This window comes from Equus caballus, chromosome 24 (genome assembly GCF_041296265.1).
Source record: "Equus caballus isolate H_3958 breed thoroughbred chromosome 24, TB-T2T, whole genome shotgun sequence".
Classification (NCBI taxonomy): Eukaryota; Metazoa; Chordata; class Mammalia; order Perissodactyla; family Equidae; genus Equus; species Equus caballus.
Genome location: NC_091707.1, coordinates 7547749 through 7683899, shown reverse-complemented (window position 1 = coordinate 7683899; position 136151 = coordinate 7547749).

Sequence of the window (136151 nt, the reverse complement as noted above, 5' to 3'; positions counted from 1 at the left end):
TGGTATCCGTCTGTTCGGGGTGTGGTTCCAGCATCTCATGAACACGTTTCTGGCACGTCTGAGATGTGGTTCCAGCCGGCCCGACAGGTGTTTCCGCAGTGTCCGCCAAGTGGTTCTGGCGTAGCTGGCAGGTCATTTTGCATGTCTGGCGGTTGTTCCGGCGAGTCGAGCCGGTGGTTCCGGCGTAGCCGGCCGTTGATTTTGGCGTGTACACTAGGTGGTTCTGGGGAGTGGATCAGCTGGTTCCGGCATACTCGGCAGGTGGTACCCGCGTGTCCAGAACATGGTTCTGGCAAGTCTGAGAGGTGGTTCTGGCACGCCCAACAGGTGATTCCCGATCGTCCGCCAAGTGTTTCTGGCGTACCCGGCAGGTGATTTTGGCATGTCCGACAGGTGTGTCTTGCTAGTCGAGCAGGTGGCTCAGGCATGGTCAGCTGGTGCTTCCGGCGTCTGTGGCACGTGGTTCTGGTGTGTCTGAGAGCTGGTTCTGGCATGTCCGGCAGATGTCTCCGGAGTGTCCACCAAGTGGTTCTGGTATACCTGGCAGGTGATTTTGGCGTGTCCAGCAGTTGGTTCCGGCGAGCTCGGCAGTTGGTACCGGCGTGTCCGGAACATGGTTCTGGCACGTCTGAGAGATGGTTCCGGCAAGCCCGAAAGGAGATTCCGCAGTATCCGGCATGTGGTTCTGGCGTAGCCGGCAGGTGATTCTGGCGTGTCCAGCAGGTGGTTCTGGGGAGTGGATCAGGTGGTTCCGGCATACTCGGCAGGTGGTACCGGCGTGTCCGGAACATGGTTCTGGCAAGTCTGAGAGGTGGTTCCCGCATGCCCGACAGGTGATTCCGGAGTGTTCGCCAAGTGGTTCTGGCGTAGCCGGAACGTCATTTTGCATGTCCGGCGGTGGTTCCGGCGAGTGGAGCCGGTGGTTCCGGCGTGTCCAGCAGGTGGTTCTGGTCTGTCCGGCAGATCGTTCTGGCGTGTCCAGCACGAGGTTCCTGCACGTCTGAGAGTTGGTTCCGGCATGCCCGACAGGTGATTTCGGAGTGTCCGCCACGTGGTTCTGGCGTATCGGGCAGGTGATTTTGGCATGTCCGACAGGTGTTTCTTGCGAGTCGAGCAGGTGGCTCAGGCATGCTCAGCTGGTGCTTCCGGCGTCTCTGGCACGTGGTTCTGGTGTGTCTGAGAGCTGGTTCTGGCATGTCCGGCAGATGATTCCGGAGTGTCCACCAAGTGGTTCTGGTATACCTGGCAGGTGATTTTGGCGTGTCAGGAAGGTGGTTCTGGCTAGTTGAGCAGGTGGATCAGGCGTGCTCGCCAGGGGGTTCAGGCGGGTCTGGCAGGTGGTTTCGGTCTGTTCGGGGAGTGGTTCCGGCATCTCAGGCACATGGTTCTGGCACGTCTGAGAGGTGGTTCCGGCCGGCCCGACAGGTGTTTCCGGAGTGTCCGCCAAGTGGTTCTGGCGTAGCTGAAAGGTGATGTTGGCGTGACCAGCAGGTGGTTCCAGCCAGCCCGGCAGGTGATTCCGGAGTGTCTCCCGAGTGGTTCTGGCGTAGCCAGCAGGTGATTTTGGCGTGTCCAGCAGGTGGTTCCGGCGAGCTCGGCAGGTGGTACCGGCGTGTCCGGAACATGGTTCTGGCACGTCTGAGAGATGGTTCCGACATGCCCGGCAGGTGATTCCGGAGTATCCGGCATGTGGTTCTGGCGTAGCCGGTAGGTGATTCTGGCGTGTCCAGCAGGTGGTTCTGGGGAGTGGATCAGGTGGTTCCGGCATACTCGGCAGGTGGTACCGGAGTGTCTGGAACATGGTTCTGGCAAGTCTGAGAGGTGGTTCCCGCATGCCCGATATGTGATTCCGGAGTGTTCGCCAAGTGGTTCTCGCGTAGCCGGCAGGTCATTTTGCATGTCCGGCGGTGGTTCCGGCGAGTGGAGCCGGTGGTTCCGGCGTGTCCAGCAGGTGGTTCCGGTCTGTCCGGCAGGTGGTTCTGGCGTGTCCGGCACGAGGTTCTGGCACGTCTGAGAGTTGGTTCCGGCATGCCCGACAGGTGATTTCGGAGTGTCCGCCACGTGGTTGTGGCGTACCAGTCAGGTGATTTTGGCGTGTAAGGAAGGTGGTTCCGGCTAGTTGAGCAGGTGGATCAGGCTTGTTCGCCAGGGGGTGCAGGCGGGTCTGGCAGGTGGTTTCGGTCTGTTCGGGGAGTGGTTACGGCATCTCAGGCACATGGTTCTGGCACGTCTGAGAGGTGGTTCCGGCATGTCCGGCAGGTGGTTCCGGTGTCATTGGCATGTGGTTCCGTCATGTCTGAGAGGTGGTTCCGCCATGCCCGGCACGTGATTCCGGAGTGTTCGCCAAGTGGTTCTGGCGTAGCCGGCAGGTGATTTTGCATGTCCGGCAATGGTTCCGGCGAGTCGAGCCGGTGGTTACGGCATGTCCGGCAGGTGGTTACTGCATGCCCAGTAGGTGGTTCCGGCAGGTCCAGCACGTGGTTCTGGCATGCCCAGCTGGTGATTCCGGAGTGTCCGGCATGTGGTTCTGGCACCTCTGAGAGGTGGTTCCGGAATGCCTGGCAGGTGATTCCGGAGTGTTTGCCGAGTGGTTCTGGCATAGCCGGCAGTTGATTTTGGCGTGTCCACTAGGTGGTTCTGAGGAGTGGATCACCTGGTTCCGGCATACTCGGCAGGTGGTACCAGCGTGTCCAGAACATGGTTCTGGCAAGTCTGAGAGGTGGTTCAGGCACGCCCGGCAGGTGATTGCGGAGCGTCCGCCAAGTGTTTCTGGCGTACGCGGCAGGTGATTTTGGCATGTCCAACAGGTGTATTTTGCGAGTCAAGCAGGTGGCTGAGGAATGCTCAGCTGGTGCTTCCGGCGTCTCTGGCACGTGGTTCTGGTGTGTCTGAGAGCTGGTTCTGGCATGTCCGGCAGATGATTCCGGAGTGTCCATCAAGTGGTTCTGGTATACCTGGCAGGTGATTTTGGCGTGTCTACTACGTGGTTCTGGGGAGTGGATCAGCTGGTTCCGGCATACTCGGCAGGTGGTACTGGCGTGTCCAGAACATGGTTCTTGCAAGTCTGACAGGTGGTTCCGGCCGGCCCGACAGGTGTTTCCCTGGTGTCCGCCAAGTGGTTCTGGCATAGCTGGCAGGTGATGATGGCGTGACCGGCAGGTGGTTCCAGCAAGCCCGGCAGGTGATTCCGAAGTGTTCACCAAATGGTTGTGGTATAGCGGGAATGTGATTTTGGCGTTTCCATCAGGTGGTTTTGGCGAGTCGAGCAGGTGGTTCTCCCGTGCTCGTCAGGTGCTTCCGGTGTCATTGGCATGTGGTTCCGGCATGTCTGAGAGGTGGTTCCGCCATGCCCGGCAGGTGATTCCGGAGTGTTCGCCAAGTGGTTCTGGTGTAGCCGGCATCTGATTTTGCATGTCAGGCAATGGTTCCGGCGAGTCGAGCCGGTGGTTCCGGCATGTCCGGCAGGTGATTCCGGCATGTCCTGCAGGTGGTTCTGGTGGAGTGGATCAGGTGGTTCCGGCATGCCCGGCAGGTGATTCCGGAGTGTTCGCCAAGTGGTTCTGGCGTAGCCGGCAGGTGATTTTGCAAGTCCGGGAATGGTTCCGGCGAAGCGAGCCGGTGGTTCCGGCATGTCAGGCAGGTGGTTCTGGCATGCCCGTCAGGTGATTCCGGAGTGTCCGGCATGTGGTTCTGGCACCTCTGAGAGGTGGTTCCTGCATGCCCGGCAGGTGATACCGGAGTGTTCGCCAAGTGGTTCTGGGGTAGCCGGCAGGTGATTTTGTATGGCTGGCAAAGGTTCCGGCGAGTCGAGCCGGTGGTTCCCGCATGTCCGGCAGCTTATTCCGGCATTTCCAGCACGTGGTTCCAGCATGCCCGGCAGGTGATTCCGGCATGTCCAGCAGGTGGTTCTGGGGAGTGGATCAGGTGGTTCCGGCATGCCCGGCAGGTGATTCCGGAGTGTCCGGCATGTGGTTCTGGCACCTCTGAGAGGTTGTTCTGGCATGCCCGGCAGGTGATACCGGAGTGTCCGGCATTTGGTTCTGGCACCTCTGAGATGTGGTTCCGGGATGCCTGGCATGTGATTCCGGAGTGTCTGCCGAGTGGTTCTGGCGTGTCCAGCAGGTCTTTCCGGTCTGTCCGGCAGGTGGTTCTGGCGTGTCCTCACGAGGTTCTGGCACGTCTGAGAGTAGGTTCCGGCATGCCCGACAGGTGATTCCGGAGTGTCCGCCACTTGGTTCTGGCGTAGCCGGCAGGTGATTTTGGCGTGTCCAGCAGGTGGTTTTGGCGAATCGAGCAGGTGGTTCTGGCGTGCTTGGCAGGTGCTTCCGGTGTCATTGGCATGTGGTTCCGGCATGTCTGAGAGGTGGTTCCGCCATGCCCGGCAGGTGATTCCGGAGTGTTCGCCAAGTGGTTCTGGCGTAGCCGGCAGGTGATTTTGCATGTCCAGCAATGGTTCCGGCGAGTTGGGCCGCTGGTTCCGGCATGTCCGGCAGGTGGCTCCGGCATGGCCGGCAGGTGATTACGGAGTGTCCGGCATGTGGTTCTGGCACCTCTGAGAGGTGGTTTCGGCATGCCCGTCAGGTGATACCGGAGTGTTCGCCAAGTGGTTCTGGCATAGCCGGAAGGTGATTTTGCATGTCCGGCAATGGTTCCGGTGAGTCGAGCCAGTGGTTCCGGAATGTCCGGCAGGTGGTTCCGGCATGTCCGGCAGGTGGTTCCGGCATGTCCAGCACGTGGTTCCAGCATGCCCGGCAGGTGATTCCGGATTGTCCGGCATGTGGTTCTGGCAGCTCTGAGAGGTGGTTCCGGAATGCCTGGCCTGTGATTCCGGAGTGTCTGCCGAGTGGTTCTGGCGTAGCCGGCATTTGATTTTGGCGTGTCCACTAGGTGGTTCTGGGGAGTGGATCAGCTGGTTCCGGCATACTCGGCAGGTGGTACCGGCGTGTCCAGAACATGGTTCTGGCAAGTCTGAGAGGTGGTTCCGGCACGCCCGACAGTTGATTCCGGAGCGTCCGCCAAGTGTTTCTGGCGTACCCGGCAGGTGAATTTCGCCTGTCCGACAGGTGTATCTTGCGAGTCGAGCAGGTGGCTCAGGCATGCTCAGCTGGTGCTTCCGGCGTCTCTGGCACGTGGTTCTGGTGTGTCTGAGTGCTGGTTCTGGCATCTCTGGCAGATGATTCCGGAGTGTCCACCAAGTGGTTCTTGTATACCTGGCAGGTGATTTTGGAGTGTCAGGAAGTTGGTTCCGGCTAGTTGAGCAGGTGGATCCGGAGTGGTCGCCAGGGGGTTCAGGCGGGTCTGGCAGGTGGTTTCGGTCTGCTCTGGGAGTGGTTCCGGCATCTCAGGCTCATGGTTCTGGCACGTCTGAGAGGTGGTTCCGGCCGGCCCGACAGGTGTTTCCATGGTGTCCGCCATGTGGTTCTGGCATAGCTGGCAGGTGATGTTGGCGTGACCAGCAGGTGGTTCCAGCAAGCCCAGCAGGTGATTCCGAAGAGTTCACCAAATGGTTGTGGCGTAGCCGGCCGGTGATTTTGGCGTGTCCAGCAGGTGGTTTTGGCGAGTCGAGCAGGTGGTTCTGGCATGCTCGGCAGGTGCTTCCGGTGTCATTGGCATGTGGTTCCGGCATGTCTGAGAGGTGGTTCCGGCATGCCCGGCAGGTGATTCCGGAGTGTCCGGCATGTGCTTCTGGCACCTCTGAGAGCTGGTTCCGGCATGCCCGGCAGGTGGTTCCGGAGTGCCTGCCGAGTGGTTCTGGCGTAGTCGGCAGGTGATTCTGGCGTGTGCAGCAGGTGGTTCTGCGGAGTGGATCAGGTGGTTCCGGCATACTCTGCTGGTGGTACCGGCGTGTCCAGACATGGTTCTGGCAAGTCTAAGAGGTGGTTCCCGCATGCCCGGCAGGTGGTTCCGGAGAGTCTGCCAAGTGGTTCTGGAGCCAGCCCGGCAGGTGATTCCGAAGAGTTCACCAAATGGATGTGGCGTAGCCGGCAGGTGATTTTGGCGTGTCAGGAAGGTGGTTCCAGCTAGTTGAGCAGGTGGATCAGGCGTTCTCGCCAGGGGGTTCAGGCGGGTCTGGCAGGTGGTTTCGGTTTGTTCGGGGAGTGGTTTCGGGATCTCAGGATCATGGCTCTGGCACGTCTGAGAGGTGGTTCCAGCATGCCCGGCAGGTGATTCCGGAGTGTCCGGCATGTGGTTCTGGCACCTCTGAGAGGTGGTTCCGGCATGCCCGGCAGGTGATACCGGAGTCTCCGGCATTTGGTTCTGGCACCTCTGAGAGGTGGTTCCGGAATGCCTGGCATGTGATTCCGGAGTGTCTGCCGAGTGGTTCTGGCGTAGCCGGCAGTTGATTTTGGCGTGTCCACTAGGTGGTTCTGGGGAGTGGATCAGGTGGTTCCGGCATACTCTGCAGGTGGTACCGGCGTGTCCGGAACATGGTTCTGGCAAGTCTGAGAGGTGGTTCCGGCCGGCCCGACAGGTGTTTCCGGAGTGTCCGCCAAGTGGTTCTGGCGTAGCTGAAAGGTGGTGTTGGCGTGACCGGCAGGTGGTTCCAGCCAGCCCGGCAGGTGATTCTGGAGTGTCTGCCGAGTGGTTCTGGCATAGCCGGCAGGTGATTTTGGCGTTTCCAGCGGGTGGTTTTGGCGAGTCGAGCCGGTGGTTCCGGCATGTCTAGCAGGTGGTTCCGGCATGCCCGGCAGGTGATTCCGGAGTGTCCGGCATGTGGTTCTGGCACCTCTGAGAGGTGGTTCCGGCATGCCCGGCAGTTGGTTACGGAGTGTCTGCCGAGTACTTCTGGAGTAGCCGGCCGATGATTCTGGCGTATCCAGCAGGTGGTCCTGGGGACTGTATGAGTTGGTTCCGGCATACTCGGCAGGTGGTACCGGCGTGTCCAGAACATGGTTCTGGCAAGTCTGAGAGGTGGTTCCGGCATGCCCGACAGGTGATTCCGGAGTGTTCGCCAAGTGGTTCTGGCGTAGCCGGCAGGTAATTTTGCATGTCCGGTGGTGGTTCCGGCGAGTTGAGCCGGTGGTTCCGGCGTGTCCAGAAGGTGTTTCCGGTCTGTCCGGCAGGTGTTTCAGGCGTGAAAGGCACGAGGTTCTGGCACGTCTGAGAGTTGGTTCCGGCATGCCCGACAGGTGATTGCGGAGTGTCCGCCACGTGGTTCTGGCGTACCCGGCAGGTGATTTTGGCATGTCTGGCAGGTGCTTCTTGCAAGTCGAGCATTTGGCTCAGGCATGATCAGCAGGTGCTTCCGGCGTGTCTGGCACGTGGTTCTGGAGTGTCTGAGAGCTGGTTCTGGCATGTCCGGCAGATGATTCCGGAGTGTCCACTAAGTGGTTGTGGCATACCCGGCAGGTGATTTTAGCATGTCAGGTAGGTGGTTCCGGCGGGTCGAGTAGGTGGTTCCGGCGTGCTCGGCAGGTGGTTCAGGCGGGTCTGGCAGGTGGTTTCGGTCTTTTCAGGGTGTGGTTCCGGCATCTCAGGCACATGGTTCTGGCACGTCTGAGAGGTGGTTCCGGCCGGCCCGACAGGTGTTTCCATGGTGTCCGCCAAGTGGTTCTGGCATAGCTGGCAGGTGATGTTGGCGTGACCGGCAGGTGGTTCCAGCCAGCCCGGCAGGTGATTCCGAAGAGTTCACCAAATGGTTGTGGCGTAGACGGCAGGTGATTTTGGCGTGTCCAGCAGGTGGTTTTGGCGAATCGAGCAGGTGGTTCTGGCGTACTCGGCAGGTGCTTCTGGTGTCATTGGCATGTGGTTCCGGCATGTCTGAGAGGTGGGTCCGGTATGCCCGGCAGGTGGTTCCGGAGTGTCTGCCGAGTGGTTCTGGCGTAGTCGGCAGGTGATTCTGGCGTGTCCAGCAGGTGGTTCTGGGGAGTGGATCAGGTGGTTCCGGCATACTCGGCAGGTGGTACCAGCGTGTCCGGAACATGGTTCTGGCAAGTCTGAGAGATGGTTCCGGCATGCCAGTCAGGTGATTCTGGAGTGTCCGGCATGTGGTTCTGGCACCTCTGAGAGGTGGTTCCGGCATGCCCGGCAGGTGATTCCGGAGTGTCTGGCATGTGGTTCTGGCACTTCGTAGAGGTGGATCCGTCATGCCCGGCAGGTGGTTCCGGAGTGTCTGCCGAGTGGTTCTGACGTAGTCGGCAGGTGATTCTGGCGTGTCCAGCAGGTGGTTCTGGGGAGTGGATCAGGTGGTTCCGGCATACTCGGCAGGTGGTACCGGCGTGTCCGGAACATGGTTCTGTCAAGTCTGAGAGGCGGTTCCGGCATGCCCGACAGGTGATTCCGGAGTGTTCGTCAAGTGATTCTGGCGTAGCCGGCAGGTCATTTAGCATGTCCAGCAGGTGGTTCCGGCATGCCCGGCAGATGATTCCGGAGTGTCCACCAAGTGGTTCTGGTATACCTGGCAGGTGATTTTGGCGTGTCAGGAAGGTGGTTCCGGATAGTTGAGCAGGTGGATCAGGCGTTCTCGCCAGGGGGTTCAGGCGGGTCTGGCAGGTGGTTTCGGTCTTTTCGGGGAGTGGTTCCGGCATCTCAGGCACATGGTTCTGGCACGTCTGAGAGGTGGTTCCGGCATTCCTGGCTGGTGATTCCGGAGTGTCCGGCATGTGGTTCTGGCACCTCTGAGAGGTGGCTCCGGCATGCCCAGCAGGTGTTACCGGCGTGTCCGGAACATGGTTCTGGCACATATGAGAGGTGGTTCCGGCCTCCCCGACAGGTGTTTCCGGAGTGTCCGCCAAGTGGTTCTGGCGTAGCTGAAAGGTGATGTTGGTGTGACCGGCAGGCGGTTCCAGCCAGCCCTGCAGGTGATTCCGGAGTGTCTGCCGAGTGGTTCTGGCGTAGCCGGCAGGTGATTTTGGCGTGTCCAGCAGGTGGTTTTGGCGAGTCGAGCAGGTGGTTCTGGCGTGCTCGGGAGGTGCTTCCGGTGTCATTGGCATGTGGTTCCGGCATGTCAGAGAGGTGGTTCCGCCATGCCCGGCAGGTGATTCCGGAGTGTTCGCCAAGTGGTTCTGGCGTAGCCGGCAGGTGACTTTCCATGTCCGGCAATGGTTCCGGCGAGTCGAGCCGTTGGTTCCGGCATGTCCGGCAGGTGGTTCCAGCATGCCCGGCAGGTGATTCCAGAGTGTCCGGCATGTGGTTCTGGCACCTCTGAGAGGTGGTTCCGGCATTCCCGGCAGGTGATACCGGAGTGTCCGGCATTTGGTTCTGGCACCTCTGAGAGGTGATTCGGGAATGCCTGGCATGTGATTCCGGAGTGTCTGCCGAGTGGTTCTGGCGTTGCCGGCAGTTGATTTTGGCGTGTCCACTAGGTGGTTCTGGGGAGTGGATCAGCTGGTTCCGGCATACTCGGCAGGTGGTACCGGCGTGTCCAGAACATGGTTCTGGCAAGTCTGAGAGGTGGTTCCGGCACGCCCGACAGGTGATTCCGGAGCGTCCGCCAAGTGTTTCTGGCGTACCCGGCAGGTGAATTTCGCCTGTCCGACAGGTGTTTCTTGCGAGTTGAGCAGGTGGCTCAGGCATGCTCAGCTGGTGCTTCTGGCGTCTCTGGCACGTGCTTCCGGTGTGTCTGAGAGCTGGTTCTGGAATGTCCGGCAGATGATTCCGGAGTGTCCACCAAGTGGTTCTGGTATACCTGGCAGGTGATTTTAGCGTGTCCAGCAGGTGGTTCCGGCGAGCTCGGCAGGTGGTACCGGGGTGTCCGGAACATGGTTCTGGCACGTCTGAGAGATGGTTCCGGCATGCCCGGCAGGTGATTCCGGAGTGTCCGGCATGTGGTTCTGGCACCTCTGAGAGGTGTTTCCGGCATGCCCGGCAGGTGGTTCCGGAGTGTCTGCCGAGCGGTTCTGGAGTAGCCGGCAGGTGATTCTGGCGTGTCCAGCATGTGGTTCTGGGGAGTGGATCACGTGTATCCGGCATACTCGGCAGGTGGTACAGGCGTGTCCGGAACATGGGTCTGGCAAGTCTCAGAGGTGGTTCCGGCATGCCCGACAGGTGATTCCGGAGTGTTCGCCAAGTGGTTCTGGCTTAGCCGGCAGGTCATTTTGCATGTCCGGCTGTGGTTCCGGTGAGTCGAGCCGGTGGTTCCGGCGTAGCCGGCAGTTGATTTTGGCGTCTCCACTAGGTGGTTCTATGGAGTGGATCAGCTGGTTCCGGCATACTCGGCAGGTGGTACCCGCGTTTCCAGAACATGGTTCTGGCAAGTCTGAGAGGTGGTTCCGGCATTCCCGGCAGGTGATTCCAGAGTGTCCGGCATGTGGTTCTGGCACCTCTGAGAGGTGGTTCTCGCATGCCCGGCACGTAATACCGGAGTGTCCGGCATTTGGTTCTGGCACCTCTGAGAGGTGGTTCCGGTATGCCTGGCCTGTGCTTCCGGAGTGTCTGCCGAGTGGTTCCGGCGTAGCCGGCAGTTGATTTTGGCGTGTCCACTGGGTGGTTCTGGGGAGTGGATCAGCTGGTTCCGGCATACTCGGCAGGTGGTACCCGCGTGTCCAGAACATGGTTCTGGCAAGTCTGAGAGGTGGTTCCGGCACGCCCGACAGGTGATTCCGGAGCCTCCACCAAGTGTTTCTGGCGTACCCGGCAGGTGATTTTGGCATGTCCGACAGGTGTTTCTTGCGAGTCGAGCAAGTGGCTCAGCCATGCTCAGCTGGTGCTTCCGGCGTCTCTGGCACGTGGTTCTGGTGTGTCTGAGAGCTGGTTCTGGCATGTCCGGCAGATGATTCCGGAGGGTCCACCAAGTGGTTCTGGTAGACCTGGCAGGTGATTTTGGCGTGTCAGGAAGGTGGTTCCCGCGAGTCGAGCAGGTGGATCAGGCGTGCTCGCCAGGGGGTTCAGGTGGGTCTGGCAGGTGGTTTCCGTCTGTTCGGGGAGTGGTTCCGGCATCTCAGGCACATGTTTCTGGCACGTCTGAGATGTGGTTCCGGCCGGCCCGACAGCTGTTTCCGGAGTGTCCGCCAAGTGGTTCCGGCGTGGCTGAAAGGTGATGTTGGCGTGACCGGCAGGTGTTTCCAGCCAGCCCGGCAGGTGATTCCGGAGTGTCCTGCATGTGGTTCTGGCACCTCTGAGAGGTGGTTCCGGAATGCCTGGCATGTGATTCCGGAGTGTCTGCCGAGTGGTTCTGGTGTAGCCGGCAGGTGATTTTGGCGTGTCCAGCAGGTGGTTCCGGCGAGCTCAGCAGGTGGTACCGGCGTGTCCGGAACATGGTTCTGGCACGTCTGAGAGATGGTTCCGGCATGCCCGGCAGGTGATTCCGGAGTGTCCGGCATGTGGTTCTGGCACCTCTGAGAGGTGGTTCCGGCATGCCCGGCAGGTGGTTCCGGAGTGTCTGCCGAGTGGTTCTGGCGTAGCCGGCAGGTCATTTTGCATGTCCGGCGGTGGTTCCGGCGAGTCGAGCCGGTGGTTCCGGCCTGTCCAGCAGGTTGTTCCGGTCTGTCCGGCAGGTGGTTCTGGCGTGTCCGGCACGAGGTTCTGGCACGTCTGAGAGTTGATTCCGGCATGCCCGACAGGTGATTTCGGAGTGTCCGCCACGTGGTTGTGGCGTGCCGGGCAGGTGATTTTGGCGTGTCTGGCAGGTGTTTCTTGCAAGTCGAGCATGTGGCTCAGGAATGATCAGCAGCTGCGCTCGGCGTGTCCTGCACGTGGTTCTGGTGTGTCTGAGAGCTGGTTCTGGCATGTCCGGCAGATGACTCCGGAGTGTCCACCAAGTGGTTGTGGCAAACCCGGCAGGTGATTTTAGCGTGTCAGCTAGGTGGTTCCAGCAAGTCGAGTAGGTGGTTCCGGCGTGCTCGGCAGGTGGTTTAGGCGGGTCTGGCAGGTGATTTCGGTGTGTTCGGGGTGTGGTTCCAGCATCTCAGGCACATGGTTCTGGCACGTCTGATAGGTGGTTCCGGCCGGCACGAAAGGTGTTTCCATGGTGTCCGCCAAGTGGTTCTGGCATAGCTGGCAGGTGATGTTGGCGTGACCGGCAGGTGGTTCCAGCCAGCCCGGCAGGTGATTCCGAAGATTTCACCAAATGTTTGTGGCGTAGCCGGCAGGTGATTTTGGCGTGTCCAGAAGGTGGTTTTGGCGAGTCGAGCAGGTGGTTCTGGCGTGCTCGGCAGGTTCTTCCGGTGTCATTGGCATGTGGATCCGGCATGTCTGAGAGGTGGTTCCGCCATGCCCGGCAGGTGATTAGGGAGTGTTCGCCAAGAGGTTCTGCCGTAGCCGGCAAGTGGTTTTGCATGTCCGGCAATGGTTCCGGCGAGTCGAGCCGGTGGTTCCGACATATCCGGCAGGTGGTCCAGCATGCCCGGCAGGTGATTCCGGAGTGTCCTGCATGTGGTTCTGGCACCTCTGAGAGGTGGTTCCGGAATGCCTGGCATGTGATTCCGGAGTGTCTGCCGAGTGGTTCTGGTGTAGCCAGCAGGTGATTTTTGCGTGTCCAGCAGGTGGTTCCGGCGAGCTCGGCAGGTGGTTCCGGCATGTCGGGAACTTGGTTCTGGCACGTCTGAGAGATGGTTCCGGCATGCCTGGCAGGTGATTCCGGAGTGTCCTGCATGTGGTTCTGTCACCTCTGAGAGGTGGTGCCGGCATGTCCGGCAGGTGGTTCCGGCATGTCCAACACGTGGTTCCAGCATGCCCGGCAGGTGATTCCGGAGTGTCCGGCATGTGGTTCTGGCAGCTCTGAGAGGTGGTTCCGGAATGCCTGTCCTGTGATTCCGGAGTGTCTGCCGAGTGGTTCTGGCGTAGCCGGCAGTTGATTTTGGCGTGTCCACTAGGTGGTTCTGGGGAGTGGATTAGCTGGTTCCGGCATACTCGGCAGGTGGTACCGGCGTGTCCAGAACATGGTTTTGGCAAGTCTGAGAGGAGGTTCCGGCACGCCCGACAGCTGATTCCGGAGCGTCCGCCAAGTGTTTCTGGCGTACCCGGCAGGTGATTTTGGCATGTCCGACAGGTGTATCTTGCGAGTCAAGCAGGTGGCTCAGGCATGCTCAGCTGGTGCTTCCGTCGTTTCTGGCACGTGGTTCTGGTGTGTCTGAGAGCTGGTTCTGGCATGTCCGGCAGATGATTCCGGAGTGTCCATCAAGTGGTTCTGGTATACCTGGCAGGTGATTTTGGCGTGTCAGGAAGTTGGTTCCGGCTAGTTGAGCAGGTGGATCAGGCGTGCTCGCCAGGGGGTTCAGGCGGGTCTGGCAGGTGGTTTCGGTCTGTTCGGGGAGTGGTTCCGGCATCTCAGGCACATGGTTCTGGCACGTCTGAGAGGTGGTTCCGGCCGGCCTGACAGGTGTTTCAGGAGTGTCCGCCACTTGGTTCTGGCGTAGCTGAAAGGTGATGTTGGCGTGACCGGCAGGTGGTTCCAGCCAGCCCGGCAGGTGATTCCGAAGAGTTCACCAAATGGTTTGGCGTAGCCGGCAGGTGATTTTGGCGTGTCCAGCAGGTGGTTTTGGCAAGTCGAGCAGGTGGTTCTGGCGTGCTCGGCAGGTGCTTCCGGTGTCATTGGCATGTGGTTCCGGCATGTCTGAGAGGTGGTTCCAGCATGCACGGCAGGAGGTTCCGGAGTGTCTGTCGAGTGGTTCTGGAGCCAGCGCGGCAGGTGATTCCGAAGAGTTCACCAAATGGTTGTGGCGTAGCCGGCAGGTGGTTTTGGCGTGTCTGGAATGTGGTTCCGGCTAGTTGACCAGGTGGATCAGGCGTGCTCGCCAGGGGGTTCAGGCGGGTTTGGCAGGTGATTTCGGTCTGTTCGGGGAGTGGTTCCGGCATCTCAGGCACATGGTTCTGGCACGTCTGATAGGTGGTTCCGGCCGGCCCGACAAGTGTTTCCATGGTTTCCGCCAAGTGGTTCTGGCATAGCTGGCAGGTGATGTTGGCGTGACCGGCAGGTGGTTCCAGCCAGCCCGGCAGGTGATTCCCAAGTGTTCACCAAATTGTTGTGGCGTAGCCGGCACGTGATTTTGGCGTGTCCAGCAGGTGGTTTTGGCGAGTCGAGCAGGTGGTTCTGGCGTGGTAGGCAGTTTCTTCCGGTGTCATTGGTATTTGGTTCCGGCATGTCTGAGAGGTGGGTCCGCCATGCCCGGCAGGTGATTAGGGAGTGTTCGCCAAGTGGTTCTGGCGTAGCCGGCAGGTGATTTTGCATGTCCGGCAATGGTTCCGGTGAGTCGAGCCGGTGGTTCCGGCATGTCCGGCAGGTGGTTCCGGCATGCCCGGCAGGTGATTCCGGAGTGTCCGGCATGTGGTTCTGGCACCTCTGAGAGGTGGTTCCGGCATGCCCGGCAGGTGATTCCGGAGTGTCCGGCATTTGGTTCTGGCACCTCTGAGAGGTGGTTCCGGAATGCCTGGCATGTGATTCCGGAGTGTCTGCCGAGTGGTTATGGCGTAGCCGGCGGGTGATTCTGGCGTGTCCAGCAGGTGTTTCTGGGGAGTGGATCAGGTGGTTCTGGCATACTCGGCAGGTGGTACCGGAGTGTCCGGAAGATGGTTCTGGCAAGTCTGAGAGGTGGTTCTGGCATGCCCGACAGGTGATTCCGGAGTGTTCGCCAAGTGGTTCTGGCATAGCCGGCAGGTCATTTTGCATGTCCGGCGGTTGTTACAGCGAGTCGAGCCGGTGGTTCCGGCGTAGCCGGCCGTTGATTTTGGCGTGTCCACTATGTGGTTCTGGGGAGTGGATCAGCTGGTTCCGGCATACTCGGCAGGTGGTACCGCCGTGTGCAGAACATGGTTCTGGCAAGTCTGAGAGGTGGTTCCGGCACGCCCGACAGGTGATTCCGGAGCGTCCGCCAAGTGTTTCTGGCGTACCCGACAGGTGATTTTGGCATGTCCGACAGGTGTTTCTTGCGAGTCGAGCAGGTGGCTGAGGCATGCTCAGCTGGTGCTTCCGGCGTCTCTGGCACGTGGTTCTGGTGTGTCTGAGAGCTGGTTCTGGCATGTCCGGCAGATGATTCCGGAGTGTCCACCAAGTGGTTCTGGTATACCTGGCAGGTGATTTTGGCGTGTCAGGAAGGTGGTTCCGGCTAGTTGAGCAGGTGGATCAGGCGTGCTCGCCAGGGGGTTCAGGCGTGTCTGGCAGGTGGTTTCGGTCTGTTCGGGGAGTGGTTCCGGCATCTCAGGCACAGCGTTCTGGCACGTCTGAGAGGTGGTTGCGGCCGGCCCGACAGGTGTTTCCATGGTGTCCGCCAAGTGGTTCTGGCATAGCTGGCAGGTGATGTTGGCGTGACCATCAGGTGGTTCCAGCCAGCCCGGCAGGTGATTCCGAAGAGTTCACCAAATGGTTGTGGCGTAGCCGGCAGGTGATTTTGGCGTGTCCAGCAGGTGGTTTTGGCGAGTCGACCAGGTGGTTCTGGCGTGCTCGGCAGGTGCTTCCGGTGTCATTGGCATGTGGTTCCGGCATGTCTGAGAGGTGGTTCCGGCATGCCCGGCAGGTGGTTCCGGAGAGTCTGCCAAGTGGTTCTTGAGCTAGCCCGGCAGGTGATTCCGAAGAGTTCACCAAATGGTTGTGGCGTAGCCGGCAGGTGATTTTGGCGTGTCCAGCAGGTGGTTTTGGCGAGTCGAGCAGGTGGTTCTGGCGTGCTCGGCAGGTGCTTCCGGTGTCATTGGCATGTGGTTCCGGGATGTCTGAGAGGTGGTTCCGCCATGCCCGGCAGGTGATTCCGGAGTGTTCGCCAAGTGGTTCTGGCGTAGCCAGCAGGTGATTTTGCATGTCCGGCAATGGTTCCGGCGAGTCGAGCCGGTGGTTCCGGCATGTCCGGCAGGTGATTCCGGCATGTCCAGCAGGTGTTTCCGGCATGCCCGGCAGGTGATTCCGGAGTGTCCGGCATGTGCTTCTGGCACCTCTGAGAGGTGGTTCCGGCATGCCCGGCAGGTGATACCGGAGTATTCGCCAAGTGGTTCTGGCGTAGCCGGCAGGTGATTTTGCATGTCCGGCAATGGTTCCGGCGAGTCGAGCCGGTGGTTCCGGAATGTCGGCAGGTGGTTCCGGCATGTCCAGCACGTGGTTCCAGCATGCCCGGCTGGTGATTCCAGAGTGTCCAGCATGTGGTTCTGGCACCTCTGAGAGGTGGTTCCGGCATGCCCGACAGGTGATTCCGGATTGTTCGCCAAGTGGTTCTGGCGTAGCCGGCAGGTCATTTTGCATGTCCGGCGGTGGTTCCCGCGGGTCGAGCCTGTGGTTCCGGCGTAGCCGGCAGTTGATTTTGGCGTGTCCACTAGGTGGTTCTGGGGAGTGGATCAGCTGGTTCCGGCATACTCGGCAGGTGGTACCGGCATGTCCAGAACATGGTTCTGGCAAGTCTGATAGGTGGTTCCGGCCAGCCCGACAGGTGTTTCCATGGTGTCCGCCAAGTGGTTCTGGCATAGCTGGCAGGTGATGTTGGCGTGACCGGCAGTTGGTTCCAGCCAGCCCGGCAGTTGATTCCGAAGAGTTCACCAAATGGTTGTGGCGTTGCCGGCGGGTGATTTTGGCGTGTCCAGCAGGTGGTTTTGGCGAGTCGAGCAGGTGGTTCTGGCGTGCTCTGCAGGTGCTTCCGGTGTCATTGGCATGTGGTTCCGTCATGTCTGAGAGGTGGTTCCGCCATGCCCGGCAGGTGATTCCGGAGTGTTCGCCAACTGGTTCTGGCGTAGCCGGCTGGTGATTTTACATGTCAGGCAATGGTTCCGGCGAGTCGAGCCGGTGGTTCCGGCATGTCCGGCAGGTGGTTACGGCATGCCCGGTAGGTGGTTCCGGCATGTACAGCACGTGGTTCTGGCATGCCCGGCTCGTGATTCCGGAGTGTCCGGCATGTGGTTCTGGCACCTCTGAGAGGTGGTTCAGGAATGCCTGGCAGGTGGTTCCGGAGTGTCTGCCGAGTGGTTCTGGCGTAGCCGGCAGGTGATTTTGGCGTGTCCAGCAGGTGGTTCCTGCGAGTCGAGCCGGTGGTTCCGGCGTAGGCGGCATTTGATTTTGGCGTGTCCAGCAGGTCGTTCCGGCGAGCTCGGTAGGTGGTACCAACGTGTCCGGAACACGGTTCTGGCATGTCTGAGAGATGATTCCGGCATGCCCAGCAGGTGATTCCGGAGTGTCCGGCATGTGGTTCTGGCACCTCTGAGAGATGGTTCCGGCATGCCCGGCAGGTGATTCCGGAGTGTCCGGCATGTGGTTCTGGCACCTCTGAGAGGTGGTTCCGGCATGCCCGGCAGGTGTTTCCGGAGTGTCTGCCGAATGGTTCTCGCGTAGTCGGCAGGTGATTCTGGCGTGTCCAGCAGGTGGTTCTGGGGAGTGGATCAGGTGGTTCCGGCATACTCGACAGGTGGTACCGTCGTGTCCGGAACATGGTTCTGGCAAGTCTGAGAGGCGGTTCCGGCATGCCCAACCGGTGATTCCGAAGTGTTCGCCAAGTGGTTCTGGCGTAGCCGGCAGGTCATTTTGCATGTCCGGCGGTGGTTCCGGCGAGTTGAGCCGGAGGTTCCGGCGTGTCCGGCAGGTGTTTCCGGTCTGTCCGGCAGGTGGTTCTGGCGTGACCGGCACGAGGTTTTGGCACGTCTGAGAGTTGGTTCTGGCATGCCCAACAGGTGATTCTGGAGTGTCCGCCACGTGGTTCTGGCGTACCCGACTGGTGATTTTGGCGTGTCTGGCAGGTGTTTCTTGCAAGTCGAGCATTTGGCTCAGGCATGCTCAGCAGGTGCTTCCGGCGTGTCTGGCACGTGGTTCTGGTGTGTCTGAGAGCTGGTTCTGGCATGTCCGGCAGATGATTCCGGAGTGTCCACCAAGTGGTTGTGGCATACCCGGCAGGTGATTTTAGCGTGTCAGGTAGGTGGTTCCAGCGAGTCGAGTAGTTGGTTCCGGCGTGCTCGGCAGGTGGTTAAGGCGGGTCTGGCAGGCGGTTTCGGTCTGTTCGGGGTGTGGTTCCGGCATCTCAGGCACATGGTTCTGGCACGTCTGATAGGTGGTTCCGGCCGGCCCGACAGGAGTTTCCATGGTGTCCGCCAAGTGTTTCTGGCATAGCTGGCAGGTGATGTTGGCGTGACCGGCAGGTGGTTCCAGCCAGCCCGGCAGGTGATTCCGAAGTGTTCACCAAATTGTTGTGGCGTAGCCGGAAGGTGATTTAGGCGTGTCCATCAGGTGGTTTTGGCGAGTCGAGCAGGTGGTTCTGGCGTGCTCGTCAGGTGCTTCCGGTGTCATTGGCATGTGGTTCCGGCATGTCTGAGAGTTGGTTCCGCCATGCCCGGCAGGTGATTCCGGAGTGTTCCGCAAGTGGTTCTGGCGTAGCCAGCAGGTGATTTTGCATGTCCGGCAATGGTTCCGGCGAGTCGAGCCGGTGGTTCCGGCATGCCCGGCAGGTGATTCCGGAGTGTCCGGCATGTGGTTCTGGCACCTCTGAGAGGTGGATCCGGCATGCCAGGCAGGTGATACCGGAGTGTTTGCCAAGTGGTTCTGGCGTAGCCGGCAGGTGATTTTACATGTCCGGCAATGGTTCCGGCGAGTCGAGCCGGTGGTTCCGGAATGTCAGGCAGGTGGTTCCGGCATGTCCGGCAGGTGGTTCCGGCATGCCCGGCAGGTGATTCCGGAGTGTCCGGCATGTGGTTCTGGCACCTCTGAGAGGTGGTTCCGGCATGCCCGGCAGGTGATACCGGACTGTTCGCCAAGTGGTTCTGGCGTAGCCGGCAGGTGATTTTGCATGTCCGGCAATGGTTCCGGCGAGTCGAGCCGGTCGTTCCGGAATGTCCGGCAGGTGGTTCCGGCATGTCCGGCAGGTGGTTTCGGCATGTCCAGCACGTGGTTCCGGCATGCCCGGCAGGTGATTCCGGAGTGTCCGGCATGTGGTTCTGGCACCTCTGAGAGGTGGTTCCGGCATGCCCGGCAGGTGATACCGGACTGTTCGCCAAGTGGTTCTGGCGTAGTCGGCAGGTGATTTTGCATGTCCGGCAATGGTTCCGGCACGTCGAGCCAATGGTTCCAGCATGCCCGGCAGGTGATTCCGGAGTGTCCAGCATGTGGTTCCGGCACCTCTGAGAGGTGGTTCCGGCATGCCCGGCTGGTTATACCGGAGTGTCCGGCATTTGGTTCTGGCACCTCTGAGAGGTGGTTCCGGAATGCCTGGCATGTGATTCCCAAGTGTCTGCCGAGTGGTTCTGGCGTAGCCGACAGGTGATTTTGGCGTGTCCAGCAGGTGGTTCCGGCGAGCTCGGCAGGTGGTTCCGGCATGTCCGGAACATGGTTCTGGCAAGTGTGAGAGATGGTTCTGGCATGCCCGGCAGGTGATTCCGGAGTGTCCGGCATGTGGTTCTGGCACCTCTGAGAGGTGGTTCCGGCATGCCCGGCAGTTGGTTACGGAGTGTCTGTCAAGTGGTTCTGGCGTAGCCGGCAGGTGACTCTGGCGTATCCAGCAGGTGGTTCTGGGGACTGGATGAGGTGGTTCCGGCATACTCAGCAGGTGGTACCGGTGTGTCCGGAACATGGTTCTGGCAAGTCTGAGAGGTGGTTCCGGCATGCCCGACAGGTGATTCCGGAGTGTTCGCCAAGTGGCTCTGGCGTAGCCGGCAGGTCATTTTGCATGTCCGGCAGTGGTTCCGGCGAGTCGAGCCGGTGGTTCCGTCATATCCAGCAGGTGTTTCCGGCCTGTCCGGCAGGTGGTTCTGGCGTGACCGGCACGAGGTTCTGGCACGTCTGAGAGTTGGTTCCGGCATGCCCGACAGGTGATTCCGGAGTGTCTGCCACATGGTTCTGGCATACCCAGCAGATGATTTTGGCGTGTCTGGCAGGTGCTTCTTGCAAGTCGAGCATTTGGGTCAGCCATGCTCAGCAGGTGCTTCCGGCGTGTCTGGCACGTGGTTCTGGTGTGTCTGAGAGCTGGTTCTGGCATGTCCGGTAGATGATTCCGGAGTGTCCACCAAGTGGTTGTGGCATACCGGGCAGGTGATTTTAGCGTGTCAGGTATGTGGTTCCGGCGAGTCGAGTAGGTGGTTCCGGCGTGCTCGGCAGGTGGTTCAGGCGGGTCTGGCAGGTGGTTTCGGTCTGTTCGGGGTGTGTTTCCAGCATCTCAGGCACATGGTTCTGGCACGTCTGATAGGTGGTTCCGGCCGGCCTGACAGGTGTTTCCATGGTGTCCGCCAAGTGGTTCTGGCATAGCTGTCAGGTGATGTTGGCGTGACCGGCAGGTGGTTCTGCCAGCCCGGCAGGTGATTCCGAAGAGTTCACCAAATGGTTGTGGCGTAGCCGGCAGGTGATTTTGGCGTGTCCAGTAGGTGGTTTTGGCGAGTCGAGCAGGTGGTTCTGGGGTGCTCGGCAGGTGCTTCCGGTGTCATTGGCATGTGGTTCCGCCATGCCTGAGAGGTGGTTCCGCCATGCCCGGCAGGTGATTCTGGAGTGTTCGCCAAGTGGTTCTGGCGTAGCCGGCAGGTGATTTTGCATGTCCAGCAATGGTTCCGGCGAGTCGAGCCAGTGGTTCCGGCATGTCCGGCAGGTGGTTCCGGCATGCCCGGCAGGTGATTCCGGAGTGTCCGGCATGTGGTTCTGGCACCTCTGAGAGGTGGTTCCGGCATGCCCGGCAGGTGATACCGGAGTGTTCGCCAAGTGGTTCTGGCGTAGCCGGCAGGTGATTTTGCATGTCCGGCAATGGTTCCGGCGAGTCGAGCCGGTGGTTCCGGAATTTCCGGCAGCTGGTTCCGGCATGTCCAGCATGTGGTTCCGGCATGTCCAGCACGTGGTTCCAGCATGCCTGGCAGGTGATTCCGGAGTGTCCGGCATGTGGTTCTGGCACCTCTGAGAGGTGGTTCCGGCATGCCCGGCAGGTGGTTCCGGAGTGTCTGCTGAGTGGTTCTGGCGTACTCGGCAGGTGATTCTGGCGTGTTCAGCAGGTGGTTCTGGGGAGTGGATCAGGTGGTTCAGGCATACGGCAGTTGGTACCGGCGTGTCCGGAACATGGTTTTGGCAAGTCTGAGAGGCGGTTCCGGCATGCCCGACAGGTGATTCCGGAGTGTTCTCCAAGTGGTTCTGGCTTAGCCGGCAGGTCATTTTGCATGTCCGGCGGTGGTTCCGGCGAGTCGAGCCGGTGGTTCCGGCGTGTCCCCCAGGTGCTTCTGGCGTGACCAGCACGTCTGAGAGTTGGTTCCGGAATGCCCGACAGGTGATTGCGGAGTGTCCGCCACGTGGTTCTGGCGTACCCGGCAGGTGATTTTGGCGTGTCTGGCTGGTGTTGCTTGCAAGTCGAGCATTTGGCTCAGGCATGCTCAGCAGTTGCTTCCGGCGTGTCTGGCACGTGGTTCTGGTGTGTCTCAGAGCTGGTTCCGGCATGTATGGCAGATGATTCCGGAGTGTCCGCCAAGTGGTTCTGGCATACCCAGCAGGTGATTTTGGCGTGTCAGGGAGGTGGTACCGGTGAGTCGAGCAGGTGGTTCCGGCGTTCTTGGCAGGTGGTTCCGGTCTGTCCGGTAGGTGTTTCCGGCTTGTCTGGCACGTGCTTCCGGCACGTCTGAGAGCTGGTTCCAACATGCCCGGCAGTTCATTTAGGAGTGTCGTCCTAGTGTTTCCGGCGTAGCCGGCAGGTGATTTTGCATGTCCAGCGGTCGTTCCGGCGGGTCGAGCCAGTGGTTCCGGCGTGTCCGGCAGGTGGTTCCGGTCTGTCCGGCAGGTGGTTCTGTGGTGTCAGGCATGAGGTTCAGTCTGAGGGGCTGTGCCGGCATGCCCCTCACGTGATTCCGGCTTGTCCCCGAAGTGGTGCTGGTGTAGCGGGCAGGTGATTTTGGCGTGTCCGGCAGGTGGTTCAGGCGAGTTGAGCAGGTGGTTGCGACGTGCTCGGCAGGTGCTTCCGGCGTCTCCGGCACGTGTTTCTGGCACAACTGACAGGTGGTTCCGGCATGCCCAAAAGTTGATTCCGGTCTGTCCGGTAGGTGGTTCCAGCGTGCACGGCACGTGGTTCTGGTACGTCTCAGAGGTGGTTGCGTATGCCCAACAGGTGATTCCGGACTGTCCGCCACGTGCTTCTGGCACGTCTGAGAGGTGGTTCCAACATGCCCGGCAGTTCATTTCGGAATGTCGTCCAAGTGGTTCTGGCGTAGCCCGCAGGTGATTTTGGCGTGTCCGGCAGGTGGTTCCGCAGTGCTCGGCAGGCGGTTCAGGCATGGCCGTCACGAGGTTCCAGTCTGTCCAGGACGTGTTTCCAGCTTCTCCGGCAGGTGGTTCTGGTACGTCTGAGAGGGAGTTCCGCCACGGCTGGCAGGTGATCCCGGACTGTCCCCCAGGTGGTTCTGGCATAGCCAGCAGTTGATATTGGCCTGTCCGGCAGGTGGTTCCAGCGAGTCGAACAGGTGGCTCCGGCTTTCTTGGCAGGTGGTTCCGGTCTGTCCGCTAGGTGTTTCCGGCGTGTCTGGCACGTGCTTCCGGCACGTCTGAGAGGTGGTTCCGGCATGCGCAGCAGGTGATTCCGTAGTGTCCGCCAGGTGGTTCTGGAATACCCGGCAGGTGATTTTGGCGTGTCCGGCAGTTGTTTCTGGCGAGTCGAGCAGGTGGCTCCGGCATGCTCGGCAGGTGCTTCCGGCGTCTCCGGCACTTGGTTCTGGTGTGTCTGAGAGCTGGTTCCGGCATGTCCGGCAGATGATTCCGGAGTGTCTGCCAAGTGGTTCTGGCATACCCAGCAGGTGATTTTGGCGTGTCAGGGAGGTGGTACCGGTGAGTCGAGCAGGTGGTTCCGGCGTGCTCAGCAGGTGGTTCAGGCGGTTCTGGCAGGTGGTATCCGTCTGTTCGGGGTGTGGTTCCAGCATCTCATGAACACGTTTCTGGCACGTCTGTGATGTGGTTCCAGCCGGCCCGACAAGTGTTTCCGCAGTGTCCGCCAAGCGGTTCTGGCGTAGTTGGCAGGTGATTTTGGCATGACTGGCAGGTGGTTCCAGCAAGCCTGGCAGGTGATTCCAAAGTGTTCCCCAACTGGTTGTGGCGTAGCCGGCAGGTGATTTTTGCGTGATCGGCAGGTGGTTCTGGCGAGTCGAGCAGGTGGTTCCGGCGTGCTCGGCTGGTGCTTCCGGGGTCATTGGCACGGGGTTCTGGCATGTCTGAGAGGTGGTTCCTGCATGCCCGGCAAGTGATTCCGGAGTGTTCGCCAAGTGGTTCTGGCATAGTCGGCAGGTGATTTTGGCATGTCCGGCAGGTGGTTCAGGCGAGTTGAGCAGGTGGTTCCAACGTGCTTGGCAGGTGCTTCCGGCGTCTCCGGCACGTGTTTCTGGCACATCTGACAGGTGGTTCCGGCATGCCCGAAAGGTGATTCCGGTCTGTCCGGTAGGTGGTTCCAGCCTGCACGGCATGTGGTTCTGGTACGTCTCAGAGGTGGTTGCGCATGCCCAACAGGTGATTCCGGACTGTCCGCCACATGGTTCTGGCACGTCTGAGAGGTGGTTCCGGCATGCCCGGCAGGTCATCCCAGAGAGTCCTCCAAGTGGTTCTGGCATAACACGCAGGTGATTTTGGCGTGTCTGGCAGGTGGTTCCGTTGTGCTTGGCAGGTGGTTCAGGCTTGGCCGGCAGGTGGTTCCAGACTCTCCAGGACGTGTTTCCAGCTTCCCCGGCAGGTGGTTCTGGTACGTCTGAGAGGTGGTTCCGCCATGGCTGGCAGGTGATTCCGGACCGTCCCCCAGGTGGTTCTGGCATAGCCAGCAGTTGATATTGGCCTGTCCGGCAGGTGGTTCCAGCGAGTCGAACAGGTGGCTCCGGCTTTCTTGGCAGGTGGTTCCGGTCTGTCCGGTAGGTGTTTCCGGCGTGTCTGGCACGTGCTTCCGGCACGTCTGAGAGGTGGTTCCGGCATGCGCAGCAGGTGATTCCTTAGTGTCCGCCAGGTGGTTCTGGAATACCCGGCAGGTGATTTTGGCGTGTCCGGCAGTTGTTTCTGGCGAGTCGAGCAGGTGGCTCCGGCATGCTCGGCAGGTGCTTCCGGCGTCTCCGGCACTTGGTTCTGGTGTGTCTGAGAGCTGGTTCCGGCATGTCCGGCAGATGATTCCGGAGTGTCCGCCAAGTGGTTCTGGCATACCCAGCAGGTGATTTTGGCGTGTCAGGGAGGTGGTACCGGTGAGTCGAGCAGGTGGTTCCGGCGTGCTCAGCAGGTGGTTCAGGCGGTTCTGGCAGGTGGTATCCGTCTGTTCGGGGTGTGGTTCCAGCATCTCATGAACACGTTTCTGGCACGTCTGTGATGTGGTTCCAGCCGGCCCGACAAGTGTTTCCGCAGTGTCCGCCAAGCGGTTCTGGCGTAGTTGGCAGGTGATTTTGGCATGACTGGCAGGTGGTTCCAGCAAGCCTGGCAGGTGATTCCAAAGTGTTCCCCAACTGGTTGTGGCGTAGCCGGCAGGTGATTTTTGCGTGATCGGCAGGTGGTTCTGGCGAGTCGAGCAGGTGGTTCCGGCGTGCTCGGCTGGTGCTTCCGGGGTCATTGGCACGGGGTTCTGGCATGTCTGAGAGGTGGTTCCTGCATGCCCGGCAAGTGATTCCGGGGTGTTCGCCAAGTGGTTCTGGCATAGTCGGCAGGTGATTTTGGCATGTCCGGCAGGTGGTTCAGGCGAGTTGAGCAGGTGGTTCCAACGTGCTTGGCAGGTGCTTCCGGCGTCTCCGGCACGTGTTTCTGGCACATCTGACAGGTGGTTCCGGCATGCCCGAAAGGTGATTCCGGTCTGTCCGGTAGGTGGTTCCAGCCTGCACGGCATGTGGTTCTGGTACGTCTCAGAGGTGGTTGCGCATGCCCAACAGGTGATTCCGGACTGTCCGCCACATGGTTCTGGCACGTCTGAGAGGTGGTTCCGGCATGCCCGGCAGGTCATCCCAGAGAGTCCTCCAAGTGGTTCTGGCATAACACGCAGGTGATTTTGGCGTGTCTGGCAGGTGGTTCCGTTGTGCTTGGCAGGTGGTTCAGGCTTGGCCGGCAGGTGGTTCCAGACTCTCCAGGACGTGTTTCCAGCTTCTCCGGCAGGTGGTTCTGGTACGTCTGAGAGGTGGTTCCGCCATGGCTGGCAGGTGATCCCGGACCGTCCCCCAGGTGGTTCTGGCATAGCCAGCAGTTGATATTGGCCTGTCCGGCAGGTGGTTCCAGCGAGTCGAACAGGTGGCTCCGGCGTGCTCGGCAGTTGGTTCCGGTCTGTCCGGTAGGTGATTCCGGCGTGTCCGGCACGTGCTTCCGGCACGTCTGAGAGTTGGTTCCGGCATGTCCGGCAGATGATTCCGGAGTGTCCGCCAAGTGGTTCTGGCATACCTGGCTATTGATTTGGGCATGTCAGATAGGTGGTTCCGGGGAGTCGAGCAGGTGGCTCCGGCGTGCTCGGCAGGTTGTTCAGACGGGTCTGGCAGGTGTTTTCCGTCTGTTCGGGGTGTGGTTCCAGCATCTCGTGCACATGGTTCTGGCACGTCTGAGATGTGGTTCCGGCCGGCCCGACAGGTGTTTCCACAGTGTCTGCAAAGTGGTACTGGCGTAGTTGGCAGGTGATTTTGGCATGACCGGCAGGTGGTTCGAGCAAGCCCGGCAGGTGATTCCGAAGTGTTCCCCAACTGGTTGTGGCGTAGCCGGCAGGTGATTTTTGCGTGTCCGGCAGGTGGTTCTGGAGAGTCGAGCAGGTGGTTCCGGCGTGCTCGGCAGGTGCTTCCGGGGTCATTGGCACGTGGTTCTGGCATATCTGAGAGGTGGTTCCGGCATGCCCGGCAGGTGATTCCGGAGTGTTCGCCAAGTGTCTCCGGCGTAGCCGGCAGGTGATTTTGCATGTCCAGCGGTCATTCCGGCGGGTCGAGCCGGTGGTTCCGGCCTGTCCGGCAGGTGGTTCCGGTCTGTCCGGCAGGTGCTTCTGTGGTGTCCGGCACGAGGTTCAGTCTGAGAGGCTGTGCCGGCATGCCCCTCACGTGATTCCGGCTTGTCCCCGAAGTGGTGCTGGTGTAGCGGGCAGGTGATTTTGGCACGTCCGGCAGGTGGTTCAGGCGAGTTGAGCAGGTGGTTGCGACGTGCTCGGCAGGTGCTTCCGGCGTCTCCGGCACGTGTTTCTGGCACAACTGACTGGTGGTTCCGGCATGCCCAAAAGTTGATTCCGGTCTGTCCGGTAGGTGGTTCCGGCGTGCACGGCACGTGGTTCTGGTACGTCTCAGAGGTGGTTGCGTATGCCCAACAGGTGATTCCGGACTGTCCGCCACGTGCTTCTGGCACGTCTGAGAGGTGGTTCCAACATGCCCGGCAGGTCATTTCGGAGCGTCGTCCAAGTGGTTCTGGCGTAGCCCGCAGGTGATTTTGGCGTGTCCGGCAGGTGGTTCCGCAGAGCTCGGCAGGTGGTTCAGGCATGGCCGTCACGTGGTTCCAGTCTGTCCAGGACGTGTTTCCAGCTTCTCCGGCAGGTGGTTCTGGTACGTCTGAGAGGTGGTTCCGCCATGGCTGGCAGGTGATCCCGGACTGTCCCCCAGGTGGTTCTGGCATAGCCAGCAGTTGATATTGGCCTGTCCGGCAGGTGGTTCCAGCGAGTCGAACAGGTGGCTCCGGCTTTCTTGGCAGGTGGTTCCGGTCTGTCCGCTAGGTGTTTCCGGCGTGTCTGGCACGTGCTTCCGGCACGTCTGAGAGGTGGTTCCGGCATGCGCGGCAGGTGATTCCGTAGTGTCCGCCAGGTGGTTCTGGCACACCCGGCAGGTTACTTTGGCGTGTCCGGCAGGTGTTTCTGGCGAGTCGAGCAGGTGGCTCCGGCATGCTCGGCAGGTGCTTCCGGCGTCTCCGGCACTTGGTTCTGGTGTGTCTGAGAGCTGGTTCCGGCATGTCCGGCAGATGATTCCGGAGTGTCCGCCAAGTGGTTCTGGGATACCCAGCAGGTGATTTTGGCGTGTCAGGGAGGTGGTACCGGTGAGTCGAGCAGGTGGTTCCGGCGTGCTCAGCAGGTGGTTCAGGCGGTTCTGGCAGGTGGTATCCGTCTGTTCGGGGTGTGGTTCCAGCATCTCATGAACACGTTTCCGGCACTTCTGAGATGTGGTTCCGGCCGTCCCGACAGGTGTTTCCGCAGTGTCCGCCAAGCGGCTGTGGCGCAGTTGGGAGGTGATTTTGGCATGACTGGCAGGTGGTTCCAGCAAGCCTGGCAGGTGATTCCAAAGTGTTCACCAACTGGTTGTGGCGTAGCCGGCAGGTGATTTTTGCGTGATCGGCAGGTGGTTCTGGCGAGTCGAGCAGGTGGTTCCGGCGTGCTCGGCTGGTGCTTCCGGGGTCATTGGCACGGCGTTCTGGCATGTCTGAGAGGTGGTTCCTGCATGCCCGGCAAGTGATTCCGGAGTGTTCGCCAAGTGGTTGTGGCATAGTCGGCAGGTGGTTTTGGCGTGTCCAGCAGGTGGTTCAGGCGAGTTGAGCAGGTGGTTCCAACGTGCTTGGCAGGTGCTTCCGGCGTCTCCGGCACGTGTTTCTGGCACATCTGACAGGTGGTTCCGGCATGCCCGAAAGGTGATTCCGGTCTGTCCGGTAGGTGGTTCCAGCCTGCACGGCATGTGGTTCTGGTACGTCTCAGAGGTGGTTGTGCATGCCCAACAGGTGATTCCGGACTGTCCACCACATGGTTCTGGCACGTCTGAGAGGTGGTTCCGGCATGCCCGGCAGGTCATCCCAGAGAGTCCTCCAAGTGGTTCTGGCATAACACGCAGGTGATTTTGGCGTGTCTGGCAGGTGGTTCCGTTGTGCTTGGCAGGTGGTAAGGCTTGGCCGGCAGGTGGTTCCAGACTGTCCAGGACGTGTTTCCAGCTTCTCCGGCACGTGGTTCTGGTACGTCTGAGAGGTGGTTCCGCCATGGCTGGCAGGTGATTCCGGACCGTCCCCCAGGTGGTTCTGGCATAGCCAGCAGTTGATATTGGCCTGTCCGGCAGGTGGTTCCAGCGAGTCGAACAGGTGGCTCCGGCGTGCTCGGCAGGTGGTTCCGGTCTGTCCGGTAGGTGATTCCGGCGTGTCCGGCACGTGCTTCCGGCACGTCTGAGAGGTGGTTCCGGCATGCGCGACAGGTGGTTTCGGAGTGTCCGCCAGGTGGTTCTGGCGTACCCGGCAGGTGATTTTGGCATGTCCGGCAGGTGTTTCTGGCGAGTCGAGCAGGTGGCTCCGGCATGCTCGGCAGGTGCTTCCGGCGTCTCCGGCACGTGGTTCTGGTGTGTCTGAGAGCTGGTTCCGGCATGTCCGGCAGATGATTCCGGAGTGTCTGCCAAGTGGTTCTGGCATACCCGGCTGGTGATTTGGGCATGTCAGGTAGGTGGTTCCGGCGAGTCGGGCAGGTGGCTCCGGCGTGCTCGGCAGGTTGTTCAGACGAGTCTGGCAGGTGTTTTCCGTCTGTTCGGGGTGTGGTTCCAGCATCTCATGCGCATGGTTCTGGCACGTCGGAGATGTGGTTCCGGCCGGCCCGACAGGTGTTTCCACAGTGTCCGCCAAGTGGTACTGGCGTGGTTGGCAGGTGATTTTGGCATGACCGGCAGGTGGTTCCAGCAGCCCGGCAGGTGTTTCCGAAGTGTTGCCCAACTGGTTGTGGCGTAGCCGGCAGGTGATTTTTGCGTGTCCGGCAGGTGGTTCTGGCGAGTCGAGCAGGTGGTTCCGGCGTGCTCGGCAGGCGCTTCCGGGGTCATTGGCACGTGGTTCTGGCATATCTGAGAGGTGGTTCCGGCATGCCCGGCAGGTGATTCCGGAGTGTTCGCCAAGTGTTTCCGGCGTAGCCGGCAGGTGATTTTGCATGTCCAGCGGTCGTTCCGGCGGGTCGAGCCGGTGGTTCCGGCGTGTCCGGCAGGTGGCTCCGGTCTGTCCGGCAGGTGGTTCTGTGGTGTCCGGCACGAGGTTCAGTCTGAGAGGCTGTGCCGGCATGCCCCTCACATGATTCCGGCTTGTCCCCGAAGTGGTGCTGGTGTAGCGGGCAGGTGATTTTGGCGTGTCCGGCAGGTGGTTCAGGCGAGTTGAGCAGGTGGTTGCGACGTGCTCGGCAGGTGCTTCCGGCGTCTCCGGCACGTGTTTCTGGCACATCTGACTGGTGGTTCCGGCATGCCCAAAAGTGGATTCCGGTATGTCCGGTAGGTGGTTCCGGCGTGCACGGCACGTGGTTCTGGTACGTCTCAGAGGTGGTTGCGTATGCCCAACAGGTGATTCCGGACTGTCCGCCACGTGCTTCTGGCACGTCTGAGAGGTGGTTCCAACATGCCCGGCAGGTCATTTCGGAGAGTCGTCCAAGTGGTTCTGGCGTAGCCCGCAGGTGATTTTGGCGTGTCCGGCAGGTGGTTCCGCCGTGCTCGGCAGGTGGTTCAGGCATGGCCGTCACGTGGTTCCAGTCTGTCCAGGACGTGTTTCCAGCTTCTCTGGCAGGTGGTTCTGGTACGTCTGAGAGGTGGTTCCGCCATGGCTGGCAGGTGATCCCGGACTGTCCCCCAGGTGGTTCTGGCATAGCCAGCAGTTGATATTGGCCTGTCCGGCAGGTGGTTCCAGCGAGTCGAACAGGTGGCTCCGGCGTTCTTGGCAGGTGGTTCCGGTCTGTCCGGTAGGTGATTCCGGCGTGTCCGGCACTTGCTTCCGGCACGTCTGAGAGGTGGTTCCGGCATGCGTGACAGGTGATTTCGGAGTGTCCGCCACGTGGTTCTGGCGTACCCGGCAGGTGATTTTGGCGTGTCCGGCAGGTGTTTGTGGCGAGTCGAGCAGGTGGCTCCGGCATGCTCGACAGGTGCTTCCGGCGTCTCCGGCACTTGGTTCTGGTGTGTCTGAGAGCTGGTTCCGGCATGTCCGGCAGATGATTCCGGAGTGTCCGCCAAGTGGTTCTGGCATACCCAGCTGGTGATTTTGGCGTGTCAGGGAGGTGGTACCGGTGAGTTGAGCAGGTGGTTCTGGCATGCTCAGCAGGTGGTTCAGTCGTTTCTGGCAGGTGGTATCCGTCTGTTCGGGGTGTGGTTCCAGCATCTCATGAACACGTTTCTGGCACGTCTGAGATGTGGTTCCAGCCGGCCCGACAGGTGTTTCCGCAGTGTCCGCCAAGCGGTTCTGGCGTAGTTGGCAGGTGATTTTGGCATGACTGGCAGGTGGTTCCAGCAAGCCTGGCAGGTGATTCCAAAGTGTTCACCAACTGGCTGTGGCGTAGCCGGCAGGTGATTTTTGCGTGATCGGCAGGTGGTTCTGGCGAGTCGAGCAGGTGGTTCCGGCGTGCTCGGCTGGTGCTTCCGGGGTCATTGGCACGGCGTTCTGGCATGTCTGAGAGGTGGTTCCTGCATGCCCGGCAAGTGATTCCGGAGTGTTCGCCAAGTGGTTCTGGCATAGTCGGCAGGTGATTTTGGCATGTCCGGCAGGTGGTTCAGGTGAGTTGAGCAGGTGGTTCCAACGTGCTTGGCAGGTGCTTCCGGCGTCTCCGGCACGTGTTTCTGGCACATCTGACAGGTGGTTCCGGCATGCCCGAAAGGTGATTCCGGTCTGTCCGGTAGGTGGTTCCAGCCTGCACGGCATGTGGTTCTGGTACGTCTCAGAGGTGGTTGCGCATGCCCAACAGGTGATTCCGGACTGTCCGCCACATGGTTCTGGCACGTCTGAGAGGTGGTTCCGGCATGCCCGGCAGGTCATCCCAGAGAGTCCTCCAAGTGGTTCTGGCATAACACGCAGGTGATTTTGGCGTGTCTGGCAGGTGGTTCCGTTGTGCTCGGCAGGTGGTAAGGCTTGGCCGGCAGGTGGTTCCAGACTGTCCAGGACGTGTTTCCAGCTTCTCCGGCACGTGGTTCTGGTACGTCTGAGAGGTGGTTCCGCCATGGCTGGCAGATGATCCCGGACCGTCCCCCAGGTGGTTCTGGCATAGCCAGCAGTTGATATTGGCCTGTCCGGCAGGTGGTTCCAGCGTGTCGAACAGGTGGCTCCGGCTTTCTTGGCAGGTGGTTCCGGTCTGTCCGGTAGGTGTTTCCGGCGTGTCTTGCACGTGCTTCCGGCACTTCTGAGAGGTGGTTCCGGCATGCGCAGCAGGTGATTCCGTAGTGTCCGCCAGGTGGTTCTGGAATACCCGGCAGGTGATTTTGGCGTGTCCGGCAGTTGTTTCTGGTGAGTCGAGCAGGTGGCTCCGGCATGCTCGGCAGGTGCTTCCGGCGTCTCCGGCACTTGGTTCTGGTGTGTCTGAGAGCTGGTTCTGGCATGTCCGGCAGATGATTCCGGAGTGTCCGCCAAGTGGTTCTGGCATACCCAGCAGGTGATTTTGGCGTGTCAGGGAGGTGGTACCGGTGAGTCGAGCAGGTGGTTCCGGCGTGCTCAGCAGGTGGTTCAGGCGGTTCTGGCAGGTGGTATCCGTCTGTTCGGGGTGTGGTTCCAGCATCTCATGAACACGTTTCTGGCACGTCTGTGATGTGGTTCCAGCCGGCCCGACAAGTGTTTCCGCAGTGTCCGCCAAGCGGTTCTGGCGTAGTTGGCAGGTGATTTTGGCATGACTGGCAGGTGGTTCCAGCAAGCCCGGCAGGTGATTCCGAAGTGTTCCCCAACTGGTTGTGGCGTAGCCGGCAGGTGATTTTTGCGTGTCCGGCAGGTGGTTCTGGCGAGTCGAGCAGGTGGTTCCGGCGTGCTCGGCAGGTGCTTCCGGGGTCATTGGCACGTGGTTCTGGCATATCTGAGAGGTGGTTCCGGCATGCCTGGCAGGTGATTCCGGAGTGTTCGCCAAGTGTTTCCGGCATAGCCGGCAGGTGATTTTGCATGTCCAGCGGTCGTTCCGGCGGGTCGAGCCGGTGGTTCCGGCGTCTCCGGCAGGTGGTTCCGGTCTGTCCGGCAGGTGGTTCTGTGGTGTCCAGCACGAGGTTCAGTCTGAGAGGCTGTGCCGGCATGCCCCTCACGTGATTCCGGCTTGTCCCCGAAGTGGTGCTGGTGTAGCTGGCAGGTGATTTTGGCGTGTCCGGCAGGTGGTTCAGGCGAGTTGAGCAGGTGGTTGCGACGTGCTCGACAGGTGCTTCCGGCGTCTCCGGCACGTGTTTCTGGCACATCTGACTGGTGGTTCCGGCATGCCCAAAAGTTGATTCCGGTCTGTCCGGTAGGTGGTTCCGGCGTGCACGGCACGTGGTTCTGGTACGTCTCAGAGGTGGTTGCGTATGCCCAACAGGTGATTCCGGACTGTCCGCCACGTGCTTCTGGCACGTCTGAGAGGTGGTTCCAACATGCCCGGCAGGTCATTTCGGAGAGTCGTCCAAGTGGTTCTGGCGTAGCCCGCAGGTGATTTTGGCGTGTCCGGCAGGTGGTTCCGCCGTGCTCGGCAGGTGGTTCAGGCATGGCCGTCACGTGGCTCCAGTTTGTCCAGGACGTGTTTCCAGCTTCTCCGGCAGGTGGTTCTGGTACGTCTGAGAGGTGGTTCCGCCATGGCTGGCAGGTGATCCCGGACTGTCCCCCAGGTGGTTCTGGCATAGCCAGCAGTTGATATTGGCCTGTCCGGCAGGTGGTTCCAGCGAGTCGAACAGGTGGCTCCTGCGTTCTTGACAGGTGGTTCCGGTCTGTCCAGTAGGTGTTTCTGGCGTGTCTGGCACGTGCTTCCGGCACGTCTGAGAGGTTGTTCGGGCATGCGCGGCAGGTGATTCCGTAGAGTCCGCCAGGTGGTTCTGGCATACCCGGCAGGTGATTTTGGCGTGTCCGGCAGGTGTTTCTGGCGAGTCGAGCAGGTGGCTCCGGCATGCTCGGCAGGTGCTTCCGGCGTCTCCGGCACTTGGTTCTGGTGTGTCTGAGAGCTGGTTCCGGCATGTCCGGCAGACGATTCCGGAGTGTCCGCCAAGTGGTTCTGGCATACCCAGCAGGTGAATTTGGCGTGTCAGGGAGGTGGTACCGGTGAGTCGAGCAGGTGGTTCCGGCGTGCTCAGCAGGTGGTTCAGGCGGTTCTGGCAGGTGGTATCCGTCTGTTCGGGGTGTGGTTCCAGCATCTCATGAACACATTTCTGGCACGTCTGAGATGTGGTTCCAGCCGGCCCGACAGGTGTTTCCGCAGTGTCCGCCAAGCGGTTCTGGCGTAGTTGGCAGGTGATTTTGGCATGACTGGCAGGTGGTTCCAGCAAGCCTGGCAGGTGATTCCAAAGTGTTCACCAACTGGTTGTGGCGTAGCCGGCAGGTGATTTTTGCGTGATCGGCAGGTGGTTCTGGCGAGTCGAGCAGGTGGTTCCGGCGTGCTCGGCTGGTGCTTCCGCGGTCATTGGCACGGGGTTCTGGCATGTCTGAGAGGTGGTTCCTGCATGCCCGGCAAGTGATTCCGGAGTGTTCGCCAAGTGGTTCTGGCATAGTCGGCAGGTGATTTTGGCATGTCCGGCAGGTGGTTCAGGCGAGTTGAGCAGGTGGTTCCAACGTGCTTGGCAGGTGCTTCCGGCGTCTCCGGCACGTGTTTCTGGCACATCTGACAGGTGGTTCCGGCATGCCCGAAAGGTGATTCCGGTCTGTCAGGTAGGTGGTTCCAGCCTGCACGGCATGTGGTTCTGGTACGTCTCAGAGGTGGTTGCGCATGCCCAACAGGTGATTCCGGACTGTCCGCCACATGGTTCTGGCACGTCTGAGAGGTGGTTCCGGCATGCCCGGCAGGTCATCCCAGAGAGTCCTCCAAGTGTTTCTGGCATAACACGCAGGTGATTTTGGCGTGTCTGGCAGGTTGTTCCGTTCTGCTTGGCAGGTGGTTCAGGCATGGCCGTCACGTGGCTCCAGTTTGTCCAGGACGTGTTTCCAGCTTCTCCGGCAGGTGGTTCTGGTACGTCTGAGAGTTGGTTCCGCCATGGCTGGCAGGTGATCCCGGACCGTCCCCCAGGTGGTTCTGGCATAGCCAGCAGTTGATATTGGCCTGTCCGGAAGGTGGTTCCAGCGAGTCGAACAGGTGGCTCCGGCGTTCTTGGCAGGTGATTCCAGTCTGTCCGGTAGGTGTTTCCGGCGTGTCTGGCACGTGCTTCCGGCACGTCTGAGAGGTGGTTCCGGCATGCGCGGCAGGTGATTCCGGAGTGTCCGCCAGGTGGTTCTGGCATACCCGGCAGGTGATTTTGGCGTGTCCGGCAGGTGTTTCTGGCGAGTCGAGCAGGTGGCTCCGGCATGCTCGGCAGGTGCTTCCGGCGTCTCCGGCACTTGGTTCTGGTGTGTCTGAGAGCTGGTTCCGGCATGTCCGGCAGATGATTCCGGAGTGTCCGCCAAGTGGTTCTGGGATACCCAGCAGGTGATTTTGGCGTGTCAGGGAGGTGGTACCGGTGAGTCGAGCAGGTGGTTCCGGCGTGCTCAGCAGGTGGTTCAGGCGGTTCTGGCAGGTGGTATCCGTCTGTTCGGAGTGTGGTTCCAGCATCTCATGAACACGTTTCTGGCACGTCTGAGATGTGGTTCCAGCCGGCCCGACAGGTGTTTCCGCAGTGTCCGCCAAGCGGTTCTGGCGTAGTTCGCAGGTGATTTTGGCATGACTGGCAGGTGGTTCCAGCAAGCCTGGCAGGTGATTCCAAAGTGTTCACCAACTGGTTGTGGCGTAGCCGGCAGGTGATTTTTGCGTGATCGGCAGGTGGTTCTGGCGAGTCGAGCAGGTGGTTCCAACGTGCTTGGCAGGTGCTTCCGGCGTCTCCGGCACGTGTTTCTGGCACATCTGACAGGTGGTTCCGGCATGCCCGAAAGGTGATTCCGGTCTGTCCGGTAGGTGGTTGCAGCCTGCACGGCATGTGGCTCTGGTACGTCTCAGAGGTGGTTGCGCATGCCCAACAGGTGATTCCGGACTGTCCGCCACATGGTTCTGGCACGTCTGAGAGGTGGTTCCGTCTTGCCCGGTAGGTCATCCCAGAGAGTCCTCCAAGTGGTTCTGGCATAACACGCAGGGGATTTTGGCGTGTCTGGCACGTTGTTCCGTTGTGCTTGGCAGGTGGTTCAGGCTTGGCCGGCAGGTGGTTCCAGACTGTCCAGGACCTGTTTCCAGCTTCTTCGGCAGGTGGTTCTGGTACGTCTGAGAGGTGGTTCCGCCATGGCTGGCAGGTGATCCCGGACCGTCCCCCAGGTGGTTCTGGCATAGCCAGCAGTTGATATTGGCCTGTCCGGCAGGTGGTTCCAGCGAGTCGAACAGGTGGCTCCGGCTTTCTTGGCAGGTGGTTCCGGTCTGTCCGGTAGGTGTTTCCGGCGTGTCTGGCACGTGCTTCCGGCACGTCTGAGAGGTGGTTGCGGCATGCGCAGCAGGTGATTCCGTAGTGTCCGCCAGGTGGTTCTGGAATACCCGGCAGGTGATTTTGGCGTGTCCGGCAGTTGTTTCTGGCGAGTCGAGCAGGTGGCTCCGGCATGCTCGGCAGGTGCTTCCGGCGTCTCCGGCACTTGGTTCTGGTGTGTCTGAGAGCTGGTTCCGGCATGTCCGGCAGATGATTCCGGAGTGTCTGCCAAGTGGTTCTGGCATACCCAGCAGGTGATTTTGGCGTGTCAGGGAGGTGGTACCGGTGAGTCGAGCAGGTGGTTCCGGCGTGCTCAGCAGGTGGTTCAGGCGGTTCTGGCAGGTGGTATCCGTCTGTTCGGGGTGTGGTTCCAGCATCTCATGAACACGTTTCTGGCACGTCTGTGATGTGGTTCCAGCCGGCCCGACAAGTGTTTCCGCAGTGTCCGCCAAGCGGTTCTGGCGTAGTTGGCAGGTGATTTTGGCATGACTGGCAGGTGGTTCCAGCAAGCCTGGCAGGTGATTCCAAAGTGTTCACCAACTGGTTGTGGCGTAGCCGGCAGGTGATTTTTGCGTGATCGGCAGGTGGTTCTGGCGAGTCGAGCAGGTGGTTCCGGCGTGCTCGGCTGGTGCTTCCGGGGTCATTGGCACGGGGTTCTGGCATGTCTGAGAGGTGGTTCCTGCATGCCCGGCAAGTGATTCCGGAGTGTTCGCCAAGTGGTTCTGGCATAGTCGGCAGGTGATTTTGGCATGTCCGGCAGGTGGTTCTGTGGTGTCCGGCACGAGGTTCAGTCTGAGAGGCTGTGCCGGCATGCCCCTCACGTGATTCCGGCTTGTCCCCGAAGTGGTGCTGGTGTAGCTGGCAGGTGATTTTGGCGTGTCCGGCAGGTGGTTCAGGCGAGTTGAGCAGGTGGTTGCGACGTGCTCGACAGGTGCTTCCAGCGTCTCCGGCACGTGTTTCTGGCACATCTGACTGGTGGTTCCGGCATGCCCAAAAGTTGATTCCGGTCTGTCCGGTAGGTGGTTCCGGCGTGCACGGCACGTGGTTCTGGTACGTGTCAGAGGTGGTTGCGTATGCCCAACAGGTGATTCCGGACTGTCCGCCACGTGCTTCTGGCACGTCTGAGAGGTGGTTCCAACATGCCCGGCAGGTCATTTCGGAGAGTCGTCCAAGTGGTTCTGGCGTAGCCCGCAGGTGATTTTGGCGTGTCCGGCAGGTGGTTCCGCCGTGCTCGGCAGGTGGTTCAGGCATGGCCGTCACGTGGCTCCAGTTTGTCCAGGACGTGTTTCCAGCTTCTCCGGCAGGTGGTTCTGGTACGTCTGAGAGGTGGTTCCGCCATGGCTGGCAGGTGATCCCGGACTGTCCCCCAGGTGGTTCTGGCATAGCCAGCAGTTGATATTGGCCTGTCCGGCAGGTGGTTCCAGCGAGTCGAACAGGTGGCTCCGGCGTTCTTGACAGGTGGTTCCGGTCTGTCCAGTAGGTGTTTCCGGCGTGTCTGGCACGTGCTTCCGGCACGTCTGAGAGGTTGTTCGGGCATGCGCGGCAGGTGATTCCGTAGAGTCCGCCAGGTGGTTCTGGCATACCCGGCAGGTGATTTTGGCGTGTCCGGCAGGTGTTTCTGGCGAGTCGAGCAGGTGGCTCCGGCATGCTCGGCAGGTGCTTCCGGCGTCTCCGGCACTTGGTTCTGGTGTGTCTGAGAGCTGGTTCCGGCATGTCCGGCAGACGATTCCGGAGTGTCCGCCAAGTGGTTCTGGCATACCCAGCAGGTGAATTTGGCGTGTCAGGGAGGTGGTACCGGTGAGTCGAGCAGGTGGTTCCGGCGTGCTCAACAGGTGGTTCAGGCGGTTCTGGCAGGTGGTATCCGTCTGTTCGGGGTGTGGTTCCAGCATCTCATGAACACATTTCTGGCACGTCTGAGATGTGGTTCCAGCCGGCCCGACAGGTGTTTCCGCAGTGTCCGCCAAGCGGTTCTGGCGTAGTTGGCAGGTGATTTTGGCATGACTGGCAGGTGGTTCCAGCAAGCCTGGCAGGTGATTCCAAAGTGTTCACCAACTGGTTGTGGCGTAGCCGGCAGGTGATTTTTGCGTGATCGGCAGGTGGTTCTGGCGAGTCGAGCAGGTGGTTCCGGCGTGCTCGGCTGGTGCTTCCGCGGTCATTGGCACGGGGTTCTGGCATGTCTGAGAGGTGGTTCCTGCATGCCCGGCAAGTGATTCCGGAGTGTTCGCCAAGTGGTTCTGGCATAGTCGGCAGCTGATTTTGGCATGTCCGGCAGGTGGTTCAGGCGAGTTGAGCAGGTGGTTCCAACGTGCTTGGCAGGTGCTTCCGGCGTCTCCGGCACGTGTTTCTGGCACATCTGACAGGTGGTTCCGGCATGCCCGAAAGGTGATTCCGGTCTGTCAGGTAGGTGGTTCCAGCCTGCACGGCATGTGGTTCTGGTACGTCTCAGAGGTGGTTGCGCATGCCCAACAGGTGATTCCGGACTGTCCGCCACATGGTTCTGGCACGTCTGAGAGGTGGTTCCGGCATGCCCGGCAGGTCATCCCAGAGAGTCCTCCAAGTGTTTCTGGCATAACACGCAGGTGATTTTGGCGTGTCTGGCAGGTTGTTCCGTTCTGCTTGGCAGGTGGTTCAGGCATGGCCGTCACGTGGCTCCAGTTTGTCCAGGACGTGTTTCCAGCTTCTCCGGCAGGTGGTTCTGGTACGTCTGAGAGTTGGTTCCGCCATGGCTGGCAGGTGATCCCGGACCGTCCCCCAGGTGGTTCTGGCATAGCCAGCAGTTGATATTGGCCTGTCCGGAAGGTGGTTCCAGCGAGTCGAACAGGTGGCTCCGGCGTTCTTGGCAGGTGATTCCAGTCTGTCCGGTAGGTGTTTCCGGCGTGTCTGGCACGTGCTTCCGGCACGTCTGAGAGGTGGTTCCGGCATGCGCGGCAGGTGATTCCGGAGTGTCCGCCAGGTGGTTCTGGCATACCCGGCAGGTGATTTTGGCGTGTCCGGCAGGTGTTTCTGGCGAGTCGAGCAGGTGGCTCCGGCATGCTCGGCAGGTGCTTCCGGCGTCTCCGGCACTTGGTTCTGGTGTGTCTGAGAGCTGGTTCCGGCATGTCCGGCAGATGATTCCGGAGTGTCCGCCAAGTGGTTCTGGGATACCCAGCAGGTGATTTTGGCGTGTCAGGGAGGTGGTACCGGTGAGTCGAGCAGGTGGTTCCGGCGTGCTCAGCAGGTGGTTCAGGCGGTTCTGGCAGGTGGTATCCGTCTGTTCGGAGTGTGGTTCCAGCATCTCATGAACACGTTTCTGGCACGTCTGAGATCTGGTTCCAGCCGGCCCGACAGGTGTTTCCGCAGTGTCCGCCAAGCGGTTCTGGCGTAGTTGGCAGGTGATTTTGGCATGACTGGCAGGTGGTTCCAGCAAGCCTGGCAGGTGATTCCAAAGTGTTCACCAACTGGTTGTGGCGTAGCCGGCAGGTGATTTTTGCGTGATCGGCAGGTGGTTCTGGCGAGTCGAGCAGGTGGTTCCGGCGTGCTCGGCTGGTGCTTCCTGGGTCATTGGCACGGGGTTCTGGCATGTATGAGAGGTGGTTCCTGCATGCCCGGCAAGTGATTCCGGAGTGTTCGCCAAGTGGTTCTGGCATAGTCGGCAGGTGATTTTGGCATGTCCGGCAGGTGGTTCGCGCGAGTTGAGCAGGTGGTTCCAACGTGCTTGGCAGGTGCTTCCGGCGTCTCCGGCACGTGTTTCTGGCACATCTGAAAGGTGGTTCCGGCATGCCCGAAAGGTGATTCCAGTCTGTCCGGTAGGTGGTTCCAGCCTGCACGGCATGTGGTTCTGGTACGTCTCAGAGGTGGTTGCGCATGCCCAACAGGTGATTCCGGACTGTCCGCCACATGGTTCTGGCACGTCTGAGAGGTGGTTCCGGCATGCCCGGCAGGTCATCCCAGAGAGTCCTCCAAGTGGTTCTGGCATAACACGCAGGTGATTTTGGCGTGTCTGGCAGGTTGTTCCGTTGTGCTTGGCAGGTGGTTCAGGCTTGGGCGGCAGGTGGTTCCAGACTGTCCAGGACGTGTTTCCAGCTTCTCCGGCAGGTGGTTCTGGTACGTCTGAGAGGTGGTTCCGCCATGGCTGGCAGGTGATTCCGGACCGTCCCCCAGGTGGTTCTGGTATAGCCAGCAGTTGATATTGGCCTGTCCGGCAGGTGGTTCCAGCGAGTCGAACAGGTGGCTCCGGCGTGCTCGGCAGGTGGTTCCGGTCTGTCCGGTAGGTGATTCCGGCGTGTCCGGCACGTGCTTCCGGCACGCCTGAGAGGTGGTCCCGGCATGCGCGACAGGTGATTTCGGAGTGTCCGCCAGGTGTTTCTGGCGTACCCAGCAGGTGATTTTGGCGTGTCCGGCAGGTGTTTCTGGCGAGTCGAGCAGGTGGCTCCGGCATGCTCGGCAGGTGCTTCCGGCGTCTCCGGCACGTGGTTCTGGTGTGTCTGAGAGCTGGTTCCGGCATGTCCGGCAGATGATTCCGGAGTGTCCGCCAAGTGGCTCTGGCATACCCGGCTGGTGATTTGGGCATGTCAGGTAGGTGGTTCCGGCGAGTCGAGCAGGTGGCTCCGGCGTGCTCGGCAGGTTGTTCAGACGGGTCTGGCAGGTGTTTTCCGTCTTTTCGGAGTGTGGTTCCAGCATCTCATGCACGTGCTTCTGGCACGTCTGCGATGTGGTTCCGGCAGGCCCGACAGGTGTTTCCACAGTGTCCGCCAAGTGGTACTGGCGTAGTTGGCAGGTGATTTTGACATGACCGGCAGGTGGTTCCAGCAAGCCCGGCAGGTGATTCCGAAGTGTTCCACAACTGGTTGTGGCGTAGCCGGCAGGTGATTTTGGCGTGTCCGGCAGGTGGTTCTGGCGAGTCGAGCAGGTGGTTCCGGCGTGCTCGGCAGGTGCTTCCGGGGTCATTGGCACGTGGTTCTGGCATATCTGAGAGGTGGTTCCGGCATGCCCGGCAGGTGATTCCGGAGTGTTCGCCAAGTGTTTCCGGCGTAGCCGGCAGGTGATTTTGCACGTCCAGCGGTCGTTCGGGCGGGTCGAGCCGGTGGTTCCGTCGTGTTGGGCCGGTGGTTCCGGTCTGTCCGGCAGGTGGTTCTGTGGTGTCCGGCACGAGGTTCAGTCTGAGAGGCTGTGCCGGCATGCCCCTCACGTGATTCTGGCTTGTCCCCGAAGTGGTGCTGGTGTAGCGGGCAGGTGATTTTGGCGTGTCCGGTAGGTGGTTCAGGCGACTTGAGCAGGTGGCTCCGGCGTGCTCGGCACGTTGTTCAGACGGGTCTGGCAGGTGTTTTCCGTCTGTTCGGGGTGTGCTTCCAGCATCTCATTCACATGGTTCTGGCACGTCTGTGATGTGGTTCCGGCCGGCCCTACAGGTGTTTCCACAGTGTCCGCCAAGTGGTACTGGCGTAGTTGGCAGGTGATTTTGGCATGAGCGGCAGGTGGTTCCAGCAAGCCCGGCAGGTGATTCCGAAGTGTTCCCCAACTGGTTGTGGCGTAGCCGGCAGGTGATTTTTGCGTGTCCGGCAGGTGGTTCTGGCGAGTCGAGCAGGTGGTTCCGGCGTGCTCGGCAGGTGCTTCCGGGGTCATTGGCACGTGGTTCTGGCATATCTGAGAGGTGGTTCCGGCATGCCCGGCAGGTGACTCCGGAGTGTTCGCCAAGTGTTTCCGGCGTAGCCGGCAGGTGATTTTGCATGTCCAGCGGTCGTTCCTGCGGGTCGAGCCGGTGGTTCCGGCGTGTCCGGCAGGTGGTTCCGGTCTGTCCGGCAGGTGGTTCTGTGGTGTCCGGCACGAGGTTCAGTCTGAGAGGCTGTGCCGGCATGCCCCTCACGTGATTCTGGCTTGTCCCCGAAGTGGTGCTGGTGTAGCGGGCAGGTGATTTTGGCGTGTCCGGTAGGTGGTTCAGGCGACTTGAGCAGGTGGTTGCGACGTGCTCGGCAGGTGCTTCCGGCGTCTCCGGCACGTGTTTCTGGCACATCTGACTGGTGGTTCCGGCATGCCCAAAAGTTGATTCCGGTCTGTCCGGTAGGTGGTTCCGGCGTGCACGGCACGTGGTTCTGGTACGTGTCAGAGGTGGTTGCGTATGCCCAACAGGTGATTCCGGACTGTCCGCCACGTGCTTCTGGCACGTCTGAGAGGTGGTTCCAACATGCCCGGCAGGTCATTTCGGAGAGTCGTCCAAGTGGTTCTGGCGTAGCCCGCAGGTGATTTTGGCGTGTCCGGCAGGTGGTTCCGCCGTGCTCGGCAGGTGGTTCAGGCATGGCCATCACGTGGTTCCAGTCTGTCCAGGACGCGTTTCCAGCTTCTCCGGCAGGTGGTTCTGGTACGTCTGAGAGGTCGTTCCGCCATGGCTGGCAGGTGATCCCGGACTGTCCCCCAGGTGGTTCTGGCATAGCCAGCAGTTGATATTGGCCTGTCCGGCAGGTGGTTCCAGCGAGGCGAACAGGTGGCTCCGGCGTTCTTGGCAGGTGGTTCCGGTCTGTCCGGTAGGTGTTTCCGGCGTGTCCGGCACGTGCTTCCGGCACGTCTGAGAGGTGGTTCCGGCATGCGCGGCAGGTGATTCCGTAGTGTCCGCCAGGTGGTTCTGGCGTACCCGGCAGGTGATTTTGGCGTGTCCGGCAGGTGTTTCTGGCGAGTCGAGCAGGTGGCTCCGGCATGCTCGGCAGGTGCTTCCGGCGTCTCCGGCACGTGGTTCTGGTGTGTCTGAGAGCTGGTTCCGGCATGTCCGGCAGATGATTCCGGAGTGTCCGCCAAGTGGTTCTGGCATACCCGGCTGGTGATTTGGGCATGTCAGGTAGGTGGTTCCGGCGAGTCGAGCAGGTGGCTCCGGCGTGCTCGGCAGGTTGTTCAGACGGGTCTGGCAGGTGTTTTCCGTCTGTTCGGGGTGTGGTTCCAGCATCTCATGCACATGGTTCTGGCACGTCTGAGATGTGGTTCCAGCCGGCCCGACAGGTGTTTCCGCAGTGTCTGCCAAGCGGTTCTGGCGTAGTTGGCAGGTGATTTTGGCATGACTGGCAGGTGGTTCCAGCAAGCCTGGCAGGTGATTCCAAAGTGTTCACCAACTGGTTGTGGCGTAGCCGGCAGGTGATGTTTGCGTGATCGGCAGGTGGTTCTGGCGAGTCGAGCAGGTGGTTCCGGCGTGCTCGGCTGGTGCTTCCAGGGTCATTGGCACGGGGTTCTGGCATGTCTGAGAGGTGGTTCCTGCATGCCCGGCAAGTGATTCCGGAGTGTTCGCCAAGTGGTTCTGGCATAGTCGGCAGGTGATTTTGGCATGTCCGGCAGGTGGTTCAGGCGAGTTGAGCAGGTGGTTCCAACGTGCTTGGCAGGTGCTTCCGGCGTCTCCGGCACGTGTTTCTGGCACATCTGACAGGTGGTTCCGGCATGCCCGAAAGGTGATTCCGGTCTGTCCGGTAGGTGGTTCCAGCCTGCACGGCATGTGGTTCTGGTACGTCTCAGAGGTGGTTGCGCATGCCCAACAGGTGATTCCGGACTGTCCGCCACATGGTTCTGGCACGTCTGAGAGGTGGTTCCGGCATGCCCGGCAGGTCATCCCAGAGAGTCCTCCAAGTGTTTCTGGCATAACACGCAGGTGATTTTGGCGTGTCTGGCAGGTTGTTCCGTTGTGCTTGGCAGGTGGTTCAGGCTTCGCCGGCAGGTGGTTCCAGACTGTCCAGGACGTGTTTCCAGCTTCTCCGGCAGGTGGTTCAGGTACGTCTGAGAGGTGGTTCCGCCATGGCTGGCAGGTGATTCCGGACCGTCCCCCAGGTGGTTCTGGCATAGCCAGCAGTTGATATTGGCCTGTCCGGCAGGTGGTTCCAGCGAGTCGAACAGGTGGCTCCGGCGTGCTCGGCAGGAGGTTCTGGTCTGTCCGGTAGGTGATTCCGGCGTGTCCGGCACGTGCTTCCGGCACGTCTGAGAGGTGGTTCCGGCATGCGCGACAGGTGGTTTCGGAGTGTCCGCCAGGGGGTTCTGGCGTACCCGGCAGGTGATTTTGGTGTGTCCGGCAGGTGTTTCTGGCGAGTCGAGCAGGTGGCTCCGGCATGCTCGGCAGGTGCTTCCGGCGTCTCCGGCACGTGCTTCTGGTGTGTCTGAGAGCTGGTTCCGGCATGTCCGGCAGATGATTCCGGAGTGTCCGCCAAGTGGTTCTGGCATACCCGGCTGGTGATTTGGGCATGTCATGTAGGCGGCTCCGGCGTGCTCGGCAGGTTGTTCAGACGGGTCTGGCAGGTGTTTTCCATCTGTTCGGGGTGTGGTTCCAGCATCTCATGCACATGGTTCTGGCACCTCTGAGATTTGGTTCCGGCCGGCCCGACAGGTGTTTCCACAGTGTCCGCCAAGTGGTACTGGCGTAGTTGGCAGGTGATTTTGGCATGAGCGGCAGGTGGTTCCAGCAAGCCCGGCAGGTGATTGCGAAGTGTTCCCCAACTGGTTGTGGCGTAACCGGCAGGTGATTTTTGTGTGTCCGGCAGGTGGTTCTGGCGAGTCGAGCAGGTGGTTCCGGCGTGCTCGGCTGGTGCTTCCGGGGTCATTGGCACGTGGTTCTGGCATATCTGAGAGGTGGTTCCGGCATGCCCGGCAGGTGATTCCGGAGTGTTCGCCAGGTGTTTCCAGCGTAGCAGGCAGGTGATGTTGCATGTCCAGCGGTCGTTCCGGCGGGTCGAGCCGGTGGTTCCGGCGTGTCCGGCAGGTGGTTCCGGTCTGTCCGGCAGGTGGTTCTGTGGTGTCCGGCACGAGGTTCAGTCTGAGAGGCTGTGCCGGCATGCCCCTCACGTGATTCCGGCTTGTCCCCGAAGTGGTGCTGGTGTAGCGGGCAGGTGATTTTGGCGTGTCCGGCAGGTGGTTCAGGCGAGTTGAGCAGGTGGTTGCGACGTGCTCGGCAGGTGCTTCCGGCATCTCCGGCACGTGTTTCTGGCACATCTGACTGGTGGTTCCGGCATGCCCAAAAGTTGATTCCGGTCTGTCCGGTAGGTGGTTCCGGCGTGCACGGCACGTGGTTCTGGTACGTGTCAGAGGTGGTTGCGTATGCCCAACAGGTGATTCCGGACTGTGCGCCACGTGCTTCTGGCACGTCTGAGAAGTGCTTCCAACAACCCCGGCAGGTCATTTCGGAGAGTCGTCAAAGTGGTTCTGGCGTAGCCCGCAGGTGATTTTGGCGTGTGGCAGGTGGTTCCGCCGTGCTCGGCAGGTGGTTCAGGCATGGGGGTCACGTGGTTCCAGTCTGTCCAGGACGTGTTTCCAGCTTCTCCGGCAGGTGGTTCTGGTACGTCTGAGAGGTGGTTCCGCCATGGCTGGCAGGTGATCCCGGACTGTCCCCCAGGTGGTTCTGGCATAGCCAGCAGTTGATATTGGCCTGTCCGGCAGGTGGTTCCAGCGAGTCGAACAGGTGGCTCCGGCGTTCTTGGCAGGTGGTTCCGGTCTGTCCGGTAGGTGTTTCCGGCGTGTCTGGCACGTGCTTCCGGCACGTCTGAGAGGTGGTTCCGGCATGCCCGGCAGGTGACTCCGGAGTGTTCGCCAAGTGTTTCCGGCGTAGCCGGCAGGTGATTTTGCATGTCCAGCGGTCGTTCCTGCGGGTCGAGCCGGTGGTTCCGGCGTGTCCGGCAGGTGGTTCCGGTCTGTCTGGCAGGTGGTTCTGTGGTGTCCAGCACGAGGTTCAGTCTGAGAGGCTGTGCCGGCATGCCCCACACGTGATTCCGGCTTGTCCCCGAAGTGGTGCTGTTGTAGCGGGCAGGTGATTTTGGCGTGTCCGGTAGGTGGTTCAGGCGACTTGAGCAGGTGGTTGCGACGTGCTCGGCAGGTGCTTCCGGCGTCTCCGGCACGTGTTTCTGGCACATCTGACTGGTGGTTCCGGCATGCCCAAAAGTTGATTCCGGTCTGTCCGGTAGGTGGTTCCGGCGTGCACGGCACGTGGTTCTGGTACGTGTCAGAGGTGGTTGCGTATGCCCAACAGGTGATTCCGGACTGTCCGCCACGTGCTTCTGGCACGTCTGAGAGGTGGTTCCAACATGCCCGGCAGGTCATTTCGGAGAGTCGTCCAAGTGGTTCTGGCGTAGCCCGCAGGTGATTTTGGCGTGTCCGGCAGGTGGTTCCGCCGTGCTCGGCAGGTGGTTCAGGCATGGCCGTCACGTGGTTCCAGTCTGTCCAGGACGTGTTTCCAGCTTCTCCGGCAGGTGGTTCTGGTACGTCTGAGAGGTGGTTCCGCCATGGCTGGCAGGTGATCCCGGACTGTCCCCCAGGTGGTTCTGGCATAGCCAGCAGTTGATATTGGCCTGTCCGGCAGGTGGTTCCAGCGAGGCGAACAGGTGGCTCCGGCGTTCTTGGCAGGTGGTTCCGGTCTGTCCGGTAGGTGTTTCCGGCGTGTCTGGCACGTGCTTCCGGCACGTCTGAGAGGTGGTTCCGGCATGCCCGGCAGGTGACTCCGGAGTGTTCGCCAAGTGTTTCCGGCGTAGCCGGCAGGTGATTTTGCATGTCCAGCGGTCGTTCCTGCGGGTCGAGCCGGTGGTTCCGGCGTGTCCGGCAGGTGGTTCCGGTCTGTCTGGCAGGTGGTTCTGTGGTGTCCAGCACGAGGTTCAGTCTGAGAGGCTGTGCCGGCATGCCCCACACGTGATTCCGGCTTGTCCCCGAAGTGGTGCTGTTGTAGCGGGCAGGTGATTTTGGCGTGTCCGGTAGGTGGTTCAGGCGACTTGAGCAGGTGGTTGCGACGTGCTCGGCAGGTGCTTCCGGCGTCTCCGGCACGTGTTTCTGGCACATCTGACTGGTGGTTCCGGCATGCCCAAAAGTTGATTCCGGTCTGTCCGGTAGGTGGTTCCGGCGTGCACGGCACGTGGTTCTGGTACGTGTCAGAGGTGGTTGCGTATGCCCAACAGGTGATTCCGGACTGTCCGCCACGTGCTTCTGGCACGTCTGAGAGGTGGTTCCAACATGCCCGGCAGGTCATTTCGGAGAGTCGTCCAAGTGGTTCTGGCGTAGCCCGCAGGTGATTTTGGCGTGTCCGGCAGGTGGTTCCGCCGTGCTCGGCAGGTGGTTCAGGCATGGCCGTCACGTGGTTCCAGTCTGTCCAGGACGTGTTTCCAGCTTCTCCGGCAGGTGGTTCTGGTACGTCTGAGAGGTGGTTCCGCCATGGCTGGCAGGTGATCCCGGACTGTCCCCCAGGTGGTTCTGGCATAGCCAGCAGTTGATATTGGCCTGTCCGGCAGGTGGTTCCAGCGAGGCGAACAGGTGGCTCCGGCGTTCTTGGCAGGTGGTTCCGGTCTGTCCGGTAGGTGTTTCCGGCGTGTCCGGCACGTGCTTCCGGCACGTCTGAGACGTGGTTCCGGCATGCGCGGCAGGTGATTCCGGAGTGTCCGCCAGGTGGTTCTGGCGTACCCGGCAGGTGATTTTGGCGTGTCCGGCAGGTGTTTCTGGCGAGTCGAGCAGGTGGCTCCGGCATGCTCGGCAGGTGCTTCCGGCGTCTCCGGCACGTGGTTCTGGTGTGTCTGAGAGCTGGTTCCGGCATGTCCGGCAGATGATTCCGGAGTGTCCGCCAAGTGGTTCTGGCATACCCGGCTGGTGATTTGGGCATGTCAGGTAGGTGGGTCCGGCGAGTCGAGCAGGTGGCTCCGGCGTGCTCGGCAGGTTGTTCAGACGGGTCTGGCAGGTGTTTTCCGTCTGTTCGGGGTGTGGTTCCAGCATCTCATGCACATGGTTCTGTCACGTCTGAGATGTGGTTCCGGCCGGCCCGACAGGTGTTTCCACAGTGTCTGCAAAGTGGTACTGGCGTAGTTGGCAGGTGATTTTGGCATGACTGGCAGGTGGTTCCAGCAAGCCTGGCAGGTGATTCCAAAGTGTTCCCCAACTGGTTGTGGCGTAGCCGGCAGGTGATTTTTGCGTGATCGGCAGGTGGTTCTGGCGAGTCGAGCAGGTGGTTCCGGCGTGCTCGGCTGGTGCTTCCGGGGTCATTGGCACGGGGTTCTGGCATGTCTGAGAGGTGGTTCCTGCATCCCCGGCAAGTGATTCCGGAGTGTTCGCCAAGTGGTTCTGGCATAGTCGGCAGGTGATTTTGGCATGTCCGGCAGGTGGTTCAGGCGAGTTGAGCAGGTGGTTCCAACGTGCTTGGCAGGTGCTTCCGGCATCTCCGGCACGTGTTTCTGGCACATCTGACAGGTGGTTCCGGCATGCCCGAAAGGTGATTCCGGTCTGTCCGGTAGGTGGTTCCAGCCTGCACGGCATGTGGTTCTGGTACGTCTCAGAGGTGGTTGCGCATGCCCAACAGGTGATTCCGGACTGTCCGCCACATGGTTCTGGCACGTCTGAGAGGTGGTTCCGGCTTGCCCGGCAGGTCATCCCAGAGAGTCCTCCAAGTGTTTCTGGCATAACACGCAGGTGATTTTGGCGTGTCTGGCAGGTTGTTCCGTTGTGCTTGGCAGGTGGTTCAGGCTTCGCCGGCAGGTGGTTCCAGACTGTCCAGGACGTGTTTCCAGCTTCTCCGGCAGGTGGTTCAGGTACGTCTGAGAGGTGGTTCCGCCATGGCTGGCAGGTGATTCCGGACCGTCCCCCAGGTGGTTCTGGCATAGCCAGCAGTTGATATTGGCCTGTCCGGCAGGTGGTTCCAGCGAGTCGAACAGGTGGCTCCGGCGTGCTCGGCAGGTGGTTCTCGTCTGTCCGGTAGGTGATTCCGGCGTGTCCGGCACGTGCTTCCGGCACGTCTGAGAGGTGGTTCCGGCATGCGCGACAGGTGGTTTCGGAGTGTCCGCCAGGGGGTTCTGGCGTACCCGGCAGGTGATTTTGGTGTGTCCGGCAGGTGTTTCTGGCGAGTCGAGCAGGTGGCTCCGGCATGCTCGGCAGGTGCTTCCGGCGTCTCCGGCACGTGTTTCTGGTGTGTCTGAGAGCTGGTTCCGGCATGTCCGGCAGATGATTCCGGAGTGTCCGCCAAGTGCTTCTGGCATACACGGCTGGTGATTTGGGCATGTCATGTAGGCGGCTCCGGCGTGCTCGGCAGGTTGTTCAGACGGGTCTGGCAGGTGTTTTCCGTCTGTTCGGGGTGTGGTTCCAGCATCTCATGCACATGGTTCTGGCGCTTCTGAGATGTGGTTCCGGCCGGCCCGACAGGTGTTTCCACAGTGTCCGCCAAGTGGTACTGGCGTAGTTGGCAGGTGATTTTGGCATGACCGGCAGGTGGTTCCAGCAAGCCCGGCAGGTGATTCCGAAGTGTTCCCCAACTGGTTGTGGCGTAGCCGGCAGGTGATTTTTGCGTGTCCAGCAGGTGGTTCTGGCGAGTCGAGCAGGTGGTTCCGGCGTGCTCGGCAGGTACTTCCGGGGTCATTGGCACGTGGTTCTGGCATATCTGAGAGGTGGTTCCGGCATGCCCGGCAGGTGACTCCGGAGTGTTCGCCAAGTGTTTCCTGCGTAGCCGGCAGGTGATTTTGCATGTCCAGCGGTCGTTCCTGCTGGTCGACCCGGTGGTTCCGGCGTGTCCGGCAGGTGGTTCCGGTCTGTCTGGCAGGTGGTTCTGTGGTGTCCGGCACGAGGTTCAGTCTGAGAGGCTGTGCCGGCATGCCCCTCACGTGATTCCGGCTTGTCCCCGAAGTGGTGCTGGTGTAGCGGGCAGGTGATTTTGGCGTGTCCGGTAGGTGGTTCAGGCGACTTGAGCAGGTGGTTGCGACGTGCTCCCCAGGTGCTTCCGGCGTCTCCGGCACGTGTTTCTGGCACATCTGACTTGTGGTTCCGGCATGCCCGAAAGGTGATTCCGGTCTGTCCGGTAGGTGGTTCCGGCGTGCACGGCACGTGGTTCTGGTACGTGTCAGAGGTGGTTGCGTATGCCCAACAGGTGATTCCGGACTGTCTGCCACGTGCATCTGGCACGTCTGAGAGGTGGTTCCAACATGCCCGGCAGGTCATTTCGGAGAGTCGTCCAAGTGGTTCTGGCGTAGCCCGCAGGTGATTTTGGCGTGTCCGGCAGGTGGTTCCGCCGTGCTCGGCAGGTGGTTCAGGCATGGCCGTCACGTGGTTCCAGTCTGTCCAGGACGTGTTTCCAGCTTCTCCGGCAGGTGGTTCAGGTACGTCTGAGAGGTGGTTCCGCCATGGCTGGCAGGTGATTCCGGACCGTCCCCCAGGTGGTTCTGGCATAGCCAGCAGTTGATATTGGCCTGTCCCTCAGGTGGTTCCAGCGAGTCGAACATGTGGCTCCAGCGTGCTCGGCAGGTGATTCCGGTCTGTCCGGTAGGTGATTCCGACGTGTCCGGCACAAGCTTCCGGCACGTCTGAGAGGTGGTTCCGGCACGCGCGACAGGTGGTTTCGGAGTGTCCGCCAGGTGGTTCTGGCGTACCCGGCAGGTGATTTTGGCATGTCCGGCAGGTGTTTCTGGCGAGTCGAGCAGGTGGCTCCGGCATGCTCGGCAGGTGCTTCCGGCGTCTCCGTCACGAGGTTCTGGTGTGTCTGAGAGCTGGTTCCGGCATGTCCGGCAGATGATTCCGGAGTGTCCGCCAAGTGGTTCTGGCATACCCGGATGGTGATTTGGGCATGTCAGGTAGGTGGTTCCGGCGAGTCGAGCAGGTGGCTCCGGCGTGCTCGGCAGGTTGTTCAGACGGGTCTGGCAGGTGTTTTCCGTCTGTTCGGGGTGTGGTTCCAGCATCTCATGCACATGGTTCTGGCACGTCTGAGATGTGGTTCCGGCCGGCCCGACAGGTGTTTCCACACTGTCCGCCAAGTGGTACTGGCGTAGTTGGCAGGTGATTTTGGCATGACCGGCAGGTGGTTCCAGCAAGCCCGGCAGGTGATTCCGAAGTGTTCCCCAACTGGTTGTGGCGTAGCCGGCAGGTGATTTTTGCGTGTCCAGCAGGTGGTTCTGGCGAGTCGAGCAGGTGGTTCCGGCGTGCTCGGCAGGTGCTTCCGGGGTCATTGGCACGTGGTTCTGGCATATCTGAGAGGTGGTTCCGGCATGCCCGGCAGGTGACTCCGGAGTGTTCGCCAAGTGTTTCCGGCGTAGCCGGCAGGTGATTTTGCATGTCCAGCGGTCGTTCCTGCGGGTCGAGCCGGTGGTTCCGGCGTGTCCGGCAGGTGGTTCCGGTCTGTCTGGCAGGTGGTTCTGTGGTGTCCGGCACGAGGTTCAGTCTGAGAGGCTGTGCCGGCATGCCCCTCACGTGATTCCGGCTTGTCCCCGAAGTGGTGCTGTTGTAGCGGGCAGGTGATTTTGGCGTGTCCGGTAGGTGGTTCAGGCGACTTGAGCAGGTGGTTGCGACGTGCTCGGCAGGTGCTTCCGGCGTCTCCGGCACGTGTTTCTGGCACATCTGACTGGTGGTTCCGGCATGCCCAAAAGTTGATTCCGGTCTGTCCGGTAGGTGGTTCCGGCGTGCACGGCACGTGGTTCTGGTACGTGTCAGAGGTGGTTGCGTATGCCCAACAGGTGATTCCGGACTGTCCGCCACGTGCTTCTGGCACGTCTGAGAGGTGGTTCCAACATGCCCGGCAGGTCATTTCGGAGAGTCGTCCAAGTGGTTCTGGCGTAGCCCGCAGGTGATTTTGGCGTGTCCGGCAGGTGGTTCCGCCGTGCTCGGCAGGTGGTTCAGGCATGGCCGTCACGTGGTTCCAGTCTGTCCAGGACGTGTTTCCAGCTTCTCCGGCAGGTGGTTCTGGTACGTCTGAGAGGTGGTTCCGCCATGGCTGGCAGGTGATCCCGGACTGTCCCCCAGGTGGTTCTGGCATAGCCAGCAGTTGATATTGGCCTGTCCGGCAGGTGGTTCCAGCGAGACGAACAGGTGGCTCCGGCGTTCTTGGCAGGTGGTTCCGGTCTGTCCGGTAGGTGTTTCCGGCGTGTCCGGCACGTGCTTCCGGCACGTCTGAGAGGTGGTTCCGGCATGCGCGGCAGGTGATTCCGTAGTGTCCGCCAGGTGGTTCTGGCGTACCCGGCAGGTGATTTTGGCGTGTCCGGCAGGTGGTTCTGGCGAGTCGAGCAGGTGGCTCCGGCATGCTCTGCAGGTGCTTCCGGCGTCTCCGGCACGTGGTTCTGGTGTGTCTGAGAGCTGGTTCCGGCATGTCCGGCAGATGATTCCGGAGTGTCCGCCAAGTGGTTCTGGCATACCCGGCTGGTGATTTTGGCATGTCAGGTAGGTGGTTCTGGCGAGTCGAGCAGGTGGCTCCGGCGTGCTCGGCAGGTTGTTCAGACGGGTCTGGCAGGTGTTTTCCGTCTGTTCGGGGTGTGGTTCCAGCATCTCATGCACATGGTTCTGGCACGTCTGAGATGTGGTTCCAGCCGGCCCGACAGGTGTTTCCGCAGTGTCCGCCAAGCGGTTCTGGCGTAGTTGGCAGGTGATTTTGGCATGACTGGCAGGTGGTTCCAGCAAGCCTGGCAGGTGATTCCAAAGTGTTCACCAACTGGTTGTGGCGTAGCCGGCAGGTGATGTTTGCGTGATCGGCCGGTGGTTCTGGCGAGTCGAGCAGGTGGTTCCGGCGTGCTCGTCTGGTGCTTCCGGGGTCATTGGCACGGGGTTCTGGCATGTCTGAGAGGTGGTTCCTGCATGCCCGGCAAGTGATTCCGGAGTGTTCGCCAAGTGGTTCTGGCATAGTCGGCAGGTGATTTTGGCATGTCCGGCAGGTGGTTCAGGCGAGTTGAGCAGGTGGTTCCAACGTGCTTGGCAGGTGCTTCCGGTGTCTCTGGCACTTGTTTCTGGCACATCTGACAGGTGGTTCCGGCATGCCCGAAAGGTGATTCCGGTCTGTCCGGTAGGTGGTTCCAGCCTGCACGGCATGTGGTTCTGGTACGTCTCAGAGGTGGTTGCGCATGCCCAACAGGTGATTCCGGACTGTCCGCCACATGGTTCTGGCACGTCTGAGAGGTGGTTCCGTCTTGCCCGGCAGGTCATCCCAGAGAGTCCTCCAAGTGTTTCTGGCATAACACGCAGGTGATTTTGGCGTGTCTGGCAGGTTGTTCCGTTGTGCTTGGCAGGTGGTTCAGGCTTGGCCGGCAGGTGGTTCCAGACTGTCCAGGACGTGTTTCCAGCTTCTCCGGCAGGTGGTTCAGGTACGTCTGAGAGGTGGTTCCGCCATGGCTGGCAGGTGATTCCGGACCGTCCCCCAGGTGGTTCTGGCATAGCCAGCAGTTGATATTGGCCTGTCCGGCAGGTGGTTCCAGCGAGTCGAACAGGTGGCTCCGGCATGCTCGGCAGGTGGTTCCGGTCTGTCCGGTAGGTGATTCCGGCGTGTCCGGCACGTGCTTCCGGCACGTCTGAGAGGTGGTTCCGGCATGCGCGACAGGTGGTTTCGGAGTGTCCGCCAGGGGGTTCTGGCGTACCCGGCAGGTGATTTTGGTGTGTCCGGCAGGTGTTTCTGGCGAGTCGAGCAGGTGGCTCCGGCATGCTCGGCAGGTGCTTCCGGCGTCTCCGGCACGTGCTTCTGGTGTGTCTGAGAGCTGGTTCCGGCATGTCCGGCTGATGATTCCAGAGTGTCCGCCAAGTGGTTCTGGCATACCCGGCTGGTGATTTGGGCATGTCATGTAGGCGGCTCCGGCGTGCTCGGCAGGTTGTTCAGACGGGTCTGGCAGGTGTTTTCCGTCTTTTCGGGGTGTGGTTCCAGCATCTCATGCACATGGTTCTGGCACGTATGAGATGTGGTTCCGGCCGGCCCGACAGGTGTTTCCACAGTGCCCGCCAAGTGGTACTGGCGTAGTTGGCAGGTGATTTTGGCATGACCGGCAGGTGGTTCCAGCAAGCCCGGCAGGTGATTCCGGAGTGTTCGCCAAGTGGTTCTGGCATAGTCGGCAGGTGATTTTGGCATGTCCGGCAGGTGGTTCAGGCGAGTTGAGCAGGTGGTTCCAACGTGCTTGGCAGGTGCTTCCGGCGTCTCCGGCACGTGTTTCTGGCACATCTGACAGGTGGTTCCGGCATGCCCGAAAGGTGATTCCGGTCTGTCCGGTAGGTGGTTCCAGCCTGCACGGCATGTGGTTCTGGTACGTCTCAGAGGTGGTTGCGCATGCCCAACAGGTGATTCCGGACTGTCCGCCACATGGTTCTGGCACGTCTGAGAGGTGGTTCCGGCATGCCCGGCAGGTCATCCCAGAGAGTCCTCCAAGTGGTTCTGGCATAACACGCAGGTGATTTTGGCGTGTCTGGCAGGTTGTTCCGTTGTGCTTGGCAGGTGGTTCAGGCTTGGCCGGCAGGTGGTTCCAGACTGTCCAGGACGTGTTTCCAGCTTCTCCGGCAGGTGGTTCTGGTACGTCTGAGAGGTGGTTCCGCCATGGCTGGCAGGTGATTCCGGACCGTCCCCCAGGTGGTTCTGGCATAGCCAGCAGTTGATATTGGCCTGTCCGGCAGGTGGTTCCAGCGAGTCGAACAGGTGGCTCCGGCGTGCATGGCAGGTGGTTCCGGTCTGTCCGGTAGGTGATTCCGGCGTGTCCGGCACGTGCTTCCGGCACTTCTGAGAGGTGGTTCCGGCATGCGCGACAGGTGGTTTCGGAGTGTCCGCCAGGTGGTTCTGGCGTACCCGGCAGGTGATTTTGGCGTGTCCGGCAGGTGGTTCTGGCGAGTCGAGCAGGTGGTTCCGGCGTGCTCGGCAGGTGCTTCCGGGGTCATTTGCACGTGGTTCTGGCATATCTGAGAGGTGGTTCCGGCATGCCTGGCAGGTGATTCCGGAGTGTTCGCCAAGTGTTTCTGGCGTAGCCTGCAGGTGATTTTGCATGTCCAGCGGTCGTTCCTGCGGGTCGAGCCGGTGGTTCCGTCGTGTCCGGAAGCTGGTTCCGGTCTGTCCGGCAGGTGGTTCTGTGGTGTCCGGCACGAGGTTCAGTCTGAGAGGCTGTGCCGGCATGCCCCTCACGTGATTCCGGCTTGTCCCCGAAGTGGTGCTGGTGTAGCGGGCAGGTGATTTTGGCGTGTCCGGCAGGTGGTTCAGGCGAGTTGAGCAGGTGCTTGCGACGTGCTCGGCAGGTGCTTCCGGCGTCTCCGGCAAGTGTTTCTGGCACATCTGACTGGTGGTTCCGGCATGCCCAAAAGTTGATTCCGGTCTGTCCGGTAGGTGGTTCCGGCGTGCACGGCACGTGGTTCTGGTACGTGTCAGAGGTGGTTGCGTATGCCCAACAGGTGATTCCGGACTGTCCGCCACGTGCTTCTGGCACGTCTGAGAGGTGGTTCCAACATGCCCGGCAGGTCATTTCGGAGAGTCGTCCAAGTGGTTCTGGCGTAGCCCGCAGGTGATTTTGGCGTGTCCGGCAGGTGGTTCCGCCGTGCTCGGCAGGTGGTTCAGGCATGGCCGTCACGTGGTTCCAGTCTGTCCAGGACGTGTTTCCAGCTTCTCCGGCAGGTGGTTCTGGTACGTCTGAGAGGTGGTTCCGCCACGGCTGGCAGGAGATCCCGGACTGTCCCCCAGGTGGTTCTGGCATAGCCAGCAGTTGATATTGGCCTGTCCGGCAGGTGGTTCCAGCGAGTCGAACAGGTGGCTCCGGCGTGCTCGGCAGGTGGTTCCGGTCTGTCCGGTAGGTGATTCCGGCGTGTCCGGCACGTGCTTCCGGCACGTCTGAGAGGTCGTTCCGGCATGCGCGACAGGTGATTTCGGAGTGTCCGCCAGGTGGTTCTGGCGTACCCGGCAGGTGATTTTGGCGTGTCCGGCAGGTGTTTCTGGCGAGTCGAGCAGGTGGCTCCGGCGTGCTCGGCAGGTGCTTCCGGCGTCTCCGGCACGTTGTTCTGGTGTGTCTGAGAGCTGGTTCCGGCATGTCCGGCAGATGATTCCGGAGTGTCCGCCAAGTGGTTCTGGCATACCCGGCTGGTGATTTGGGCATGTCAGGTAGGTGGTTCCGGCGAGTCGAGCAGGTGGCTCCGGCGTGCTCGGCAGGTTGTTCAGACGGGTCTGTCAGGTGTTTTCCGTCTGTTCGGGGTGTGGTTCCAGCATCTCATGCACATGGTTCTGGCACGTCTGAGATGTGGTTCCTGCCAGCCCGACAGGTGTTTCCGCAGTGTCCGCCAAGTGGTCCTGGCGTAGTTGGCAGGTGATTTTGGCATGACCGGCAGGTGGTTCCAGCAAGCCCGGCAGGTGATTCCGAAGTGTTCCCCAACTGGTTGTGGCGTAGCCGGCAGGTGATTTTTGCGTGTCCGGCAGGTGGTTCTGGCGAGTCGAGCAGGTGGTTCCGGCGTGCTCGGCAGGTGCTTCCGGGGTCATTGGCACGTGGTACTGGCATATCTGAGAGGTGGTTCCGGAATGCCCGGCAGGTGATTCCGGAGTGTTCGCCAAGTGTTTCCGGCGTAGCCGGCAGGTGATTTTGCACGTCCAGCGCTCGTTCCGGCGGGTCGAGCCGGTGGTTCCGGCGTGTCCGGCAGGTGATTTTGGCGTGTCCGGCAGGTGTTTCTGGCGAGTCGAGCAGGTATCTCCGGCATGATTGGCAGGTGCTTCCGGCGTCTCCCGAACTTGGTCTTGGTGTGTCTGACAGCTGGTTCAGGCATGTCCGGCAGATGATTCCGGAGTGTCCGCCAAGTGGTTCTGGCATACCCAGCAGGTGATTTTGGCGTGTCAGGGAGGTTGTACCGGTGAGTCGAGCAGGTGGTTCCGGCGTGCTCAGCAGGAGGTTCAGGCGGTTCTGGCAGGTGGTATCCGTCTGTTCGGGGTGTGGTTCCAGCATCTCATGAACACGTTTCTGGCACGTCTGAGATGTGGTTCCAGCCGGCCCGACAGGTGTTTCCGCAGTGTCCGCCAAGCGGTTCTGGCGTAGTTGGCAGGTGATTTTGGCATGACTGGCAGGTGCTTCCAGGAGGCCTGGCAGGTGATTCCAAAGTGTTCACCAACTGGTTGTGGCGTAGCCGGCAGGTGATTTTTGCGTGATCGGCAGGTGGTTCTGGCGAGTTGAGCAGGTGGTTCCGGCGTGCTCGGCTGGTGCTTCCGGGGTCATTGGCACGGGGTTCTGGCATGTCTGAGAGGTGGTTCCTGCATGCCCGGCAAGTGATTCCGGAGTGTTCGCCAAGTGGTTCTGGCCTAGTCGGCAGGTGATTTTGGCATGTCCGGCAGGTGGTTCAGGCGAGTTGAGCAGGTGGTTCCAACGTGCTTGGCAGGTGCTTCCGGCGTCTCCGGCACGTGTTTCTGGCACATCTGACAGGTGGTTCCGGCATGCCCGAAAGGTGATTCCGGTCTTTCCGGTAGGTGGTTCCAGCCTGCACGGCATGTGGTTCTGGTACGTCTCAGAGGTGGTTGCGCATGCCCAACAGGTGATTCCGGACTGTCCGCCACATGGTTCTGGCACGTCTGAGAGGTGGTTCCGGCATGCCCGGCAGGTCATCCCAGAGAGTCCTCCAAGTGGTTCTGGCATAACACGCAGGTGATTTTGGCGTGTCTGGCAGGTTGTTCCATTGTGCTTGGCAGGTGGTTCAGGCTTGGCCGGCAGGTGGTTCCAGCAAGCCCGGCAGGTGATTCCGAAGTGTTCCCCAACTGGCTGTGGCGTAGCCAGCAGGTGATTTTTGCGTGTCCGGCAGGTGGTTCTGGCGAGTCGAGCAGGTGGTTCCGGCGTGCTCGGCAGGTGCTTCCGGGGTCATTGGCACGTGGTTCTGGCATATCTGAGAGGTGCTTCCGGCATGCCCGGCAGGTGATTCCGGAGTGTTCGCCAAGTGCTTCCGGCATAGCCGGCAGGTGATTTTGCACGTCCAGCGGTCGGTCCGGCGGGTCAAACCGGTGGTTCCGGGGTGTCCGGCAGGTGTTTCCGGTCTGTCCGGCAGGTGGTTCTGGCATGTCCTCACGAGGTTCTGGCACGTCTGAGAGTTGGTTCCGGCATGCCCGACAGGTGATTCCGGAGTGTCCGCCACGTGGTTCTGGCGTACCCGGCAGGTGATTTTGGCGTGTCTGGCAGGTGTTTCTTGCAAGTCGAGCATTTGGCTCAGGCATGCTCAGCAGGTGCTTCCGGCGTGTCCGGCACGTGGTTCTGGTGTGTCTGAGAGCTGGTTCTGGCATGTCCGGCAGATGATTCCGGAGTATCCACCAAGTGGTTGTGGCATACCCGGCAGGTGATTTTAGCGTGTCAGGTAGGTGGTTCCGGCGAGTCGAGTAGGTGGTTCCGGCATGTCCGGCAGGTGATTCCGGCATGTCCAGCAGGTGGTTCCGGCATGCCCGGCAGGTGCTTCGGGAGTGTCCGGCATGTGGTTCTGGCACCTCTGAGAGGTGGTTCCGGCATGCCCGGCAGGTGGTTCCTGAGTGTCTGCCGAGTGGTTCTGGCGTAGCCGGCACGTGATTCTGGCGTGTCCAGCAGGTGGTTCTGGGGAGTGGATCAGGTGGTTCCGGCATACTCGGCAGGTGGTACCGGCGTGTCCGGAACATGGTTCTGGCAAGTCTGAGAGGTCCTTCCCGCATGCCCGACAGGTGATTCCGGAGTGTTCGCCAAGTGGTTCTGGCGTAGCTGGCAGGTCATTTTGCATGTCCTGCGGTGGTTCCGGCTTGTCGAGCCGGTGGTTCCGGCGTGTCCAGCAGGTGGTTCCGGCATGTCCGGCAGGTGATTCCGGCATGTCCAGCAGGTGGTTCCGGCATGCCCGGCAGGTGCTTCCGGAGTGTCCGGCATGTGGTTCTGGCACCTCTGAGAGGTGGTTCCGGCATGCCCGGCAGGTGATGCCGGAGTCTCCGGCATTTGATTCTGGCACCTCTGAGAGGTGGTTCCGGAATGCCTGGCATGTGATTCCGGAGTGTCTGCCGAGTGGTTCTGGCATAGCCGGCAGTTGACTTTTGCGTGTCCACTAGGTTGTTCTGGGCAGTGGATCAGCTGGTTCCGGCATACTCGGCAGGTGGTACCGGCGTGTCCAGAACATGGTTCTGGCAAGTCTGAGAGGTGGTTCCGGCACGCCCAAGAGGTGAATCCGGAGCGTCCGCCAAGTGTTTCTGGCGTACCCGGCAGGTGATTTTGGCATGTCCGACAGGAGTTTCTTGCGAGTCGAGCAGGTGGCTCAGGCATGCTCAGCTGGTGCTTCCGGCGTCTCTGGCACGTGGTTCTGGTGTGTCTGAGAGCTGGTTCTGGCATGTCCGGCAGATGATTCCGGAGTGTCCACCAAGTGGTTCTGGTAGTCCTAGCAGGTGATTTTGGCATGTCAGAAAGGTGGTTCCGGCTAGTTGAGCAGGTGGATCAGGCGTGTTCGCCAGGGGGTTCAGGCGGGTCTGGCAGGTGGTTTCGGTCTTTTCGGGGCGTGGTTCCGGCATCTCAGGCACATGGTTCTGGCACATCTGAGAGGTGGTTCCGGCCGGCCCGACAGGTGTTTCCGGAGTGTCCGCCAAGTGGTTCTGGCGTAGCTGAAAGGTGATGTTGGCGTGACCGGCAGGTGGTTCCAGCCAGCCCGGCAGGTGATTCCGGAGTGTCTGCCGAGTGGTTCTGGCGTAGCCAGCAGGTGATTTTGGCGTGTCCACCAGGTGGTTCCGGCGAGCTCGGCAGGTGGTACCGAGGTGTCCGGAACATGGTTCTGGCACGTCTGAGAGATGGTTCCGGCATGCCCGGCAGTTGATTCTGGAGTGTCCGGCATGTGGTTCTGGCACCTCTGAGAGGTGGTTCTGGCATGCCCGGCAGGTGGTTCCGGAGTATCTGCCGAGTGGTTCTGGCGTAGCCGGCAAGTGATTCTGGCGTGTCCAGCAGGTGGTTCTGGGGAGTCGATCAGGTGGTTCAGGCATACTCGGCAGGTGGTACCGGCGTGTCCAGAACATGGTTCTGGAAATTCTGAGAGGTGGTTCCCGCATGCCCGACAGGTGATTCCGGAGTGTTCGCCAAGTGGTTCTGGCGTAGCCGGCAGGTCATTTTGCATGTCCGGCGGTGGTTCCGGCGAGTCGAGCCGGTGGTTCCGGCGTGTCCAGCAGGTGGTTCCGGTCTGTCCGGCAGGTGGTTCTAGCATGTCCGGCACGAGGTTCTGGCACGTCTGAGAGTTGGTTCCGGCATGCCCGACAGGTGATTTCGGAGTGTCCGCCACGTGGTTGTGGCGTACCGGGCAGGTGATTTTGGCGTGTCTGGCAGGTGTTTCTTGCAAGTCGAGCATGTGGCTCAGGCATGATCAGCAGGTGCTTCCGGCGTGTCCTGCACGTGGTTCTGGTGTGTCTGAGAGCTGGTTCTGGCATGTCCGGCAGATGATTCCGGAGTGTCCACCAAGTGGTTGTGGCATACCCGGCAGGTGATTTTAGCGTGTCAGGTAGGTGGTTCCGGCGAGTCGAGTAGGTGGTTCCGGCGTGCTCGGCAGGTGGTTCAAGCGGGTCTGGCTGGTGGTTTCGGTCTGTTCGGGGTGTGGTTCCGGCATCTCAGGCACATGGTTCTGGCACGTCTGATAGGTGGTTCCGGCCGGCCCGACAGGTGTTTCCATGGTGTCCGCCAAGTGGTTCTGGCATAGCTGGCACGTGATGTTGGCGTGACCGGCAGGTGGTTCCAGCCAGCCCGGCAGGTGATTCCGAAGAGTTCACCAAATGGTTGTGGCGTAGCCGGCAGGTGATTTTGGCGTGTCCAGCAGGTGGTTTTGGCGAGTCGAGCAGGTGGTTCTGGCGTGCTCGGCAGGTGCTTCCGGTGTCATTGGCATGTGGTTCCGGCATGTCAGAGAGCTGGTTCCGCCATGCCCGGCAGGTGATTCCGGAGTGTTCGCCAAGTGGTTCTGGCATAGCCGGCAGGTGATTTTCCATGTCCGGCAATGGTTCCGGCGAGTCGAGCCGTTGGTTCCAGCATGTACGGCAGGTGGTTTCAGCATGCCCGGCAGGTGATTCCGGAGTGTCCGGCATGTGGTTCTGGCACCTCAGAGAGGTGGTTCCGGCATGCCCGACAGGTGATTCCGGAGTGTTCGCCAAGTGGTTCTGGCGTAGCCGGCAGGTCATTTTGCACGTCCGGCTGTGGTTACGGCGAGTCGAGCCGGTGGTTCCGGCGTAGCCGGCAGTTGATTTTGGCGTGCCCACTAGGTGGTTCTGGGGAGTGGATCAGCTGGTTCCGGCATACTCGGCAGGTGGTACCCGCGTGTGCAGAACATGGTTCTGGCAAGTCTGAGAGGTGGTTCCGGCATTCCCGGCAGGTGATTCCAGAGTGTCCGGCATGTGGTTCTGGCACCTCTGAGAGGTGGTTCCGGAATGCCTGTCCTGTGATTCCGGAGTGTCTGCCGAGTGGTTCTGGCGTAGCCGGCAGTTGATTTTGGCGTGTCCACTAGGTGGTTCTGGGGAGTGGATCAGCTGGTTCCGGAATACTCGGCAGGTGGTACCGGCTTTTCCAGAACATGGTTCTGGCAAGTCTGAGAGGTGGTTCCGGCACGCCCGACAGGTGATTCCGCAGCGTCCGCCAAGTGTTTCTGGCGTACCCGGCAGGTGATTTTAGCGTGTCAGGTAGGTGGTTCCAGCGAGTCGAGTAGGTGGTTCCGGCGTGCTTGGCAGGTGGTTCTGGCGGGTCTGGCAGGTGGTTTCGGTCTGTTCGGGGAGTGGTTCCGGCATCTCAGGCACATGGTTCTGGCACGTCTGATAGGTGGTTCCGGCCGGCCGGAGATGTTTTTCCGGAGTGTCCGCCAATTTGTTCTGGCGTAGCTGAAAGGTGATGTTGGCGTGACCAGCAGGTGGTTCCAGCCAGCACGGCAGGTGATTTCGGAGTGTCTGCCGTGTGGTTCCGGCGTAGCTGGCAGGTGATTTTGGCGTGTCCAGCAGGTGGTTCTGGCGACCTCGGCAGGTGGTACCAGCGTGTCCGGAACATGGTTCTGGCACGTCTGAGAGATGGTTCCGGCATGCCCGGCAGGTGATTCCGGAGTGTCCGGCATGTGGTTCTGGCACCTCTGAGAGGTGGTTCCGGCATGCCCGGCAGGTGGTTCCGGAGAGTCTGCCGAGTGGTTCTGGCGTAGTCGGCAGGTGATTATGGCGTGTCCAGCAGGTGGTTCTGGGGAGTGGATCAGGTGGTTCCGGCATACTCTGCAGGTGGTACCGGCGTGTCCAGAACATGGTTCTGGCAAGTCTGAGAGGTGGTTCCGGCATGCCCGACAGGTGATTCCGGAGTGTTCGCCAAGTGGTTCTGGCGTAGCCGGCAGGTCATTTTGCATGTCCGGCGGTGGTTCCGGCGAGTCGAGCCGGTGGTTCCGTCGTGTCCGGCAGGTGGTTCTGGCGTGACCGGCACGAGGTTCTGGCACGTCTGAGAGTTGGTTCGGGCATGCCCGACAGGTGATTCCGGAGTGTCCGCCACGTGGTTCTGGCATACCCGGCAGGCGATTTTGGCGTCTCTGGCATGTGTTTCTTACAAGTCGAGCATTTGGCTCAGGCATGCTCAGCAGTTGCTTCCGGCGTGTCTGGCACGTGGTTCTGGTGTGTCTGAGAGCTGGTTCTGGCATGTCCGGCAGACGATTCCGGAGTGTCCACCAAGTGGTGGTGGCATACCTGGCAGGTGATTTTTGCGTGTCAGGTAGGTGGTTCCAGCGAGTCGAGTAGGTGGTTCCGGCGTGCTCGGCAGGTGGTTCAGGCGGGTCTGGCAGGTGGTTTCGGTCTGTTCGGGGTGTGGTTCCGGCATCTCAGGCACATGGTTCTGGCACGTCTGATAGGTGGTTCCGGCCCGCCCGACAGGTGTTTCCATGGTGTCCGCCAAGTGGTTCTGGCATAGCTGGCAGGTGATGTTGGCGTGACCGGCAGGTGGTTCCAGCCAGCCCGGCACGTGATTCCGAAGTGTTCACCAAATGGTTGTGGCGTAGCCGGAAGGTGATATTGGCATGTCCAAGAGGTGGTTTTGGCGACTCGAGCAAGTGGTTCTGGCGTGCTCGGCAGGTGCTTCCAGTGTCATTGCCATGTGGTTCCGGCATGTCTGAGAGGTGGTTCGGGTATGCCCGGCAGGTGATTCCGGAGTGTTCCCCAAGTGGTTCTGGCATAGCCGGCAGGTGATTTTGCATGTCCGGCAATGGTTTCGGCGAGTCGAGCCGGTGGTTCCGGCATGTCCGGCAGGTGATTCCGGCATGTCCAGCAGGTGGTTCCGGCATGCCCGGCAGGTGATTCCGGAGTCTCCGGCATGTGGTTCTGGCACCTCTGAGAGATGGTTCCGGCATGCCCGGCAGGTGGTTCCGGAGTATCTGCCGAGTGGTTCTGGCGTAGCCGGCAGGTGGTTCTGGCGTGTCAGGCACGAGGTTCTGGCACGTCTGAGAGTTGGTTCCGGCATGCCCGACAGGTGATTTCGGAGTGTCCGCCACGTGGTTGTGGCGTACCGGGCAGGTGATTTTGGCGTGTCTGGCAGGTGTTTCCTGCAAGTCGAGCATGTGGCTCAGGCATGATCAGCAGGTGCTTCCGGCGTGTCTGGCACGTGGTTATGGTGTGTCTGAGAGCTGGTTCTGGCATGTCCGGCAGATGATTCCGGAGTGTCCACCAAGTGGTTGTGGCATACCCGGCAGGTGATTTTAGCGTGTCAGGTAGGTGGTTCCGGCGAGTCGAGTAGGTGGTTCCGGGGTGCTCGGCAGGTGGTTCACGCGGGTCTGGCAGGTGGTTTCGGTCTGTTCGGGGTGTGGTTCCGGCATCTCAGGCACATGGTTCTGGCACATCTGAGAGGTGGTTCCGGCCGGCCCGACAGGTGTTTCCATGGTGTCCGCCAAGTGGTTCTGGCATAGCTGGCAGGTGATGTTGGCGTGACCGGCAGGTGGTTCCAGCCAGCCCGGCAGGTGATTCCGAAGAGTTCACCAAATGGTTGTGGCGTAGCCGGCAGGTGATTTTGGCGCGTCCAGCAGGTGGTTTTGGTGAGTCAAGCAGGTGGTTCTGGCGTGCTCGGCAGGTGCTTCCGGTGTCATTGGCATGTGGTTCCGGCATGTCAGAGAGGTGGTTCCGCCATGCCCAGCAGGTGATTCCGGAGTGTTCGCCAAGTGGTTCTGGCGTAGCCGGCAGGTGATTTTCCATGTCCGGCAATGGTTCCGGCGAGTCGAGCCGTTGGTTCCGGCATGTCCGGCAGGTGGTTCCGGCATACTCGGCAGCTGGTACCGGAGTGTCCGGAAGATGGTTCTGGCAAGTCTGAGAGGTGGTTCTGGCATGCCCGACAGGTGATTCCGGAGTGTTCGCCAAGTGGTTCTGGCGTAGCCGGCAGGTCATTTTGCATGTCCGGCGGTTGTTACAGCGAGTTGAGCCGGTGGTTCCGTCGTAGCCGGCCGTTGATTTTGGCGTGTCCACTAGGTGGTTCTGTGGAGTGGATCAGCTGGTTCCGGCATACTCGGCAGGTGGTACCGGCCTGTCCAGAACATGGTTCTGGCAAGTCTGAGAGGTGGTTCCGGCACGCCCGACAGGTGATTCCGGAGCGTCCGCCAAGTGTTTCTGGCGTACCCGGCAGGTGATTTTGGCATGTCCGACAGGTGTTTCTTGCGAGTCGAGCAGGTGGCTCAGGCATGCTCAGCTGGTGCTTCCGGCGTCTCTGGCACGTGGTTCCGGTGTGTCTGAGAGCTGGTTCTGGCATGTCCGGCAGATGATACCGGAGTGTCCACCAAGTGGATCTTGTATAACTGGCAGGTGATTTTGGCGTGTCAGGAAGGTGGTTCCGGCTAGTTGAGCAGGTGGATCAGGTGTGCTCGCCAGGGGGTTCAGGCGGGTCTGGCAGGTGGTTTCGGTCTGTTCGGGGAGTGGTTCCGGCATCTCAGGCACATGGTTCTGGCACGTCTGAGAGGTGGTTCCGGCCGGCCCGAAAGGTGTTTCCGGAGTGTCCGGCATGCGGTTCTGGCACCTCTGAGAGGTGGTTCCGGCATGCTCGTCAGGTGATACCGGAGTGTCCGGCATTTTGTTCTGGCACCTCTGAGAGGTGGTTCCGGAATGCTCGGCAGGTGATTCCGGAGTGTCCGGCATGTGGTTCTGGCACCTCTGAGAGGTGGTTCCGGAATGCCTGGCATGTGATTCCGGAGTGTCTCCCGAGTGGTTCTGGTGTAGCCGGCAGTTGATTTTGGCGTGTCCACTAGGTGGTTCTGGGGAGTGGATCAGCTGGTTCTGGCATACTCGGCAGGTGGTACCGGCGTGTCCGGACATGGTTCTGGCACGTCTGAGAGATGGTTCCGGCATGCCAGGCAGGTGATTCCGGAGTGTCCGGCATGTGGTTCTGTCACCTCTGAGATGTGGGTCCTCGATGCCCGGCAGGTGGTTCCGGAGTGTCTGCCGAGTGGTTCTGGCGTAGCCGGCAGGTGATTCTGGCGTGTCCAGCAGGTGGTTCTGGGGAGTGGATCATCTGGTTCCGGCATACTCGGCAGGTTTTACCCGCGTGTCCGGAACATGGTTCTGGCAAGTCTGAGAGGTGGTTCCGGCATGCCCGGCAGGTGGTTCCGGAGTGTCTGCCGAGTGGTTCAGGCGTAGCCTGCAGGTGATTCTGGCGTGTCCAGCAGGTTGTTCTGGGGAGTGGATCATGTGGTTCCGGCATACTGGGCAGGTGGTACTGGCGTGTCTGGAACATGGTTCTGGCAAGTCTGAGAGGCGGTTCCGGCATGCCCGACAGGCGATTCCGAAGTGTTCGTCAAGTGGTTCTGGCGTAGCTGGCAGGTCATTTTGCATGTCCGGCGGTGGTTCCGGCGAGTCGAGCCGGTGGTTCCGGCGTGTCCGGCACGTGGTTCTGGGGTGACCGGCACGAGGTTCTGGCACGTCTGAGAGTTGGTTCCGGCATGCCCGACAGGTGATTCCGGAGTGTCCGCCACGTGGTTCTGGCATAGCCGGCAGGTGATTTTGGGTTTTGGCAACTCGGGCAGGAGGTTCAGGCGGGTCTAGCAGGTGGTTTCGGTCTGTTCGGGGTGTGGTTCTGGCATCTCAGGCACATGTTTCTGGCACGTCTGATAGGTGGTTCCGGCTGGCCCGACAGGTGTTTCCATGGTGTCCGCCAAATGGTTCTGGCATAGCTGGCAGGTGATGTTGGCGTGACCGGCAGGTGGTTCCAGCCAGCCCGGCAGGTGATTCCGAAGTGTTCACCAAATAGTTGTGGGGTAGCCGGAAGGTGATTTAGGCGTGTCCACCAGGTGGTTTTGGCGAGTCGAGCTGGTGGTTCTGGCGTGCTCGGCAGGTGCTTCCGGTGTCATTGGCATGTGGTTCCGGCATGTCTGAGAGGTGGTTCCGGCATGCCTGGCAGGTGATTCCGGAGTGTCTGGCATGTGGTTCTGGCACCTATGAGAGGTGGTTCAGGCATGCCCGGCAGGTGATACCGGAGTGTTCGCCAAGTGGTTCTGGCGTAGCCGGCAGGTGATTTTGCATGTCCGGCAATGGTTCCGGCAAGTCGAGCCGGTGGTTCCGGAATGTCCGGCAGGTGGTTCCGGCATGTCCGGCAGGTGGTTCCGGCATGTCCAGCACGTGGTTCCAGCATGCCCAGCAGGTGATTCCGGAGTGTCCGGCATGTGGTTCTGGCACCTCTGAGAGGTGGTTCCGGCATGCCCGGCAGGTGATACCGGAGTCTCCGGAATTTGGTTCTGGCACCTCTGAGAGGTGGTTCCGGAATGCATGGCATGTGATTCCTGAGTGTCTGCCGAGTGGTTCTGGCGTAGCCGGCAGTTGATTTTGGCGTGTCCTCTAGGTGGTTCTGGGGTTTGGATCAGGTGGTTCCGGCATACTCTGCAGGTGTTACCGGCGTGTCCGGAACATGGTTCTGGCAAGTCTGAGAGGTGGTTCCGGCCGGCCCGACAGGTGTTTCCGGAGTGTCCACCAAGTGGTTCTGGCGTAGCTGAAATGTGATGTTGGCGTGACGGGCAGGTGGTTTCAGCCAGCCTGGCAGGTGATTCTGGAGTGTCTGCCGAGTGGTTTTGGCGTAGCTGGCAGGTGATTTTGGCGTTTACAGCGGGTGGTTTTGGCGAGTCGATCCGGTGGTTTCGGCATGTCCAGCAGGTGTTTCCGGCATGCCCGGCAGGTGATTCCGGAGTGTCCGGCATGTGGTTCTGGCACCTCTGAGAGGTGGCTCCGGCATGCCCGGCTGGTGATACCGGAGTGTCCGGCATTTGGTTCTGGCACCTCTGAGAGGTGGTTCCGGAATGCCTGGCATGTGATTCCGGAGTGTCTGCCGAGTGGTTCTGGCGTAGCCGGCAGGTGATTTTGCATATCCGGCAATGGTTCCGGCAAGTCGATCCGGTGGTTCCGGAATGTCCGGCAGGTGGTTCCGGCATGTCCAGCACGTGGTTCCAGCATGCCCGGCCGGTGATTCCGGAGTGTCCGGCATGTGGTACTGGCTCCTCTGAGAGGTGGTTCCGGCATGCCCGACAGGTGATTCCGGAGTGTTCGCCAAGTGGTTCTGGCGTAGCCGGCAGCTCATTTTGCATGTCCGGCGGTGGTCCCGGCGGGTCGAGCCGGTGGTTCCGGCGTAGCCGGCAGTCGATTTTGGCGTGTCCACTAGGTGGTTCTGGGGAGTGGATCAGCTGGTTCCGGCATACTCGGCAGGTGGTACCGGCGTGTCCAGAACATGGTTCTGGCAAGTCTGAGAGGTGGTTCCGGCCAGCCCGACAGGTGTTTCCATGGTGTCCGCCAAGTGGTTCTGGCATAGCTGGCAGGTGATCTTGGCGTGACCGGCAGGTGGTTCCAGCCAGCCCGGCAGTTGATTCCGAAGAGTTCACCAAATGGTTGTGGCGTTGCCGGCGGGTGATTTTTGCGTGTCCAGCAGGTGGTTTTGGCGAGTCGAGCAGGTGGTTCTGGCGTGCTCGGCAGGTGCTTCCGGTGTCATTGGCATGTGGTTCCGTCATGTCTGAGAGGTGGTTCCGCCATGCCCGGCAGGTGATTCCGGAGTGTTCGCCAACTGGTTCTGGCGTAGCCGGCTGGTGATTTTGCATGTCCGGCAATGGTTCCGGCGAGTCGAGCCGGTGGTTCCGGCATGTCCGGCAGGTGGTTACGGCATGCCCGGTAGGTGGTTCCGGCATGTACAGCACGTGGTTCTGGCATGCCCGGCTCGTGATTCCGGAGTGTCCGGCATGTGGTTCTGGCACCTCTGAGAGGTGGTTCAGGAATGCCTGGCAGGTGGTTCCGGAGTGTCTGCCGAGTGGTTCTGGCGTAGCCGGCAGGTGATTTTGGCGTGTCCAGCAGGTGGTTCCTGCGAGTCGAGCCGGTGGTTCCGGCGTAGGCGGCATTTGATTTTGGCGTGTCCAGCAGGTCGTTCCGGCGAGCTCGGTAGGTGGTACCAACGTGTCCGGAACACGGTTCTGGCATGTCTGAGAGATGATTCCGGCATGCCCAGCAGGTGATTCCGGAGTGTCCGGCATGTGGTTCTGGCACCTCTGAGAGATGGTTCCGGCATGCCCGGCAGGTGATTCCGGAGTGTCCGGCATGTGGTTCTGGCACCTCTGAGAGGTGGTTCCGGCATGCCCGGCAGGTGTTTCCGGAGTGTCTGCCGAATGGTTCTCGCGTAGTCGGCAGGTGATTCTGGCGTGTCCAGCAGGTGGTTCTGGGGAGTGGATCAGGTGGTTCCGGCATACTCGACAGGTGGTACCGTCGTGTCCGGAACATGGTTCTGGCAAGTCTGAGAGGCGGTTCCGGCATGCCCAACCGGTGATTCCGGACTGTTCGCCAAGTGGTTCTGGCGTAGCCGGCAGGTCATTTTGCATATCCGGCGGTGGTTCCGGCGAGTTGAGCCGGAGGTTCCAGCGTGTCCGGCAGGTGTTTCCGGTCTGTCCGGCAGGTGGTTCTGGCGTGACCGGCACGAGGTTTTGGCACGTCTGAGAGTTGGTTCTGGCATGCCCAACAGGTGATTCTGGAGTGTCCGCTACGTGGTTCTGGCGTACCCGACTGGTGATTTTGGCGTGTCTGGCAGGTGTTTCTTGCAAGTCGAGCATTTGGCTCAGGCATGCTCAGCAGGTGCTTCCGGCGTGTCTGGCACGTGGTTCTGGTGTGTCTGAGAGCTGGTTCTGGCATGTCCGGCAGATGATTCCAGAGTGTCCACCAAGTGGTTGTGGCATACCCGGCAGGTGATTTTAGCGTGTCAGGTATGTGGTTCCGGCGAGTCGAGTAGTTGGTTCCGGCGTGCTCGGCAGGTGGTTAAGGCGGGTCTGGCAGGCGGTTTCGGTCTGTTCGGGGTGTGGTTCCGGCATCTCAGGCACATGGTTCTGGCACGTCTGATAGGTGGTTCCGGCCGGCCCGACAGGAGTTTCCATGGTGTCCGCCAAGTGGTTCTGGCATAGCTGGCAGGTGATGTTGGCGTGACCGGCAGGTGGTTCCAGCCAGCCCGGCAGGTGATTCCGAAGTGTTCACCAAATTGTTGTGGCGTAGCCGGAAGGTGATTTAGGCGTGTCCATCAGGTGGTTTTGGCGAGTCGAGCAGGTGGTTCTGGCGTGCTCGTCAGGTGCTTCCGGTGTCATTGGCATGTGGTTCCGGCATGTCTGAGAGTTGGTTCCGCCATGCCCGGCAGGTGATTCCGGAGTGTTCCGCAAGTGGTTCTGGCGTAGCCAGCAGGTGATTTTGCATGTCCGGCAATGGTTCCGGCGAGTCGAGCCGGTGGTTCCGGCATGCCCGGCAGGTGATTCCGGAGTGTCCGGCATGTGGTTCTGGCACCTCTGAGAGGTGGATCCGGCATGCCAGGCAGGTGATACCGGAGTGTTTGCCAAGTGGTTCTGGCGTAGCCGGCAGGTGATTTTACATGTCCGGCAATGGTTCCGGCGAGTCGAGCCGGTGGTTCCGGAATGTCAGGCAGGTGGTTCCGGCATGTCCGGCAGGTGGTTCCGGCATGCCCGGCAGGTGATTCCGGAGTGTCCGGCATGTGGTTCTGGCACCTCTGAGAGGTGGTTCCGGCATGCCCGGCAGGTGATACCGGAGTGTTCGCCAAGTGGTTCTGGCGTAGCCGGCAGGTGATTTTGCATGTCCGGCAATGGTTCCGGTGAGTCGAGCCGGTGGTTCCGGAATGTCCGGCAGGTGGTTCCGGCATGTCCGGCAGGTGGTTTCGGCATGTCCAGCACGTGGTTCCGGCATGCCCGGCAGGTGATTCCGGAGTGTCCGGCATGTGGTTCTGGCACCTCTGAGAGGTGGTTCCGGCATGCCCGGCAGGTGATACCGGACTGTTCGCCAAGTGGTTCTGGCGTAGTCGGCAGGTGATTTTGCATGTCCGGCAATGGTTCCGGCACGTCGAGCCAATGGTTCCAGCATGCCCGGCAGGTGATTCCGGAGTGTCCAGCATGTGGTTCCGGCACCTCTGAGAGGTGGTTCCGGCATGCCCGGCTGGTTATACCGGAGTGTCCGGCATTTGGTTCTGGCACCTCTGAGAGGTGGTTCCGGAATGCCTGGCATGTGATTCCCAAGTGTCTGCCGAGTGGTTCTGGCGTAGCCGACAGGTGATTTTGGCGTGTCCAGCAGGTGGTTCCGGCGAGCTCGGCAGGTGGTTCCGGCATGTCCGGAACATGGTTCTGGCAAGTGTGAGAGATGGTTCTGGCATGCCCGGCAGGTGATTCCGGAGTGTCCGGCATGTGGTTCTGGCACCTCTGAGAGGTGGTTCCGGCATGCCCGGCAGTTGGTTACGGAGTGTCTGTCAAGTGGTTCTGGCGTAGCCGGCAGGTGACTCTGGCGTATCCAGCAGGTGGTTCTGGGGACTGGATGAGGTGGTTCCGGCATACTCAGCAGGTGGTACCGGCGTGTCCGGAACATGGTTCTGGCAAGTCTGAGAGGTGGTTCCGGCATGCCCGACAGGTGATTCCGGAGTGTTCGCCAAGTGGCTCTGGCGTAGCCGGCAGGTCATTTTGCATGTCCGGCAGTGGTTCCGGCGAGTCGAGCCGGTGGTTCCGTCATATCCAGCAGGTGTTTCCGGCCTGTCCGGCAGGTGGTTCTGGCGTGACCGGCACGAGGTTCTGGCACGTCTGAGAGTTGGTTCCGGCATGCCCGACAGGTGATTCCGGAGTGTCTGCCACATGGTTCTGGCATACCCAGCAGATGATTTTGGCGTGTCTGGCAGGTGCTTCTTGCAAGTCGAGCATTTGGGTCAGCCATGCTCAGCAGGTGCTTCCGGCGTGTCTGGCACGTGGTTCTGGTGTGTCTGAGAGCTGGTTCTGGCATGTCCGGTAGATGATTCCGGAAGGTCCACCAAGTGGTTGTGGCATACCGGGCAGGTGATTTTAGCGTGTCAGGTATGTGGTTCCGGCGAGTCGAGTAGGTGGTTCCGGCGTGCTCGGCAGGTGGTTCAGGCGGGTCTGGCAGGTGGTTTCGGTCTGTTCGGGGTGTGTTTCCAGCATCTCAGGCACATGGTTCTGGCACGTCTGATAGGTGGTTCCGGCTGGCCCGACAGGTGTTTCCATGGTGTCCGCCAAGTGGTTCTGGCATAGCTGTCAGGTGATGTTGGCGTGACCGGCAGGTGGTTCTGGCAGCCCGGCAGGTGATTCCGAAGAGTTCACCAAATGGTTGTGGCGTAGCCGGCAGGTGATTTTGGCGTGTCCAGTAGGTGGTTTTGGCGAGTCGAGCAGGTGGTTCTGGGGTGCTCGGCAGGTGCTTCCGGTGTCATTGGCATGTGGTTCTGCCATGCCTGAGAGGTGGTTCCGCCATGCCCGGCAGGTGATTCTGGAGTGTTCGCCAAGTGGTTCTGGCGTAGCCGGCAGGTGATTTTGCATGTCCGGCAATGGTTCCGGCGAGTCGAGCCAGTGGTTCCGGCATGTCCGGCAGGTGGTTCCGGCATGCCCGGCAGGTGATTCCGGAGTGTCCGGCATGTGGTTCTGGCACCTCTGAGAGGTGGTTCCGGCATGCCCGGCAGGTGATACCGGAGTGTTCGCCAAGTGGTTCTGGCGTAGCCGGCAGGTGATTTTGCATGTCCGGCAATGGTTCCGGCGAGTCGAGCCGGTGGTTCCGGAATTTCCGGCAGCTGGTTCCGGCATGTCCAGCATGTGGTTCCGGCATGTCCAGCACGTGGTTCCAGCATGCCTGGCAGGTGATTCCGGAGTGTCCGGCATGTGGTTCTGGCACCTCTGAGAGGTGGTTCCGGCATGCCCGGCAGGTGGTTCCGGAGTGTCTGCTGAGTGGTTCTGGCGTACTCGGCAGGTGATTCTGGCGTGTTCAGCAGGTGGTTCTGGGGAGTGGATCAGGTGGTTCAGGCATACGGCAGTTGGTACCGGCGTGTCCGGAACATGGTTTTGGCAAGTCTGAGAGGCGGTTCCGGCATGCCCGACAGGTGATTCCGGAGTGTTCTCCAAGTGGTTCTGGCTTAGCCGGGAGGTCATTTTGCATGTCCGGCGGTGGTTCCGGCGAGTCGAGCCGGTGGTTCCGGCGTGTCCCCCAGGTGCTTCTGGCGTGACCAGCACGTCTGAGAGTTGGTTCCGGAATGCCCGACAGGTGATTGCGGAGTGTCCGCCACGTGGTTCTGGCGTACCCGGCAGGTGATTTTGGCGTGTCTGGCTGGTGTTGCTTGCAAGTCGAGCATTTGGCTCAGGCATGCTCAGCAGGTGCTTCCGGCGTGTCTGGCACGTGGTTCTGGTGTGTCTCAGAGCTGGTTCCGGCATGTATGGCAGATGATTCCGGAGTGTCCGCCAAGTGGTTCTGGCATACCCAGCAGGTGATTTTGGCGTGTCAGGGAGGTGGTACCGGTGAGTCGAGCAGGTGGTTCCGGCGTTCTTGGCAGGTGGTTCCGGTCTGTCCGGTAGGTGTTTCCGGCTTGTCTGGCACGTTCTTCCGGCACGTCTGAGAGGTGGTTCCAACATGCCCGGCAGTTCATTTCGGAGTGTCGTCCTAGTGTTTCCGGCGTAGCCGGCAGGTGATTTTGCATGTCCAGCGGTCGTTCCGGCGGGTCGAGCCAGTGGTTCCGGCGTGTCCGGCAGGTGGTTCTGGTCTGTCCGGCAGGTGGTTCTGTGGTGTCCGGCACGAGGTTCAGTCTGAGGGGCTGTGCCGGCATGCCCCTCAAGTGATTCCGGCTTGTCCCCGAAGTGGTGCTGGTGTAGCGGGCAGGTGATTTTGGCACGTCCGGCAGGTGGTTCAGGCGAGTTGAGCAGGTGGTTGCGACGTGCTCGGCAGGTGCTTCCGGCGTCTCCGGCACGTGTTTCTGGCACAACTGACTGGTGGTTCCGGCATGCCCAAAAGTTGATTCCGGTCTGTCCGGTAGGTGGTTCCAGCGTGCACGGCACGTGGTTCTGGTACGTCTCAGAGGTGGTTGCGTATGCCCAACAGGTGATTCCGGACTGTCCGCCACGTGCTTCTGGCACGTCTGAGAGGTGGTTCCAACATGCCCGGCAGTTCATTTCGGAGTGTCGTCCAAGTGGTTCTGGCGTAGCCCGCAGGTGATTTTGGCGTGTCCGGCAGGTGGTTCCGCAGTGCTCGGCAGGCGGTTCAGGCATGGCCGTCACGTGGTTCCAGTCTGTCCAGGACGTGTTTCCAGCTTCTCCGGCAGGTGGTTCTGGTACGTCTGAGAGGGAGTTCCGCCACGGCTGGCAGGTGATCCCGGACTGTCCCCCAGGTGGTTCTGGCATAGCCAGCAGTTGATATTGGCCTGTCCGGCAGGTGGTTCCAGCGAGTCGAACAGGTGGCTCCGACGTTCTTGGCAGGTGGTTCCGGTCTGTCCGGTAGGTGTTTCCGGCGTGTCTGGCACGTGCTTCCGGCACGTCTGAGAGGTGGTTCCGGCATGCGCGGCAGGTGATTCCGTAGTGTCCGCCAGGTGGTTCTGGCATACCCGGCAGGTGATTTTGGCGTGTCCGGCAGGTGTTTCTGGCGAGTCGAGCAGGTGGCTCCGGCATGCTCGGCAGGTGCTTCCGGCGTCTCTGGCACTTGGTTCTGGTGTGTCTGAGAGCTGGTTCCGGCATGTTCGGCAGATGATTCCGGAGTGTCCGCCAAGTGGTTCTGGCATACCCAGCAGGTGATTTTGGCGTGTCAGGGAGGTGGTACCGGTGAGTCGAGCAGGTGGTTCCGGCGTGCTCAGCAGGTGGTTCAGGCGGTTCTGGCAGGTGGTATCCGTCTGTTCGGAGTGTGGTTCCAGCGTCTCATGAACACGTTTCTGGCACGTCTGAGATGTGGTTCCAATTGGACCGACAGGTGTTTCCGCAGTGGCCGCCAAGCGGTTCTGGCGTAGTTGGCAGGTGATTTTGGCATGACTGGCAGGTGGTTCCAGCAAGCCTGGCAGGTGATTCCAAAGTCTTCACCAACTGGTTGTGGCGTAGCCGGCAGGTGATTTTTGTGTGATCGGCAGGTGGTTCTGGCGAGTCGAGCAGTTGGTTCCGGCGTGCTCGGCTGGTGCTTCCGGGGTCATTGGCACGGGGTTCTGGCATGTCTGAGAGGTGGTTCCTTCATGCCCGGCAAGTGATTCCGGAGTGTTCGCCAAGTGGTTCTGGCATAGTCGGCAGGTGATTTTGGCATGTCCGGCAGGTGGTTCAGGCGAGTTCAGCAGGTGGTTCCAACGTGCTTGGCAGGTGCTTCCGGCGTCTCCGGCACGTGTTTCTGGCACATCTGACAGGTGGTTCCGGCATGCCCGAAAGGTGATTCCGGTCTGTCCGGTAGGTGGTTCCAGCCTGCACGGCATGTGGTTCTGGTACGTCTCAGAGGTGGTTGCGCATGCCCAACAGGTGATTCCGGACTGTCCGCCACATGGTTCTGGCACGTCTGAGAGGTGGTTCCGGCATGCCCGGCAGGTCATCCCAGAGAGTCCTCCAAGTGGTTCTGGCATAACACGCAGGTGATTTTGGCGTGTCTGGCAGGTTGTTCCGTTGTGCTTGGCAGGTGGTTCAGGCTTGGCCGGCAGGTGGTTCCAGACTGTCCAGGACGTGTTTCCAGCTTCTCCGGCAGGTGGTTCTGGTACGTCTGAGAGGTGGATCCGCCATGGCTGGCAGGCGATTCCGGACCGTCCCCCAGGTGGTTCTGGCATAGCCAGTAGTTGATATTGGCCTGTCCGGCAGGTGGTTCCAGCGAGTCGAACAGGTGGCTCCGGCGTGCTCGGCAGGTGGTTCCGGTCTGTCCGGTAGGTGATTCCGGCGTGTCCGGCACGTGCTTCCGGCACGTCTGAGAGGTGGTTCCGGCATGCGCGACAGGTGGTTTCGGAGTGTCCGCCAGGTGGTTCTGGCATACCCGGCAGGTGATTTTGGCGTGTCCGGCAGGTGTTTCTGGCGAGTCGAGCAGGTGGCTCCGGCATGCTCGGCAGGTGCTTCCGGCGTCTCCGGCACGTGGTTCTGCTGTGTCTGAGAGCTGGTTCCGGCATGTCCGGCAGATGATTCCGGAGTGTCCGCCAAGTGGTTCTGGCATACCCGGCTGGTGATTTGGGCATGTCAGGGAGGTGGTACCGGTGAGTCGAGCAGGTGGTTCCGGCGTGCTCAGCAGGTGGTTCAGGCGGTTCTGGCAGGTGGTATCCGTCTGTTCGGGGTCTGGTTCCAGCATCTCATGAACACGTTTCTGGCACGTCTGAGATGTGGTTCCAGCCGGCCCGACAGGTGTTTCCACAGTGTCCGCCAAGTGGTACTGGCGTAGTTGGCAGGTGATTTTGGCATGACTGGCAGGTGGTTCCAGCAAGCCCGGCAGGTGATTTCGAAGTGTTCCCCAACTGGTTGTGGCGTAGCCGGCAGGTGATTTTTGCGTGTCCGGCAGGTGGTTCTGGCGAGTCGAGCAGGTGGTTCCGGCGTGCTCGGCTGGTGCTTCCGGGGTCATTGGCACGTGGTTCTGGCATATCTGAGAGGTGGTTCCGGCATGCCCGGCAGGTGATTCCGGAGTGTTCGCCAAGTGTTTCCGGCATAGCCGGCTGGTGATTTTGCATGTCCAGCGGTCGTTCCGGCGGGTCGAGCCGGTGGTTCCGGCCTGTCCGGCAGGTGGTTCCGGTCTGTCCGGCAGGTGGTTCTGTGGTGTCCGGCACGAGGTTCAGTCTGAGAGGCTGTGCCGGCATGCCCCTCACGTGATTCCAGCTTGTCCCCGAAGTGGTGCTGGTGTAGCGGGCAGTTGATTTTTGCGTGTCCGGCAGGTGGTTCTGGAGAGTCGAGCAGGTGGTTGCGACGTGCTCGGCAGGTGCTTCCGGCGTCTCCGGCACGTGTTTCTGGCACATCTGACTGGTGGTTCCGGCATGCCCAAAAGTTGATTCCAGTCTGTCCGGTAGGTGGCTCCGGCGTGCACGGCACGTGGTTCTGGTACGTCTCACAGGTGGTTGCGTATGCCCAACAGGTGATTCCGGACTGTCCGCCACGTGCTTCTGGCACGTCTGAGAGGTGGTTCCAACATGCCCGGCAGGTCATTTCGGAGCGTCGTCCAAGTGGTTCTGGCGTAGCCCGCAGGTGATTTTGGCGTGTCCGGCAGGTGGTTCCGCCGTGCTCGGCAGGTGGTTCAGGCATGGCCGTCACGTGGTTCCAGTCTGTCCAGGACGTGTTTCCAGCTTCTCCGGCAGGTGGTTCTGGTACGTCTGAGAGGTGGTTCCGCCATGGCTGGCAGGTGATCCCGGACTGTCCCCCAGGTGGTTCTGGCATAGCCAGCAGTTGATATTGGCCTGTCCGGCAGGTGGTTCCAGCGAGTCGAACAGGTGGCTCCGGCGTTCTTGGCAGGTGGTTCCGGTCTGTCCGGTAGGTGTTTCCGGCGTGTCTGGCACGTGCTTCCGGCACGTCTGAGAGGTGGTTCCGGCATGCGTGGCAGGTGATTCCGTAGTGTCCGCCAGGTGGTTCTGTCACACCCGGCAGGTGATTTTGGCGTGTCCGGCAGGTGTTTCTGGCGAGTCGAGCAGGTGGCTCCGGCATGCTCGGCAGGTGCTTCCGGCATCTCCGGCACTTGGTTCTGGTGTGTCTGAGAGCTGGTTCCGGCATGTCCGGCAGATGATTCCGGAGTGTCCGCCAAGTGGTTCTGGCATACCCAGCAGGTGATTTTGGCGTGTCAGGGAGGTGGTACCGGTGAGTCGAGCAGGTGGTTCCGGCGTGCTCAGCAGGTGGTTCAGGCGGTTCTGGCAGGTGGTATGCGTCTGTTCGGGGTGTGGTTCCAGCATCTCATGAACACGTTTCTGGCACGTCTGAGATGTGGTTCCAGCCGGCCCGACAGGTGTTTCCACAGTGTCCGCCAAGTGGTACTGGTGTAGTTGGCAGGTGATTTTGGCATGACTGGCAGGTGGTTCCAGCAAGCCCGGCAGGTGATTTCGAAGTGTTCCCCAACTGGTTGTGGCGTAGCCGGCAGGTGATTTTTGCGTGTCCGGCAGGTGGTTCTGGCGAGTCGAGCAGGTGGTTCCGGCGTGCTCGGCTGGTGCTTCCAGGGTCATTGGCACGTGGTTCTGGCATATCTGAGAGGTGGTTCCGGCATGCCCGGCAGGTGATTCCGGAGTGTTCGGCAAGTGTTTCCGGCATAGCCGGCAGGTGATTTTGCACGTCCAGCGGTCGTTCGGGCTGGTCGAGCCTGTGGTTCCGTCGTGTTGGGCAGGCGGTTCCGGTCTGTCCGGCAGGTGGTTCTGTGGTGTCCGGCACGAGGTTCAGTCTGAGAGGCTGTGCCGGCATGCCCCTCACGTGATTCCGGCTTGTCCCCGAAGTGGTGCTGGTGTAGCGGGCAGGTGATTTTGGCGTGTCCGGCAGGTGGTTCAGGCGAGTTGAGCAGGTGGTTGCGACGTGCTCGGCAGGTGCTTCCGGCGTCTCCGGCACGTGTTTCTGGCACATCTGACTGGTGGTTCCGGCATGCCCAAAAGTTGATTCCGGTTTGTCCGGTAGGTGGTTCCGGAGTGCACGGCACGTGGTTCTGGTACGTGTCAGAGGTGGTTGCGTATGCCCAACAGGTGATTCCGGACTGTCCGCCACGTGCTTCTGGCACCTCTGAGAGGTGGTTCCAACATGCCCGGCAGGTCATTTCGGTGAGTCGTCCAGTGGTTCTGGCGTAGCCCGCAGGTGATTTTGGCGTGTCCGGCAGGTGGTTCCGCCGTGCTCGGCAGGTGGTTCAGGCATGCCCGTCACGTGGTTCCAGTCTGTCCAGGACGTGTTTCCAGCTTCTCCGGCAGGTGGTTCTGGTACGTCTGAGAGGTGGTTCCGCCATGGCTGGCAGGTGATCCCGGACTGTCCCCCAGGTGGTTCTGGCATAGCCAGCAGTTGATATTGGCCTGTCCGGCAGGTGGTTCCAGCGAGTCGAACAGGTGGCTCCGGCCTTCTTGACAGGTGGTTCCGGTCTGTCCAGTAGGTGTTTCCGGCGTGTCTGGCACGTGCTTCCGGCACGTCTGAGAGGTTGTTCGGGCATGCGCGGCAGGTGATTCCGTAGAGTCCGCCAGGTGGTTCTGGCATACCCGGCAGGTGATTTTGGCGTGTCCGGCAGGTGTTTCTGGCGAGTCGAGCAGGTGGCTCCGGCATGCTCGGCAGGTGCTTCCGGCGTCTCCGCCACTTGGTTCTGGTGTGTCTGAGAGCTGGTTCCGGCATGTCCGGCAGACGATTCCGGAGTGTCCGCCAAGTGGTTCTGGCATACCCAGCAGGTGAATTTGGCGTGTCAGGGAGGTGGTACCGGTGAGTCGAGCAGGTGGTTCCGGCGTGCTCAGCAGGTGGTTCAGGCGGTTCTGGCAGGTGGTATCCGTCTGTTCGGGGTGTGGTTCCAGCATCTCATGAACACATTTCTGGCACGTCTGAGATGTGGTTCCAGCCGGCCCGACAGGTGTTTCCGCAGTGTCCGCCAAGCGGTTCTGGCGTAGTTGGCAGGTGATTTTGGCATGACTGGCAGGTGGTTCCAGCAAGCCTGGCAGGTGATTCCAAAGTGTTCACCAACTGGTTGTGGCGTAGCCGGCAGGTGATTTTTGCGTGATCGGCAGGTGGTTCTGGCGAGTCGAGCAGGTGGTTCCGGCGTGCTCGGCTGGTGCTTCCGCGGTCATTGGCACGGGGTTCTGGCATGTCTGAGAGGTGGTTCCTGCATGCCCGGCAAGTGATTCTGGAGTGTTCGCCAAGTGGTTCTGGCATAGTCGGCAGGTGATTTTGGCATGTCCGGCAGGTGGTTCAGGCGAGTTGAGCAGGTGGTTCCAACGTGCTTGGCAGGTGCTTCCGGCGTCTCCGGCACGTGTTTCTGGCACATCTGACAGGTGGTTCCGGCATGCCCGAAAGGTGATTCCGGTCTGTCCGGTAGGTGGTTCCAGCCTGCACGGCATGTGGTTCTGGTACGTCTCAGAGGTGGTTGCGCATGCCCAACAGGTGATTCCGGACTGTCCGCCACATGGTTCTGGCACGTCTGAGAGGTGGTTCCGGCATGCCCGGCAGGTCATCCCAGAGAGTCCTCCAAGTGTTTCTGGCATAACACGCAGGTGATTTTGGCGTGTCTGGCAGGTTGTTCCGTTGTGCTTTGCAGGTGGTTCAGGCATGGCCGTCACGTGGCTCCAGTTTGTCCAGGACGTGTTTCCAGCTTCTCCGGCAGGTGGTTCTGGTACGTCTGAGAGTTGGTTCCGCCATGGCTGGCAGGTGATCCCGGACCGTCCCCCAGGTGGTTCTGGCATAGCCAGCAGTTGATATTGGCCTGTCCGGAAGGTGGTTCCAGCGAGACGAACAGGTGGCTCCGGCGTTCTTGGCAGGTGATTCCAGTCTGTCCGGTAGGTGTTTCCGGCGTGTCTGGCACGTGCTTCCGGCACGTCTGAGAGGTGGTTCCGGCATGCGCGGCAGGTGATTCCGGAGTGTCCGCCAGGTGGTTCTGGCATACCCGGCAGGTGATTTTGGCGTGTCCGGCAGGTGTTTCTGGCGAGTCGAGCAGGTGGCTCCGGCATGCTCGGCAGGTGCTTCCGGCGTCTCCGGCACTTGGTTCTGGTGTGTCTGAGAGCTGGTTCTGGCATGTCCGGCAGATGATTCCGGAGTGTCCGCCAAGTGGTTCTGGGATACCCAGCAGGTGATTTTGGCGTGTCAGGGAGGTGGTACCGGTGAGTCGAGCAGGTGGTTCCGGCGTGCTCAGCAGGTGGTTCAGGCGGTTCTGGCAGGTGGTATCCGTCTGTTCGGAGTGTGGTTCCAGCATCTCATGAACACGTTTCTGGCACGTCTGAGATGTGGTTCCAGCCGGCCCGACAGGTGTTTCCGCAGTGTCCGCCAAGCGGTTCTGGCGTAGTTCGCAGGTGATTTTGGCATGACTGGCAGGTGGTTCCAGCAAGCCTGGCAGGTGATTCCAAAGTGTTCACCAACTGGTTGTGGCGTAGCCGGCAGGTGATTTTTGCGTGATCGGCAGGTGGTTCTGGCGAGTCGAGCAGGTGGTTCCAACGTGCTTGGCAGGTGCTTCCGGCGTCTCCGGCACGTGTTTCTGGCACATCTGACAGGTGGTTCCGGCATGCCCGAAAGGTGATTCCGGTCTGTCCGGTAGGTGGTTGCAGCCTGCACGGCATGTGGCTCTGGTACGTCTCAGAGGTGGTTGCGCATGCCCAACAGGTGATTCCGGACTGTCCGCCACATGGTTCTGGCACGTCTGAGAGGTGGTTCCGTCTTGCCCGGTAGGTCATCCCAGAGAGTCCTCCAAGTGGTTCTGGCATAACACGCAGGGGATTTTGGCGTCTCTGGCACGTTGTTCCGTTGTGCTTGGCAGGTGGTTCAGGCTTGGCCGGCAGGTGGTTCCAGACTGTCCAGGACCTGTTTCCAGCTTCTTCGGCAGGTGGTTCTGGTACGTCTGAGAGGTGGTTCCGCCATGGCTGGCAGGTGATCCCGGACCGTCCCCCAGGTGGTTCTGGCATAGCCAGCAGTTGATATTGGCCTGTCCGGCAGGTGGTTCCAGCGAGTCGAACAGGTGGCTCCGGCTTTCTTGGCAGGTGGTTCCGGTCTGTCTGGTAGGTGTTTCCGGCGTGTCTGGCACGTGCTTCCGGCACGTCTGAGAGGTGGTTGCGGCATGCGCAGCAGGTGATTCCGTAGTGTCCGCCAGGTGGTTCTGGAATACCCGGCAGGTGATTTTGGCGTGTCCGGCAGTTGTTTCTGGCGAGTCGAGCAGGTGGCTCCGGCATGCTCGGCAGGTGCTTCCGGCGTCTCCGGCACTTGGTTCTGGTGTGTCTGAGAGCTGGTTCCGGCATGTCCGGCAGATGATTCCGGAGTGTCTGCCAAGTGGTTCTGGCATACCCAGCAGGTGATTTTGGCGTGTCAGGGAGGTGGTACCGGTGAGTCGAGCAGGTGGTTCCGGCGTGCTCAGCAGGTGGTTCAGGCGGTTCTGGCAGGTGGTATCCGTCTGTTCGGGGTGTGGTTCCAGCATCTCATGAACACGTTTCTGGCACGTCTGTGATGTGGTTCCAGCCGGCCCGACAAGTGTTTCCGCAGTGTCCGCCAAGCGATACTGGCGTAGTTGGCAGGTGATTTTGGCATGACTGGCAGGTGGTTCCAGCAAGCCTGGCAGGTGATTCCAAAGTGTTCACCAACTGGTTGTGGCGTAGCCGGCAGGTGATTTTTGCGTGATCGGCAGGTGGTTCTGGCGAGTCGAGCAGGTGGTTCCGGCGTGCTCGGCTGGTGCTTCCGGGGTCATTGGCACGGGGTTCTGGCATGTCTGAGAGGTGGTTCCTGCATGCCCGGGAAGTGATTCCGGAGTGTTCGCCAAGTGGTTCTGGCATAGTCGGCAGGTGATTTTGGCATGTCCGGCAGGTGGTTCTGTGGTGTCCGGCACGAGGTTCAGTCTGAGAGGCTGTGCCGGCATGCCCCTCACGTGATTCCGGCTTGTCCCCGAAGTGGTGCTGGTGTAGCTGGCAGGTGATTTTGGCGTGTCCGGCAGGTGGTTCAGGCGAGTTGAGCAGGTGGTTGCGACGTGCTCGACAGGTGCTTCCGGCGTCTCCGGCACGTGTTTCTGGCACATCTGACTGGTGGTTCCGGCATGCCCAAAAGTTGATTCCGGTCTGTCCGGTAGGTGGTTCCGGCGTGCAAGGCACGTGGTTCTGGTACGTGTCAGAGGTGGTTGCGTATGCCCAACAGGTGATTCCGGACTGTCCGCCACGTGCTTCTGGCACGTCTGAGAGGTGGTTCCAACATGCCCGGCAGGTCATTTCGGAGAGTCGTCCAAGTGGTTCTGGCGTAGCCCGCAGGTGATTTTGGCGTGTCCGGCAGGTGGTTCCGCCGTGCTCGGCAGGTGGTTCAGGCATGGCCGTCACGTGGCTCCAGTTTGTCCAGGACGTGTTTCCAGCTTCTCCGGCAGGTGGTTCTGCTACGTCTGAGAGGTGGTTCCGCCATGGCTGGCAGGTGATCCCGGACTGTCCCCCAGGTGGTTCTGGCATAGCCAGCAGTTGATAGTGGCCTGTCCGGCAGGTGGTTCCAGCGAGTCGAACAGGTGGCTCCGGCGTTCTTGACAGGTGGTTCCGGTCTGTCCAGTAGGTGTTTCCGGCGTGTCTGGCACGTGCTTCCGGCACGTCTGAGAGGTTGTTCGGGCATGCGCGGCAGGTGATTCCGTAGAGTCCGCCAGGTGGTTCTGGCATACCCGGCAGGTGATTTTGGCGTGTCCGGCAGGTGTTTCTGGCGAGTCGAGCAGGTGGCTCCGGCATGCTCGGCAGGTGCTTCCGGCGTCTCCGCCACTTGGTTCTGGTGTGTCTGAGAGCTGGTTCCGGCATGTCCGGCAGACGATTCCGGAGTGTCCGCCAAGTGGTTCTGGCATACCCAGCAGGTGAATTTGGCGTGTCAGGGAGGTGGTACCGGTGAGTCGAGCAGGTGGTTCCGGCGTGCTCAGCAGGTGGTTCAGGCGGTTCTGGCAGGTGGTATCCGTCTGTTCGGGGTGTGGTTCCAGCATCTCATGAACACATTTCTGGCACGTCTGAGATGTGGTTCCAGCCGGCCCGACAGGTGTTTCCGCAGTGTCCGCCAAGCGGTTCTGGCGTAGTTGGCAGGTGATTTTGGCATGACTGGCAGGTGGTTCCAGCAAGCCTGGCAGGTGATTCCAAAGTGTTCACCAACTGGTTGTGGCGTAGCCGGCAGGTGATTTTTGCGTGATCGGCAGGTGGTTCTGGCGAGTCGAGCAGGTGGTTCCGGCGTGCTCGGCTGGTGCTTCCGGGGTCATTGGCACGGGGTTCTGGCATGTCTGAGAGGTGGTTCCTGCATGCCCGGCAAGTGATTCCGGAGTGTTCGCCAAGTGGTTCTGGCCTAGTCGGCAGGTGATTTTGGCATGTCCGGCAGGTGGTTCAGGCGAGTTGAGCAGGTGGTTCCAACGTGCTTGGCAGGTGCTTCCGGCGTCTCCGGCACGTGTTTCTGGCACATCTGACAGGTGGTTCCGGCATGCCCGAAAGGTGATTCCGGTCTGTCAGGTAGGTGGTTCCAGCCTGCACGGCATGTGGTTCTGGTACGTCTCAGAGGTGGTTGCGCATGCCCAACAGGTGATTCCGGACTGTCCGCCACATGGTTCTGGCACGTCTGAGAGGTGGTTCCGGCATGCCCGGCAGGTCATCCCAGAGAGTCCTCCAAGTGTTTCTGGCATAACACGCAGGTGATTTTGGCGTGTCTGGCAGGTTGTTCCGTTGTGCTTGGCAGGTGGTTCAGGCATGGCCGTCACGTGGCTCCAGTTTGTCCAGGACGTGTTTCCAGCTTCTCCGGCAGGTGGTTCTGGTACGTCTGAGAGTTGGTTCCGCCATGGCTGGCAGGTGATCCCGGACCGTCCCCCAGGTGGTTCTGGCATAGCCAGCAGTTGATATTGGCCTGTCCGGAAGGTGGTTCCAGCGAGTCGAACAGGTGGCTCCGGCGTTCTTGGCAGGTGATTCCAGTCTGTCCGGTAGGTGTTTCCGGCGTGTCTGGCACGTGCTTCCGGCACGTCTGAGAGGTGGTTCCGGCATGCGCGGCAGGTGATTCCGGAGTGTCCGCCAGGTGGTTCTGGCATACCCGGCAGGTGATTTTGGCGTGTCCGGCAGGTGTTTCTGGCGAGTCGAGCAGGTGGCTCCGGCATGCTCGGCAGGTGCTTCCGGCGTCTCCGGCACTTGGTTCTGGTGTGTCTGAGAGCTGGTTCCGGCATGTCCGGCAGATGATTCCGGAGTGTCCGCCAAGTGGTTCTGGGATACCCAGCAGGTGATTTTGGCGTGTCAGGGAGGTGGTACCGGTGAGTCGAGCAGGTGGTTCCGGCGTGCTCAGCAGGTGGTTCAGGCGGTTCTGGCAGGTGGTATCCGTCTGTTCGGAGTGTGGTTCCAGCATCTCATGAACACGTTTCTGGCACGTCTGAGATGTGGTTCCAGCCGGCCCGACAGGTGTTTCCGCAGTGTCCGCCAAGCGGTTCTGGCGTAGTTGGCAGGTGATTTTGGCATGACTGGCAGGTGGTTCCAGCAAGCCTGGCAGGTGATTCCAAAGTGTTCACCAACTGGTTGTGGCGTAGCCGGCAGGTGATTTTTGCGTGATCGGCAGGTGGTTCTGGCGAGTCGAGCAGGTGGTTCCGGCGTGCTCGGCTGGTGCTTCCTGGGTCATTGGCACGGGGTTCTGGCATGTCTGAGAGGTGGTTCCTGCATTCCCGGCAAGTGATTCCGGAGTGTTCGCCAAGTGGTTCTGGCATAGTCGGCAGGTGATTTTGGCATGTCCGGCAGGTGGTTCGCGCGACTTGAGCAGGTGGTTCCAACGTGCTTGGCAGGTGCTTCCGGCGTCTCCGGCACGTGTTTCTGGCACATCTGACAGGTGGTTCCGGCATGCCCGAAAGGTGATTCCAGTCTGTCCGGTAGGTGGTTCCAGCCTGCACGGCATGTGGTTCTGGTACGTCTCAGAGGTGGTTGCGCATGCCCAACAGGTGATTCCGGACTGTCCGCCACATGGTTCTGGCACGTCTGAGAGGTGGTTCCGGCATGCCCGGCAGGTCATCCCAGAGAGTCCTCCAAGTGGTTCTGGCATAACACGCAGGTGATTTTGGCGTGTCTGGCAGGTTGTTCGGTTGTGCTTGGCAGGTGGTTCAGGCTTGGGCGGCAGGTGGTTCCAGACTGTCCAGGACGTGTTTCCAGCTTCTCCGGCAGGTGGTTCTGGTACGTCTGAGAGGTGGTTCCGCCATGGCTGGCAGGTGATTCCGGACCGTCCCCCAGGTGGTTCTGGTATAGCCAGCAGTTGATATTGGCCTGTCCGGCAGGTGGTTCCAGTGAGTCGAACAGGTGGCTCCGGCGTGCTCGGCAGGTGGTTCCGGTCTTTCCGGTAGGTGATTCCGGCGTGTCCGGCACGTGCTTCCGGCACGCCTGAGTGGTGGTCCCGGCATGCGCGACAGCTGATTTCGGAGTGTCCGCCAGGTGTTTCTGGCGTACCCAGCAGGTGATTTTGGCGTGTCCGGCAGGTGTTTCTGGCGAGTCGAGCAGGTGGCTCCGGCATGCTCGGCAGGTGCTTCCGGCGTCTCCGGCACGTGGTTCTGGTGTGTCTGAGAGCTGGTTCCGGCATGTCCGGCAGATGATTCCGGAGTGTCCGCCAAGTGGCTCTGGCATACCCGGGTGGTGATTTGGGCATGTCAGGTAGGTGGTTCCGGCGAGTCGAGCAGGTGGCTCTGGCGTGCTCGGCAGGTTGTTCAGACGGGTCTGGCAGGTGTTTTCCGTCTTTTCGGAGTGTGGTTCCAGCATCTCATGCACGTGCTTCTGGCACGTCTGCGATGTGGTTCCGGCAGGCCCGACAGGTGTTTCCACAGTGTCCGCCAAGTGGTACGGGCGTAGTTGGCAGGTGATTTTGGCATGACCGGCAGGTGGTTCCAGCAAGCCCGGCAGGTGATTCCGAAGTGTTCCCCAACTGGTTGTGGCGTAGCCGGCAGGTGATTTTTGCGTGTCCGGCAGGTGGTTCTGGCGAGTCGAGCAGGTGGTTCCGGCGTGCTCGGCAGGTGCTTCCGGGGTCATTGGCACGTGGTTCTGGCATATCTGAGAGGAGGTTCCGGCATGCCCGGCAGGTGATTCCGGAGTGTTCGCCAAGTGTTTCCGGCGTAGCCGGCAGGTGATTTTGCACGTCCAGCGGTCGTTCCGGCGGGTCGAGCCGGTGGTTCCGGCGTGTCCGGCAGGTGATTCCGGTCTGTCCGGCAGGTGGTTCTGTGGTGTCCGGCACGAGGTTCAGTCTGAGAGGCTGTGCCGGCATGCCCCTCACGTTATTCCGGCTTGTCCCCGAAGTGGTGCTGGTGTAGCGGGCAGGTGATTTTGGCGTGTCCGGCAGGTGGTTCAGGCGAGTTGAGCAGGTGGTTGCGACGTGCTCGGCAGGTGCTTCCGGCGTCTCCGGCACGTGTTTCTGGCACATCTGACTGGTGGTTCCGGCATGCCCAAAAGTTGATTCCGGTCTGTCCGGTAGGTCGTTCCGGCGTGCACAGCACGTGGTTCTGGTACGTCTCAGAGGTGGCTGCGTATGCCCAACATGTGATTCCGGACTGTCCGCCACGTGCTTCTGGCACGTCTGAGAGGTGGTTCCAACATGCCCGGCAGGTCATTTCGGAGAGTCGTCCAAGTGGTTCTGGCGTAGCCCGCAGGTGATTTTGGCGTGTCCGGCAGGTGGTTCCGCCGTGCTCGGCAGGTGGTTCAGGCATGGCCGTCACGTGGTTCCAGTCTGTCCAGGACGTGTTTCCAGCTTCTCCGGCAGGTGGTTCTGCTACGTCTGAGAGGTGGTTCCGCCATGGCTGGCAGGTGATCCCGGACTGTCCCCCAGGTGGTTCTGGCATAGCCAGCAGTTGATATTGGCCTGTCCGGCAGGTGGTTCCAGCGAGTCGAACAGGTGGCTCCGGCGTTCTTGGCAGGTGGTTCCGGTATGTCCGGTAGATGTTTCCGGCGTGTCTGGCACGTGCTTCCGGCACGTCTGTGAGGTGGTTCCGGCATGCGCGGCTGGTGATTCCGTAGTGTCCGCCAGGTGGTTCTGGCATACCCGGCAGGTGATTTTGGCGTGTCCGGCAGGTGTCTCTGGCGAGTCGAGCAGGTGGCTCCGGCATGCTCGGCAGGTGCTTCCGGCGTCTCCGCCACTTGGTTGTGGTGTGTCTGAGAGCTGGTTCCGGCATGTCCGGCGGATGATTCCGGAGTGTCCGCCAAGTGGTTCTGGCATAACCAGCAGGTGATTTTGGCGTGTCAGGGAGGTGGTACCGGTGACTCGAGCAGGTGGTTCAGGCGGTTCTGGCAGGTGGTATCCGTCTGTTCGGGGTGTGGTTCCAGCATCTCATGAACACGTTTCTGGCACGTCTGAGATGTGGTTCCAGCCGGCCCGACAGTTGTTTCCGCAGTGTCCGCCAAGCGGTTCTGGCGTAGTTGGCAGGTGATTTTGGCATGACTGGCAGGTGGTCCCAGGAAGCCCGGCAGGTGATTCCAAAGTGTTCCCCAACTGGTTGTGGCGTAGCCGGCAGGTGATTTTTGCGTGATCGGCAGGTGGTTCTGGCAAGTCGAGCAGGTGGTTCCGGCGTGCTCGGCTGGTGCTTCCGGGGTCATTGGCACGGTGTTCTGGCATGTCTGAGAGGTGGTTCCTGCATGCCCGGCAAGTGATTCCGGAGTGTTCGCCAAGTGGTTCTGGCATAGTCGGCAGGTGATATTGGCATGTCCGGCAGGTGGTGCAGGCGAGTTGTGCAGGCAGTTCCAACGTGCTTGGCAGGTGCTTCCGGCGTCTCCGGCACGTGTTTCTTGCACATCTGACAGGTGGTTCCGGCATGCCCGAAAGGTGATTCCAGTCTGTCCGGTGGGTGGTTCCAGCCTGCACGGCATGTGGTTCTGGTACGTCTCAGAGGTGGTTGCGCATGCCCAACAGGTGATTCCGGACTGTCCGCCACATGGTTCTGGCACGTCTGAGAGGTGGTTCCGGCATGCCCGGCAGGTCATCCCAGAGAGTCCTCCAAGTGGTTCTGGCATAACACGCAGGTGATTTTGGCGTGTCTGGCAGGTTGTTCCGTTGTGCTTGGCAGGTGGTTCAGGCTTGGGCGGCAGGTGTTTCCAGACTGTCCAGGACGTGTTTCCAGCTTCTCCGGCAGGTGGTTCTGGTACGTCTGAGAGGTGGTTCCGCCATGGCTGGCAGGTGATTCCGGACCGTCCCCCAGGTGGTTCTGGTATAGCCAGCAGTTGATATTGGCCTGTCCGGCAGGTGGTTCCAGTGAGTCGAACAGGTGGCTCCGGCGTGCTCGGCAGGTGGTTCTCGTCTCTCCGGTAGGTGATTCCGGCGTGTCCGGCACGTGCTTCCGGCACGTCTGAGAGGTGGTTCCGGCATGCACGACAGGTGGTTTCGGAGTGTCCGCCAGGTGGTTCTGGCGTACCCGGCAGGCGATTTTGGCGTGTCCGGCAGGTGTTTCTGGCGAGTCGAGCAGGTGGCTCCGGCATGCTCGGCAGGTGCTTCCGGCGTCTCCGGCACGTGGTTCTGGTGTGTCTGAGAGCTGCTTCCGGCATGTCCGGCAGATGATTCCGGAGTGTCCGCCAAGTGGTTCTGGCATACCAGGCTGGTGATTTGGGCATGTCATGTAGGTGGTTCCGGCGAGTCGAGCAGGTGGCTCCGTCGTGCTCGGCAGGTTTTTCAGACGGGTCTGGCAGGTGTTTTCCGTCTGTTCGGGGTGTGGTTCCAGCATCTCATGCGCATAGTTCTGGCACGTCTGAGATGTGGTTCCAGCCGGCCCGACAGGTGTTTCCGCAGTGTCCGCCAAGCGGTTCTGGCGTAGTTGGCAGGTGATTTTGGCATGACTGGCAGGTGGTTCCAGCAAGCCTGGCAGGTGATTCCAAAGTGTTCACCAACTGGTTGTGGCGTAGCCGGCAGGTGATTTTTGCGTGATCGGCAGGTGGTTCTGGCGAGTCGAGCAGGTGGTTCCGGCGTGCTCGGCAGGTGCTTCCGGGGTCATTGGCACGGGGTTCTGGAATGTCTGAGATGTGGTTCCTGCATGCCCGGCAAGTGATTCCGGAGTGTTCGCCAAGTGGTTCTGGCATAGTCGGCAGGTGATTTTGGCATGTCCGGCAGGTGGTTCAGGCGAGTTGAGCAGGTGGTTCCAACGTGCTTGGCAGGTGCTTCCGGCGTCTCCGGCACGTGTTTCTGGCACATCTGACAGGTGGTTCCGGCATGCCCGAAAGGTGATTCCGGTCTGTCCGGTAGGTGGTTCCAGCCTGCACGGCATGTGGTTCTGGTACGTCTCAGAGGTGGTTGCGCATGCCCAACAGGTGATTCCGGACTGTCCGCCACATGGTTCTGGCACGTCTGAGAGGTGGTTCCGGCATGCCCGGCAGGTCATCCCAGAGAGTCCTCCAAGTGGTTCTGGCATAACACGCAGGTGATTTTGGCGTGTCTGGCAGGTTGTTCCGTTGTGCTTGGCAGGTGGTTCAGGCTTGGCCGGCAGGTGGTTCCAGACTGTCCAGGACGTGTTTCCAGCTTCTCCGGCAGGTGGTTCTGGTACGTCTGAGAGGTGGTTCCGCCATGGCTGGCAGGTGATTCCGGACCGTCCCCCAGGTGGTTCTGGCATAGCCAGCAGTTGATATTGGCCTGTCCGGCAGGCGGTTCCAGCGAGTCGAACAGGTGGCTCCGGCGTGCATGGCAGGTGGTTCCGGTCTGTCCGGTAGGTGATTCCGGCGTGTCCGGCACGTGCTTCCGGCACTTCTGAGAGGTGGTTCCGGCATGCGCGACAGGTGGTTTCGGAGTGTCCGCCAGGTGGTTCTGGCGTACGCGGCAGGTGATTTTGGCGTGTCCGGCAGGTGGTTCTGGCGAGTCGAGCAGGTGGTTCCGGCGTGCTCGGCAGGTGCTTCCGGGGTCATTTGCACGTGGTTCTGGCATATCTGAGAGGTGGTTCCGGCATGCCTGGCAGGTGATTCCGGAGTGTTCGCCAAGTGTTTCTGGCGTAGCCTGCAGGTGATTTTGCATGTCCAGCGGTCGTTCCTGCGGGTCGAACCGGTGGTTCCGGCGTGTCCGGAAGCTGGTTCCGGTCTGTCCGGCAGGTGGTTCTGTGGTGTCCGGCACGAGGTTCAGTCTGAGAGGCTGTGCCGGCATGCCCCTCACGTGATTCCGGCTTGTCCCCGAAGTGGTGCTGGTGTAGCGGGCAGGTGATTTTGGCGTGTCCGGCAGGTGGTTCAGGCGAGTTGAGCAGGTGCTTGCGACGTGCTCGGCAGGTGCTTCCGGCGTCTCCGGCAAGTGTTTCTGGCACATCTGACTGGTGGTTCCGGCATGCCCAAAAGTTGATTCCGGTCTGTCCGGTAGGTGGTTCCGGCGTGCACGGCACGTGGTTCTGGTACGTCTCAGAGGTGGTTGCGTATGCCCAACAGGTGATTCCGGACTGTCCGCCACGTGCTTCTGGCACGTCTGAGAGGTGGTTCCAACATGCCCGGCAGGTCATTTCGGAGAGTCGTCCAAGTGGTTCTGGCGTAGCCCGCAGGTGATTTTGGCGTGTCCGGCAGGTGGTTCCGCCGTGCTCGGCAGGTGGTTCAGGCATGGCCGTCACGTGGTTCCAGTCTGTCCAGGACGTGTTTCCAGCTTCTCCGGCAGGTGGTTCTGCTACGTCTGAGAGGTGGTTCCGCCACGGCTGGCAGGTGATCCCGGACTGTCCCCCAGGTGGTTCTGGCATAGCCAGCAGTTGATATTGGCCTGTCCGGCAGGTGGTTCCAGCGAGTCGAACAGGTGGCTCCGGCGTGCTCGGCAGGTGGTTCCGGTCTGTCCGGTAGGTGATTCCGGCGTGTCCGGCACGTGCTTCCGGCACGTCTGAGAGGTCGTTCCGGCATGCGCGACAGGTGATTTCGGAGTGTCCGCCAGGTGGTTCTGGCGTACCCGGCAGGTGATTTTGGCGTGTCCGGCAGGTGTTTCTGGCGAGTCGAGCAGGTGGCTCCGGCGTGCTCGGCAGGTGCTTCCGGCGTCTCCGGCACGTTGTTCTGGTGTGTCTGAGAGCTGGTTCCGGCATGTCCGGCAGATGATTCCGGAGTGTCCGCCAAGTGGTTCTGGCATACCCGGCTGGTGATTTGGGCATGTCAGGTAGGTGGTTCCGGCGAGTCGAGCAGGTGGCTCCGGCGTGCTCGGCAGGTTGTTCAGACGGGTCTGGCAGGTGTTTTCCGTCTGTTCGGGGTGTGGTTCCAGCATCTCATGCACATGGTTCTGGCACGTCTGAGATGTGGTTCCTGCCAGCCCGACAGGTGTTTCCGCAGTGTCCGCCAAGTGGTCCTGGCGTAGTTGGCAGGTGATTTTGGCATGACCGGCAGGTGGTTCCAGCAAGCCCGGCAGGTGATTCCGAAGTGTTCCCCAACTGGTTGTGGCGTAGCCGGCAGGTGATTTTTGCGTGTCCGGCAGGTGGTTCTGGCGAGTCGAGCAGGTGGTTCCGGCGTGCTCGGCAGGTGCTTCCGGGGTCATTGGCACGTGGTACTGGCATATCTGAGAGGTGGTTCCGGAATGCCCGGCAGGTGATTCCGGAGTGTTCGCCAAGTGTTTCCGGCGTAGCCGGCAGGTGATTTTGCACGTCCAGCGCTCGTTCCGGCGGGTCGAGCCGGTGGTTCCGGCGTGTCCGGCAGGTGATTTTGGCGTGTCCGGCAGGTGTTTCTGGCGAGTCGAGCAGGTATCTCCGGCATGATCGGCAGGTGCTTCCGGCGTCTCCGGAACTTGGTCTTGGTGTGTCTGACAGCTGGTTCCGGCATGTCCGGCAGATGATTCCGGAGTGTCCGCCAAGTGGTTCTGGCATACCCAGCAGGTGATTTTGGCGTGTCAGGGAGGTTGTACCGGTGAGTCGAGCAGGTGGTTCCGGCGTGCTCAGCAGGAGGTTCAGGCGGTTCTGGCAGGTGGTATCCGTCTGTTCGGGGTGTGGTTCCAGCATCTCATGAACACGTTTCTGGCACGTCTGAGATGTGGTTCCAGCCGGCCCGACAGGTGTTTCCGCAGTGTCCGCCAAGCGGTTCTGGCGTAGTTGGCAGGTGATTTTGGCATGACTGGCAGGTGCTTCCAGGAGGCCTGGCAGGTGATTCCAAAGTGTTCACCAACTGGTTGTGGCGTAGCCAGCAGGTGATTTTTGCGTGATCGGCAGGTGGTTCTGGCGAGTTGAGCAGGTGGTTCCGGCGTGCTCGGCTGGTGCTTCCGGGGTCATTGGCACGGGGTTCTGGCATGTCTGAGAGGTGGTTCCTGCATGCCCGGCAAGTGATTCCGGAGTGTTCGCCAAGTGGTTCTGGCCTAGTCGGCAGGTGATTTTGGCATGTCCGGCAGGTGGTTCAGGCGAGTTGAGCAGGTGGTTCCAACGTGCTTGGCAGGTGCTTCCGGCGTCTCCGGCACGTGTTTCTGGCACATCTGACAGGTGGTTCCGGCATGCCCGAAAGGTGATTCCGGTCTGTCCGGTAGGTGGTTCCAGCCTGCACGGCATGTGGTTCTGGTACGTCTCAGAGGTGGTTGCGCATGCCCAACAGGTGATTCCGGACTGTCCGCCACATGGTTCTGGCACGTCTGAGAGGTGGTTCCGGCATGCCCGGCAGGTCATCCCAGAGAGTCCTCCAAGTGGTTCTGGCATAACACGCAGGTGATTTTGGCGTGTCTGGCAGGTTGTTCCATTGTGCTTGGCAGGTGGTTCAGGCTTGGCCGGCAGGTGGTTCCAGCAAGCCCGGCAGGTGATTCCGAAGTGTTCCCCAACTGGCTGTGGCGTAGCCAGCAGGTGATTTTTGCGTGTCCGGCAGGTGGTTCTGGCGAGTCGAGCAGGTGGTTCCGGCGTGCTCGGCAGGTGCTTCCGGGGTCATTGGCACGTGGTTCTGGCATATTTGAGAGGTGCTTCCGGCATGCCCGGCAGGTGATTCCGGAGTGTTCGCCAAGTGCTTCCGGCATAGCCGGCAGGTGATTTTGCACGTCCAGCGGTCGGTCCGGCGGGTCAAACCGGTGGTTCCGGGGTGTCCGGCAGGTGTTTCCGGTCTGTCCGGCAGGTGGTTCTGGCATGTCCTCACGAGGTTCTGGCACGTCTGAGAGTTGGTTCCGGCATGCCCGACAGGTGATTCCGGAGTGTCCGCCACGTGGTTCTGGCGTACCCGGCAGGTGATTTTGGCGTGTCTGGCAGGTGTTTCTTGCAAGTCGAGCATTTGGCTCAGGCATGCTCAGCAGGTGCTTCCGGCGTGTCCGGCACGTGGTTCTGGTGTGTCTGAGAGCTGGTTCTGGCATGTCCGGCAGATGATTCCGGAGTATCCACCAAGTGGTTGTGGCATACCCGGCAGGTGATTTTAGCCTGTCAGGTAGGTGGTTCCGGCGAGTCGAGTAGGTGGTTCCGGCATGTCCGGCAGGTGATTCCGGCATGTCCAGCAGGTGGTTCCGGCATGCCCGGCAGGTGCTTCGGGAGTGTCCGGCATGTGGTTCTGGCACCTCTGAGAGGTGGTTCCGGCATGCCCGGCAGGTGGTTCCTGAGTGTCTGCCGAGTGGTTCTGGCGTAGCCGGCACGTGATTCTGGCGTGTCCAGCAGGTGGTTCTGGGGAGTGGATCAGGTGGTTCCGGCATACTCGGCAGGTGGTACCGGCGTGTCCGGAACATGGTTCTGGCAAGTCTGAGAGGTCCTTCCCGCATGCCCGACAGGTGATTCCGGAGTGTTCGCCAAGTGGTTCTGGCGTAGCCGGCAGGTCATTTTGCATGTCCTGCGGTGGTTCCGGCTAGTCGAGCCGGTGGTTCCGGCGTGTCCAGCAGGTGGTTCCGGCATGTCCGGCAGGTGATTCCGGCATGTCCAGCAGGTGGTTCCGGCATGCCCGGCAGGTGCTTCCGGAGTGTCCGGCATGTGGTTCTGGCACCTCTGAGAGGTGGTTCCGGCATGCCCGGCAGGTGATGCCGGAGTCTCCGGCATTTGATTCTGGCACCTCTGAGAGGTGGTTCCGGAATGCCTGGCATGTGATTCCGGAGTGTCTGCCGAGTGGTTCTGGCATAGCCGGCAGTTGACTTTTGCGTGTCCACTAGGTTGTTCTGGGCAGTGGATCAGCTGGTTCCGGCATACTCGGCAGGTGGTACCGGCGTGTCCAGAACATGGTTCTGGCAAGTCTGAGAGGTGGTTCCGGCACGCCCAAGAGGTGAATCCGGAGCGTCCGCCAAGTGTTTCTGGCGTACCCGGCAGGTGATTTTGGCATGTCCGACAGGAGTTTCTTGCGAGTCGAGCAGGTGGCTCAGGCATGCTCAGCTGGTGCTTCCGGCGTCTCTGGCACGTGGTTCTGGTGTGTCTGAGAGCTGGTTCTGGCATGTCCGGCAGATGATTCCGGAGTGTCCACCAAGTGGTTCTGGTAGTCCTAGCAGGTGATTTTGGCATGTCAGAAAGGTGGTTCCGGCTAGTTGAGCAGGTGGATCAGGCGTGTTCGCCAGGGGGTTCAGGCGGGTCTGGCAGGTGGTTTCGGTCTTTTCGGGGCGTGGTTCCGGCATCTCAGGCACATGGTTCTGGCACATCTGAGAGGTGGTTCCGGCCGGCCCGACAGGTGTTTCCGGAGTGTCCGCCAAGTGGTTCTGGCGTAGCTGAAAGGTGATGTTGGCGTGACCGGCAGGTGGTTCCAGCCAGCCCGGCAGGTGATTCCGGAGTGTCTGCCGAGTGGTTCTGGCGTAGCCAGCAGGTGATTTTGGCGTGTCCACCAGGTGGTTCCGGCGAGCTCGGCAGGTGGTACCGGTGTGTCCGGAACATGGTTCTGGCACGTCTGAGAGATGGTTCCGGCATGCCCGGCAGTTGATTCTGGAGTGTCCGGCATGTGGTTCTGGCACCTCTGAGAGGTGGTTCTGGCATGCCCGGCAGGTGGTTCCGGAGTATCTGCCGAGTGGTTCTGGCGTAGCCGGCAAGTGATTCTGGCGTGTCCAGCAGGTGGTTCTGGGGAGTCGATCAGGTGGTTCAGGCATACTCGGCAGGTGGTACCGGCGTGTCCAGAACATGGTTCTGGAAATTCTGAGAGGTGGTTCCCGCATGCCCGACAGGTGATTCCGGAGTGTTCGCCAAGTGGTTCTGGCGTAGCCGGCAGGTCATTTTGCATGTCCGGCGGTGGTTCCGGCGAGTCGAGCCGGTGGTTCCGGCGTGTCCAGCAGGTGGTTCCGGTCTGTCCGGCAGGTGGTTCTAGCATGTCCGGCACGAGGTTCTGGCACGTCTGAGAGTTGGTTCCGGCATGCCCGACAGGTGATTTCGGAGTGTCCGCCACGTGGTTGTGGCGTACCGGGCAGGTGATTTTGGCGTGTCTGGCAGGTGTTTCTTGCAAGTCGAGCATGTGGCTCAGGCATGATCAGCAGGTGCTTCCGGCGTGTCCTGCACGTGGTTCTGGTGTGTCTGAGAGCTGGTTCTGGCATGTCCGGCAGATGATTCCGGAGTGTCCACCAAGTGGTTGTGGCATACCCGGCAGGTGATTTTAGCGTGTCAGGTAGGTGGTTCCGGCGAGTCGAGTAGGTGGTTCCGGCGTGCTCGGCAGGTGGTTCAAGCGGGTCTGGCTGGTGGTTTCGGTCTGTTCGGGGTGTGGTTCCGGCATCTCAGGCACATGGTTCTGGCACGTCTGATAGGTGGTTCCGGCCGGCCCGACAGGTGTTTCCATGGTGTCCGCCAAGTGGTTCTGGCATAGCTGGCACGTGATGTTGGCGTGACCGGCAGGTGGTTCCAGCCAGCCCGGCAGGTGATTCCGAAGAGTTCACCAAATGGTTGTGGCGTAGCCGGCAGGTGATTTTGGCGTGTCCAGCAGGTGGTTTTGGCGAGTCGAGCAGGTGGTTCTGGCGTGCTCGGCAGGTGCTTCCGGTGTCATTGGCATGTGGTTCCGGCATGTCAGAGAGCTGGTTCCGCCATGCCCGGCAGGTGATTCCGGAGTGTTCGCCAAGTGGTTCTGGCATAGCCGGCAGGTGATTTTCCATGTCCGGCAATGGTTCCGGCGAGTCGAGCCGTTGGTTCCAGCATGTACGGCAGGTGGTTTCAGCATGCCCGGCAGGTGATTCCGGAGTGTCCGGCATGTGGTTCTGGCACCTCTGAGAGGTGGTTCCGGCATTCCCGGCAGGTGATACCGGAGTGTCCTGCATTTGGTTCTGGCACCTCTGAGAGGTGGTTCCGGAATGCCTGGCATGTGATTCCGGAGTGTCTGCCGAGTGGTTCTGGCGTAGCCGGCAGTTGATTTTGGCGTGTCCACTAGGTGGTTCTGGGGAGTGGATCAGCTGGTTCCGGCATACTCGGCAGGTGGTACCGGCCTGTCCAGAACATGGTTCTGGCAAGTCTGAGAGGTGGTTCCGGCACGCCCGACAGGTGATTCCGGAGCGTCCGCCAAGTGTTTCTGGCGTACCCGGCAGGTGATTTTGGCATGTCCGACAGGTGTTACTTGCGAGTCGAGCAGGTGGCTCAGGCATGCTCAGCTGGTGCTTCCGGCGTCTCTGGCACGTGGTTCTGGTGTGTCTGAGAGCTGGTTCTGGCATGTCCGGCAGATGATTCCGGAGTGTCCACCAAGTGGTTCTGGTATACCTGGCAGTTGATTTTAGCGTGTCCAGCAGGTGGTTCCGGCGAGCTCGGCAGGTGGTACCGGCGTGTCCGGAACATGGTTCTGGCACGTCTGAGAGATGGTTCCGGCATGCACGGCAGATGATTCTGGAGTGTCCGGCATGTGGTTCTGGCACCTCTGATAGTTGGTTCCGGCATGCCCGGCAGGTGGTTCCGGAGTGTCTGCCGAGCGGTTCTGGCGTAGCCGGCAGGTGATTCTGGCGTGTCCAGCATGTGGTTCTGGGGAGTGGATCAGGTGTATCCGGCATACTCGGCAGGTGGTACCGGCGTGTCCGGAACATGGTTCTGGCAAGTCTGAGAGGTGGTTCCGGCATGCCCGACAGGTGATTCCGGAGTGTTCGCCAAGTGGTTCTGGCGTAGCCGGCAGGTCATTTTGCACGTCCGGCTGTGGTTACGGCGAGTCGAGCCGGTGGTTCCGGCGTAGCCGGCAGTTGATTTTGGCGTGCCCACTAGGTGGTTCTGGGGAGTGGATCAGCTGGTTCCGGCATACTCGGCAGGTGGTACCCGCGTGTGCAGAACATGGTTCTGGCAAGTCTGAGAGGTGGTTCCGGCATTCCCGGCAGGTGATTCCAGAGTGTCCGGCATGTGGTTCTGGCACCTCTGAGAGGTGGTTCCGGAATGCCTGTCCTGTGATTCCGGAGTGTCTGCCGAGTGGTTCTGGCGTAGCCGGCAGTTGATTTTGGCGTGTCCACTAGGTGGTTCTGGGGAGTGGATCAGCTGGTTCCGGAATACTCGGCAGGTGGTACCGGCTTTTCCAGAACATGGTTCTGGCAAGTCTGAGAGGTGGTTCCGGCACGCCCGACAGGTGATTCCGCAGCGTCCGCCAAGTGTTTCTGGCGTACCCGGCAGGTGATTTTAGCGTGTCAGGTAGGTGGTTCCAGCGAGTCGAGTAGGTGGTTCCGGCGTGCTTGGCAGGTGGTTCTGGCGGGTCTGGCAGGTGGTTTCGGTCTGTTCGGGGAGTGGTTCCGGCATCTCAGGCACATGGTTCTGGCACGTCTGATAGGTGGTTCCGGCCGGCTGGAGATGTTTTTCCGGAGTGTCCGCCAATTTGTTCTGGCGTAGCTGAAAGGTGATGTTGGCGTGACCAGCAGGTGGTTCCAGCCAGCACGGCAGGTGATTTCGGAGTGTCTGCCGTGTGGTTCCGGCGTAGCTGGCAGGTGATTTTGGCGTGTCCAGCAGGTGGTTCTGGCGACCTCGGCAGGTGGTACCAGCGTGTCCGGAACATGGTTCTGGCACGTCTGAGAGATGGTTCCGGCATGCCCGGCAGGTGATTCCGGAGTGTCCGGCATGTGGTTCTGGCACCTCTGAGAGGTGGTTCCGGCATGCCCGGCAGGTGGTTCCGGAGTGTCTGCCGAGTGGTTCTGGCGTAGTCGGCAGGTGATTATGGCGTGTCCAGCAGGTGGTTCTGGGGAGTGGATCAGGTGGTTCCGGCATACTCTGCAGGTGGTACCGGCGTGTCCAGAACATGGTTCTGGCAAGTCTGAGAGGTGGTTCCGGCATGCCCGACAGGTGATTCCGGAGTGTTCGCCAAGTGGTTCTGGCGTAGCCGGCAGGTCATTTTGCATGTCCGGCGGTGGTTCCGGCGAGTCGAGCCGGTGGTTCCGTCGTGTCCGGCAGGTGGTTCTGGCGTGACCGGCACGAGGTTCTGGCACGTCTGAGAGTTGGTTCGGGCATGCCCGACAGGTGATTCCGGAGTGTCCGCCACGTGGTTCTGGCATACCCGGCAGGCGATTTTGGCGTCTCTGGCATGTGTTTCTTACAAGTCGAGCATTTGGCTCAGGCATGCTCAGCAGTTGCTTCCGGCGTGTCTGGCACGTGGTTCTGGTGTGTCTGAGAGCTGGTTCTGGCATGTCCGGCAGACGATTCCGGAGTGTCCACCAAGTGGTGGTGGGATACCTGGCAGGTGATTTTTGCGTGTCAGGTAGGTGGTTCCAGCGAGTCGAGTAGGTGGTTCCGGCGTGCTCGGCAGGTGGTTCAGGCGGGTCTGGCAGGTGGTTTCGGTCTGTTCGGGGTGTGGTTCCGGCATCTCAGGCACATGGTTCTGGCACGTCTGATAGGTGGTTCCGGCCCGCCCGACAGGTGTTTCCATGGTGTCCGCCAAGTGGTTCTGGCATAGCTGGCAGGTGATGTTGGCGTGACCGGCAGGTGGTTCCAGCCAGCCCGGCACGTGATTCCGAAGTGTTCACCAAATGGTTGTGGCGTAGCCGGAAGGTGATATTGGCATGTCCAAGAGGTGGTTTTGGCGAGTCGAGCAGGTGGTTCTGGCGTGCTCGGCAGGTGCTTCCAGTGTCATTGCCATGTGGTTCCGGCATGTCTGAGAGGTGGTTCGGGTATGCCCGGCAGGTGATTCCGGAGTGTTCCCCAAGTGGTTCTGGCATAGCCGGCAGGTGATTTTGCATGTCCGGCAATGGTTTCGGCGAGTCGAGCCGGTGGTTCCGGCATGTCCGGCAGGTGATTCCGGCATGTCCAGCAGGTGGTTCCGGCATGCCCGGCAGGTGATTCCGGAGTGTCCGGCATGTGGTTCTGGCACCTCTGAGAGATGGTTCCGGCATGCCCGGCAGGTGGTTCCGGAGTATCTGCCGAGTGGTTCTGGCGTAGCCGGCAGGTGGTTCTGGCGTGTCAGGCACGAGGTTCTGGCACGTCTGAGAGTTGGTTCCGGCATGCCCGACAGGTGATTTCGGAGTGTCCGCCACGTGGTTGTGGCGTACCGGGCAGGTGATTTTGGCGTGTCTGGCAGGTGTTTCCTGCAAGTCGAGCATGTGGCTCAGGCATGATCAGCAGGTGCTTCCGGCGTGTCTGGCACGTGGTTATGGTGTGTCTGAGAGCTGGTTCTGGCATGTCCGGCAGATGATTCCGGAGTGTCCACCAAGTGGTTGTGGCATACCCGGCAGGTGATTTTAGCGTGTCAGGTAGGTGGTTCCGGCGAGTCGAGTAGGTGGTTCCGGGGTGCTCGGCAGGTGGTTCACGCGGGTCTGGCAGGTGGTTTCGGTCTGTTCGGGGTGTGGTTCCGGCATCTCAGGCACATGGTTCTGGCACATCTGAGAGGTGGTTCCGGCCGGCCCGACAGGTGTTTCCATGGTGTCCGCCAAGTGGTTCTGGCATAGCTGGCAGGTGATGTTGGCGTGACCGGCAGGTGGTTCCAGCCAGCCCGGCAGGTGATTCCGAAGAGTTCACCAAATGGTTGTGGCGTAGCCGGCAGGTGATTTTGGCGCGTCCAGCAGGTGGTTTTGGTGAGTCAAGCAGGTGGTTCTGGCGTGCTCGGCAGGTGCTTCCGGTGTCATTGGCATGTGGTTCCGGCATGTCAGAGAGGTGGTTCCGCCATGCCCAGCAGGTGATTCCGGAGTGTTCGCCAAGTGGTTCTGGCGTAGCCGGCAGGTGATTTTCCATGTCCGGCAATGGTTCCGGCGAGTCGAGCCGTTGGTTCCGGCATGTCCGGCAGGTGGTTCCGGCATACTCGGCAGCTGGTACCGGAGTGTCCGGAAGATGGTTCTGGCAAGTCTGAGAGGTGGTTCTGGCATGCCCGACAGGTGATTCCGGAGTGTTCGCCAAGTGGTTCTGGCGTAGCCGGCAGGTCATTTTGCATGTCCGGCGGTTGTTACAGCGAGTTGAGCCGGTGGTTCCGTCGTAGCCGGCCGTTGATTTTGGCGTGTCCACTAGGTGGTTCTGTGGAGTGGATCAGCTGGTTCCGGCATACTCGGCAGGTGGTACCGGCCTGTCCAGAACATGGTTCTGGCAAGTCTGAGAGGTGGTTCCGGCACGCCCGACAGGTGATTCCGGAGCGTCCGCCAAGTGTTTCTGGCGTACCCGGCAGGTGATTTTGGCATGTCCGACAGGTGTTTCTTGCGAGTCGAGCAGGTGGCTCAGGCATGCTCAGCTGGTGCTTCCGGCGTCTCTGGCACGTGGTTCCGGTGTGTCTGAGAGCTGGTTCTGGCATGTCCGGCAGATGATACCGGAGTGTCCACCAAGTGGATCTTGTATAACTGGCAGGTGATTTTGGCGTGTCAGGAAGGTGGTTCCGGCTAGTTGAGCAGGTGGATCAGGTGTGCTCGCCAGGGGGTTCAGGCGGGTCTGGCAGGTGGTTTCGGTCTGTTCGGGGAGTGGTTCCGGCATCTCAGGCACATGGTTCTGGCACGTCTGAGAGGTGGTTCCGGCCGGCCCGAAAGGTGTTTCCGGAGTGTCCGGCATGCGGTTCTGGCACCTCTGAGAGGTGGTTCCGGCATGCTCGTCAGGTGATACCGGAGTGTCCGGCATTTTGTTCTGGCACCTCTGAGAGGTGGTTCCGGAATGCTCGGCAGGTGATTCCGGAGTGTCCGGCATGTGGTTCTGGCACCTCAGAGAGGTGGTTCCGGAATGCCTGGCATGTGATTCCGGAGTGTCTCCTGAGTGGTTCTGGTGTAGCCGGCAGTTGATTTTGGCGTGTCCACTAGGTGGTTCTGGGGAGTGGATCAGCTGGTTCTGGCATACTCGGCAGGTGGTACCGGTGTGTCCGGACATGGTTCTGGCACGTCTGAGAGATGGTTCCGGCATGCCAGGCAGGTGATTCCGGAGTGTCCGGCATGTGGTTCTGTCACCTCTGAGATGTGGGTCCTCGATGCCCGGCAGGTGGTTCCGGAGTGTCTGCCGAGTGGTTCTGGCGTAGCCGGCAGGTGATTCTGGCGTGTCCAGCAGGTGGTTCTGGGGAGTGGATCATCTGGTTCCGGCATACTCGGCAGGTTTTACCCGCGTGTCCGGAACATGGTTCTGGCAAGTCTGAGAGGTGGTTCCGGCATGCCCGGCAGGTGGTTCCGGAGTGTCTGCCGAGTGGTTCAGGCGTAGCCTGCAGGTGATTCTGGCGTGTCCAGCAGGTTGTTCTGGGGAGTGGATCATGTGGTTCCGGCATACTGGGCAGGTGGTACTGGCGTGTCTGGAACATGGTTCTGGCAAGTCTGAGAGGCGGTTCCGGCATGCCCGACAGGCGATTCCGAAGTGTTCGTCAAGTGGTTCTGGCGTAGCTGGCAGGTCATTTTGCATGTCCGGCGGTGGTTCCGGCGAGTCGAGCCGGTGGTTCCGGCGTGTCCGGCACGTGGTTCTGGGGTGACCGGCACGAGGTTCTGGCACGTCTGAGAGTTGGTTCCGGCATGCCCGACAGGTGATTCCGGAGTGTCCGCCACGTGGTTCTGGCGTAGCCGGCAGGTGATTTTGGGTTTTGGCAACTCGGGCAGGAGGTTCAGGCGGGTCTAGCAGGTGGTTTCGGTCTGTTCGGGGTGTGGTTCTGGCATCTCAGGCACATGTTTCTGGCACGTCTGATAGGTGGTTCCGGCTGGCCCGACAGGTGTTTCCATGGTGTCCGCCAAATGGTTCTGGCATAGCTGGCAGGTGATGTTGGCGTGACCGGCAGGTGGTTCCAGCCAGCCCGGCAGGTGATTCCGAAGTGTTCACCAAATAGTTGTGGGGTAGCCGGAAGGTGATTTAGGCGTGTCCACCAGGTGGTTTTGGCGAGTCGAGCAGGTGGTTCTGGCGTGCTCGGCAGGTGCTTCCGGTGTCATTGGCATGTGGTTCCGGCATGTCTGAGAGGTGGTTCCGGCATGCCTGGCAGGTGATTCCGGAGTGTCTGGCATGTGGTTCTGGCACCTATGAGAGGTGGTTCAGGCATGCCCGGCAGGTGATACCGGAGTGTTCGCCAAGTGGTTCTGGCGTAGCCGGCAGGTGATTTTGCATGTCCGGCAATGGTTCCGGCGAGTCGAGCCGGTGGTTCCGGAATGTCCGGCAGGTGGTTCCGGCATGTCCGGCAGGTGGTTCCGGCATGTCCAGCACGTGGTTCCAGCATGCCCGGCAGGTGATTCCGGAGTGTCCGGCATGTGGTTCTGGCACCTCTGAGAGGTGGTTCCGGCATGCCCGGCAGGTGATACCGGAGTCTCCGGAATTTGGTTCTGGCACCTCTGAGAGGTGGTTCCAGAATGCATGGCATGTGATTCCTGAGTGTCTGCCGAGTGGTTCTGGCGTAGCCGGCAGTTGATTTTGGCGTGTCCTCTAGGTGGTTCTGGGGTTTGGATCAGGTGGTTCCGGCATACTCTGCAGGTGTTACCGGCGTGTCCGGAACATGGTTCTGGCAAGTCTGAGAGGTGGTTCCGGCCGGCCCGACAGGTGTTTCCGGAGTGTCCACCAAGTGGTTCTGGCGTAGCTGAAATGTGATGTTGGCGTGACGGGCAGGTGGTTTCAGCCAGCCTGGCAGGTGATTCTGGAGTGTCTGCCGAGTGGTTTTGGCGTAGCTGGCAGGTGATTTTGGCGTTTACAGCGGGTGGTTTTGGCGAGTCGATCCGGTGGTTTCGGCATGTCCAGCAGGTGTTTCCGGCATGCCCGGCAGGTGATTCCGGAGTGTCCGGCATGTGGTTCTGGCACCTCTGAGAGGTGGCTCCGGCATGCCCGGCTGGTGATACCGGAGTGTCCGGCATTTGGTTCTGGCACCTCTGAGAGGTGGTTCCGGAATGCCTGGCATGTGATTCCGGAGTGTCTGCCGAGTGGTTCTGGCGTAGCCGGCAGGTGATTTTGCATGTCCGGCAATGGTTCCGGCGAGTCGAGCCGGTGGTTCCGGAATGTCCAGCAGGTGGTTCCGGCATGTCCAGCACGTGGTTCCAGCATGCCCGGCCGGTGATTCCAGAGTGTCCAGCATGTGGTTCTGGCACCTCTGAGAGGTGGTTCCGGCATGCCCGACAGGTGATTCCGGATTGTTCGCCAAGTGGTTCTGGCGTAGCCGGCAGGTCATTTTGCATGTCCGGCGGTGGTTCCGGCGGGTCGAGCCTGTGGTTCCGGCGTAGCCGGCAGTTGATTTTGGCGTGTCCACTAGGTGGTTCTGGGGAGTGGATCAGCTGGTTCCGGCATACTCGGCAGGTGGTACCGGCATGTCCAGAACATGGTTCTGGCAAGTCTGATAGGTGGTTCCGGCCAGCCCGACAGGTGTTTCCATGGTGTCCGCCAAGTGGTTCTGGCATAGCTGGCAGGTGATGTTGGCGTGACCGGCAGTTGGTTCCAGCCAGCCCGGCAGTTGATTCCGAAGAGTTCACCAAATGGTTGTGGCGTTGCCGGCGGGTGATTTTGGCGTGTCCAGCAGGTGGTTTTGGCGAGTCGAGCAGGTGGTTCTGGCGTGCTCGGCAGGTGCTTCCGGTGTCATTGGCATGTGGTTCCGTCATGTCTGAGAGGTGGTTCCGCCATGCCCGGCAGGTGATTCCGGAGTGTTCGCCAACTGGTTCTGGCGTAGCCGGCTGGTGATTTTACATGTCAGGCAATGGTTCCGGCGAGTCGAGCCGGTGGTTCCGGCATGTCCGGCAGGTGGTTACAGCATGCCCGGTAGGTGGTTCCGGCATGTACAGCACGTGGTTCTGGCATGCCCGGCTCGTGATTCCGGAGTGTCCGGCATGTGGTTCTGGCACCTCTGAGAGGTGGTTCAGGAATGCCTGGCAGGTGGTTCCGGAGTGTCTGCCGAGTGGTTCTGGCGTAGCCGGCAGGTGATTTTGGCGTGTCCAGCAGGTGGTTCCTGCGAGTCGAGCCGGTGGTTCCGGCGTAGGCGGCATTTGATTTTGGCGTGTCCAGCAGGTCGTTCCGGCGAGCTCGGTAGGTGGTACCAACGTGTCCGGAACACGGTTCTGGCATGTCTGAGAGATGATTCCGGCATGCCCAGCAGGTGATTCCGGAGTGTCCGGCATGTGGTTCTGGCACCTCTGAGAGATGGTTCCGGCATGCCCGGCAGGTGATTCCGGAGTGTCCGGCATGTGGTTCTGGCACCTCTGAGAGGTGGTTCCGGCATGCCCGGCAGGTGTTTCCGGAGTGTCTGCCGAATGGTTCTCGCGTAGTCGGCAGGTGATTCTGGCGTGTCCAGCAGGTGGTTCTGGGGAGTGGATCAGGTGGTTCCGGCATACTCGACAGGTGGTACCGTCGTGTCCGGAACATGGTTCTGGCAAGTCTGAGAGGCGGTTCCGGCATGCCCAACCGGTGATTCCGGACTGTTCGCCAAGTGGTTCTGGCGTAGCCGGCAGGTCATTTTGCATGTCCGGCGGTGGTTCCGGCGAGTTGAGCCGGAGGTTCCAGCGTGTCCGGCAGGTGTTTCCGGTCTGTCCGGCAGGTGGTTCTGGCGTGACCGGCACGAGGTTTTGGCACGTCTGAGAGTTGGTTCTGGCATGCCCAACAGGTGATTCTGGAGTGTCCGCTACGTGGTTCTGGCGTACCCGACTGGTGATTTTGGCGTGTCTGGCAGGTGTTTCTTGCAAGTCGAGCATTTGGCTCAGGCATGCTCAGCAGGTGCTTCCGGCGTGTCTGGCACGTGGTTCTGGTGTGTCTGAGAGCTGGTTCTGGCATGTCCGGCAGATGATTCCAGAGTGTCCACCAAGTGGTTGTGGCATACCCGGCAGGTGATTTTAGCGTGTCAGGTATGTGGTTCCGGCGAGTCGAGTAGTTGGTTCCGGCGTGCTCGGCAGGTGGTTAAGGCGGGTCTGGCAGGCGGTTTCGGTCTGTTCGGGGTGTGGTTCCGGCATCTCAGGCACATGGTTCTGGCACGTCTGATAGGTGGTTCCGGCCGGCCCGACAGGAGTTTCCATGGTGTCCGCCAAGTGGTTCTGGCATAGCTGGCAGGTGATGTTGGCGTGACCGGCAGGTGGTTCCAGCCAGCCCGGCAGGTGATTCCGAAGTGTTCACCAAATTGTTGTGGCGTAGCCGGAAGGTGATTTAGGCGTGTCCATCAGGTGGTTTTGGCGAGTCGAGCAGGTGGTTCTGGCGTGCTCGTCAGGTGCTTCCGGTGTCATTGGCATGTGGTTCCGGCATGTCTGAGAGTTGGTTCCGCCATGCCCGGCAGGTGATTCCGGAGTGTTCCGCAAGTGGTTCTGGCGTAGCCAGCAGGTGATTTTGCATGTCCGGCAATGGTTCCGGCGAGTCGAGCCGGTGGTTCCGGCATGCCCGGCAGGTGATTCCGGAGTGTCCGGCATGTGGTTCTGGCACCTCTGAGAGGTGGATCCGGCATGCCAGGCAGGTGATACCGGAGTGTTTGCCAAGTGGTTCTGGCGTAGCCGGCAGGTGATTTTACATGTCCGGCAATGGTTCCGGCGAGTCGAGCCGGTGGTTCCGGAATGTCAGGCAGGTGGTTCCGGCATGTCCGGCAGGTGGTTCCGGCATGCCCGGCAGGTGATTCCGGAGTGTCCGGCATGTGGTTCTGGCACCTCTGTGAGGTGGTTCCGGCATGCCCGTCAGGTGATACCGGAGTGTTCGCCAAGTGGTTCTGGCGTAGCCGGCAGGTGATTTTGCATGTCCGGCAATGGTTCCGGCGAGTCGAGCCGGTGGTTCCGGAATGTCCGGCAGGTGGTTCCGGCATGTCCGGCAGGTGGTTTCGGCATGTCCAGCACGTGGTTCCGGCATGCCCGGCAGGTGATTCCGGAGTGTCCGGCATGTGGTTCTGGCACCTCTGAGAGGTGGTTCCGGCATGCCCGGCAGGTGATACCGGACTGTTCGCCAAGTGGTTCTGGCGTAGTCGGCAGGTGATTTTGCATGTCCGGCAATGGTTCCGGCACGTCGAGCCAATGGTTCCAGCATGCCCGGCAGGTGATTCCGGAGTGTCCAGCATGTGGTTCCGGCACCTCTGAGAGGTGGTTCCGGCATGCCCGGCTGGTTATACCGGAGTGTCCGGCATTTGGTTCTGGCACCTCTGAGAGGTGGTTCCGGAATGCCTGGCATGTGATTCCCAAGTGTCTGCCGAGTGGTTCTGGCGTAGCCGACAGGTGATTTTGGCGTGTCCAGCAGGTGGTTCCGGCGAGCTCGGCAGGTGGTTCCGGCATGTCCGGAACATGGTTCTGGCAAGTGTGAGAGATGGTTCTGGCATGCCCGGCAGGTGATTCCGGAGTGTCCGGCATGTGGTTCTGGCACCTCTGAGAGGTGGTTCCGGCATGCCCGGCAGTTGGTTACGGAGTGTCTGTCAAGTGGTTCTGGCGTAGCCGGCAGGTGACTCTGGCGTATCCAGCAGGTGGTTCTGGGGACTGGATGAGGTGGTTCCGGCATACTCAGCAGGTGGTACCGGCGTGTCCGGAACATGGTTCTGGCAAGTCTGAGAGGTGGTTCCGGCATGCCCGACAGGTGATTCCGGAGTGTTCGCCAAGTGGCTCTGGCGTAGCCGGCAGGTCATTTTGCATGTACGGCAGTGGTTCCGGCGAGTCGAGCCGGTGGTTCCGTCATATCCAGCAGGTGTTTCCGGCCTGTCCGGCAGGTGGTTCTGGCGTGACCGGCACGAGGTTCTGGCACGTCTGAGAGTTGGTTCCGGCATGCCCGACAGGTGATTCCGGAGTGTCTGCCACATGGTTCTGGCATACCCAGCAGATGATTTTGGCGTGTCTGGCAGGTGCTTCTTGCAAGTCGAGCATTTGGGTCAGCCATGCTCAGCAGGTGCTTCCGGCGTGTCTGGCACGTGGTTCTGGTGTGTCTGAGAGCTGGTTCTGGCATGTCCGGTAGATGATTCCGGAAGGTCCACCAAGTGGTTGTGGCATACCGGGCAGGTGATTTTAGCGTGTCAGGTATGTGGTTCCGGCGAGTCGAGTAGGTGGTTCCGGCGTGCTCGGCAGGTGGTTCAGGCGGGTCTGGCAGGTGGTTTCGGTCTGTTCGGGGTGTGTTTCCAGCATCTCAGGCACATGGTTCTGGCACGTCTGATAGGTGGTTCCGGCCGGCCCGACAGGTGTTTCCATGGTGTCCGCCAAGTGGTTCTGGCATAGCTGTCAGGTGATGTTGGCGTGACCGGCAGGTGGTTCTGGCAGCCCGGCAGGTGATTCCGAAGAGTTCACCAAATGGTTGTGGCGTAGCCGGCAGGTGATTTTGGCGTGTCCAGTAGGTGGTTTTGGCGAGTCGAGCAGGTGGTTCTGGGGTGCTCGGCAGGTGCTTCCGGTGTCATTGGCATGTGGTTCTGCCATGCCTGAGAGGTGGTTCCGCCATGCCCGGCAGGTGATTCTGGAGTGTTCGCCAAGTGGTTCTGGCGTAGCCGGCAGGTGATTTTGCATGTCCGGCAATGGTTCCGGCGAGTCGAGCCAGTGGTTCCGGCATGTCCGGCAGGTGGTTCCGGCATGCCCGGCAGGTGATTCCGGAGTGTCCGGCATGTGGTTCTGGCACCTCTGAGAGGTGGTTCCGGCATGCCCGGCAGGTGATACCGGAGTGTTCGCCAAGTGGTTCTGGCGTAGCCGGCAGGTGATTTTGCATGTCCGGCAATGGTTCCGGCGAGTCGAGCCGGTGGTTCCGGAATTTCCGGCAGCTGGTTCCGGCATGTCCAGCATGTGGTTCCGGCATGTCCAGCACGTGGTTCCAGCATGCCTGGCAGGTGATTCCGGAGTGTCCGGCATGTGGTTCTGGCACCTCTGAGAGGTGGTTCCGGCATGCCCGGCAGGTGGTTCCGGAGTGTCTGCTGAGTGGTTCTGGCGTACTCGGCAGGTGATTCTGGCGTGTTCAGCAGGTGGTTCTGGGGAGTGGATCAGGTGGTTCAGGCATACGGCAGTTGGTACCGGCGTGTCCGGAACATGGTTTTGGCAAGTCTGAGAGGCGGTTCCGGCATGCCCGACAGGTGATTCCGGAGTGTTCTCCAAGTGGTTCTGGCTTAGCCGGGAGGTCATTTTGCATGTCCGGCGGTGGTTCCGGCGAGTCGAGCCGGTGGTTCCGGCGTGTCCCCCAGGTGCTTCTGGCGTGACCAGCACGTCTGAGAGTTGGTTCCGGAATGCCCGACAGGTGATTGCGGAGTGTCCGCCACGTGGTTCTGGCGTACCCGGCAGGTGATTTTGGCGTGTCTGGCTGGTGTTGCTTGCAAGTCGAGCATTTGGCTCAGGCATGCTCAGCAGGTGCTTCCGGCGTGTCTGGCACGTGGTTCTGGTGTGTCTCAGAGCTGGTTCCGGCATGTATGGCAGATGATTCCGGAGTGTCCGCCAAGTGGTTCTGGCATACCCAGCAGGTGATTTTGGCGTGTCAGGGAGGTGGTACCGGTGAGTCGAGCAGGTGGTTCCGGCGTTCTTGGCAGGTGGTTCCGGTCTGTCCGGTAGGTGTTTCCGGCTTGTCTGGCACGTGCTTCCGGCACGTCTGAGAGGTGGTTCCAACATGCCCGGCAGTTCATTTCGGAGTGTCGTCCTAGTGTTTCCGGCGTAGCCGGCAGGTGATTTTGCATGTCCAGCGGTCGTTCCGGCGGGTCGAGCCAGTGGTTCCGGCGTGTCCGGCAGGTGGTTCCGGTCTGTCCGGCAGGTGGTTCTGTGGTGTCCGGCACGAGGTTCAGTCTGAGGGGCTGTGCCGGCATGCCCCTCAAGTGATTCGGGCTTGTCCCCGAAGTGGTGCTGGTGTAGCGGGCAGGTGATTTTGGCGTGTCCGGGAGGTGGTTCAGGCGAGTTGAGCAGGTGGTTGCGACGTGCTCGGCAGGTGCTTCCGGCGTCTCCGGCACGTGTTTCTGGCACAACTGACTGGTGTTTCCGGCATGCCCAAAAGTTGATTCCGGTCTGTCCGGTAGGTGGTTCCAGCGTGCACGGCACGTGGTTCTGGTACGTCTCAGAGGTGGTTGCGTATGCCCAACAGGTGATTCCGGACTGTCCGCCACGTGCTTCTGGCACGTCTGAGAGGTGGTTCCAACATGCCCGGCAGTTCATTTCGGAGTGTCGTCCAAGTGGTTCTGGCGTAGCCCGCAGGTGATTTTGGCGTGTCCGGCAGGTGGTTCCGCAGTGCTCGGCAGGCGGTTCAGGCATGGCCGTCACGTGGTTCCAGTCTGTCCAGGACGTGTTTCCAGCTTCTCCGGCAGGTGGTTCTGGTACGTCTGAGAGGGAGTTCCGCCACGGCTGGCAGGTGATCCCGGACTGTCCCCCAGGTGGTTCTGGCATAGCCAGCAGTTGATATTGGCCTGTCCGGCAGGTGGTTCCAGCGAGTCGAACAGGTGGCTCCGACGTTCTTGGCAGGTGGTTCCGGTCTGTCCGGTAGGTGTTTCCGGCGTGTCTGGCACGTGCTTCCGGCACGTCTGAGAGGTGGTTCCGGCATGCGCGGCAGGTGATTCCGTAGTGTCCGCCAGGTGGTTCTGGCATACCCGGCAGGTGATTTTGGCGTGTCCGGCAGGTGTTTCTGGCGAGTCGAGCAGGTGGCTCCGGCATGCTCGGCAGGTGCTTCCGGCGTCTCTGGCACTTGGTTCTGGTGTGTCTGAGAGCTGGTTCCGGCATGTTCGGCAGATGATTCCGGAGTGTCCGCCAAGTGGTTCTGGCATACCCAGCAGGTGATTTTGGCGTGTCAGGGAGGTGGTACCGGTGAGTCGAGCAGGTGGTTCCGGCGTGCTCAGCAGGTGGTTCAGGCGGTTCTGGCAGGTGGTATCCGTCTGTTCGGAGTGTGGTTCCAGCGTCTCATGAACACGTTTCTGGCACGTCTGAGATGTGGTTCCAACTGGACCGACAGGTGTTTCCGCAGTGGCCGCCAAGCGGTTCTGGCGTAGTTGGCAGGTGATTTTGGCATGACTGGCAGGTGGTTCCAGCAAGCCTGGCAGGTGATTCCAAAGTCTTCACCAACTGGTTGTGGCGTAGCCGGCAGGTGATTTTTGCGTGATCGGCAGGTGGTTCTGGCGAGTCGAGCAGTTGGTTCCGGCGTGCTCGGCTGGTGCTTCCGGGGTCATTGGCACGGGGTTCTGGCATGTCTGAGAGGTGGTTCCTGCATGCCCGGCAAGTGATTCCGGAGTGTTCGCCAAGTGGTTCTGGCATAGTCGGCAGGTGATTTTGGCATGTCCGGCAGGTGGTTCAGGCGAGTTGAGCAGGTGGTTCCAACGTGCTTGGCAGGTGCTTCCGGCGTCTCCGGCACGTGTTTCTGGCACATCTGACAGGTGGTTCCGGCATGCCCGAAAGGTGATTCCGGTCTGTCCGGTAGGTGGTTCCAGCCTGCACGGCATGTGGTTCTGGTACGTCTCAGAGGTGGTTGCGCATGCCCAACAGGTGATTCCGGACTGTCCGCCACATGGTTCTGGCACGTCTGAGAGGTGGTTCCGGCATGCCCGGCAGGTCATCCCAGAGAGTCCTCCAAGTGGTTCTGGCATAACACGCAGGTGATTTTGGCGTGTCTGGCAGGTTGTTCCGTTGTGCTTGGCAGGTGGTTCAGGCTTGGCCGGCAGGTGGTTCCAGACTGTCCAGGACGTGTTTCCAGCTTCTCTGGCAGGTGGTTCTGGTACGTCTGAGAGGTGGATCCGCCATGGCTGGCAGGCGATTCCGGACCGTCCCCCAGGTGGTTCTGGCATAGCCAGTAGTTGATATTGGCCTGTCCGGCAGGTGGTTCCAGCGAGTCGAACAGGTGGCTCCGGCGTGCTCGGCAGGTGGTTCCGGTCTGTCCGGTAGGTGATTCCGGCGTGTCCGGCACGTGCTTCCGGCACGTCTGAGAGGTGGTTCCGGCATGCGCGACAGGTGGTTTCGGAGTGTCCGCCAGGTGGTTCTGGCATACCCGGCAGGTGATTTTGGCGTGTCCGGCAGGTGTTTCTGGCGAGTCGAGCAGGTGGCTCCGGCATGCTCGGCAGGTGCTTCCGGCGTCTCCGGCACGTGGTTCTGCTGTGTCTGAGAGCTGGTTCCGGCATGTCCGGCAGATGATTCCGGAGTGTCCGCCAAGTGGTTCTGGCATACCCGGCTGGTGATTTGGGCATGTCAGGTAGGTGGTTCCGGCGAGTCGAGCAGGTGGCTCCGGCGTGCTCGGCAGGTTGTTCAGACGGGTCTGGCAGGTGTTTTCCGTCTGTTCGGGGTGTGGTTCCAGCATCTCATGCACATGGTTCTGGCATGTCTGAGATGTGGTTCCGGCCGGCCCGACAGGTGTTTCCACAGTGTCCGCCAAGTGGTACTGGCGTAGTTGGCAGGTGATTTTGGCATGACCGGCAGGTGGTTCCAGCAAGCCCGGCAGGTGATTCCGAAGTGTTCCCCAACTGGTTGTGGCGTAGCCGGCAGGTGATTTTTGCGTGTCCGGCAGGTGGTTCTGGCGAGTCGAGCAGGTGGTTCCGGCGTGCTCGGCAGGTGCTTCCGGGGTCATTGGCACGTGGTTCTGGCATATCTGAGAGGTGGTTCCGGCATGCCCGGCAGGTGATTCCAGAGTGTTCGCCAAGTGTTTCCGGCATAGCCGGCAGGTGATTTTGCATGTCCAGCGGTCGTTCCGGCGGGTCGAGCCGGTGGTACCGGCGTGTCCGGCAGGTGGTTCTGTGGTGTCCGGCACGAGGTTCAGTCTGAGAGGCTGTGCCGGCATGCCCCTCACGTGATTCCGGCTTGTCCCCGAAGTGGTGATGGTGTAGCGGGCAGGTGATTTTTGCGTGTCCGGCAGGTGGTTCTGGAGAGTCGAGCAGGTGGTTGCGACGTGCTCGGCAGGTGCTTCCGGCGTCTCCGGCACGTGTTTCTGGCACATCTGACTGGTGGTTCCGGCATGCCCAAAAGTTGATTCCGGTCTGTCCGGTAGGTGGCTCCGGCGTGCACGGCACGTGGTTCTGGTACGTCTCACAGGTGGTTGCGTATGCCCAACAGGTGATTCCGGACTGTCCGCCACGTGCTTCTGGCACGTCTGAGAGGTGGTTCCAACATGCCCGGCAGGTCATTTCGGAGAGTCGTCCAAGTTGTTCTGGCGTAGCCCGCAGGTGATTTTGGCGTGTCCGGCAGGTGGTTCCGCCGTGCTCGGCAGGTGGTTCAGGCATGGCCGCCACGTGGTTCCAGTCTGTCCAGGACGTGTTTCCAGCTTCTCCGGCAGGTGGTTCTGGTACTTCTGAGAGGTGGTTCCGCCATGGCTGGCAGGTGATCCCGGACTGTCCCCCAGGTGGTTCTGGCATAGCCAGCAGTTGATATTGGCCTGTCCGGCAGGTGGTTCCAGCGAGTCGAACAGGTGGCTCCGGCTTTCTTGGCAGGTGGTTCCGGTCTGTCCTCTAGGTGTTTCCGGCGTGTCTGGCACGTGCTTCCGGCACGTCTGAGAGGTGGTTCCGGCATGCGTGGCAGGTGATTCCGTAGTGTCCGCCAGGTGGTTCTGGCACACCCGGCAGGTTACTTTGGCGTGTCCGGCAGGTGTTTCTGGCGAGTCGAGCAGGTGGCTCCGGCATGCTCGGCAGGTGCTTCCGGCGTCTCCGGCACTTGGTTCTGGTGTGTCTGAGAGCTGGTTCCGGCATGTCCGGCAGATGATTCCGGAGTGTCCGCCAAGTGGTTCTGGCATACCCAGCAGGTGATTTTGGCGTGTCAGGGAGGTGGTACCGGTGAGTCGAGCAGGTGGTTCCGGCGTGCTCAGCAGGTGGTTCAGGCGGTTCTGGCAGGTGGTATCCGTCTGTTCGGGGTGTGGTTCCAGCATCTCATGAACACGTTTCCGGCACTTCTGAGATGTGGTTCCAGCCGTCCCGACAGGTGTTTCCGCAGTGTCCGCCAAGCGGTTGTGGCGTAGTTGGCAGGTGATTTTGGCATGACTGGCAGGTGGTTCCAGCAAGCCTGGCAGGTGATTCCAAAGTGTTCACCAACTGGTTGTGGCGTAGCCGGCTGGTGATTTTTGCGTGATCGGCAGGTGGTTCTGGCGAGTCGAGCAGGTGGTTCCGGCGTGCTCGGCTGGTGCTTCCGGGGTCATTGGCACGGCGTTCTGGCATGTCTGAGAGGTGGTTCCTGCATGCCCGGCAAGTGATTCCGGAGTGTTCGCCAAGTGGTTGTGGCATAGTCGGCAGGTGGTTTTGGCGTGTCCGGCAGGTGGTTCAGGCGAGTTGAGCAGGTGGTTCCAACGTGCTTGGCAGGTGCTTCCGGCGTCTCCGGCACGTGTTTCTGGCACATCTGACAGGTGGTTCCGGCATGCCCGAAAGGTGATTCCGGTCTGTCCGGTAGGTGGTTCCAGCCTGCACGGCATGTGGTTCTGGTACGTCTCAGAGGTGGTTGTGCATGCCCAACATGTGATTCCGGACTGTCCACCACATGGTTCTGGCACGTCTGAGAGGTGGTTCCGGCATGCCCGGCAGGTCATCCCAGAGAGTCCTCCAAGTGGTTCTGGCATAACACGCAGGTGATTTTGGCGTGTCTGGCAGGTTGTTCCGTTGTGCTTGGCAGGTGGTTCAGGCTTGGCCGGCAGGTGGTTCCAGACTGTCCAGGACGTGTTTCCAGCTTCTCCGGCAGGTGGTTCTGGTACGTCTGAGAGGTGGTTCCGCCATGGCTGGCAGGTGATTCCGGACCGTCCCCCATGTGTTTCTGGCATAGCCAGCAGTTGATATTGGCCTGTCCGGCAGGTGGTTCGAGCGAGTCGAACAGGTGGCTCCGGCGTGCTCGGCAGGTGGTTCCGGTCTGTCCGGTAGGTGATTCCGGCGTGTCCAGCACGTGCTTCCGGCACGTCTGAGAGGTCGTTCCGGCATGCGCGACAGGTGATTACGGAGTGTTCTCCAGGTGGTTCTGGCGTACCCGGCAGGTGATTTTGGCGTGTCCGGCAGGTGTTTCTGGCGAGTCGAGCAGGTGGCTCCGGCATGCTCGGCAGGTGCTTCCGACGTCTCCGGCACGTGGTTCTGGTGTGTCTGAGAGCTGGTTCCGGCATGTCCGGCAGATGATTCCGGAGTGTCCGCCAAGTGGTTCTGGCATACCCGGCTGGTGATTTGGGCATGTCAGGTAGGTGGTTCCGGCGAGTCGATCAGGTGGCTCCGGCGTGCTCGGCAGGTTGTTCAGACGGGTCTGGCAGGTGATTTCCGTCTGTTCGGGGTGTGGTTCCAGCATCTCATGCACATGGTTCTGGCACGTCTGAGATGTGGTTCCGGCCGGCCCGACAGGTGTTTCCACAGTGTCCGCCAAGTGGTACTGGCGTAGTTGGCAGGTGATTTTGGCATGAGCGGCAGGTGGTTCCAGCAAGCCCGGCAGGTGATTCCGAAGTGTTCCCCCACTGGTTGTGGCGTAGCCGGCAGGTGATTTTTGCGTGTCCGGCAGGTGGTTCTGGCGAGTCGAGCAGGTGGTTCCGGCGTGCTCGGCAGGTGCTTCCGGGGTCATTGGCACGTGGTTCTGGCATATCTGAGAGGTGGTTCTGGCATGCCCGGCATGTGATTCCGGAGTGTTCGCCAAGTGTTTCCGGCATAGCCGGCAGGTGATTTTGCACGTCCAGCGGTCGTTCCGGCGGGTCGAGCCGGTGGTTCCGGCGTGTCCGGCAGGTGGTTCAGGTCTGTCCGGCAGGTGCTACTGTGGTGTCCGGCACGAGGTTCAGTCTGAGAGGCTGTGCCGGCATGCCCCTCACGTGATTCCGGCTTGTCCCCGAAGTGGTGCTGGTGTAGCGGGCAGGTGATTTTGGCGTGTCCGGCAGGTGGTTCAGGCGAGTTGAGCAGGTGGTTGCGACGTGCTCGGCAGGTGCTTCCGGCGTCTCCGGCACGTGTTTCTGGCACATCTGACTGGGGGTTCCGGCATGCCCAAAAGTTGATTCCGGTCTGTCCGGTAGGTGGTTCCGGCGTGCACGGCACGTGGTTCTGGTACGTCTCAGAGGTGGTTGCGTATGCCCAACAGGTGATTCCGGACTGTCCGCCACGTGCTTCTGGCACGTCTGAGAGGTGGTTCCAACATGCCCGGCAGGTCATTTCGGAGCGTCGTCCAAGTGGTTCTGGCGTAGCCCGCAGGTGATTTTGGCGTGTCCGGCAGGTGGTTCCGCCGTGCTCGGCAGGTGGTTCAGGCATGGCCGTCACGTGGTTCCAGTCTGTCCAGGACGTGTTTCCAGCTTCTCCGGCAGGTGGTTCTGGTACGTCTCAGAGGTGGTTCCGCCATGGCTGGCAGGTGATCCCGGACTGTCCCCCAGGTGGTTCTGGCATAGCCAGCAGTTGATATTGGCCTGTCCGGCAGGTGGTTCCAGCGAGGCGAACAGGTGGCTCCGGCGTTCTTGGCAGGTGGTTCCGGTCTGTCCGGTAGGTGTTTCCGGCGTGTCCGGCACGTGCTTCCGGCACGTCTGAGAGGTGGTTCCGGCATGCGCGGCAGGTGATTCCGTAGTGTCCGCCAGGTGGTTCTGGCGTACCCGGCAGGTGATTTTGGCGTGTCCGGCAGGTGTTTCTGGCGAGTCGAGCAGGTGGCTCCGGCATGCTCGGCAGGTGCTTCCGGCGTCTCCGGCACGTGGTTCTGGTGTGTCTGAGAGCTGGTTCCGGCATGTCCGGCAGATGATTCCGGAGTGTCCGCCAAGTGGTTCTGGCATACCCGGCTGGTGATTTGGGCATGTCAGGTAGGTGGTTCCGGCGAGTCGAGCAGGTGGCTCCGGCGTGCTCGGCAGGTTGTTCAGACGGGTCTGGCAGGTGTTTTCCGTCTGTTCGGGGTGTGGTTCCAGCATCTCATGCACATGGTTCTGGCACGTCTGAGATGTGGTTCCAGCCGGCCCGACAGGTGTTTCCGCAGTGTCTGCCAAGCGGTTCTGGCGTAGTTGGCAGGTGATTTTGGCATGACTGGCAGGTGGTTCCAGCAAGCCTGGCAGGTGATTCCAAAGTGTTCACCAACTGGTTGTGGCGTAGCCGGCAGGTGATGTTTGCGTGATCGGCAGGTGGTTCTGGCGAGTCGAGCAGGTGGTTCCGGCGTGCTCGGCTGGTGCTTCCAGGGTCATTGGCACGGGGTTCTGGCATGTCTGAGAGGTGGTTCCTGCATGCCCGGCAAGTGATTCCGGAGTGTTCGCCAAGTGGTTCTGGCATAGTCGGCAGGTGATTTTGGCATGTCCGGCAGGTGGTTCAGGCGAGTTGAGCAGGTGGTTCCAACGTGCTTGGCAGGTGCTTCCGGCGTCTCCGGCACGTGTTTCTGGCACATCTGACAGGTGGTTCCGGCATGCCCGAAAGGTGATTCCGGTCTGTCCGGTAGGTGGTTCCAGCCTGCACGGCATGTGGTTCTGGTACGTCTCAGAGGTGGTTGCGCATGCCCAACAGGTGATTCCGGACTGTCCGCCACATGGTTCTGGCACGTCTGAGAGGTGGTTCCGGCTTGCCCGGCAGGTCATCCCAGAGAGTCCTCCAAGTGTTTCTGGCATAACACGCAGGTGATTTTGGCGTGTCTGGCAGGTTGTTCCGTTCTGCTTGGCAGGTGGTTCAGGCTTCGCCGGCAGGTGGTTCCAGACTGTCCAGGACGTGTTTCCAGCTTCTCCGGCAGGTGGTTCAGGTACGTCTGAGAGGTGGTTCCGCCATGGCTGGCAGGTGATTCCGGACCGTCCCCCAGGTGGTTCTGGCATAGCCAGCAGTTGATATTGGCCTGTCCGGCAGGTGGTTCCAGCGAGTCGAACAGGTGGCTCCGGCGTGCTCGGCAGGAGGTTCTGGTCTGTCCGGTAGGTGATTCCGGCGTGTCCGGCACGTGCTTCCGGCACGTCTGAGAGGTGGTTCCGGCATGCGCGACAGGTGGTTTCGGAGTGTCCGCCAGGGGGTTCTGGCGTACCCGGCAGGTGATTTTGGTGTGTCCGGCAGGTGTTTCTGGCGAGTCGAGCAGGTGGCTCCGGCATGCTCGGCAGGTGCTTCCGGCGTCTCCGGCACGTGCTTCTGGTGTGTCTGAGAGCTGGTTCCGGCATGTCCGGCAGATGATTCCGGAGTGTCCGCCAAGTGCTTCTGGCATACCCGGCTGGTGATTTGGGCATGTCATGTAGGCGGCTCCGGCGTGCTCGGCAGGTTGTTCAGACGGGTCTGGCAGGTGTTTTCCATCTGTTCGGGGTGTGGTTCCAGCATCTCATGCACATGGTTCAGGCACCTCTGAGATTTGGTTCCGGCCGGCCCGACAGGTGTTTCCACAGTGTCCGCCAAGTGGTACTGGCGTAGTTGGCAGGTGATTTTGGCATGAGCGGCAGGTGGTTCCAGCAAGCCCGGCAGGTGATTGCGAAGTGTTCCCCAACTGGTTGTGGCGTAGCCGGCAGGTGATTTTTGTGTGTCCGGCAGGTGGTTCTGGCGAGTCGAGCAGGTGGTTCCGGCGTGCTCGGCTGGTGCTTCCGGGGTCATTGGCACGTGGTTCTGGCATATCTGAGAGGTGGTTCCGGCATGCCCGGCAGGTGATTCCGGAGTGTTCGCCAGGTGTTTCCAGCGTAGCAGGCAGGTGATTTTGCATGTCCAGCGGTCGTTCCGGCGGGTCGAGCCGGTGGTTCCGGCGTGTCCGGCAGGTGGTTCCGGTCTGTCCGGCAGGTGGTTCTGTGGTGTCCGGCACGAGGTTCAGTCTGAGAGGCTGTGCCGGCATGCCCCTCACGTGATTCCGGCTTGTCCCCGAAGTGGTGCTGGTGTAGCGGGCAGGTGATTTTGGCGTGTCCGGCAGGTGGTTCAGGCGAGTTGAGCAGGTGGTTGCGACGTGCTCGGCAGGTGCTTCCGGCGTGTCCGGCACGTGTTTCTGGCACATCTGACTGGTGGTTCCGGCATGCCCAAAAGTTGATTCCGGTCTGTCCGGTAGGTGGTTCCGGCGTGCACGGCACGTGGTTCTGGTACGTGTCAGAGGTGGTTGCGTATGCCCAACAGGTGATTCCGGACTGTGCGCCACGTACTTCTGGCACGTCTGAGAAGTGCTTCCAACAACCCCGGCAGGTCATTTCGGAGAGTCGTCAAAGTGGTTCTGGCGTAGCCCGCAGGTGATTTTGGCGTGTGGCAGGTGGTTCCGCCGTGCTCGGCAGGTGGTTCAGGCATGGGGGTCACGTGGTTCCAGTCTGTCCAGGACGTGTTTCCAGCTTCTCCGGCAGGTGGTTCTGGTACGTCTGAGAGGTGGTTCCGCCATGGCTGGCAGGTGATCCCGGACTGTCCCCCAGGTGGTTCTGGCATAGCCAGCAGTTGATATTGGCCTGTCCGGCAGGTGGTTCCAGCGAGTCGAACAGGTGGCTCCGGCGTTCTTGGCAGGTGGTTCCGGTCTGTCCGGTAGGTGTTTCCGGCGTGTCTGGCACGTGCTTCCGGCACGTCTGAGAGGTGGTTCCGGCATGCCCGGCAGGTGACTCCGGAGTGTTCGCCAAGTGTTTCCGGCGTAGCCGGCAGGTGATTTTGCATGTCCAGCGGTCGTTCCTGCGGGTCGAGCCGGTGGTTCCGGCGTGTCCGGCAGGTGGTTCCGGTCTGTCTGGCAGGTGGTTCTGTGGTGTCCAGCACGAGGCTCAGTCTGAGAGGCTGTGCCGGCATGCCCCTCACGTGATTCCGGCTTGTCCCCGAAGTGGTGCTGTTGTAGCGGGCAGGTGATTTTGGCGTGTCCGGTAGGTGGTTCAGGCGACTTGAGCAGGTGGTTGCGACGTGCTCGGCAGGTGCTTCCGGCGTCTCCGGCACGTGTTTCTGGCACATCTGACTGGTGGTTCCGGCATGCCCAAAAGTTGATTCCGGTCTGTCCGGTAGGTGGTTCCGGCGTGCACGGCACGTGGTTCTGGTACGTCTCAGAGGTGGTTGCGTATGCCCAACAGGTGATTCCGGACTGTCCGCCACGTGCTTCTGGCACGTCTGAGAGGTGGTTCCAACATGCCCGGCAGGTCATTTCGGAGAGTCGTCCAAGTGGTTCTGGCGTAGCCCGCAGGTGATTTTGGCGTGTCCGGCAGGTGGTTCCGCCGTGCTCGGCAGGTGGTTCAGGCATGGCCGTCACGTGGTTCCAGTCTGTCCAGGACGTGTTTCCAGCTTCTCCGGCAGGTGGTTCTGGTACGTCTGAGAGGTGGTTCCGCCATGGCTGGCAGGTGATCCCGGACTGTCCCCCAGGTGGTTCTGGCATAGCCAGCAGTTGATATTGGCCTGTCCGGCAGGTGGTTCCAGCGAGGCGAACAGGTGGCTCCGGCGTTCTTGGCAGGTGGTTCCGGTCTGTCCGGTAGGTGTTTCCGGCGTGTCCGGCACGTGCTTCCGGCACGTCTGAGAGGTGGTTCCGGCATGCGCGGCAGGTGATTCCGGAGTGTCCGCCAGGTGGTTCTGGCGTACCCGGCAGGTGATTTTGGTGTGTCCGGCAGGTGTTTCTGGCGAGTCGAGCAGGTGGCTCCGGCATGCTCGGCAGGTGCTTCCGGCGTCTCCGGCACGTGGTTCTGGTGTTTCTGAGAGCTGGTTCCGGCATGTCCGGCAGATGATTCCGGAGTGTCCGCCAAGTGGTTCTGGCATACCCGGCTGGTGATTTGGGCATGTCAGGTAGGTGGTTCCGGCGAGTCGAGCAGGTGGCTCCGGCGTGCTCGGCAGGTTGTTCAGACGGGTCTGGCAGGTGTTTTCCGTCTGTTCGGGGTGTGGTTCCAGCATCTCATGCACATGGTTCTGGCACGTCTGAGATGTGGTTCCAGCCGGCCCGACAGGTGTTTCCGCAGTGTCCGCCAAGCGGTCCTGGCGTAGTTGGCAGGTGATTTTGGCATGACTGGCAGGTGGTTCCAGCAAGCCTGGCAGGTGATTCCAAAGTGTTCCCCAACTGGTTGTGGCGTAGCCGGCAGGTGATTTTTGCGTGATCGGCAGGTGGTTCTGGCGAGTCGAGCAGGTGGTTCCGGCGTGCTCGGCTGGTGCTTCCGGGGTCATTGGCACGGGGTTCTGGCATGTCTGAGAGGTGGTTCCTGCATCCCCGGCAAGTGATTCCGGAGTGTTCGCCAAGTGGTTCTGGCATAGTCGGCAGGTGATTTTGGCATGTCCGGCAGGTGGTTCAGGCGAGTTGAGCAGGTGGTTCCAACGTGCTTGGCAGGTGCTTCCGGCATCTCCGGCACGTGTTTCTGGCACATCTGACAGGTGGTTCCGGCATGCCCGAAAGGTGATTCCGGTCTGTCCGGTAGGTGGTTCCAGCCTGCACGGCATGTGGTTCTGGTACGTCTCAGAGGTGGTTGCGCATGCCCAACAGGTGATTCCGGACTGTCCGCCACATGGTTCTGGCACGTCTGAGAGGTGGTTCCGGCTTGCCCGGCAGGTCATCCCAGAGAGTCCTCCAAGTGTTTCTGGCATAACACGCAGGTGATTTTGGCGTGTCTGGCAGGTTGTTCCGTTCTGCTTGGCAGGTGGTTCAGGCTTCGCCGGCAGGTGGTTCCAGACTGTCCAGGACGTGTTTCCAGCTTCTCCGGCAGGTGGTTCAGGTACGTCTGAGAGGTGGTTCCGCCATGGCTGGCAGGTGATTCCGGACCGTCCCCCAGGTGGTTCTGGCATAGCCAGCAGTTGATATTGGCCTGTCCGGCAGGTGGTTCCAGCGAGTCGAACAGGTGGCTCCGGCGTGCTCGGCAGGTGGTTCTCGTCTGTCCGGTAGGTGATTCCGGCGTGTCCGGCACGTGCTTCCGGCACGTCTGAGAGGTGGTTCCGGCATGCGCGACAGGTGGTTTCGGAGTGTCCGCCAGGGGGTTCTGGCGTACCCGACAGGTGATTTTGGTGTGTCCGGCAGGTGTTTCTGGCGAGTCGAGGAGGTGGCTCCGGCATGCTCGGCAGGTGCTTCCGGCGTCTCCGGCACGTGCTTCTGGTGTGTCTGAGAGCTGGTTCCGGCATGTCCGGCAGATGATTCCGGAGTGTCCGCCAAGTGCTTCTGGCATACACGGCTGGTGATTTGGGCATGTCATGTAGGCGGCTCCGGCGTGCTCGGCAGGTTGTTCAGACGGGTCTGGCAGGTGTTTTCCGTCTGTTCGGGGTGTGGTTCCAGCATCTCATGCACATGGTTCTGGCACGTCTGAGATGTGGTTCCGGCCGGCCCGACAGGTGTTTCCACACTGTCCGCCAAGTGGTACTGGCGTAGTTGGCAGGTGATTTTGGCATGACCGGCAGGTGGTTCCAGCAAGCCCGGCAGGTGATTCCGAAGTGTTCCCCAACTGGTTGTGGCGTAGCCGGCAGGTGATTTTTGCGTGTCCAGCAGGTGGTTCTGGCGAGTCGAGCAGGTGGTTCCGGCGTGCTCGGCAGGTGCTTCCGGGGTCATTGGCACGTGGTTCTGGCATATCTGAGAGGTGGTTCCGGCATGCCCGGCAGGTGACTCCGGAGTGTTCGCCAAGTGTTTCCTGCGTAGCCGGCAGGTGATTTTGCATGTCCAGCGGTCGTTCCTGCTGGTCGACCCGGTGGTTCCGGCGTGTCCGGCAGGTGGTTCCGGTCTGTCTGGCAGGTGGTTCTGTGGTGTCCGGCACGAGGTTCAGTCTGAGAGGCTGTGCCGGCATGCCCCTCACGTGATTCCGGCTTGTCCCCGAAGTGGTGCTGGTGTAGCGGGCAGGTGATTTTGGCGTGTCCGGTAGGTGGTTCAGGCGACTTGAGCAGGTGGTTGCGACGTGCTCGGCAGGTGCTTCCGGCGTCTCCGGCACGTGTTTCTGGCACATCTGACTTGTGGTTCCGGCATGCCCGAAAGGTGATTCCGGTCTGTCCGGTAGGTGGTTCCGGCGTGCACGGCACGTGGTTCTGGTACGTGTCAGAGGTGGTTGCGTATGCCCAACAGGTGATTCCGGACTGTCTGCCACGTGCTTCTGGCACGTCTGAGAGGTGGTTCCAACATGCCCGGCAGGTCATTTCGGAGAGTCGTCCAAGTGGTTCTGGCGTAGCCCGCAGGTGATTTTGGCGTGTCCGGCAGGTGGTTCCGCCGTGCTCGGCAGGTGGTTCAGGCATGGCCGTCACGTGGTTCCAGTCTGTCCAGGACGTGTTTCCAGCTTCTCCGGCAGGTGGTTCAGGTACGTCTGAGAGGTGGTTCCGCCATGGCTGGCAGGTGATTCCGGACCGTCCCCCAGGTGGTTCTGGCATAGCCAGCAGTTGATATTGGCCTGTCCCTCAGGTGGTTCCAGCGAGTCGAACATGTGGCTCCAGCGTGCTCGGCAGGTGATTCCGGTCTGTCCGGTAGGTGATTCCGACGTGTCCGGCACAAGCTTCCGGCACGTCTGAGAGGTGGTTCCGGCACGCGCGACAGGTGGTTTCGGAGTGTCCGCCAGGTGGTTCTGGCGTACCCGGCAGGTGATTTTGGCATGTCCGGCAGGTGTTTCTGGCGAGTCGAGCAGGTGGCTCCGGCATGCTCGGCAGGTGCTTCCGGCGTCTCCGTCACGAGGTTCTGGTGTGTCTGAGAGCTGGTTCCGGCATGTCCGGGAGATGATTCCGGAGTGTCCGCCAAGTGGTTCTGGCATACCCGGATGGTGATTTGGGCATGTCAGGTAGGTGGTTCCGGCGAGTCGAGCAGGTGGCTCCGGCGTGCTCGGCAGGTTGTTCAGACGGGTCTGGCAGGTGTTTTCCGTCTGTTCGGGGTGTGGTTCCAGCATCTCATGCACATGGTTCTGGCACGTCTGAGATGTGGTTCCGGCCGGCCCGACAGGTGTTTCCACACTGTCCGCCAAGTGGTACTGGCGTAGTTGGCAGGTGATTTTGGCATGACCGGCAGGTGGTTCCAGCAAGCCCGGCAGGTGATTCCGAAGTGTTCCCCAACTGGTTGTGGCGTAGCCGGCAGGTGATTTTTGCGTGTCCAGCAGGTGGTTCTGGCGAGTCGAGCAGGTGGTTCCGGCGTGCTCGGCAGGTGCTTCCGGGGTCATTGGCACGTGGTTCTGGCATATCTGAGAGGTGGTTCCGGCATGCCCGGCAGGTGACTCCGGAGTGTTCGCCAAGTGTTTCCGGCGTAGCCGGCAGGTGATTTTGCATGTCCAGCGGTCGTTCCTGCGGGTCGAGCCGGTGGTTCCGGCGTGTCCGGCAGGTGGTTCCGGTCTGTCTGGCAGGTGGTTCTGTGGTGTCCGGCACGAGGTTCAGTCTGAGAGGCTGTGCCGGCATGCCCCTCACGTGATTCCGGCTTGTTCCCGAAGTGGTGCTGTTGTAGCGGGCAGGTGATTTTGGCGTGTCCGGTAGGTGGTTCAGGCGACTTGAGCAGGTGGTTGCGACGTGCTCGGCAGGTGCTTCCGGCGTCTCCGGCACGTGTTTCTGGCACATCTGACTGGTGGTTCCGGCATGCCCAAAAGTTGATTCCGGTCTGTCCGGTAGGTGGTTCCGGCGTGCACGGCACGTGGTTCTGGTACGTGTCAGAGGTGGTTGCGTATGCCCAACAGGTGATTCCGGACTGTCCGCCACGTGCTTCTGGCACGTCTGAGAGGTGGTTCCAACATGCCCGGCAGGTCATTTCGGAGAGTCGTCCAAGTGGTTCTGGCGTAGCCCGCAGGTGATTTTGGCGTGTCCGGCAGGTGGTTCCGCCGTGCTCGGCAGGTGGTTCAGGCATGGCCGTCACGTGGTTCCAGTCTGTCCAGGACGTGTTTCCAGCTTCTCCGGCAGGTGGTTCTGGTACGTCTGAGAGGTGGTTCCGCCATGGCTGGCAGGTGATCCCGGACTGTCCCCCAGGTGGTTCTGGCATAGCCAGCAGTTGATATTGGCCTGTCCGGCAGGTGGTTCCAGCGAGACGAACAGGTGGCTCCGGCGTTCTTGGCAGGTGGTTCCGGTCTGTCCGGTAGGTGTTTCCGGCGTGTCCGGCACGTGCTTCCGGCACGTCTGAGAGGTGGTTCCGGCATGCGCGGCAGGTGATTCCGTAGTGTCCGCCAGGTGGTTCTGGCGTACCCGGCAGGTGATTTTGGCGTGTCCGGCAGGTGGTTCTGGCGAGTCGAGCAGGTGGCTCCGGCATGCTCTGCAGGTGCTTCCGTCGTCTCCGGCACGTGGTTCTGGTGTGTCTGAGAGCTGGTTCCGGCATGTCCGGCAGATGATTCCGGAGTGTCCGCCAAGTGGTTCTGGCATACCCGGCTGGTGATTTTGGCATGTCAGGTAGGTGGTTCTGGCGAGTCGAGCAGGTGGCTCCGGCGTGCTCGGCAGGTTGTTCAGACGGGTCTGGCAGGTGTTTTCCGTCTGTTCGGGGTGTGGTTCCAGCATCTCATGCACATGGTTCTGGCACGTCTGAGATGTGGTTCCAGCCGGCCCGACAGGTGTTTCCGCAGTGTCCGCCAAGCGGTTCTGGCGTAGTTGGCAGGTGATTTTGGCATGACTGGCAGGTGGTTCCAGCAAGCCTGGCAGGTGATTCCAAAGTGTTCACCAACTGGTTGTGGCGTAGCCGGCAGGTGATGTTTGCGTGATCGGCCGGTGGTTCTGGCGAGTCGAGCAGGTGGTTCCGGCGTGCTCGTCTGGTGCTTCCGGGGTCATTGGCACAGGGTTCTGGCATGTCTGAGAGGTGGTTCCTGCATGCCCGGCAAGTGATTCCGGAGTGTTCGCCAAGTGGTTCTGGCATAGTCGGCAGGTGATTTTGGCATGTCCGGCAGGTGGTTCAGGCGAGTTGAGCAGGTGGTTCCAACGTGCTTGGCAGGTGCTTCCGGTGTCTCTGGCACTTGTTTCTGGCACATCTGACAGGTGGTTCCGGCATGCCCGAAAGGTGATTCCGGTCTGTCCGGTAGGTGGTTCCAGCCTGCACGGCATGTGGTTCTGGTACGTCTCAGAGGTGGTTGCGCATGCCCAACAGGTGATTCCGGACTGTCCGCCACATGGTTCTGATACGTCTGAGAGGTGGTTCCGTCTTGCCCGGCAGGTCATCCCAGAGAGTCCTCCAAGTGTTTCTGGCATAACACGCAGGTGATTTTGGCGTGTCTGGCAGGTTGTTCGGTTGTGCTTGGCAGGTGGTTCAGGCTTGGGCGGCAGGTGGTTCCAGACTGTCCAGGACGTGTTTCCAGCTTCTCCGGCAGGTGGTTCTGGTACGTCTGAGAGGTGGTTCCGCCATGGCTGGCAGGTGATTCCGGACCGTCCCCCAGGTGGTTCTGGCATAGCCAGCAGTTGATATTGGCCTGTCCGGCAGGTGGTTCCAGCGAGTCGAACAGGTGGCTCCGGCATGCTCGGCAGGTGGTTCCGGTCTGTCCGGTAGGTGATTCCGGCGTGTCCGGTACGTGCTTCCGGCACGTCTGAGAGGTGGTTCCGGCATGCGCGACAGGTGGTTTCGGAGTGTCCGCCAGGGGGTTCTGGCGTACCCGGCAGGTGATTTTGGTGTGTCCGGCAGGTGTTTCTGGCGAGTCGAGCAGGTGGCTCCGGCATGCTCGGCAAGTGCTTCCGGCGTCTCCGGCACGTGCTTCTGGTGTGTCTGAGAGCTGGTTCCGGCATGTCCGGCTGATGATTCCAGAGTGTCCGCCAAGTGGTTCTGGCATACCCGGCTGGTGATTTGGGCATGTCATGTAGGCGGCTCCGGCGTGCTCGGCAGGTTGTTCAGACGGGTCTGGAAGGTGTTTTCCGTCTGTTCGGGGTGTGGTTCCAGCATCTCATGCACATGGTTCTGGCACGTATGAGATGTGGTTCCGGCCGGCCCGACAGGTGTTTCCACAGTGCCCGCCAAGTGGTACTGGCGTAGTTGGCAGGTGATTTTGGCATGACCGGCAGGTGGTTCCAGCAAGCCCGGCAGGTGATTCCGGAGTGTTCGCCAAGTGGTTCAGGCATAGTCGGCAGGTGATTTTGGCATGTCCGGCAGGTGGTTCAGGCGAGTTGAGCAGGTGGTTCCAACGTGCTTGGCAGGTGCTTCCGGCGTCTCCGGCACGTGTTTCTGGCACATCTGACAGGTGGTTCCGGCATGCCCGAAAGGTGATTCCGGTCTGTCCGGTAGGTGGTTCCAGCCTGCACGGCATGTGGTTCTGGTACGTCTGAGAGGTGGTTGCGCATGCCCAACAGGTGATTCCGGACTGTCCGCCACATGGTTCTGGCACGTCTGAGAGGTGGTTCCGGCATGCCCGGCAGGTCATCCCAGAGAGTCCTCCAAGTGGTTCTGGCATAACACGCAGGTGATTTTGGCGTGTCTGGCAGGTTGTTCCGTTGTGCTTGGCAGGTGGTTCAGGCTTGGCCGGCAGGTGGTTCCAGACTGTCCAGGACGTGTTTCCAGCTTCTCCGGCAGGTGGTTCTGGTACGTCTGAGAGGTGGTTCCGCCATGGCTGGCAGGTGATTCCGGACCGTCCCCCAGGTGGTTCTGGCATAGCCAGCAGTTGATATTGGCCTGTCCGGCAGGTGGTTCCAGCGAGTCGAACAGGTGGCTCCGGCGTGCATGGCAGGTGGTTCCGGTCTGTCCGGTAGGTGATTCCGGCGTGTCCGGCACGTGCTTCCGGCACTTCTGAGAGGTGGTTCCGGCATGCGCGACAGGTGGTTTCGGAGTGTCCGCCAGGTGGTTCTGGCGTACCCGGCAGGTGATTTTGGCGTGTCCGGCAGGTGTTTCTGGCGAGTCGAGCAGGTGGCTCCGGCATGCTCGGCAGGTGCTTCCGACGTCTCCGGCACGTGGTTCTGGTGTGTCTGAGAGCTGGTTCCGGCATGTCCGGCAGATGATTCCGGAGTGTCCGCCAAGTGGTTCTGGCATACCCGGCTGGTGATTTGGGCATGTCAGGTAGGTGGTTCCGGCGAGTCGATCAGGTGGCTCCGGCGTGCTCGGCAGGTTGTTCAGACGGGTCTGGCAGGTGATTTCCGTCTGTTCGGGGTGTGGTTCCAGCATCTCATGCACATGGTTCTGGCACGTCTGAGATGTGGTTCCGGCCGGCCCGACAGGTGTTTCCACAGTGTCCGCCAAGTGGTACTGGCGTAGTTGGCAGGTGATTTTGGCATGAGCGGCAGGTGGTTCCAGCAAGCCCGGCAGGTGATTCCGAAGTGTTCCCCCACTGGTTGTGGCGTAGCCGGCAGGTGATTTTTGCGTGTCCGGCAGGTGGTTCTGGCGAGTCGAGCAGGTGGTTCCGGCGTGCTCGGCAGGTGCTTCCGGGGTCATTGGCACGTGGTTCTGGCATATCTGAGAGGTGGTTCTGGCATGCCCGGCATGTGATTCCGGAGTGTTCGCCAAGTGTTTCCGGCATAGCCGGCAGGTGATTTTGCACGTCCAGCGGTCGTTCCGGCGGGTCGAGCCGGTGGTTCCGGCGTGTCCGGCAGGTGGTTCAGGTCTGTCCGGCAGGTGCTACTGTGGTGTCCGGCACGAGGTTCAGTCTGAGAGGCTGTGCCGGCATGCCCCTCACGTGATTCCGGCTTGTCCCCGAAGTGGTGCTGGTGTAGCGGGCAGGTGATTTTGGCGTGTCCGGCAGGTGGTTCAGGCGAGTTGAGCAGGTGGTTGCGACGTGCTCGGCAGGTGCTTCCGGCGTCTCCGGCACGTGTTTCTGGCACATCTGACTGGGGGTTCCGGCATGCCCAAAAGTTGATTCCGGTCTGTCCGGTAGGTGGTTCCGGCGTGCACGGCACGTGGTTCTGGTACGTCTCAGAGGTGGTTGCGTATGCCCAACAGGTGATTCCGGACTGTCCGCCACGTGCTTCTGGCACGTCTGAGAGGTGGTTCCAACATGCCCGGCAGGTCATTTCGGAGCGTCGTCCAAGTGGTTCTGGCGTAGCCCGCAGGTGATTTTGGCGTGTCCGGCAGGTGGTTCCGCCGTGCTCGGCAGGTGGTTCAGGCATGGCCGTCACGTGGTTCCAGTCTGTCCAGGACGTGTTTCCAGCTTCTCCGGCAGGTGGTTCTGGTACGTCTCAGAGGTGGTTCCGCCATGGCTGGCAGGTGATCCCGGACTGTCCCCCAGGTGGTTCTGGCATAGCCAGCAGTTGATATTGGCCTGTCCGGCAGGTGGTTCCAGCGAGGCGAACAGGTGGCTCCGGCGTTCTTGGCAGGTGGTTCCGGTCTGTCCGGTAGGTGTTTCCGGCGTGTCCGGCACGTGCTTCCGGCACGTCTGAGAGGTGGTTCCGGCATGCGCGGCAGGTGATTCCGTAGTGTCCGCCAGGTGGTTCTGGCGTACCCGGCAGGTGATTTTGGCGTGTCCGGCAGGTGTTTCTGGCGAGTCGAGCAGGTGGCTCCGGCATGCTCGGCAGGTGCTTCCGGCGTCTCCGGCACGTGGTTCTGGTGTGTCTGAGAGCTGGTTCCGGCATGTCCGGCAGATGATTCCGGAGTGTCCGCCAAGTGGTTCTGGCATACCCGGCTGGTGATTTGGGCATGTCAGGTAGGTGGTTCCGGCGAGTCGAGCAGGTGGCTCCGGCGTGCTCGGCAGGTTGTTCAGACGGGTCTGGCAGGTGTTTTCCGTCTGTTCGGGGTGTGGTTCCAGCATCTCATGCACATGGTTCTGGCACGTCTGAGATGTGGTTCCAGCCGGCCCGACAGGTGTTTCCGCAGTGTCTGCCAAGCGGTTCTGGCGTAGTTGGCAGGTGATTTTGGCATGACTGGCAGGTGGTTCCAGCAAGCCTGGCAGGTGATTCCAAAGTGTTCACCAACTGGTTGTGGCGTAGCCGGCAGGTGATTTTTGCGTGATCGGCAGGTGGTTCTGGCGAGTCGAGCAGGTGGTTCCGGCGTGCTCGGCTGGTGCTTCCAGGGTCATTGGCACGGGGTTCTGGCATGTCTGAGAGGTGGTTCCTGCATGCCCGGCAAGTGATTCCGGAGTGTTCGCCAAGTGGTTCTGGCATAGTCGGCAGGTGATTTTGGCATGTCCGGCAGGTGGTTCAGGCGAGTTGAGCAGGTGGTTCCAACGTGCTTGGCAGGTGCTTCCGGCGTCTCCGGCACGTGTTTCTGGCACATCTGACAGGTGGTTCCGGCATGCCCGAAAGGTGATTCCGGTCTGTCCGGTAGGTGGTTCCAGCCTGCACGGCATGTGGTTCTGGTACGTCTCAGAGGTGGTTGCGCATGCCCAACAGGTGATTCCGGACTGTCCGCCACATGGTTCTGGCACGTCTGAGAGGTGGTTCCGGCTTGCCCGGCAGGTCATCCCAGAGAGTCCTCCAAGTGTTTCTGGCATAACACGCAGGTGATTTTGGCGTGTCTGGCAGGTTGTTCCGTTCTGCTTGGCAGGTGGTTCAGGCTTCGCCGGCAGGTGGTTCCAGACTGTCCAGGACGTGTTTCCAGCTTCTCCGGCAGGTGGTTCAGGTACGTCTGAGAGGTGGTTCCGCCATGGCTGGCAGGTGATTCCGGACCGTCCCCCAGGTGGTTCTGGCATAGCCAGCAGTTGATATTGGCCTGTCCGGCAGGTGGTTCCAGCGAGTCGAACAGGTGGCTCCGGCGTGCTCGGCAGGAGGTTCTGGTCTGTCCGGTAGGTGATTCCGGCGTGTCCGGCACGTGCTTCCGGCACGTCTGAGAGGTGGTTCCGGCATGCGCGACAGGTGGTTTCGGAGTGTCCGCCAGGGGGTTCTGGCGTACCCGGCAGGTGATTTTGGTGTGTCCGGCAGGTGTTTCTGGCGAGTCGAGCAGGTGGCTCCGGCATGCTCGGCAGGTGCTTCCGGCGTCTCCGGCACGTGCTTCTGGTGTGTCTGAGAGCTGGTTCCGGCATGTCCGGCAGATGATTCCGGAGTGTCCGCCAAGTGCTTCTGGCATACCCGGCTGGTGATTTGGGCATGTCATGTAGGCGGCTCCGGCGTGCTCGGCAGGTTGTTCAGACGGGTCTGGCAGGTGTTTTCCATCTGTTCGGGGTGTGGTTCCAGCATCTCATGCACATGGTTCAGGCACCTCTGAGATTTGGTTCCGGCCGGCCCGACAGGTGTTTCCACAGTGTCCGCCAAGTGGTACTGGCGTAGTTGGCAGGTGATTTTGGCATGAGCGGCAGGTGGTTCCAGCAAGCCCGGCAGGTGATTGCGAAGTGTTCCCCAACTGGTTGTGGCGTAGCCGGCAGGTGATTTTTGTGTGTCCGGCAGGTGGTTCTGGCGAGTCGAGCAGGTGGTTCCGGCGTGCTCGGCTGGTGCTTCCGGGGTCATTGGCACGTGGTTCTGGCATATCTGAGAGGTGGTTCCGGCATGCCCGGCAGGTGATTCCGGAGTGTTCGCCAGGTGTTTCCAGCGTAGCAGGCAGGTGATTTTGCATGTCCAGCGGTCGTTCCGGCGGGTCGAGCCGGTGGTTCCGGCGTGTCCGGCAGGTGGTTCCGGTCTGTCCGGCAGGTGGTTCTGTGGTGTCCGGCACGAGGTTCAGTCTGAGAGGCTGTGCCGGCATGCCCCTCACGTGATTCCGGCTTGTCCCCGAAGTGGTGCTGGTGTAGCGGGCAGGTGATTTTGGCGTGTCCGGCAGGTGGTTCAGGCGAGTTGAGCAGGTGGTTGCGACGTGCTCGGCAGGTGCTTCCGGCGTGTCCGGCACGTGTTTCTGGCACATCTGACTGGTGGTTCCGGCATGCCCAAAAGTTGATTCCGGTCTGTCCGGTAGGTGGTTCCGGCGTGCACGGCACGTGGTTCTGGTACGTGTCAGAGGTGGTTGCGTATGCCCAACAGGTGATTCCGGACTGTGCGCCACGTACTTCTGGCACGTCTGAGAAGTGCTTCCAACAACCCCGGCAGGTCATTTCGGAGAGTCGTCAAAGTGGTTCTGGCGTAGCCCGCAGGTGATTTTGGCGTGTGGCAGGTGGTTCCGCCGTGCTCGGCAGGTGGTTCAGGCATGGGGGTCACGTGGTTCCAGTCTGTCCAGGACGTGTTTCCAGCTTCTCCGGCAGGTGGTTCTGGTACGTCTGAGAGGTGGTTCCGCCATGGCTGGCAGGTGATCCCGGACTGTCCCCCAGGTGGTTCTGGCATAGCCAGCAGTTGATATTGGCCTGTCCGGCAGGTGGTTCCAGCGAGTCGAACAGGTGGCTCCGGCGTTCTTGGCAGGTGGTTCCGGTCTGTCCGGTAGGTGTTTCCGGCGTGTCTGGCACGTGCTTCCGGCACGTCTGAGAGGTGGTTCCGGCATGCCCGGCAGGTGACTCCGGAGTGTTCGCCAAGTGTTTCCGGCGTAGCCGGCAGGTGATTTTGCATGTCCAGCGGTCGTTCCTGCGGGTCGAGCCGGTGGTTCCGGCGTGTCCGGCAGGTGGTTCCGGTCTGTCTGGCAGGTGGTTCTGTGGTGTCCAGCACGAGGCTCAGTCTGAGAGGCTGTGCCGGCATGCCCCTCACGTGATTCCGGCTTGTCCCCGAAGTGGTGCTGTTGTAGCGGGCAGGTGATTTTGGCGTGTCCGGTAGGTGGTTCAGGCGACTTGAGCAGGTGGTTGCGACGTGCTCGGCAGGTGCTTCCGGCGTCTCCGGCACGTGTTTCTGGCACATCTGACTGGTGGTTCCGGCATGCCCAAAAGTTGATTCCGGTCTGTCCGGTAGGTGGTTCCGGCGTGCACGGCACGTGGTTCTGGTACGTCTCAGAGGTGGTTGCGTATGCCCAACAGGTGATTCCGGACTGTCCGCCACGTGCTTCTGGCACGTCTGAGAGGTGGTTCCAACATGCCCGGCAGGTCATTTCGGAGAGTCGTCCAAGTGGTTCTGGCGTAGCCCGCAGGTGATTTTGGCGTGTCCGGCAGGTGGTTCCGCCGTGCTCGGCAGGTGGTTCAGGCATGGCCGTCACGTGGTTCCAGTCTGTCCAGGACGTGTTTCCAGCTTCTCCGGCAGGTGGTTCTGGTACGTCTGAGAGGTGGTTCCGCCATGGCTGGCAGGTGATCCCGGACTGTCCCCCAGGTGGTTCTGGCATAGCCAGCAGTTGATATTGGCCTGTCCGGCAGGTGGTTCCAGCGAGGCGAACAGGTGGCTCCGGCGTTCTTGGCAGGTGGTTCCGGTCTGTCCGGTAGGTGTTTCCGGCGTGTCCGGCACGTGCTTCCGGCACGTCTGAGAGGTGGTTCCGGCATGCGCGGCAGGTGATTCCGGAGTGTCCGCCAGGTGGTTCTGGCGTACCCGGCAGGTGATTTTGGTGTGTCCGGCAGGTGTTTCTGGCGAGTCGAGCAGGTGGCTCCGGCATGCTCGGCAGGTGCTTCCGGCGTCTCCGGCACGTGGTTCTGGTGTTTCTGAGAGCTGGTTCCGGCATGTCCGGCAGATGATTCCGGAGTGTCCGCCAAGTGGTTCTGGCATACCCGGCTGGTGATTTGGGCATGTCAGGTAGGTGGTTCCGGCGAGTCGAGCAGGTGGCTCCGGCGTGCTCGGCAGGTTGTTCAGACGGGTCTGGCAGGTGTTTTCCGTCTGTTCGGGGTGTGGTTCCAGCATCTCATGCACATGGTTCTGGCACGTCTGAGATGTGGTTCCAGCCGGCCCGACAGGTGTTTCCGCAGTGTCCGCCAAGCGGTCCTGGCGTAGTTGGCAGGTGATTTTGGCATGACTGGCAGGTGGTTCCAGCAAGCCTGGCAGGTGATTCCAAAGTGTTCCCCAACTGGTTGTGGCGTAGCCGGCAGGTGATTTTTGCGTGATCGGCAGGTGGTTCTGGCGAGTCGAGCAGGTGGTTCCGGCGTGCTCGGCTGGTGCTTCCGGGGTCATTGGCACGGGGTTCTGGCATGTCTGAGAGGTGGTTCCTGCATCCCCGGCAAGTGATTCCGGAGTGTTCGCCAAGTGGTTCTGGCATAGTCGGCAGGTGATTTTGGCATGTCCGGCAGGTGGTTCAGGCGAGTTGAGCAGGTGGTTCCAACGTGCTTGGCAGGTGCTTCCGGCATCTCCGGCACGTGTTTCTGGCACATCTGACAGGTGGTTCCGGCATGCCCGAAAGGTGATTCCGGTCTGTCCGGTTGGTGGTTCCAGCCTGCACGGCATGTGGTTCTGGTACGTCTCAGAGGTGGTTGCGCATGCCCAACAGGTGATTCCGGACTGTCCGCCACATGGTTCTGGCACGTCTGAGAGGTGGTTCCGGCTTGCCCGGCAGGTCATCCCAGAGAGTCCTCCAAGTGTTTCTGGCATAACACGCAGGTGATTTTGGCGTGTCTGGCAGGTTGTTCCGTTCTGCTTGGCAGGTGGTTCAGGCTTCGCCGGCAGGTGGTTCCAGACTGTCCAGGACGTGTTTCCAGCTTCTCCGGCAGGTGGTTCAGGTACGTCTGAGAGGTGGTTCCGCCATGGCTGGCAGGTGATTCCGGACCGTCCCCCAGGTGGTTCTGGCATAGCCAGCAGTTGATATTGGCCTGTCCGGCAGGTGGTTCCAGCGAGTCGAACAGGTGGCTCCGGCGTGCTCGGCAGGTGGTTCTCGTCTGTCCGGTAGGTGATTCCGGCGTGTCCGGCACGTGCTTCCGGCACGTCTGAGAGGTGGTTCCGGCATGCGCGACAGGTGGTTTCGGAGTGTCCGCCAGGGGGTTCTGGCGTACCCGACAGGTGATTTTGGTGTGTCCGGCAGGTGTTTCTGGCGAGTCGAGGAGGTGGCTCCGGCATGCTCGGCAGGTGCTTCCGGCGTCTCCGGCACGTGCTTCTGGTGTGTCTGAGAGCTGGTTCCGGCATGTCCGGCAGATGATTCCGGAGTGTCCGCCAAGTGCTTCTGGCATACACGGCTGGTGATTTGGGCATGTCATGTAGGCGGCTCCGGCGTGCTCGGCAGGTTGTTCAGACGGGTCTGGCAGGTGTTTTCCGTCTGTTCGGGGTGTGGTTCCAGCATCTCATGCACATGGTTCTGGCACGTCTGAGATGTGGTTCCGGCCGGCCCGACAGGTGTTTCCACACTGTCCGCCAAGTGGTACTGGCGTAGTTGGCAGGTGATTTTGGCATGACCGGCAGGTGGTTCCAGCAAGCCCGGCAGGTGATTCCGAAGTGTTCCCCAACTGGTTGTGGCGTAGCCGGCAGGTGATTTTTGCGTGTCCAGCAGGTGGTTCTGGCGAGTCGAGCAGGTGGTTCCGGCGTGCTCGGCAGGTGCTTCCGGGGTCATTGGCACGTGGTTCTGGCATATCTGAGAGGTGGTTCCGGCATGCCCGGCAGGTGACTCCGGAGTGTTCGCCAAGTGTTTCCTGCGTAGCCGGCAGGTGATTTTGCATGTCCAGCGGTCGTTCCTGCTGGTCGACCCGGTGGTTCCGGCGTGTCCGGCAGGTGGTTCCGGTCTGTCTGGCAGGTGGTTCTGTGGTGTCCGGCACGAGGTTCAGTCTGAGAGGCTGTGCCGGCATGCCCCTCACGTGATTCCGGCTTGTCCCCGAAGTGGTGCTGGTGTAGCGGGCAGGTGATTTTGGCGTGTCCGGTAGGTGGTTCAGGCGACTTGAGCAGGTGGTTGCGACGTGCTCGGCAGGTGCTTCCGGCGTCTCCGGCACGTGTTTCTGGCACATCTGACTTGTGGTTCCGGCATGCCCGAAAGGTGATTCCGGTCTGTCCGGTAGGTGGTTCCGGCGTGCACGGCACGTGGTTCTGGTACGTGTCAGAGGTGGTTGCGTATGCCCAACAGGTGATTCCGGACTGTCCGCCACGTGCTTCTGGCACGTCTGAGAGGTGGTTCCAACATGCCCGGCAGGTCATTTCGGAGAGTCGTCCAAGTGGTTCTGGCGTAGCCCGCAGGTGATTTTGGCGTGTCCGGCAGGTGGTTCCGCCGTGCTCGGCAGGTGGTTCAGGCATGGCCGTCACGTGGTTCCAGTCTGTCCAGGACGTGTTTCCAGCTTCTCCGGCAGGTGGTTCAGGTACGTCTGAGAGGTGGTTCCGCCATGGCTGGCAGGTGATTCCGGACCGTCCCCCAGGTGGTTCTGGCATAGCCAGCAGTTGATATTGGCCTGTCCCTCAGGTGGTTCCAGCGAGTCGAACATGTGTCTCCAGCGTGCTCGGCAGGTGATTCCGGTCTGTCCGGTAGGTGATTCCGACGTGTCCGGCACAAGCTTCCGGCACGTCTGAGAGGTGGTTCCGGCACGCGCGACAGGTGGTTTCGGAGTGTCCGCCAGGTGGTTCTGGCGTACCCGGCAGGTGATTTTGGCATGTCCGGCAGGTGTTTCTGGCGAGTCGAGCAGGTGGCTCCGGCATGCTCGGCAGGTGCTTCCGGCGTCTCCGTCACGAGGTTCTGGTGTGTCTGAGAGCTGGTTCCGGCATGTCCGGCAGATGATTCCGGAGTGTCCGCCAAGTGGTTCTGGCATACCCGGATGGTGATTTGGGCATGTCAGGTAGGTGGTTCCGGCGAGTCGAGCAGGTGGCTCCGGCGTGCTCGGCAGGTTGTTCAGACGGGTCTGGCAGGTGTTTTCCGTCTGTTCGGGGTGTGGTTCCAGCATCTCATGCACATGGTTCTGGCACGTCTGAGATGTGGTTCCGGCCGGCCCGACAGGTGTTTCCACACTGTCCGCCAAGTGGTACTGGCGTAGTTGGCAGGTGATTTTGGCATGACCGGCAGGTGGTTCCAGCAAGCCCGGCAGGTGATTCCGAAGTGTTCCCCAACTGGTTGTGGCGTAGCCGGCAGGTGATTTTTGCGTGTCCAGCAGGTGGTTCTGGCGAGTCGAGCAGGTGGTTCCGGCGTGCTCGGCAGGTGCTTCCGGGGTCATTGGCACGTGGTTCTGGCATATCTGAGAGGTGGTTCCGGCATGCCCGGCAGGTGACTCCGGAGTGTTCGCCAAGTGTTTCCGGCGTAGCCGGCAGGTGATTTTGCATGTCCAGCGGTCGTTCCTGCGGGTCGAGCCGGTGGTTCCGGCGTGTCCGGCAGGTGGTTCCGGTCTGTCTGGCAGGTGGTTCTGTGGTGTCCGGCACGAGGTTCAGTCTGAGAGGCTGTGCCGGCATGCCCCTCACGTGATTCCGGCTTGTTCCCGAAGTGGTGCTGTTGTAGCGGGCAGGTGATTTTGGCGTGTCCGGTAGGTGGTTCAGGCGACTTGAGCAGGTGGTTGCGACGTGCTCGGCAGGTGCTTCCGGCGTCTCCGGCACGTGTTTCTGGCACATCTGACTGGTGGTTCCGGCATGCCCAAAAGTTGATTCCGGTCTGTCCGGTAGGTGGTTCCGGCGTGCACGGCACGTGGTTCTGGTACGTGTCAGAGGTGGTTGCGTATGCCCAACAGGTGATTCCGGACTGTCCGCCACGTGCTTCTGGCACGTCTGAGAGGTGGTTCCAACATGCCCGGCAGGTCATTTCGGAGAGTCGTCCAAGTGGTTCTGGCGTAGCCCGCAGGTGATTTTGGCGTGTCCGGCAGGTGGTTCCGCCGTGCTCGGCAGGTGGTTCAGGCATGGCCGTCACGTGGTTCCAGTCTGTCCAGGACGTGTTTCCAGCTTCTCCGGCAGGTGGTTCTGGTACGTCTGAGAGGTGGTTCCGCCATGGCTGGCAGGTGATCCCGGACTGTCCCCCAGGTGGTTCTGGCATAGCCAGCAGTTGATATTGGCCTGTCCGGCAGGTGGTTCCAGCGAGACGAACAGGTGGCTCCGGCGTTCTTGGCAGGTGGTTCCGGTCTGTCCGGTAGGTGTTTCCGGCGTGTCCGGCACGTGCTTCCGGCACGTCTGAGAGGTGGTTCCGGCATGCGCGGCAGGTGATTCCGTAGTGTCCGCCAGGTGGTTCTGGCGTACCCGGCAGGTGATTTTGGCGTGTCCGGCAGGTGGTTCTGGCGAGTCGAGCAGGTGGCTCCGGCATGCTCTGCAGGTGCTTCCGTCGTCTCCGGCACGTGGTTCTGGTGTGTCTGAGAGCTGGTTCCGGCATGTCCGGCAGATGATTCCGGAGTGTCCGCCAAGTGGTTCTGGCATACCCGGCTGGTGATTTTGGCATGTCAGGTAGGTGGTTCTGGCGAGTCGAGCAGGTGGCTCCGGCGTGCTCGGCAGGTTGTTCAGACGGGTCTGGCAGGTGTTTTCCGTCTGTTCGGGGTGTGGTTCCAGCATCTCATGCACATGGTTCTGGCACGTCTGAGATGTGGTTCCAGCCGGCCCGACAGGTGTTTCCGCAGTGTCCGCCAAGCGGTTCTGGCGTAGTTGGCAGGTGATTTTGGCATGACTGGCAGGTGGTTCCAGCAAGCCTGGCAGGTGATTCCAAAGTGTTCACCAACTGGTTGTGGCGTAGCCGGCAGGTGATGTTTGCGTGATCGGCCGGTGGTTCTGGCGAGTCGAGCAGGTGGTTCCGGCGTGCTCGTCTGGTGCTTCCGGGGTCATTGGCACAGGGTTCTGGCATGTCTGAGAGGTGGTTCCTGCATGCCCGGCAAGTGATTCCGGAGTGTTCGCCAAGTGGTTCAGGCATAGTCGGCAGGTGATTTTGGCATGTCCGGCAGGTGGTTCAGGCGAGTTGAGCAGGTGGTTCCAACGTGCTTGGCAGGTGCTTCCGGCGTCTCCGGCACGTGTTTCTGGCACATCTGACAGGTGGTTCCGGCATGCCCGAAAGGTGATTCCGGTCTGTCCGGTAGGTGGTTCCAGCCTGCACGGCATGTGGTTCTGGTACGTCTGAGAGGTGGTTGCGCATGCCCAACAGGTGATTCCGGACTGTCCGCCACATGGTTCTGGCACGTCTGAGAGGTGGTTCCGGCATGCCCGGCAGGTCATCCCAGAGAGTCCTCCAAGTGGTTCTGGCATAACACGCAGGTGATTTTGGCGTGTCTGGCAGGTTGTTCCGTTGTGCTTGGCAGGTGGTTCAGGCTTGGCCGGCAGGTGGTTCCAGACTGTCCAGGACGTGTTTCCAGCTTCTCCGGCAGGTGGTTCTGGTACGTCTGAGAGGTGGTTCCGCCATGGCTGGCAGGTGATTCCGGACCGTCCCCCAGGTGGTTCTGGCATAGCCAGCAGTTGATATTGGCCTGTCCGGCAGGTGGTTCCAGCGAGTCGAACAGGTGGCTCCGGCGTGCATGGCAGGTGGTTCCGGTCTGTCCGGTAGGTGATTCCGGCGTGTCCGGCACGTGCTTCCGGCACTTCTGAGAGGTGGTTCCGGCATGCGCGACAGGTGGTTTCGGAGTGTCCGCCAGGTGGTTCTGGCGTACCCGGCAGGTGATT